This window comes from Caloenas nicobarica, chromosome 5, assembly GCF_036013445.1.
Source record: "Caloenas nicobarica isolate bCalNic1 chromosome 5, bCalNic1.hap1, whole genome shotgun sequence".
NCBI lineage: Eukaryota > Metazoa > Chordata > Aves > Columbiformes > Columbidae > Caloenas > Caloenas nicobarica.
The window spans coordinates 18,557,551-18,698,081 of NC_088249.1; the positions used below are offsets into that span (position 1 = coordinate 18,557,551).

Below are 140,531 nucleotides of genomic sequence, written 5' to 3' on the forward strand. Positions count from 1 at the left end.
AACATCTGATACCTGTAACAATGTTGTATGTTTATTTAAAAAAAAAAAATATATATATATATAAAAATTATATGTCAGATTTTTGCATTAACTAAGTTTTTTTAAATTTGAATATGAACTTTGAGTACTTTATTTCAAAAAAAAATTTAAAATACTTTCCTGGAGTGTTAAGTTTCAGAATTTAAGACTATATTTGTCAAATTTAAGTTTAAAATATGTAGCTAACTTTGTTTTCTGATATCAAATGTAAATATTTGTAAAAAGAAATTCTTTTGTATATTTTTGTGAAAATGTAGTTCCCCAAAAGATACAAAAGATTTAATAAAAAAGTGCATTTATGTTACTGCTCAACACTTCTCATCATTGTAATACTTAACAGAGTTGTGGGCAGGTCCTGGGATGATTTTTTGCAATGTAAGTCACAGGAACTTTCTCAAGTGAGATAATTACGAAGTGTGCCCAGTCATCAGGTGCACTGGAAGAAAAGAGGATTCTTCAGAAGGAAACACAGGGAGGTACTTTCTGTCTCCCTGGTATCAATGGAAACAGCTGAAACCATTTCTTTTCAAGTGAAGTGGTATTTAATTTTGTAGGCTTTTAAAAAGGAGCACAGTATCATTAATTAATTGTTCTTGCTTATGAAGTTGTTTTGTTCCCTTTGTTTTTTCCCTGTTTGAAAAAGTATCAGGGGTATGATGACGATTACATGGAAAAAAATGCCCAAAAGACAAACCATTTTCTCCCTTTTTCCCTGTGAGTAGATGAAGAGTTCCAAGTCGCACTTTGCCAGCACATCCGTTCAGTTGTCTGCATTGTACCCAACAGTCCCTGAACAAAAAATACTTCTAGTATGATCCAAATACAGGAATAAGACCTTTTGACAACACACCTAACCTTCAGCAAGAAACATTACCCAAGCAGAACAAAAGATGTGCTTTGAAAGTTTTTAATGGAATTTAAAGTAAAACTTTCCTTACACAGACATTTTCTTCTTACAGTGTAAAAAAAATGTAAAATTGCTCAAACTTACAAACTTGGAAAATTAGAGAGATTTCAAGTATGCAATCAACCTCATTTTACGAAAACAATGTATATTAAAAGTTCAAAATGCATGAATCTTTCCAACATCCTGTGCCCCCGGTGGTTAACTGTCCTTTCTGCTGCTGTCCAAAGGAGACAAAGTTCAGTCCCAAGTTGTAACATAATCATTCGCTGAGGAGAAAGAAAAAAACAATTCATGTATTATAACAATCATACCAGTCTGGCACAGGTGATATGAGAACTGATTTGTGTCCTGCACCTCAATGATTAAGACCTTTGCAGATGAGATAGTTGGGGTGAAAAGCTCACGTGATTTGACTACTTTTAAGAGAGGCTGATGGCCGCAGCTTTCCGAACTTTGCTGCTAGTTTATGAAATCATGGGTAGATGACAGGAGGGAGCTGTTCTGCCAGAAACACTCTGAAAAAACACCTGAACAGTTTGTGGAAAAAACAGCTCAGACACAAAACAATAATGGTAAAGAAGAGCTCACGTTGGATTTTCAGCTTTATTCAAGTAAAACTCAGTAAACACAACATGTCTGGGTCAGGATTCCAGCAACTCCACCCAATCCCAGCTGCAGGACAACCTTGTTTTCAGTGTTGCATCACAGTAGTTACTGTTTATACTACTAAAAACAAACAGCACAGAGTTCTCTTTAAAAGAAAGATGCCCATCACAGGTATGTTTCTTCATACAATCTTTGTTGTTCATCACACACACATTACTCCTGTGAGTAAAATTACACTGGGGATGTAAGTCACAATGTACCCCCAAACCTAACCAAGAAAAACAAGTGTCTCACCTGGTTTGCGTGCGAGTCCATTTCAAGGCGTGGCGTGGGGGTACAGCAATAGTCGGGTGGTAAAACGCGCAGTCTGGCCTCGTACACTGGGTATTAAATCTGCAATGCTGAAAATGAAAGCATGTCAGACGAGGCTACTGGAAGGCGGCTGAACTCCTGAACAAGCTCACCTAGAACGCACTATGTGCAGATTCGCAGTGCTGTATGACAGATCTGACAGGCAACTCAACCAACAGCCACTAGTGCAATTAGTTCATCCCAGTGGCAGAAGGAAATCCTTTTTCAAAAGGATTAATTATGAGTTCGATGCTCCAAAAGTTCTGCTGCACTGACGGCTGGAAGTTCCTCCTCCTCCTCTGCCCCAGCATCGCAGCTGGGCAGATTTTTGACAAAAGCTGTGGCTCTTTGACTGTTTGAAACTCCTCAGAAGCATCTGGTAGAAAGACTATTTAAAAATACAATCTGCCAAATTCTCTAAGTCACTGCTTTTGTATATTCTTTTTCTGAGCCAAAGTTAAAATGTGAAAAGTAAAAAGTATTAAATGCTCGTGCCATTTCCTGACCAAAGTACCCTATTTTAAGTATCTAGAAAGGAAGGGAAGAGATAGGAGATAGTTCTTACTTTTGGGTGATAAAATGGACATTCCATTTTCTTACAAGCAGGAAAAAACTTGCACAGCGGACTACTGGAGGGTACAGACAGTGTGGGAGGTGGTGCTAATAGTGGAAAAGAAAAGAACAGCAAGTGAGCCTGGGTCAGAATACATGGCTTTTTTAATACAATTCCACACAAATATATCAATCCTTCTGCAAGAAATTACATTTTATGATACACCAAAGTTCTGCAAGAAATGTGGGAATCATATCACAATGCACCAAGTGGATCTCATCCTGGGTGGAACGAGACTATCAGGTAATCATTAGTCTTGGTTCTTTGCCATTTCAGGACAGAAGATACCATGGTCATGGCAACGCTTCCAACAAATCAAGCAGAGATTGTGGTAGGTGGAGAAATTCAAATGTTAAATTTAGACAGCACCAAGCCTGCTAAAGGTTAAGCTAACCAGGCGGAAAAGCGCAGGCAGTGCGCTTTCCAGGAACACAGAGGAGCTGCTGGAAATGGCACATGAGATAAGCACCCTGTACTCTGCCTTCCGGAAAAGTAACAAAACTGCTTCGTACTCTAAGGGCTAAACCACTTCCAGAAGACCATGGCTTCAGTGGAGCCCAGGCCTCCGCCCTCTTCAAAGGCTCAGGAATGCCAGCCCATAATGCAAACACAGCTATTGCCCTCACTGGGTAACCTCAGCCCTGAAATTCATCTCATTCTTACCTAAAGATAACCCCTGCAGGGTCAGTAAAGAAAAAAATGTTCATACAGAAACCTCTGTTTTCTATTTATGTCACAAGCTCTTGGTACAACATGTGTCCAATTTAAGAAACGAATCTGAGTCAAACTGCAGTGCTGGCTAATCCCTTCAGAAGAAGGGACGACTTGTCCAAGTCACCACTTTGGCCTTACGTAGGTTTCACATGGACTCTCACATAACAGCCTTCGAGGACCTTTCTGGTAACAGTTGTTGCGGTAACACTGGATTATTATTCTTCAGCTAGCGTTAAAGAGTTGAAAAAAAATTAAGTGAAATCAAGCAAAAAATTATTTTTCTACCACTATCACTTTCTGCTTTCAAAAATACAGTTTTCCCTCCAGTGCTTTCATTCGAAGCTCAGAAAAACAAGAGGTGCTCACCTGGTTTAGGAGATGGATGGGGGCTTCGTCGACTGGCGTGAGTGTACGGACAGTCTGGCTTAGTGCACTTTGCATCGTATTTACAGTTTGGATGGATGAACAAGCATTTATCAGCAAACTTGCAGTTAGGAAAAACTCTGAGGGGAAAGAAACTGAGTCATAAGCCCATACTTGGAGCAAAATCCCCAAGGAGCTGTTGCTCACGAAAGCCATAATTACAAGAGGGCCTGCCCAGGCATGTTAGTTCCTTGCGAAGCACAGCGTGCGGGTGCAGGACACTGGCTGTACTCGAGCCGCACTCATTGGCCCTGTGGACACTCTTTACGTGCAGTAAGTAACTGAACTATTAATACCTTACACTCAGTGGAGTTCAGTAGCAAGCTCCTCGTTGCAAGCTAAGGCACATTATTCTTAGCGTGCAGTACAGAGCAGCAAAGGCACTGTGAATTCACACCTTTGCACAGAGGGGCATGGTTCTCTCGCTGATGAAAAAAGTGCTATTTTGAATTTAGCTACACCAGATTTTAAAAGAAAATTCCAATGTTTGAGTAAATGAAGCTACACACTCTGGTAACATCTATCTCAAAGCAGAAACTGTCTTTCTGAACTGCTGCTGCTTGTGGATGAGAAATGAGAGGCACAGTGCACATTCACGAGTCAGCCTTCGCTTTCAAATAAAAACAAAACCACTTCATTACTATTTAATGGTACCCTAACATGTTCAAAAGCATTTTGACAGCTAGCAGAAGAGTGCCTGCTGTTTTAAGATGACATCAATTCCCCCATCTCTAAGCAACACAAACTCACCAGCCTGTACACTCAACTAAGCTGCTTTCTGCATGAGCACAGTTGTGACTCTGCTTACTGAAAACATCCCTGTATTCTGACACGTGGTTGATGGGAGGGAAACAGAAGGGAAATTACAGTGTGATAATCTAGCTCTGATCCTACCCTAACAGACTTACACCGCCTTGGAATATTTACTAACACAGAAGGGAAATTTGTAGCACTGAAATAAAAATAACATGTCAAATGGATGAGCTTTGCACTACTCACTTGCAAGGCAGCGTGGGGTGATGGTATATACATTCATCTCCATTTTTACAGGCAGGCCAGTACTTGCAGCGCTCGAGCACTTTCTCCTGTTTTTGCAGCACACTTAAATCTTCCATTTCCACTAGAAAGAAAACAAAAAAACCAGGCTGGGGTCTCTATGATTCTATATGCAATATGGCATACACAATACAGCGTAATTGAAATTCATGATATTTCCTGCTCTCTCTCTCCTCTAACGCAATTCTTGATAAGGCCCTATTAATCAAAAAAAGTTAAGACAGTAAAAATTTATGTACAATCACATTATCTGAAGAAAACTTCCAAAACTACAAAGTGAAGGTTGTCAGAATATTGGACTGACAGCTGCCTTTTGGTGAAAAAAGACCAAACTTGAACTGTTTACAAGGAAAATAGATCAATTTTCTTCACAAATCCAAATTGAGGTGTGAAAGTCAGACCAGATCTTGATCAGACAAGACAAAGATTCTTCAACTGAACCTTAGTTATGACTGTTCTGCTAAGACATGTGCTAATGATAGCTGTGCTTCCTTCCTCCGAGATACTTTTGGCTCTAGAAAATTATTTCAAGAGATAACGTAAAAAAACCATTTTTACATTAATCAGATACAATTTATTATCCTGGAGGCATGCACCAGAAAAGAACAACTTTGCTGTAATTTGCTTGCACAGATATCACAGTCACTTCAGTGACCTGAACCCAGACTCCAATCGAAAGAGTATTTTAAGGAATTCCAAGATGAAACATTCAAGACCTGGGACTTTGACTTCCTCCTCTTCAACATTATTTCTAAAACCTCATTCTGCAAATTCAGGCAACTCAGCTTGTACCTTCACTGCTGTTCAGTTTTGCCAAGTCTACCTAAACCTTCGGCTTGACAAAGCTTTCCAGGACTTCCAGACTTACCTCTCCAATCTAACTAGCGACACACTTGCTCCAGTTTCATTCCATTTTCAGCTTCATTTGTGTCTTCTCCTCGCAACACACGGAAGCCAAGTAACGCTATCCCGGGGTAAAACCCCACGGCTTCTACAAACCACCTCCTCACTGATCTGACTCTGTGAACTTCAGTCACACCCCCGCTGCTTCTGGCTGAAGTAGCTGATCAGATAAGGATCCCTAACAAAGATCCAACTATCAGCAACACTCTCAAATAGCTTTAGTCGTGGGTATGAAAGAGACCATACCAGTAAAAGCAGAGATCTGCAAAGGTAGTACTCGAATACATATTCCACTGTACTAGTAAAAATGTGTCAATGGATATATAACATTCCTGTCTTAAGACTGCCTGATATGCGCAGTACTTCTGCAGCCAGTGGCCAGTGGGACTGAAAGGACATGGGCTTAAAAGATCTTTTTGCTTTTCCTCCATGTTTCTCTCATTACATTACACATTTGCAGCTGGATCCATGAAATTTAAGACTTGCCTGTACAGCACCACATACTACTCTTTATTTAGTTCAGAAAATTTGGACACACTGCTACTATGGAAAATAAAGGTCTTTATTTTCATAAGAAAACTAAAAAAAAAAAAAAGAATCCAAGCATTACTTTAAGGGAAGTATTCAACAGGCCTAGGACAAAACAAAATCCTCTGTTTCTCATCACCGTGTGAGTGTTCTAAAGAACTCAAACATATGCTTTCCCACGTTATTCAAAAACTATTCTGAATATACAAACCTTCAAGCAAAATCATACACTGTTTAAGTTCTACTTTCAGAGACTTCAGCAAATTGACTCTACCAACACCTTACACTTAACAGGATGCTTTTGATATCGCAAATCTAGAAAGAAACATTAATACCATCTGATGTATTTTTTAAAGTTCAAGGCATGGCAAAACATTTGTCGTAAAATCTCCTGTCCATCAGCAGCGGGACAAATGATAATAGGTCAACCAGAAGTGCAGATTTCTCACAATCAAGACAAACTACATTTTCAAAAGAAAAAAACCCAAATTTTACCAATCCTGAGACGTATGGAGAATTACCTACGTGCCGTATTGCTCTAGTTTCCCAAGATAAACACTTCTAAAGATATGGTCCCACTGAAGCACCACGTTTCATCTACCTAAAAAATGTTCTAATTTGAACAATAAACACCATCATTTTGATTTCTCAAGAATGATAGATCCCAGAGTTCTATCCACAACCAAACCACCGCACTGATGTTAGATCTTGTTGGTACGCATAATTACCATCACAGCTCTCGAGGTGCCTGGCTACAACCTGCATCTGCTGTGCTCGAAGGCCTTTTAATCCTCTGCTGGCACACATATTTTGGGTAACTGGCTTGAATCCTTCAGTTATACACATATCTTCCTCTTCTTGATCAGAAAGGTATCCTGGGGGACTGGGCACACCATCCAGTGTCACGATGAACTTGGGACTAGCAGGTTTCTCTGGCTGTGCAAGCTGGTCTCTACCAAAAAAAGAAATGTAGTAAAATTAGATTTTCCGACTCAAAAGGTTTGAGTAAAAGTGAGCTGGACTACTAACTAGAAGTAGTGCAAGCTAGTCTACGGAGAGTCATGCAGTAACAAACCTGCTGTTAACTACTAATTATGTACTTCAGTTCTTAAGAAATGTGATCTCAGGGTGAAACGGGTATAAAACTAAAGGCAATTTAAGCAAAGTTACTATTGAACTAAGATATCAGAACAGCTGTGACAAAAAAGAGAACTACTTTTCAGTTCCTCCTTCTTTTTCTTGCAAATCAAAGACATGTTCAAGCTACAGTCGAGACTGGGAATTATTTTGCATTCAGAACAATTTCTGGGAGTTTTCTTGCCCCTGCGTTTTTTCCTGTGCTATTCAATGTCAGTCCATTTTCCATGATTTCACAGCCCCGGACTGGACTGACAAAGCACAAGCATGACCAAACAATTCCATCTAAACCACAAACAAGCATTCTGAGTAACGACAGTCCTAAAAGAAGAAACTTTTTACCGTGTCTGTATTAGACGTCCTGAGAGTGCTCGTATTGCCTCTGTGGCCCTCTTTCCCAGTTGCTGATTCTGCGGCACTATTTCCTCAGACAACCTGGGCTTCTTCAGAATAAATGACCTAGTATCTGAGTGGACCATAGATTCTGCATCATAGTAATCTGAATTGGGAAAAAAATGACACAGAAAAAGAAGGTTGTAGTTGTACTCGTAACTTTCAGCATATTTTTAGATATCAATTTACACGGCTGATAAGCTAATTTTTTTTTTTTTTTTTTCTAATTTCTTACTAGTAGCTTTGAGAAAACATTTTTACTTCCTTGCTAATTCCACAGAAGTGGATCAACAAGAGCCACAGGCCACATTAGGCCAGACCACTAAACTTTGTAACTGCAACAGCTGTGCTGAAACAGGGTTGAAGAGCGTGCATACACACCCAAAATCTCTCAGGCTTTAAACACCCACTGATGTAACACTTTTATTGCTTAGTGATGTAGAAACTAGAAAATACTAGCAATCAGTACAATTAATTGAAAAGGAAGTTATATTTTAACATTCACTGAGCAGTACTATTTGAAAATAAAAGATCACAAGACTTAACCTTGAGTTACTTGCAAGGTATCATCAATCATAGGATCAATCTGAAGCCGAGAAGAGAGCTCCCTTTGGTCAGCTCCTAAAAAAACAGTAATTAGAAAAATATTACTGCATGTCAAAATGAAACGATAGATTTAAGAACTGAAACACACTTTCTAATTACTTTCATTAAAAAACAACACCACCACCACCAGAAACCCTTCACACTTCCAATGAGAACACCATTCTCATTGTTATGAACCCATTTCTCTTTGTTTCAGAAACAGCAGCAAGTTTTCTCCAGGCAGATGGCACAGCAAAATCTAAATACTGAAAGACTCCAGTCTTTCCCATCATCACTGCTTGGTACAAACGTGGTCTGCGGGTACGATAATTTGTAAAGGCCAAGTTCTTCCTCCTCATTTGTAGCGGTGCTGCCCGTTCAGAGAACACACACAGAGGAAAGCAACTACCTACAAGGGATCACTTTATGGTCTTCTTAAAAGATGTGAAACAAATCAGAGTAGCACTGTTTTACATTTGACTTCTGGTTTGAAAAAATTTACTTTGCTTTCTATAGATTTCTTAAGCAAGCTGGCATTTCAATTTCAATGGCAAAAGAGAAAAAATATTCAGCAGAAATATATTCTGCACATTAATTCAAAGAAGTTTCTTCTTATGCACCTTACAGACATAATTTCAACTATTTTATGTTGGCAGAAAGATTCCAAATACATCTATATCAGAAAAAAGAGATGGAAAATACACGACTTTTTAATAACTAATGTTTAGCGTTCCTTAGCAATGATGGTGAGCTGATGTTACGAAGATCTTACACCAAATTTTAGTCAACAATCTAAATATCTAAATGCTTAGGAAGAGTAACCTAACTTCTTACTGAAGTGTTTTTCCACCCCCTTACTCCTATTACTCTTTGTAACTAACACAGACATACACGCATATTTCTTTCTCTGTAACAAAACCATACTGAAAAGATACTTTGACTGCCTTTAAATGTTATGCCATTTTCCTTCAAGAGTTTCACGACAAGAGTACAAACAAAGGTTACTGTTCACACAGTAATCCTGGTATCAGTTGTCCTGTAACACCAAACATAGCACCCCAATATTTACACAAAAAACCTAAAGTCAGAACTATTTGTGTGGTTACAATATGTCAGAAAGAATCTTTTAATACTTCATATGCTGCAAAATTATTCCAAATGTAGAGTATCTTAGCTCTCTCACATAAGCTGTGTTACAGAATTACTCCTAGAAGATGCAATAAATGGGGAAAAGATAAGTTATTACAATACCAACAGGTGCATTTGCTTATGCAAAATTATTCCTTAGTGATATCCAGAACGTTATACCACGCTTTGGTTACTGATAAATTCCTCTGAGGTAACCTCTCTGTGTGTATATTAATAATATATGTATCTATCTTACAGCCATGCTTTAGAAAGCTTCTTGGTTTTCAGAGCATCTCCCCATGCAACTTTTTTGATGCTGACTTAAAAATTAAAAGCATTTATTTTCTCTGCTCAGCCTGTTGTAAAATGACATTCCCTGGAATAAATTCTTAAAGAATATTATCAGATCACCTTGAGTTCCTTCAACTGTCTGCTCCCTTGGCTCTTCTACTTGAAGCTGAGAACTCAGAACAGGCAGTCTGTTTTGCACATGGATTACTTCTAACTGAGATCCTTCTGGGCTAACTCGAGTTCTTGGTGCAACCGGAACGGTCTGTTTCTGTGGAACTTTAAACAAACAACGGTAAGGTCAATCATTTACGTACAACCCAATCACACAACAGTACTATTTCCACATATGATGCTAAAATAACTTTCATAAATTCCTACACATACACAGAAAAACCCCCAAGCATCTGTATCCTCAAAAAGCATCTTTAACTACCTGTAAAATTCTTAGTGTGAAAGCACATTTGTGCGTGTGCACAGAGCACTCTATGAGCGGCATCTCAGAACATCTACAGCATGAGAAGAATTAGTGATATTAGCAAAGTATTCATTCATCCACTTCTACACATAATTAATTAGGTCCTTTCTTACGGTACTGAAATCACTTTTCATGTCACCTTTCATATAAACAATCACGGATTATCAATGTACACATTTCATACAGCACCAGCTACCTTATGCTAAGGTGCCTGCAAATAGAATGTAAAACTCGATAGTAGAATCATAGAATCATTTTGGTTGGAAAAGATCCTTAAGAGCATTGAGTCCAACCATTAATTTAACACTGCCAAGTCCACCACTAAACCATGTCCCCTAAGTGTCATATTTACACATCTTTTAAACACCTCCAGGGATGGCGACTCCATCATTTCCCTGAGCAGCCTGTTCCAGTGCTCAAAAACACTTTCGGTGAAGAAATTTTTCCTAATATCCAACCTAAATCTCCCCTGGCTCAACTTGAGGCTGCTTCCTCTTGTCCTATCACTTTTTACTTCAGAAAAGAGACCGACATCCACTTCTCTACAACCTCCTTCCAAGTAGTTGTATCATGGAATTTGGGGGTAGCAACATGACAGGGTGACTTCTTTACTTGGCTTCTGCTAAGAGCATCAGAACTGGTTGTGAAAAGCTAAGGTTATTCTTCACCTGGCTGAATATTACATCAGCACTCAACTTCTGACACATACAACTAAAAGGCAGCACTGAGTACTGGATTTGTCATTTAAGATCTTACCGTTATGTTTTACCTATGTATTTCAAATGAGCTTATTTCCTACTCCCCTCAAAATACTTTAAAAAATACATTAAATACTACCTCTGAAGCAGAACTTGCATGATACTTCAGATAAAATTCACAAATCACTTTTGTATTAAACCACAAAGTGGTGCTTTTTGGCCTCTCCACTGAAATATTCTCATGTTGATAAGTCAAACTACGAGATCATTACTATTAAAAATCAATAGTTTTAATTAATTTTAAAATTTTCTGGCTATGTTTTATTTCCTGCCATATTGCTGTGTATACAGGAAAGAGCTTCCTGTGTCACCTCAAAATACTGTTCCCTGTGTTGCTGCTTTTTCCACCAAAAACACTGCTTGGTGGATAACTGGCAACAGAACTGAGGAGTTTCAGTGCTCCTACCTCTTTTCTTTACAAACTGCTCACTCTGCTTACAACCTGGAATGAAGACAAGCTCTTAACGCTTGGGAGGCACTTAGGTTATTTGCTATTAATGAAAAAGTATTATTTTCTTTTAGAAGTTCATTTACTGTACAAAATAAACTTTGTAAGTAGTCAAACAATTCGATCGTTTACTAGAACTATTATTAGTTAATTTTTCTTCAATTCTAAGTTTGGCAACAATCTTTATTAGTCATCTATACAATTTATTCTGGTTTAAAACCAGCTCACTCTACATCCCACTTCTAACACACACAGACATCTCATCCAATTCAAAAGCCTTTGAACACAGAACACTCCATACACGTCTTTAATCTACTTATCAGCACCTGTGCAACCCTGAAAATACAAGTAACACCAGAAAAACAGGGACGAAGCTCACAATGACCATTTTGTACATGAGTTGATGTAGAAGGAAGGTATGTGTTCCTTAACAGTTAGTTTGCAGGTTTTGAGCAAGAACAGGCGAGAGATTTTGAATAGCTTTCAGTTTTGCTCCAGATGGCATAAAAGTCATGGTTTGGGTAGTCTAGTGAATGCCCCTTACCTGGGACTTACTATCTTTATTAATATATTTTAAATAACTCTTTCCTCATTTATGCTTTCATAATTCATCACTCAAGATTAACGTAATGTTCACAGGACATAGAAAATCTCTTACATGTACCACTGACAGGAGCTATTTAACATTCTGTTTTATCTCTAAGAACTATCTTTAGCTTGGACTTATACAACAGGGCTTGGAAATATTATAGCTTAGCAGAAACAAAAATAATGCTACTTACCAGTAGAATAATTGGTTGTTTTTGTAACCGATTCCTGTGCTTCCGAGATTGCTTTCAGTATTAAATTCTTATTGGCCTGTTTTGAAGGTGGCAATGAAGGTCTAAGGGAGATTAAAAAAAAAAATAATTGTACATTAATTGCAACAGCACATGTATCAACGTTAAACACAGGTATTTCAACAGGTAAACACAATTATTCATAATACTGATAGAAATCATAATCTAAAATCATTTTATCCACACTTGTTTTCAGTTTGTTAATCTATTCTCCGAGTGGCTGGGGATCCAAAAATGCTCTCAAAAATTCAAGCCCAGAGGCATGATTTCACCTCTCAGCTTCAGTTGCTGTAAAACCATGCAGCATCCAAAAGGTATTATACAAACCCTGCCATTTGCCTCCTCCCACCTCTGCCCCTCACTCGCCTGTTGCTGCATTTGTGTTGGCACTAGGAATTATGCAGCTGCCCCAGGGAGAAAGATCCAGCTGAAAACTCACTCCATCAAAAACATAATAGTTGAAAAAAAACTTTCCGTTTGTCTTTGAACATCAAAAATAAGGAAGTTTAAATCAGATAAATGTGCTGTGGCACTGAAGACAAACTCAATGAAGTGTATTAGCTTAACACTAATTTATACAAGCACCGTAGGTCAGTAGAACCATCTCTTCCATGGTTTAAATGTTCTTCCTCTCATTGCTGAATATCAGATACAAACCACTGATGTACTCTGACATATGACATTTAAACAGCATTAGAGAGCAGAAAAAAAGGAAATCCTCAAGTCTTTTGAAAAGTTAAAATCAGCATAAAGAACAATTGATAATTGGTTTGAACACTACTCCTGAAATAACAATAAAGTAATTAAAACTCCTGAGAAGTTATCGTACTACATTAAATATCCGGTCTGAAACATGTCAACATTAACATTCTTTTGCAGTAATCTTTTCCCAAATGGTGTAAAATTTCACATTCTGTTGCAGCGTATGCACCATAATAAAAACAGATTACAAAATCAGAGGAAAAAAGATAGTATAAACAGACATCTCGACCACAGAGTTGTGAGATAGTACAAAAAAAAAAAAATTAAAATGGCTTACTGAATTTTGTCTGTCAATTTTCAAAACTGTAAACAGGTTTCCCCAACTTCAATTGCAAAGCTCTTGCTCGTTAAATTCATTCTGGAAACTACATAGAATCACTGAGATCTCAAGTACCTTCTTTCTGGCTTTGCAGGTACAGACACACTGCTGGAGATGCCTCCTGTTCGCAATCCATAGTCTTCCTCGTCCTCCTCATCTTCACCATCATTACAGAACTTTTTCACTTTGACTACTGAGCTCACAACAGGCAACCGTCTCTTCCTGGAGCTTTCTTCCTACAACAAACAGAGCAGCCAAACCAATTCATTTAGCATAAAACATGTATTAATAAGCCAGCAAAGAAAATATTGCAATTCAACCTATAGCCAGAAGATGGAGAACTTCCATTCAAGCTGCATGAGTCTAGGACTACTGTACCATCTGCAGAAACAAGTGGCAGCAGTAGGGAATATGAAAATCAGACATATTTACACTGAAACACCTAATTTAAAATGTAACTGTAAACAACATCGAGAAACAGAGAAGAAAAGTCTAAAGTACAGACAATTTATCCGACATCTACAGAGAAAGCAGAGTTTGCCAAAGAAATTAATACTACCCTTCAAGATGTACCTGTTGAACATCTCATGAAGAGAAGTCAAATCAGTATGAATGACTTTCTCCTCTGTATCAACTCTAATTCCAGATTAGCGCAAGGGTAAATTTCTAGCAAGCTGACGTATTCCAAAGGACGCTACTAGCTATACAGAGCCAGGACGGTCCAGTCCAGGCAGCGCAAGGTCCCTGTTCTGACACAGCCACGCACCACCACCACAGTGCATGTGGTAGTGACCAATTTAAATACCAGGCTATGTGAAAGCACAGAAGAAAGCACGTGTCGATAATTCCTGTAGGAACCGTCACTCAGCACTGAACTACAGATGAGCACGATGAGGCACCTGGATGCCAGGCTTGTACACAGGACCCTTCAAATGATCCTGTATCCTCCAAGGAGAAAAAGATATCTTACGGGATTGACCTGGACTACACCGATACAGAAGGTTCATGCAGTAAAAAAAACCAATACCTAAAGAAATCACAGAATTACTTAGGTTGGAAAAGAACTTTAAGATCATCGAGTCCAACTGTCTACCAAACACTGCCAAGTTCACCACTAAACCATGTCCCTAAGTGCCACATCTACATGTCTTTTAAACACCTCCAGGGATGGTGACTCAACCACTTCCCTGGGCAGCCTGTTCCAATGCCTAACAACCCTTTCTGAATAAAATTCATTGTCCTTTATCAAAGACAGAGAACCATATGAGTGGTAACAAACAAAGATGCACTTGGAATACAAGGTATGTAAAATTCCCTCTTCATTACAAAATTAGCAGCCATACGAATCTTCATTCCTCTCACAAAGGGCTCTTAAACTGATTCCTTTGGATAGTCTTAAAACTATCAGCTAGGACTATCACCCTCCCTGGCTTAGTCTGGCCTCCAAAGTATGTAGGGCTGCAATCATGTTTTAGTTTGTCCTTGTACAACACCAATCCCAAAGGGTTCTTAAATGCTATGGTTCTAAAGTGCATAATAATCCTAAGAAGCAACATATCTGGGCTTTAGGGACTAATGTATATCTACCATAGGTATGAATAAAGAGCATCCCAAAACCAGATTTACAGAACTGTGTAAAGCTGGAGATTTACATAGCACATATAGAAGATCATGCTGTTGCAATGATCTAGAGATCAAATTTAATATTTCTGATTCCTCACATGCATCATGACAATGTGCTAACCCATTAGTCCGACTCCATATAGCATGAAGAAGTACAAGCAAATTAACTCTGAGATGCAGCAACCAGTCAAGTGATGATGTTACACTATGCGATCTCTTTTTATCAGTGGATCTGAAGAATGAAATCCCAAATCTACTGGTATCAGTAACAGAAGTCTTTTGATTTTTCTGAGGTCAGGATTTTACTGGAAGTGTACATAGCAACTTCCATTCCTAGCAAGTCTAAAATACTGCAATAGTTTAGGTCGTACTAACCTCACTACCTACTTTATCGGCACTAAGTTTGGAGGTGGGTCTGTAACTCTCTGCTAAGCTGCCAAATGCTTCTGGATTGCCCAGCTGGCCCGTTTCCAGAGACCTGCAGCTCTGTGCGTCTGACTGCCGGCTCCCCTGTAAGCTGCCCTGCTGTGACAGTCTGTGCACATGTGTGTTGCCATCCGCACTCCTGCTCGCTGGCGGTCGGTAGATTTCAGCGGAAGGACGAGAAGCACCATAAGTTACAGTTACAATAGGTTTCTTCCGTGACAAAGGATTCTCCTGCACAAAGTTCAGGTCTTCATCGATTAGATCATCTGGTTCAGGTTTAATGTCAATTACGGCTTCGGAAGGTGACAATTCCCTCAAAGGCTTGACTGTAGATGTTAAGCGGGAGGCAGAACCATCTTCACAAGACTGCCTGATAAAATAAGAAATTGCCAACTGTTAAGTCATCCGCAAATAAAGTTCTGGAAAATGAGAACTGTCTTTTAAACAAAGCCAGCAGGAAGGAATCATTAAGGTACTATTGCTCATACAAATCTAACACACCGATTGCTACTTTTAGTTTGCTTAATTCATCTAAGCCCATCTGCTCCTTAAAGAAATGGAACTGAACTCCTGATTTAATGTTTTTATGCAACAAATTGTAGCAATACTTTATTCTTCAAAACTACTTTGACCTTCCCAAGTATCTGTGCTCTTCAGAATGGCTACTACAGTCATACAACTACTAATGCCTGAATGTGTGTAAGTAACCAGAAGCTTTACCGTGAAGCAGCATTCCTTTGCTCCTGTGAGCTGGTTGAAACTCTTGAGTCGTTTCTTTCAGTCCGAGTGCTGGAAACCGCAAGAGGTGGCAAGATATCTTCACGCCTCTTCTCATCACCTCCACATGAACTGCTTTTGCTGGAAGGAAGGTTGCTCTCAAAGATATTAGATTCTGAAGATTTTACACTAGATGGTTCTGTGGAGACAGGTACCTTTCATTTTTACATCGAAGTACAGCAATACAGATTTTACTGTAAACGTAGCTATGAAACTGCAAAAATGACATCATGCAGACCTGAAAACACAACAAGCTGAAAGCTATTTCAGCTGAAAACATCAGCAAGAAACACCCAGAAATAAATAAAGCCATTTTTCTAAAGAGTCAGGACCCAAAAGACCATATAAATTGAAAATAAAACAGTCAGCTAAGATATTTTTTGAAACTCATTAGACACGCAACACTGCACAGAAAAGATAACCTTCTTTCATTCAAAACTAATTTTCCTACTTACCAGTAGTCACAGACCGTAGCTTATCCAAAACACCATGGAGCCTGAAACAGATGTGGGACAGGGAAGGCAGCAAAAGAGAAAAAGGAAAAAATAAAATAAATTTAACTTACATTCAGAATAATAACCTTTCAGAAACAAACTGCCTTTCCCCCCTATAACAAGCATTTCATTTATCCAAGACATCACTTTCCATCAACTGACATGTATAACCTCTAAAGTGAGGCTTTAAGTATCTTGCCTCCAGCGAGTCTTCACACACGCAGGTAGAGCATCCATCACATGATGAACTTGAAAAAAATACACAACTATGAAAGCAAGAAGACTCCCTGGAACGAAATATCTGTTTGGATACTCTGAAACGTGGACTTAATTGAAGGTTTATACTGTAAGTCAAACTCAGTATTAGAAAATGCATGAGAAATATTATAATGGTTAAGGCTGTCATGCAGTCTAGCATAAATTAATTCGCACTGTCAGGAGTTTAGAAAAGAGTTCATCTGTTGCTAGTTTGTCCTGCTCACAATAATTCTGGGGTTCTACCTTTGTTCTGTAGAGCTGGGTGGTGGTAATAAATAAAAGCCTGAGAGGTGGGAATACATAAGCCTTTGGTGCTAAGCCTTGACAAAGACAGCATACGGAATTAGATCCAGTGCTCATCTGTCCTGATATAGTAATTCCCATGCACGACTGCAATCTGAAGCACTATTAGCATAAAAGCAAACAAGTTTGTCTTTGAATAACTATTTTTACATCTAACTACAGTGAATAACACTCTCGTGCTCACAGTGGGTTTTGCAGGAATAATTTTAAGTCAACACACAGCCCTCACTTACCTGAGCATTTCACACTTCATTCAAAAATCTGACTGGACTTCTGAGCAAACAAAGAATATAAGCCCTCCAGTCCTTTGCTACTTAATTCTCACAGCAATAGCCTAATTGTTGACAGACTAAAAATAATTTACTTACTAGGGCTTCAAAGTAGAAGTCTTAATTAATGTAAATTACACAATGGGAAGCTAAGTAACTTCTTAAATTCTCAGGTTTCACTTACAGAAAGCAGTCCTGACTACTGGCAAGAAGCGTGACACGTAGCTTACAAACATACCAGACAGTGAACCTGACAGTGTTGTTTCCAAGGAAAAGAGAAAGGTCTTCTGTCATCTGCTCCTGACTCTTCTTATTGGCCACCATAACCATAATATAATCAGGGAGCTCTTCATCTAATAGAAAGAGAAATACGTTGTTTTAAAGTGCAATAATCATAAAATGTATAGCAAACATCGTTAAACATGTCACCAGATTTTTTTTCCAGTTTTACTATAAAGACTCTGTCGGCAGAGGATTAGGTAAGTAAATTAATGAGATTTCCATTTCCTCTGAGGTTCAATACAAGTTTCAGCTATGAGTGAGGAATAAAAGACTGTCAGCTTCACAAGAGCATAAGCTGAAGATAAGATGAAAGTATTTTAAAAGTGAGTAAATAAAACATTAAAAGGACAAGACAAAAGACGGCAACTTGGCTGCCTATATCCTTTTACTTGAACACTAACAACGACCTACAATTTTCATCACTTCAAATATGGCCAAATATAGCACATTATCCTTGTTGAATTTCCTCTAGTTACAAAGATCAAACAGATAAATATTATGCATTTGTGCCTTAAACAAAAACTGTATTAACTTCCAGATTTTCCATATACAAAAACAATTAATACCAGGCCTTTAAAAAAAAAAAAAAAGGCAAACCACACAAACAGCAACCCCAAGAGTATGATTCTCTAACTCCCTAACGTACGCAATTTCATACACAGGGAGAAATCCATTCCCTCACTCACACAGGGTACACCTGCTCATCACAATGGACAGGAAGGTGCTCAGAATCTGACATTACCACATTAAGGGTTTGGGGAGTTTGGTATTTGACTTTTTACTTTGGCCTAACTCTGACCTACTCTGAAGGACTGAATGGTGCATTTGTTGCTCAAGGGCATTAGGTATGCCTCCTGAGCACACACTTCAATTTAGTTTAATCAAACTCCTCATGCTCTCCAGTACCACTCCATGACATGAACATAACAATAGTAAGTGAAGGTAGTTGGGAAATCCACTTCAAATTGTGAATATGAAGCAAGGCATTAATATAGCTTTATTAATTTCAATTAAGTTAAGCTTGTAGACAACATTAAAAAGAACTAAAAAAATGAAAACTCTTAAATAGGAATCAAAATACAAATCAAATGAATTGCCTTTCTTCTGTGTCTCTCTATGCACCTTGTAAATAATTCATTGGTACCCTAGACTACAGAAATAACATCACTACATTGCACCTGCACTCCACTATCACTATTCAGGTGTTCCAACAAAACACATTTCTAGCCTAAACACTAACTTTTTGTATGGTTTTTTTGTTTATGGTTTTTGTTTATTTGTTTTTTAAAATTTATTCATTTGGTTTTTAATGTAAACTGCAAGTTGCACAAGACAGATGGATACCCAGATCCAGAAACTTAGAATGAACTTCATTTTTTAGCCATGCTACTTTCAAACCTGATCACCTCCTCAGGTGGTTCACCATATAATAAAGAAGGTGGTACTTTAAATATAGATCAAAACATAAGTTAGAACCTGTAACAGCACAATAAAAGAAGGAAAACAATTGCTTCTCTCAGTGACTGTGTTGGCTTATCCCAACTTAAATTGTACGCAAAAACTACAGCCTTTTGAAAATATTGACAGTTGATGAATATTTAACTATCTTTGTTTTGCTTCATAGATATGAATTTTTCCTTTCTAAGTTCTAGACACCAAATAAATTTCAACATGTCTTGTAGCAAAATACTTTTGATAGAAAAGAACTAGTAATTACAGAAGGAAACAAAAGCACGGTTCTTGCTCACAGAGGCTAGAATGAGGGAGAAATGACTTTTAACAGTTACCTAAAAGAAAAAATAAGAGTTTTTGAAAAACATTACTTAAAAAGTTGTCCAAAATACTGGAAATGACATAATTTTTGAAATAATGGTTTAAAAACAAAAACGAGGCCAAGGGAAGTCAGACTTGGTGATAAAGAATACAAAGGTATTTAAAGAAATTCAAAAGCTGACTGAGAAGAAAGTGCAGACCTTGTATACTGTTCTTGGGAACTGCCTTGTGAATACAGGAAACAGAAAGAAAAGAAAAACAGAAAGAAGAAACAGCTATAGTTGGAATCAAAGATTTCTAGTATTCTACCAGCATCTTGGCATTACAGATAAGAAAGATTGTTTTTTTCAGAAACACAGGAAAAAGCAGACAAAGAATCAAGGACTGAGAAACTGAAACCTGGAATGATAGTAAAAAAAAAAAAAAAAAAAGTTACTGTAAAGGCAACTTTTGAGATGGTGAAAAAAGACGGCCTTACAATGAAAAAAACTCTAAACATGGTTCCTTGGCCCTTGCTGAGTTCAGAACATCAGCTCATAGGTTCATAGCTTCATAGAACATCAGCTCCCTTCTATGGAATCAATACATTTTGATTCAATAAATACAATGGCCTCCTTTAAACAGGAAATGAGTTCAAGGTTCTTGCTTTACATAATGTTTCGCCTTGTGGTTCAAAGAAACTTCCTAAAATATTCACAGAGACATCACTGTTTGTTTTTCTTTCAAATCCCTGGCCACATCTCCTTGAAAGGGGAGACTGTGAGCCTTCTTCGTTATTTCCTTTTAGTTCTTCTTACATCAATGTCCACATACTGCCTCCTCTTATGCTTTGACTATACATATTTCGGAGAAGTCTTTTTCCTTCACGCTAGTCCAGCACTTCAGATAATTTATCTCATGCTTAAGGCTTCTATATGCAGTAACACAAGTAGTAATAAGTAAATATGCTATTCCGTTGACTATAACTTGTTTCCTATCTAACAACGAACCTAAAGAAGATTGCTAAACATATGATAAAACTTACCAACATAAGCCCCCAGCTCCTGCAACTTTCCTTTTATAGCACCCTAAAAAATAATGAAATCGCATTTAAGAGATGGAGCAACAAAGTATTTCCAACTGCAAAATGGTGGGAAGCCTAGCAAAGTTTTTTCTCGTTAACTGTTCAAACACATTGGTTTAACACGCTACTTTTCCTGTTCTCCACTGCTCATGATATAAACGTTGTACTAGTGAGGGGCTGGGAGCAGAACAGCGAGCGCCAGGAATCTCACACTCTACCATATTTCATATATACCACACTGTACGTCCTGACGCTACCAGACAACCTCCAAGCCCCTGCTGAGACCACCTGGGCTCATAAGGTGCAAAGAAAACAAATCCTGGGTGCTTTGATAGAAGGTCATTCCTGGCTCAGCAAGAAAAAAAAACAACCTGCCAGGATTTTCAGACTCTGACTGCTGAGTAGCAGCAGCCCTGGCGGTACCGGGGGCTCGGATCACAACCTCCGGCCGGGGCTGCTCCCTCCCCCGGGCAGCCCCCAGTCCCGGGCCTGCGCCGCTGCGGGGCGGGGGCGGAGAGCCGGCCGGGCCGCTGGGGCACGGCGGGACCCTGGCTCCGCGTCCCACAGCAACGACTCTCCTGCTCGTGTCCCTCCCGGGGAGCTCCGAGGCCGAAGGCCGCCCGCTGCCGGGAGCTCCTGCCAACCCCGGCCCGGTTGGGGGTTCGCCCGGCTCCCTCCCGCCGGGGGAAGCAGGCCGGGCGGTGCGGGGCCCGCCGCAACCCAGCACCCCGCGCCTGAGGGGAGGCCGGAGGGAGCCCGGCGCCTGGGCCATCGGCCAGGCCTGCCTCCCGCGAGCGGGCGGAGAGGGCGCGACCCGGCTGCTTCTCTCTCACCCGGATCTTGCGGCTGATCTCGGTGCCGATCTCCATGGTGGCGCCGAGCCGTGCCCGCTCCGCTCTCGCCGTAGGCCGCGCCGGCTCTGGAGCGCCGCGCCGCACAGTGCGCGGCCTCCGCCTGCGGCGCCCCCTGCCGGGCCGCGGCGCTGCCTCCGCGCCAGCCCCGCCGCGGGGGTCCCAGAGCGGGGCGGCGGGAGGGCGCCCTGGGCACTAGTGGAAAGGCACAAGGTGCCCGCTGTCACTCTGGCGCCCCTCGGCAGCCGCCATCTTCTCCCCGCTTCCCTCCTTGCCCCTCTCCCGGCAGCTGCCCCCGCCAGCTCCTCGGGGCGCGCCCCGCACTGCGCCTCCTTAACGAAATGCTCCGTGTGCCCTGTCGGCACCGGGCCCGAGGGCGGCGTGGTGGGTCGGGGCGCTCCTAGAGCGATGGCCTGGCGCAGAGGGGCCGCGCAACCCCGGCCGGGAGGCCGGCGGGCAGGGAGGCCTGGCCGCCCGCGGGCTCGGTCACCGCCAACCCCCGGGCCCGCGGCCGCGGCCCGGCCTGCGCTGCGAGCACCGGCAGCCGCGGCACCTGAACAATAAGTGTGCCTTATAGCCCGGCTCTGACAGTCCCGTGACGGTGGGTCTGCTCCTAATTACCCGAGTGTCACGTTCAGCTCTTTTTTTTTTTTTTTTCTGAAGTTGCCTCTTTCTTCTTGTTTCTATAAAACTGGTTTATGAAGTCCTGCCACGTGGTTTAGAAGTATGAATACCATAAGATTAACAAGGTTATTTTAACATACATGCTCTTCTTAAAAAGTACAAAAATTGAAGATTTAAATATCTGTTAAAAACCAAATATATTATGATACAGCAATGCACAAGGTATCCAAGTAACTTTAACTGCTGTGCTATAGCTAAACTATGAAAGTATTTTAGTATTGAATTTTAGTTCTGTGACCCCACGTTAAGACTGATAAGCCTTAAAACAAGATGCTCTTATTTTTTTCCAAGAGGTTGCAGCATCTACTAGTTGTATTGCTACAAGGGATCGTTTGCAGAGGGAGAAAGAACTATGTGGAGAAAGAACTATGTGGAGAAAACTCTGCGGGGCAGGTAATAGTAAGCACAAAAGACGTCATGTATGGGGCATACCATTTATCTTTTGCATCAATGTCCCAGCTTCACTTCAGCTGATTTAGTGAGCAGTAACATTACAGAAAGCTCAGCCTACAGCTAAAGGGTCTTTTACAAGTAATGCTAGTGGGTAAAATAAACTCCAGGCATTGTAGTTAACAGCTGTATTAATCTGTTTCTGCATCACTGCTCCTAATATAAACCAAACATCATACAGAGATAACCTAGACTCATTATTGCTAATGATCTGAGCTGTATGCCTGACTATACTTGTAATATACTGGTGTTACAGTGAGATACAACTAGTAACAGATTAGTTTAATTACAGCATTCCGTTTTAACCTTCAAGAGATGTATTTTGCTCTCTTGAGATTTCAAGTAAGTTGCATTACTTTACTATTGGAACAAGAAAAATACTTATTGAGGGACAAATGTAGGATTTGAGTTTATTTCATAACTAACTAATGGATTTACTTTAGAAAGACATATGGTGTTTAAGAAGAAAATGTATCCTTTGTGAATAACAACAGGAGCTCATTGCTTGAAGTTCAGCACTGCATTACGTGTAGGAAAACGGCATGTTTTCTTCTAATAGGAAAATTCTATAAACTTACTTAGTTATTTAGTAGAATATTGTTGAACATTTTACAGTGTCTTATAAGTAAAAATGAATCTTGAAACCATGAAGGTTCAAGCATGTAGCAGACATACTGTATGCTCATTTTTCTAGCACCTTCCATTCTCTCCACTACCATCAAGAAGCATGTAACGATGCATAAAGACCCAGCTCTCTCTTGCTTTTTCACAAATAAAAATGGAATGGTGAAAAAACAGGGAGGCTTCAGACACAGAGGCAAAACACAGGAGTGATGGATAAAGTGAATTTGGCCAGAGAACAGCTTTAATAGTCACATGTAGAATCAGAGGTATTCTGACTTTTCAGTTCATGAAGTCACTATATTGCATGGCTAGTGAGTAAATCAAGATATTTTTCCACATGAATTCTTCATTGTTTCAGCATCCTGGGAATGCCCCTTTAACTAGTAGTTTCTGGATTGTCCTGCCTGTGTTTTTATTACAAATGGATAACTCTCCAGTAGGCTGAGTAGTGCATCCATGCGTACCACTTGTCTGCCCGGAGGGTGACTGATTCTGCTTCCTATTTGGCTCACTTCCAACTTTCTGTCTTACCATTAGTCAGTGCAAAGACCTGATGCTGGACAGAGTTCCCAGAATCAGAACAAGGTGCATACTTGCGTCAATCTTCACCCTGTTGGCTGACATAGTCAACTGCAATCACGTGTTTGGACCAGGATGGAAAAAAAACCCACCACCACCCTGTTCCAGAAGGGGAGATGTCGATAAGAACAAAGTAGATTTATCCCTGTTCCACTATGGGCAGGCAGAATTCAACCTAATAGGCAAAACCTTTTTTTTTTGTACTTACAGAACAATGGTTGCAACATTCAGCTGCAGGATATTAGTGTTTTCCTCCCATAATCTTCAACAAGAGAGTAAAGAGTACAGTAAAAGATGCGGGTGTTTCTATCCATGCATGTCATGAGTGTTGACCAGGGATTAAAGAGGAAAAGCACAAGCACAGAACTGGGGTAATCATTCTATGTCTTATTGATGTGATTTTATCAGAGTTCATCACATGTTCATGGATGCCGTTTTCTCTTTGTACTTTAATAAATTTATTAGAGTTGATAGTTGGAGCAAAGCAGGTAAGGGAGAGATGATGAGGCAAAAAATGAGATAGGGCAAAATGGAGAAAGTGCAAAAAACCACAAAGTTAGGATACAAACTGGGGTTATAGAAGCAGAAAAATTAAAAAAAAAAAAAAATCAGGAATAAAAGTCTGATGAGCTTCAAAAGGAGAAAATGTAGGCTGCAGAGGAGCATACTGACAATGTCCGGGCTGTCTCTTTTAAGATGAGGTGGTGTGTTTAAATGCAAAGAAAGAAAATGCAGCAAGGACTAACTATGGAAAATAAGAAAACTCTAATAAATGCAACTTCTAGGCAGGGAATAAGGCAGGAAATGGGTGTGATAAGATTTACAATAGGAAATGTGACAGATAAGAGAATTTAGACTTTGTTTCCAGTATGAATTGTTTAGAAGTAGGAGAGGTTGCCGCTGTTACCCTGAATTTCCAAGGCTTGAATTTGTCATGTGTTGTATCAGTCCGTTTTCTCTGGCGAGTAACCATAGTTCTGTCCTGCAGCAGATACCATTAGAAAAGAGTATTCATTTAGATTAGTTCAAAGTTATTTTATTTTACTCTATATAAAATTCCCTTGGATTAGTTCTTTTTTTTTGCTTATGGGCTGCTCATCATAACTATGCTTGATATACAGAAGGGAAAAAAAAGGGATATTCCCCTGATCTGAGGAAAGACCATTGTGTCTAAGAAATAACTTGGAAGAATTCAGCATAGTACGAAATTACCTACATATTTCAGCTTAGTGATCTCCTGAGTAACATGCTATTCGCGTAGTAGATCTGCAGGTTAGACCTGCTCAGACAGTAGCGTGTTTGTGTGCTTTACATTACTTAAACACTTTCTAAGTTTTACCCTTCTGAGTCAGTGTTCACACACTCACTTTACCTTGTTCCTCGTCGCTGACCCGTTTCAAGTTTGTATGTGCTTTTGCCTGGCTCACACAATGTGGAGAGCCATAAAATTCCAAATTGCATACGACTGCTGATTTCACACCCATGCAAACACACACACACACACACACACACACAGGTCTCCATATATTTGTAGGACTGGAGTGCAGCCCCTTTTAGGATGTTTGCATTGGTTAAACACTAAGTATTACTTAACTGATATGCATTTAATGCTTGCTAAGACAATTGTTATTAAGGGCAAAATTTCTACTGACACCTTTAGGAGATTTAAGTCCAGACAAGGGCTGAAAGATGAATCTTTAGTCTGTGTTTTCTTGTTTTGTGTATTACCAACAGCTGAAACTTTGCAAGGACTTTTGGTTTTAGCTGCAGATATAAATGTATGTGCACAGGTCATTTAATATGACACAGATTAAACCTTGAAAATATTTCCAAGCTGCATGAAAACAAGACCAACAGAATTTTTGGTAAGAGATTTGCCTTAATTGGAAGTGCTTAAAATATATGATCATATGATTCAAAAAAGTGAGGATTGCCTGCTATTTGTTGTAACCCCTATTTCTGTAACGCCCCTGTAGCCAGAGAAGCAGCTGTTCATTGCTGACATTCTCCCTGCCAGGCATTCCAACTCTCTGAGGTAATGGGCTACAAGCATACGGGCCTTCGCTTTAATTCTTTCAGCGTATCCTTCCGCATGGATAGAGTGAGGGGAACGCCTCCAGGAAAAGAAATTAAATGCACACACACAGAGGCACACAGAGACGGGCGATTTGAAAATATTCCCGAGAACGCAATTTGCGCTCATGCAGCACAGCGTCACGTGAAAGAGAAAGCTGCCTGAAGAGCTGGCTGGCACAGGTTTATTTGGTTGTAATATTTTCTTCCACCCCCAGCTCTTCACCCAGTGGAATGATATCCAGAGCAAGTTTTTTGAGACAGGAAGTGAGGAATGTTTTCACTATGAGTGATCTGAGAAGAAGGTGGGTTAGCCGAGATAGCAGCTGTTTCGGACAAGAGGAACACAGTAAGTCAGCTCCCGAGGAATACAGATGAGATGGCTCCGGGAGAAAAAGGCTTGGAGTGCTCTGGGGTGTTTTTGGCTACACATATGTGAAAGCAGACTCGGTGTCTTTGGATTGCTGCACAAGGTAAGGGGAAAACAGGAGGCACAGTGGAAAAAATAGCGGGTGATCTTCTCTGCTGTGTACTGTAAGACTGGGGAGTCTCAAGCATTTAGTTTTTGAAAAGTAAAGGCTGTAGAACTGTTCTTCTGGAGGTAGGAGAGGTTTGAGATGTGTACTTCTTGCTGCTCTTTCAGTCCAAGAGTCACGTCAAATATTAACTGGTAAAACAAGGGGAGAGTGGGGCATTCTGTTCGGTTTGGTTTGGTTGTTTGGTGTTTATTTTTTGTTTTGGTTTGGTTTTTTGTCTCCCCAAATATTTCTGAAATAAATATATATGTTTTAAGCATTTTAAATTACAGGAACCGTTTTTCAGCATCAGATATTGCAGTTTTATTTTGTATGCTGTCATTCATACAGGCTGTTTAAAAAAATCTTTCTGAAGTAAAATACTAATTGTTGATGGGGGAGTAGGAGGTGTAAGTAAAGGAAAAAGATACTACAGGGCTCAATAATAATGTCTCAGTTATGACCAAGTTGCTGAAATTCTAATATAACCTTTTTGAAACTACGTGTTTGCGTTGAAATATAAATGTATAAAGTTTGACCACTAAAGACATTTTTAGCTGTTGTGTGAAAATTTCAGGCTTCCTAAATAAAGGCTTGTTATTGCAGAGGTCATCAATTGGATTTGTAACTCCTGGCTGTATGTAGTTCCTTTTTGCTACAGTAGCTTTATAACAATACAGATGCATCCGAATTTGAAGTAATGCAGAAGACAAACGTGAGAGCACCTAACATTGCAGAATGCACAGCTGCTGGATAAAAACAGCACAGCTGTGTTTGCAGGGAGTACACATGGCTAGCAGGAGAAGTTACTGAATGATAGTTCAGTGTGATTCATCAAACTTGCCTTTATTCTACAATATTTGTTATATGTCAGGAGTATTTTTTGAAGTTGGTCTTTTGTGACATGGACTGGAAGTTAGTCACTTAAGTTTTCCTTGTTATAAATGTGTTTCAGAAGTAATGAATATTAGCTCAGACGTGTACCGAGTTAAATCATTTAGGGTAAATGCTCAGTAAAACAATAAATGCAAGCAACAAATTTTAACCTGAAGAGCACTCCTAGCACATTCTGAAAATTCCGCTCTAAACTTTCTCCTGTGCTTGCATTGCAACCTGTCTGCACAGCAAAATAACTGAAAGTCTGAGATTGCCTAATGTCAGCATTAGATGGTTTGGAAATTTCATGTCAGGTCGGCCTCTGGTTAGTGATTTTTTCAAATTTTTTTTTCCATGCCCGTAGAATAGTTTTCTAAGGGCCTGATGGTGGCATAAAAGTTTGAAGGTCTTTCATATTCAGTGGTACTACATGAAAATGGAGATTAAAACAGCACAGAACTTCTGACTGCAGCTTTCAAAAAGATGAGGAAGTTGGTTTTTCTCATTGCCGCAGAACCAAAGCAAGCGCGTAACTGTGCACAGAATGTGTTGGAAAACAGGCCCCAGGGACATGAGCTGAGGTCAGTCAGTCAGAAGTTTCTCTGCCAGGAATAAACCCAGTGCGAGATTCTGCTGGCAGCAGGCAGGGAACTAAAAGCTTCTGTCTGTAGAGCATTCCTTGCATGCTGCTCTGGGGAGGCAGGATTTGGAGGATCAAAGTGCGGAGTGAGTAATAAAGTGAGGACTCCCCACATATCCCTAAATTTTTCAGGGAAACCTGTTGCTATCAGTTGTTATTTATTCTGCAGCTGCATGCAGAAATACATTATTTACCATTTGGGACGGGGTTTTTTTTAAATTCAATTAAGATTTTTAGGTAGTATCTGTTGAGGATGAGGATTGTGTAGGATGGTAGAACTGCCTCGGGATTGCTAGAAAAGTGGTCACGCAATATGCGTATGGTCATTCTTTGGAGAGGAGTTGCAAAGATGTCACTGAGGAAAAATGCCGAGCTGCCTCCTCTTTCTGGCTGTTTCAGGCCCGTACGTCGTTCTGCCCGCCTTTCGGTGCCGTGCCGCTTACGAGGGAGTAGGCAGCCTGATACAAGATTTTCAACCGGAAGAGTTTGTGGTTGTGTTGAATAACATTAAATCTCTAGATATGTATATAAATGTATGCGACTATTTGTTTATAGCTTTGCCTTTGGGTGTAAAAACAGGTGTGCTAGGAAGACGACTTCTTCTGATTCCCCCACCCCGAATAAATGAATGTTATTCCTGTCTGATAATTTTAAGAGTCTCCAGAAAAAAATTTATGCCTTTTAAAATGTGCTACTAATACGTACCAGCCTGGAAAAAAAAAAAAAAAAGGAAAAAAAAAAAAAAGGTAGGTGGGTGTTTTCTTTTTCCTCTCCGGCGGTGCGGCGCTGCCACTAGAGGCCCCCAGGCCGAGCTCCCCACGCCGGCAGCCGCTGACAATGACGGGAGGAAGCCGAGCTGTCCCCGGGCGGCCCGGCCCGCTGCGGCTGCCGAGGCCCGGAGGCCGCTGCCGAGGCCCGGAGGCCGCTGCCGAGGCCCGGAGGCCGCTGCCGAGGCCCGGGGGCCGCTGCTGAGGCCCGGGGGCCGCCGGCCCGGCCCCGCGCTGCGGGGCGGGCCCGGAGGCGCTTGGCGGGGCCGGGGGACCCATCGCCTCAGCCCCGCGGCGAGGGCGGCGGTTTTATCCACCGCTTTCAGTTCCGTGGCAGCCGCAGCGCCCGGGCTCCGTGTAGCGACTGCTCTCAACGCGCGTACTTCTGCAGGAAAAAAGAAAAAAACCCAAAACACCGTATTTACACAATGCTTCTATTTTGCATCTCCCAAGAGTGACACTCGAAAGAGGAGAACGGCAAAGCTTGTGTGTTATGGAGTTGACAGGAGAGGAGGCGTGATGGTGTTTGCAGAAGGTGGGGAAATGGGTGGCTACCTTTAGGCTGGGATTTATGTATGTTTTTCACGGAAAAATTAGAAAATAAATGGTTCTGAGAGTTCACATACTCTCTGGGTGAGGCAAAGAGTAACCAGAAACCTCACACGGCAGTTTAGCATAAAAAATAATGGTACAGCTAGCTGTAATTCAGGGAAAATAAAAGGAATTGGATTTTAATTGTCTGGTAGGAAATTGCTAAGGTGTGAGCTTTAGTGCCTCCCTTCCTGCCTTTCTTTTTTTTTTTCCCTTAATCATTTATGGGGCTTGGTTTTGTGTTCAATCCAACAGATAGCAGCTGAGGCTGCATGCTGTTCTGAAAAACAAGGCAGATTGCTGGTTTTGCTCTAAGAAAATGGCTTTGTTCAGTATTAGAAATACCTTGGGCAACTCGGGCTTGTAGAGGTATTTAATTTAAATACTGATTCAGTTCAGAAATACTCATTTTAAGACATTGCAGCCATATTTGATTAAGACTCTTTACTCACTTGCGAGTATATTTAAAACAAAAAAAAATCAACTTGCCAGAGATTGGTGTTGTCTGTGGAAAAACCAGAAACCCTGGTGCTTATTTCATTATTCGAATGCATAACAGTGCTGCATTTTGGAGAAGTAGACTGATTATTTAGATTTAGAAGAAATATACATGTTATTTTTCCCATGTTACCATTCCCCTTTCAGTCAAGAGCGTTTCTGATTCTTGTATTTATTCTTTTTGCTCCTTACTAGGATACCAGTGGATGCCCCTTCTACCTGTCTCTTGGTGGAAAACCTGCTTGTCTTTAATGGATACTGCTGCTGGTGGTTGATCTCTGGAGACTTTACAGCTCCTTCCCTTTTGAGAGGAGACAGCTTCTTGCCCCCTCTCAAGGTCCCGGTGGCGGTAGCTTTTTATCAGTAACCATCTGTGGGGGAAAAAGAAGATGCCTCTACCTTTTGGGTTAAAATTGAAACGAACTCGACGTTACACGGTGTCCAGCAAGAGCTGCTTGGTGGCTCGTATCCAGCTGCTCAACAATGAATTTGTGGAGTTCACGCTGTCGGTGGAAAGCACGGGCCAGGAGAGTCTGGAAGCCGTGGCTCAGAGGCTGGAATTGCGGGAGGTGAGTGAACTGCCGAGCGAAGGCATGATTTTTGTTTCGTGCTAGATGACCTGTGTGGTGAATCCTTACCATTTATTCAGTTTATTTGTTGGAGGAGATATCCTGTGTTCTTCTTGTTTCTTCACCTTCTGGTCTTGATGGGGCCGTGGCTTGCTCCAAATTGCCAAACTGGTGTTACAGAGCTAGGGAATGCCCAAGGGGGAGGACATGAGAGAAGTGGCAGTGAATAGAAGCTTACAGCTATAAACAAAGCGACTGTTTTTTTTAAACCTGACAATGCTGAAAACGCTGCTCAAAAAACCACATAAAACAACAACAAAAAAATTTCTGCCTAGGCAACATGGTTAAGAATTACTGCAAGACTTGAGACAACTTTTAGCTAAGGATACAAAAGAGGGTGTAGTTTGTGTGCATGTTTTTTTTTTTTTTTGATGGATTAGTGCTGTGAAAGAACCTGAAGCACAAAACGTGATAAGTGTACCAGTGACCAACTATTTGTATTGCTTGTTCAAATACCACAAACATGTTTGCAGACACTGTCTTGGAGCAAGCATATAGTAATTCAGATCGAGTGCTGGCCTCATGAGGAAACATGGTTTGCACTAGTTGAATCTGTATATATCTGTGTAACTTGTGGGTTTTTTCCCCCAAAAATTCCTACTTGCTATTCTGAAGGGTCCTTTTGCAACTGAAATTTACTCTTCTCCCACACATTTAGTAATGATTCATACATCTCCTGTATTGAGTGAATTACCTCAGAAATGCTGAGCTGTGAAATGTTATTCATAGAAATCTACATAGATTACCAATGTATGAACCAATGTCATTGTTTTATAATTTTGTTGAACACAGGTGGATTTGATTGCAATACTTGAATTATCTTGATCCTGTGTAAACTGACATTTTCCACTAGAGTCTCAAAAGGTTTAGTTCATTTTGCAGTCATTAAACTGTGACATCATTTTGGGGGGCAGGAGAGAGAAAACTTGTAATAAAAGTTCAGTGTTGCTAACATTTTTCTGAAAAAGATGCTTTTGTTTTGTTATGTAGTCTGCCATATAATGGTGTTTTGAATATGGGATTCAAATGCAGGATTAGGTAACCAAAATAAGAGTAATTGTGACAATAATTATCTAATAACTATGACTTTTAAAAAATGTTATGTTTTCATTGTCAAGCAGTGGCAACTGCTTATAACTTTGCTCAAATACTGAGCAAATAAATTTAGGACTCAGTCCTGCAAACTTTTATTACTGTACACAGTGTGCATTACTGCAGGATTTCTCAGTAGGAAATACTATATACAGTCAGGGTTTTTTCAGAAATATTTTTTGCTTGGAGAATAATAAATAAATGAAATAGATGTGAATCCATTAACCTCTAAGTGGTTGTTTACTGTGGTTGTTTTCAATCCCAATATGCATTCTTTCAGATTGCCCAGATTTTTGTGTGTGTGTGTGTGTTCAGTTATTTTGGAAAAAATGCAGTTCTGTGCAACAGTATGACTTCTTTTTTTTATCTTGCTCTTTCTAGCAAAAGGAGAATCTAACAACTTTTGTAGCCTTAGTATTTACTTAGAACACATCAGGTATCATATATTTAGAATTCATTTATTATTGTATGAATGGAGTTTGTCAGTTTTATCTATCCACTTTCAGATGTCACTGCTAAGTCAACAGAAGGTAAAGAATTTAACTATATTTGGTTTGCAAAACGCAAAGGCTTTGTCTTCCTGGATGATGACTGCTAGCTTTTATTGAACTAGTCACAGCACATTGGAGATTCAGGTTTTATTCAGCTATTCTTTATTATCTCTTTCTTTGTAGCTACTCCTAAAAATCTGGGTATTAAAAAAAAAAAAATGAGAGGGAAAGATGGCAATTCCCTCAATTAAGAGTCGTATATCAGACTAAGGGAGTTGACAGTACACTATTGAACTCTGAGCAGATTCCTTCAGTCATGCATTCTTGCATGGATTATTTTGGCAGGAAAATGTGTTGCAATAAAAAGGAGTGGAAAGCAGGGATATAAATTACTTTCCAGAGCTTGCATTCAAAAAATGTTGTTCTGCCTTTAAATAGTCAGGTTTGCCAAGTGGATACGGGGTCATTCCTGAGTGCTGGCTTAGTAGATAGTTTTCAGAAAGAAAAATTGTCTCAGCACTTTGTTTAAATCTGCAAAACCAATATTAGTCCTTGATACTGTAAAATACTAAGTCCTTTCTATAAGATGTTGCATACTGTAAATGCACTAAGCATCCTTAAAGCGTGAGTGTGAATTCAAAGTGTCAAATGTGAAAAGGTAACTGTTTAATACAGAGGCTTTAAGCAATTATGAAAACAGAGACATCCGTTTCGGATTGGTGTATATGGGCTACGCAGTTATGACATGCGGTTCTCATGCACATTCGAAACAGTTTATTGCAGGAGGTATGAGGGGAATCTCTGTCTCTTCACACATTGAATAGTAAAATTCGTAAATGTCTCTTTCTCTCTGGCGTAGTCTGCAGTTACTGAACTCGGGCAGCGAATTGAATGGCTTACTTTTAATGCTGTGCCATCTTTTAAGATATTTGTTTTAACACATCCTTATGTGAACAAGTAGTCTTCAAATTATGCTTTGTGTGGCTAAACACTGGGTTTCTTTCGATTTTTTCCAATTAGTACTTCTCAGTTTCCAAGTTGTGTACTAGTACGGACACATAATTAGGGTTTAGGAAGTCTTAAGTATGTTGACAATTTTAGTTTTTTACTGTATGGTAGACTTCACATAAAAGTGAAATTAATGCATTAAACTAAGATTAATATCTTCTGGTATTCCCAGAAAGTGACTCCTCCACCATGGTTATGTAATCCAGCTCTCTCAAACTGAGAAATTGGGGAAAGAAGCCAAAGGGAACAAGGAACATAAGTCACCCTTTGTAGTGCAGCCTGTCTTTTATCCTGTGAGAGAACTATAACCAAACTTGATTTATGCAAAAAGCTGTATTTGTTGCAGAAAACCATTCTGGAATTACAAGTTTTGAAGAACAGCTGAGAGCTCTGATGGTTAACTAGCTCAAAAAGTATGTGCAACACTGCTCATCTTGCGTCTAGGGCATAAGTATACGAATTAAATACTTGAAAATATAGAAATGTTTTTTGTAACAGTTAATACAGCTAGATATCTGTAGGATGTTTGGCAGGACATGCTACAACTCATTTACCTCTCTTGCTGGATCTTTTATTTCTGTTTTCTGATACTGCTTCTAAACCAGAATGAAGGGGCAAATTCTGCTGCTGTGTACAAGCAGAGCCTGACTTAGCTGCAGATAAAATATGTGGTAGAGAATTGGGCCCAAGTACAAGAACTAATGGGAGGGAACCTCTGTGGAGAGTATGTGTTGTGCATGTGCAAGTTCCTGTGTTTGTTTTGGACGTGACTAGGGAAAAAGGAATCAAGGTTATCCAGATCCTGAATAACTTCGAAGTTCTGAAGCGGTGCTTCAGAAATGCTTGAACTATGCTGTGAAACTTTGCTCTGAATTCTGAAGTATCAGCTCGTGTTTGGAGAAAACACATAAAAATACCTTTATTTCAGTGTGGTGGTTTCTTAAATGTGTGGTTTGCATACATAAATAAAATAAGAGCAATTGCAACCATGTTCTTACATGTATATGTATCAGCAAACATATTGACTGGGAATTAAAAGGTGGGCATTGTCACTAACATAATTGTGTTTATGCCTTGTATCAAAGTTTGACAGCAATTTTAGCTAATGCTCGGAGAAATAAGAGGAGAAGCAGTGCTCATAGGTGAACCGCTATGGTTGCTTCTGTGAACCAAATTTTCCTTAAAATTAGGAAAAATTGTAATGGAGGAATGTATATAAGAATGATCAATTTAAAAGGTGCTACTTCACTGAAAAACAAACTTGACTCCATCTGAAACATATATAAACTGTAAGTGTGCTGTAATTGTAAATTAGGAGCCAAGATAGATTGAAGGACACAGCAGGCAGCCAAAAATCAGTAATTTCCTCAGTGCATTTATTGTAGTTCTTCCTTTTTCCGAAGGAAAAAAGCTATACATTCAGGTATAGGATTAGCACCTAGTCTTATTACACTGAGCACCACAAAATTAATGTTTTTCCATTAAAGCAATAGTGGCAATTAGGAAGCCTTGCCCCTGATTTCTTAGGCTTTTTTAATAACATTAGGTCAGAATTTGAATGTACCACCTGATTGTATTTTTTCACTGTCACAATGTCTTTGAATTGCTCTATAATTTTATACAAATTTTGACAGGTTTTCTTTACTTTTGAGGCAAATGCATTAGTTTATTGTTTAGCATTTTTAGACTACTTTGAAATTTTGCTTTTACCTGTTGTAAAGCAATCTGAATTTAGGTCTCATCACATTTCTTTTAATGTCAATTCTGTGTAAGATGTGAGTCAAAAGCGGGTGAGTCCATCCTTCTCGGAGCCTTGGACGGTGGTGCAAAAAAGTAACATAATCTAAAAAACAAACAAAAAGTATGATTATACATTTCTTGGGCACTTTAATTGATAACTGACGTGTTTCTGCATGAGGTTAAAACATGTTTTGATGGGGTATGTCTTCTGTACACTATAAAGGTATTGCTCTTTGGCTTGTAAATTAGCCAGTTTATCTAATGTACCAATGAGTATAATCTGCCTTGCCTATTAGAGACTGTTTATTCAAAATATTTGAAGGGTGTTAAACACAGTGTATTGTGATTTGTGCAGTGTTTTAAGTTGAATAAATTAGAGTATGTCAGATTACCTTGCAAAGTTTTGATTTTGTTTGTTTATTTCCTATCCCTGCTGTTTTGCTATAATCTATACTTGGCAATTGCTTTTTTAAATAGCATTTGTGAAGCCCATATTGAAGCAGTTAGGAGAAAATAATTGTGTGGGGGGGATATTGGGGAAAATGGTTTACATTATGAAAGAACTAAGACTTCAGAGTGACTTCTCTATATTCATATCACTGCTCTGCTAAATCCTCCTGCAGCTGCTGTTGAAGGTCTTGTCAGCACTAGAACAACAAAACTAGTCTAAGCAGAAGTATCCTGAAGTGAGTAGCTTCAAGGTGGGGAAAGGGAGGGATTTTGGTGAGGCAAGCCAGTGCTCCTCCTTTTTCTGCAAGAGGCAGCGCGTAGAGGGGGCAGCTTCCCACCGGTACATGGCAAGACTCACAGGTTTTTGTCTCTGCCACTTCCAGAAAGCCCTGGATCTTGTACGCCGGCCAGTCCAGGCTGCTCCGAATACTTTCTCCCCTAGAGAGTGGGAAGATTTGTGGAGGAGGTTGTCCGCTGTGATAAGAGTGGAGTTTCTGGAGAATTCTCAGGGCCTCTTGTCTCCTTCCGTAGTTCTTAACATTGGACGTAGGGTAAAGCTATCACTTGGTATCTGACAGTCGTGCATAGTACAAGATTATTGACCCCGTTCTCCTGCATGCAGCATGTTTAAGCTGTGATATCCTGATGGCAGAAGCTGGTTTGTATCCAAGCATACAATAAACCTAGACGCAGTGGAGCCCTTGGGCTAACTGGGATTTTATAAGTCCATCTGCAGAGTTTATCCTTGAATAATGAGAAGGTGTTTGCAGCACTCTGTTCAGGAAAGCCTTATGGCTGGTTTTATTTGTATGTACCAGTGTAAAAAAGGAAAAGCCTGAAAATATTTTTTGATTGCATTATTCTCTAAACCCTGTTCTTTTTTTCTTTTTTTAAATTTCTTGCCTCACATCTTCGGATGGTGGTCCCTCAGGTCACTGTGCTCTGGAGGCAGGTAGCAAACTGCTTTAATTAGAAGACATGGTATTAACAACTAGAAAACAGTTCTCTTTTCCAGTCTATTTGTAACCTGTTAGATACTGTGTAAGATTTATAATATAGGATATGGAAATTAGCTGGGAAATATATAATTAAATACATAAGTTCAAAGTAAACTTCGAACACCGCTATCCTTCAGGGGAATGTGTGCTATTTGTCCTCCCTGCTTCCATCTACAAGAAGTGGTTGGTTGTGGGTTTCTTTTTTTCCCTTTAGTCTGAGGTTTTCTGTAGAACGTTAGGGGATTTGTGTGGTGTGGTGGCAGTGCTAGTGTTTTCTCAAAATCGTGGGAAACATAACTTTTTCTTTATATTGGCAAAAAATGAAGGCACAGTCGAGTTTGGGGATCATAGGTGCTGTTAAGCTCAAGTGAGAAGATAACACACATCTGATATCTGGCATATGCATTTACCATTTTTATTTCTTTTCTAGATAGTGTAAACTATGACCAAAATAGACCCTGAGATTCTATATTAAAATGTTTTTGTGTACTGCTAATCAGAACAACTGATATATACAAGTTATGTTTAGATTAGAGCCAAAGTCGAATTACATTAGAGATGAGGTTGATCCATATTAAGGAAAATAAAATTAAGTGCAGCAATTAGTTGTAACTAACTAATACCAGGCGGTTGGTACAGGGCAGGAGGACTATCTCTTTGATTCCATTTCAAATTATAAACCAGGTGAGGAACAGCAAATATCCTCAATAGATGTAGAAACTGATGAGAATTTTAAGATTTTAAGATCAGTTTTTAATGGGTTTGTGAAAGATAACACTTAAAAAAAAAAAAAGGTGTTATTTAATTTACATCAAATTATTTCTCAGTAAGCTGTTTCTCTTGTCAGCACCAATTCCATAATAATGTAGAATCAGATAGTAGTTTAAGTCGGAAGAGACCTCTGAGGGTTGCGCGATCCTGCCCTCTACTCCAGAGGGTCGGTTTGGATTGGGTGGCTCAGGGATTCCTGGGTGAGTTTAAATGCCTCCAAGGATACAGATTTTACACCTTTTTTTGGCTACTTGTTCCAGTGTCTGCCTAGTTGTCTTGTGAATTTTTTTCTGATCTAATTGGAATTTCCCATGTTGCAGCTTGTGCCCAGTGCTTCTCATTCTTGCAGTGAGCACTTCCAAGAAGAGTCTGGCTCTGTCTTCTCTAAACCCTGCTGTTAGGCAGCTGAAGCCCACAGTAAGATTTTACTTTAGTCTCATCTTAGGACTGATCAGCACCACTTCTCTGACTCTCATCATACATCATGTCAAAAGACAGAGTATAGTCACCCACGATAATGTAGTTTTGTGGCACTCATAGCTGAGGAAGCTCCTTAGCTTAGCTTATGAAGCCTGGTTGATTTCATGGATGAAGTCACTCCCACCAACTTGTGAGCTGGAATGCTGTATTGGGCTTTTGGTACTTCTGCGTTCTTGATAACTCTTCAACATTTATGCAAAAATGCTTACTATTCCTGTCCACAATGACAGGAAGCAGCTAGGTAGAAAGTAACTGTGCAGAAATCATATGTTCTTTTTATTTCTATTTGGTTTTCTTCAAAAGGGTTGGGCCATGAATAAGTCACTAAAATAAATGAACTTCAAAGTAGCGTTAATCTTAACAGCTTAACATATTTTAAGAATTATGTCACGACATGCTTTTTAGAATTGGGTGTTGTCCTGAGCTACTAATAATAAAATGTTTTAGCAATGAATAAAATTGGATTCTATTTTAATCAGTGTGAATATTCTGGAGTGCATAGGCTCCTCTGAAAATTCACAGGATCAAATTCTGCCCTTGAAGTCAAGTGAAAGGTTTGCATACAAGTTAGAAGACAAGCTTTGGTCCACAGTGTTTTGCTTGGCTTTTCATTTCATTTTCGATAGTCCAGCTTGGAGTAGTTTGAAAGGGGAAATGCCGTGGCAGAAAAACCTTATTTAAAGATATGCTGGACTCCAGAGGGTATTTTAAAACACGGAAACATTTTTTTAGTCTGTAGTGCCAGTAACTACTCAGTTCTGTGCGTAGGCAAGAAAAAGTGGTCAGCGATTTAAAGAAACACACTAGTGCAAGTGATCATCATGTCTTAAAAATAGGCTATACATTTGGTTTAGACTTCAGGCTGTAGAAGCAGATATATATTACATCAGAGAGTTTCAAACAGTTGTGGTGTTAACACAAGTTTGTGCTCTTTCTCTCCTTACATTTCTGTTGCACGTCTGTGCTTCTTTGAGGCTTAAATACACCAAGGCTGCAGATGAAAGTTATTCAGACAGTCGCTTAGAAATTTTTGCACACATTTTTAGTTGGTTTCTAAAAGTGTTTCTGTGGTATCTTTTGTAGAAGGCTTTCGGTCTTTTTGGCGTACTTCCGTAGCTGTTACCCTTCGGTTATTGTCTCTGCCCTGGCCGCTGCTCCCCCCAGCAGGTTGTGGTTCAGCGTTTCAGATCATGCCCAGCCCGGGGCTGGTGGGCTGGCACAGCACAGTGGGTTTGCTTTTCTGAGCTCTTCCTAGTGGATCAAGTAGCTCATGGCATATAGTTCAACTTTAACTGTTATTTTCATTTTTTGGTCCTCTAGTTTACTTACCATCTTGCATTATGTATACATTACGTTTATAACACTCAGAAGTGACGGGATGTCAGCATCACAGTCTGACTTTGGCTTCTGTCACTGTGCACGTGGTGGTAAAAGTCTTGTCATGAAAGAGAAATACACCTTTTTACGGGCATTCCTTTTATTCAGTCTGCACAAAGGATTGAGGAGTAGTCATTTGGTACATTTTTTTCCTTTTCCATGTGTGTTGTTGCAGTGAACATATTATTTCTTTCTTAATGGAGCTTGTGTGGTACTACTGTTGTAATTCTTAACATCTTATGAAATCTTAAGATAATGTCTTCTCAATATCCTTGTGGGCTAGCAGAGGTTACCACACACTCTGTCTCCTGGTTGGGGGGTTGAAGCACAGAAATAAAAGCAAATGTTGCCTAAGGTAACAGCAAACTGTGCCCCTGGACTTAGAAATTTAGAAAACAGTGTTGTTTATAGTATTTGTATTCAAAGCCATATTTTGTTTGGCTTTATGACTTCTTAAATTTGGTTCTTGGTTTTCAGAATTCAGAAGTGAAGAGCACAGTGTCCACCAGTGAAAAACTTGAGTTTTAGGATTCGCTTTATAAGAGAACTGTTATTTCGGATGTGGGAATACAGTCTGTTTCTCTGTGGTGATTTTTAAACTTTCCAAACTATGAAACTATTTTGCATATGTCAGCATTCTACCTTCCCTCCAGATATATTCTGCTGTACTGAAAAACTGCTTTTTTTCTTCTATGAACAGTTTTAATTCAATTTAATTTTTGCATTACAGCCTACCTTTTGATCAAATAGAACCAGTGTTATCTTAGAGTTTGCAGAAGGGATCTCAGTTAAGGTTTAAATGGGCAGACTTTATCTTAACATTTTTTTAATCTTCTGAATACTGATTTTGCGATTGCATGGTAACAATAATTTTAATTTGGAGGGTTTTTTTTTTTTAACAATGGGAAAAAAGACCACCACCAAAATCCACCAACAATCTCTTAAAACCGTGTTGATGCTAATTTAGAGAGGGGCAAAGAAGTACATTTTGCCAGTATGCAACGTCAAAGGAACGTTATACCTTAGAATTGTCTCTAATTTCCCAGTTTCGCAAATTTCCTAGAGAAAATGCTTTTATGGCATGGAAGGTATTATTAATTTAATGTGCCCCAAGTTACTTGCTGTTCTGTGCTGATAGGGAGCATTGACTCGGGTGCTATCAGTGCGGTCTGGGGTGCAGCACACCGATGTGGGCTGTGGTCAGGACGTGGAGGCAGCCTGTCAGAGCCGTAAGGGCAACCAGAATCCCATCAGGGTAGACTCTTCATCCTCTTTAGCCTACAAACTAAGAAGAAGTATGTATATGAATTTTCAGATGTGTATACAGGTGAATTTTCACAGAAAAGTACTGAAGTGGCGTTTCTTTACTACTAGATGCTGCTCCCGAATGAATTTCAAATCTCTGCTCCAAAGCATCAAAGTGCAGGAGCTTCTAAGAAAACAACTGTAGATACTTTGTTTGCTAGGTAGACCATTATGATGAATAGTTTTTTGTTTCGTAAAACTTGATCCTTAGTGGTTTTATTTTGTGTAAGTTTAAAACATCTGAAAATATATAAAGAAAAGTGTTGGATTAAAGCTATTGGTATTTCTACCATTTCTACATACAACAATGTGTATGTAGCAAGGACTTGGGGAATTTCCACATAAATGTGTACGGGGTAATTTGTAACATTCCCTTATCTCCCTCTTCAATTAAAAAACACGTAATTATGATTTCTAGTTTGGGTATGATAGTGACATGAATATTTTTTTCAGTCCACATCTGTTGGTCCAGAACTGAATGAAATAAGTGCTGCTGGAGCAGATTTTAATCAGTTTAAATGTAGTTGAGAAATTTAAGTTTGAACGAATGGCTCTGCAGTGTGGATTTAGAACTATACTGTGGAGTGACAGAAAAATATTCTGGCCCAAACTCCTTCTCAGAGGCGATCTAAGCAAAGTTATATTGTGTTGCTCAAGATGTATCCGGTGGCATTTTGACGTTCCTGGGATGGACGTCCCTCAGCCCCTCGGGGCGGTCTGTTCGGTGCACACTGTGGTTTGTATTTTGGCTTGGTCAGGAGTTGCCTCCTCAGGCCAGGTCGCTTGCGGCTGTACCGGGTCCTGTTCTTGCTGCTGGGTGAGCCATACGTGTGCTTTAATGAGCTTGGCTTTGATTGCCCAGCTTTCCTGTGCTCTTTTGTCCCTCAGCATCCCCTGTGAACCTGCCTGCCCGTTGCCCAGAGAAGCCATACTTGGTGTTCCTGCTGTCCACTGTCATTTTCTGTTTGCCTTCCCCGCTTTCCTTAGTCTTCCTGTTGCACAGAAATGTGTGTGAGTTGCCACAACAGGGGCAGGGACTGTTTGCAAATAAAGAGTAGGTTTAGTAATGTTTTAGATGAGGAATCTTGTGTATGTGGATTGCTTATCTGGAAGTAATGCCTGCTTTTGATATTAAAAGCTCTTTTCAGTTCTCTAAGTTTTCAATAACCCATAGCCTTACTCAGTGTTTTAAAACGTTTATTTCTAAGTAGCAAGTCTTTCATACAATATATTTTATCAAATATCGAAATATTAACTTTTTCTCATCATTGAAATGCCTCTTTTTCAGATTACATATTTCAGTCTGTGGTATTATAATAAGCAGAATCAGCGCAGATGGGTAGATTTGGACAAGCCGCTGAAAAAGCAGCTGGACAAATATGCCTTGGAGCCAACTGTGTACTTTGGAGTAGTGTTCTATGTGCCTACGGTTTCTCAGCTTCAGCAGGAAATTACCAGGTGAACTTCATACATGTGTCTATGACTTTGCTTTCAGCATTCTGAAATGTATGGCTTATTTAGAATTACCTGTTTTCCCCTCCTCCACTGCTACTTTAGGTAGAATTTATGTTCAAACTGTGTATTTCTTTTGCTTTTGAATATTTAAGATATGTGATAAACTAAGCAAACAACTAACTTTTTGGTGATCTTGGGAATCTGTTCAAACCTGTTTTCAATAATAGGCATACTTGCATGGTCAAACTTTTGCTTGTTTTAGTCCCTTCATGGTTGTCTCTTTTTTGCTTTGAAGAACCATACATTGCTTTCAGGGACATCCATCCTTCACAAAGCACATGCAGATTTTGTTGAGCTATGCTTTCCTTTATTTTGCTTTCAGGACTTTCTGTACTTTCAGTACAATACATCAGCAAACTACAGGCCGTGCTTCAGCTTGTGATTTTCTGTGTATCACTGGGCAATGAAGATGCACGTTAGCTTTGATATATATACATTTCTACTGTGAATTAGGGGAACAACACACAAGGGGTGCTGACCACAGGGAAAAAGTAAAATTGAGCACGTATACCAGCCAGTTATTCTTATGGGCCTATACATTGGCTTCTAGTGTCTCAATGTATATAGTTGTTCTGATTTAATTACTATTTTTCACAGGCAAATGAATATAAAACCAGTAGCTGGATTACAAGCATATATTTGTTACTTCAGAAATATGTGCTTGCATTAATTAATGCATTTAAGCTAGTAACTTCAAGTTGGCTTTGCTTTGAGTAGCAAGTTGAGCCACATAATTGCTCAGAGGTCCTTTGAGCTTCATTTATTCTGTGGTTACATGAAACTGTCTTTATATACTTTGGTACTAAAATATGTTGCCAGACACCTTTCACAAAAATTGTGGTTTGAAAGCTTTTCAGGGAAATAGGCCTCTTGGTGCAGTCACTGGTGCTGTAACGTGTTGCTCAATGCTTGGCAGCTTTAGGTTTTGGTTTATGTGTAATTTCTGTAAGATTATTTTCTTCCTGAAAACTCTGAAGTTTGGGGCTTTTTAACAGCAATTTCACTGGCTTAAAAAGTCATTCTAGTCGTCTTTCTTTTTCTTTTTTTTTTTAATAAAACTTTTGTTCAGATTCTGTGCTAGTTGGTGTAATAGGATGCATTAGAGTAAGATGTCATGGTGTTGCACTGAATAGCTGAATTGCCTGAAAAACCTTTAATATTCTTCTCTGGCATTTATTTAAAGAATATGGTGTTTGTGCTGGAGCTTTAACAGCAATTTTGCAGTGTGCTGCCACATAGAAGGCAGGAATTTATGTGACAACCTTTATACTCAAGTTCTAGAGGATGGTACTTGCTTTGATGTATGATAGCGAAAGTCTGGATTAGTTTCAGAAATCTGTGAAATTTTTCATGCCTTTTCAATATAAATGAGATTGAGCATGTTTAAGTAAATCGTATGTTTAATGTATACCAGGAAATGGAAATGTCATAGACAAAAGAGATGGTATTTGCAGTATCACGAGGTAGTATGAAGATTCTTCATCCATATGTTTACTTTTAATAGAAGTTCTATGGAAAGAGCTTACGTTCTACTGCTTGACTAGGGAGATTTATTTCCCCAAAGGACTTAATATGTGGTAGCTTTTTCCTTTCCTTTTTTTTTTTTTTAAGGCCTGGGTTTAGTCCTTGTGGCATACTGCTTTTTTGTAGTAGGATCCAGAAAGAGTCTAAAAAATATTTATAAAATGGCACCATATTTAATTTCGTAGGACATTACATAGTAAGGGAAGAGAGTAGTCTTTTAGACTGATGAAAATTTGTGCGGAGTTCATCAGACCTTTCTAATCACTGAATGAGTTGCAGCACATTTCCATGTTCTCAGTAATAAAGCCTTACTTCACAAGAGTTAACGTGCAATATGAGGAAGTTAAGAAGCTTTTAAAACTAGGCTTATGGAAGACAAATATCCTTCTTTACAAAGTCCGTGTAATTATGATATTTTTGAGTTTTGAGTGGTTTTGGGCTCAAGACAGGATGTTCCATGGATGACTGAAAGAGGCAGAAGAATGCAAGAAAATAGTGGTTCAGACTACAGACAAATGGTACAGCCAGTACTGGTTGCATATACAAGACATGAACCAGGAAAAGGTCAGATTAAAGGAAAAAAAATGGTGCCTTTAAAGTAAGAACAAAATGTACTCGGAAGCCGTAATGCAGAAATGAAGGTCACAATTGTGATTGAAGGGATGTGCAATGTTAGATCTATTGCAAGAGAATGCAGCAATACAGCAGCAGTGCACTGAACATTGTAAAGAGGAGATAATAAGAATATTAAGGAAGAGGTAAAAAAAAAATTAGAAGAGTATGGTAGTAGATAGAAATTGTGAATATTCTTTGTTTTAAGAAGTAGTAGTACTTGATTCTGGAGTGATGTGTGAAAGCTGGGAGAGGAGTTAACAAAGACCATGAAATAATGGGTCTGAATGATGAGGAAGACTACCCTGCTCACACACCAGGGAATGCAGGGAGGAATAGGAAATGCCAGCATATTCATCTTCACTCTCTTTAAATTAAGAAGCCCATGTTAGCTTTTTCTTTTTTTTCCATGTAGGTATCAGTATTATTTGCAATTAAAGAAAGATATCTTGGAGGGCAACATTCCTTGCACACTGGAACAAGCAATACATCTGGCTGGTTTAGCTGTTCAGGGTAAGTAACGCAATTGTGCCAATTAGCTATCGTTGCATTAGAAACTTTGGTGACATTTTTCTATCACATGTTTTGTGTTTATTGTTCAAAGACCCAATTCAGTAAGTTATGAAAGGCTTACTCCTTAGAACTTCATCACATATGCTGAGGAGGGGGAACAGTGGGGTCAATGGCCCTGAACTTGCTGGTATTTTGGTGCAGTCCTCAGAGATGTACCTGGGTATGTAAATGTATTTTCAGGAGTTGAGTTCGAATTAGACATTGGAGTTCCTTTGGGGCAAAGCCTTTAGTCATCTGCTTACATCGACAGACCTTTCATCTGTTTCTGTTAATTAAGACTCTGTATTCTGACACCGTAACAAGAGAGAGATGTTTTAATGAGTAAGCAAATTTGAATGTACAGTAGTAGTTGTTCGTCCACATTTTCTCCCAAATATCCTAACACCTAAAATTATTTCAAGTTATTATGCAAGACTGTTAACAATTCCTATGTTCAAAAATCCCAAAGACCCATTTCTGTGATGCCTACATGAAAATGGCTGCTTCGTTTTTTCTAACTGGGATCAGATGGCATAGAATATACACCAGAGAACCACCAGTCCTGTGTCTGTCTGCACTGATCAGGTCTGGTGTTCCCTGCTAACATGCTTGTTTGATCTTAAATCTCTAAAAGTTTTTAATGGCAACAGCTTTGTTTAGCATGTTTATAAATTGCTTCACAGGGAATGCCACTCCAGTATGTCTAACAGGAATTGTAAATCTGCCAAAAGCAAAAGGGACTTAAAATCATTAGCAGTAGATAAAACCTTTTTTTTTTTTTTTATGAATTATATCTGTTGATAGTATCACGTTAAAGATGATGATTATGGTTTTCAAAAATGTGGTTACCAGTGGAGTAGGGTGAGTTATATTATTGCCATGTTTATGTAAAAATGAATCTGTTTAATCCAAGCCAGGATTTAATGGTCTTCAACTGAAAAAATCATGCTTTGTTATTTTCATGTCTTTGGACAGTGTAAATGTCTTTCTGCTCAGTGAGTTGTTTATAGAAATCTTTCAATATAATTCTCTTTCCAGATGGAAAATATTTATCCTTTTAGCTTTCACATTCCTTTTTCAGTCTCGTATAAACTGTATGTGTTGATAACACAGTGAAAAAACAACTCAGTAAAAAATACAGGTTCTAAATTAATGTGCTCTGATGACTGAAGTAGCTTATACCAGGTAGGTTAGTTAATTTTAGCTGGTGAACAAACAGAAGCAGTTGTTTGCTGTTTTGAATGAACTGGTTTCAAGAATGATCTGTATTTGAAATAATTACAATAGGCTAATTCCAAAAACGGCTTTATCTCAAGTGCTGTGGTGGTGTAGTGTGTCACAAGTTCTCCCCTTTCATCATAAATAACTTGCGTATTAATGGTCAATGCTTAATACAAATTTGGTTTCTAAATGTCTCTAAAATTATACTATTATGGACAAGAATCTGTGGCAACGTAAATAGGATCTGTACACTTGGGTATTGTGTTTATATATTTGGGAGCAGCTGTTCCATACAGACTGCTGTTCCACAGTTTCTCCTCTGAGACTGGTGCATAACTTGGCCAGTTCAGACCATTTCATTTCTCTTTGAAACATTGGCTATTTTTTTCCCGGAAACAGAAAAAGAGGCAGATTCTTTGGGATGCTCTTTGTCATGACGCAAAATCAAAACTGTTATTAAAATAAAAACTTTTATTAAGTCCCTTTTGAGCATGCCCTTGAGTCCAGGACGGCTTCTGGGTCCGCCTTGCTGCGTGTCTGGGTGCAGGGAGCAGAAGGAGCTGGTGTCCAGGCTGCTCCAGGTGCCCCGAGCAGCGTTTGAGTCCAGCTGCAGGTTCGAGCTGGGCTGCATGTCATTCAGTGTCTGACAGGAGGGAGTAAAGAAGATGGAGCCAGACTTTTCACAAATTGCAACACAGGAAATTTCATCTGAACATCATAGAAGTTTTCTGTTGTACGAGTGGTGAGACACTGGTACAGGTTGCCCAGAGAAACCGTAAAGTTTCCATCCTCTGTATTCCACATGTGACCGGAGGAGGCTCTGAGACAATCGGCTGTAGCTGATCCTGCTTGGGGCTGGGAGGAGACACAGATACCCATTCCAACCTATACCATTCTGTGATTAAAAAACCCAAACAAATAAAAACCCAAGGAACTAAGGAGCTTGGAGCCACACTGATTGTTTTATCATTTCTTCTCCTTCCCTGTCCACAAGGAGTGTTGCGATTTTTTTCTGAACAAGGTAAAAAGATGGGATGTGTTTTTACTTTTCCTCTTCATAAACATGGCCGGTTAGTTTGTTCCATTGTTTTACTTTCATATAATAGTTCAATAGGATGGAGATTTGCGACTTGGAAATCCTGCTGCAGTTAATTGGGTATTGAATCATTTTGTTACAAATGTGTTTGAATCCAAGTTTTTTTAATTTTTTAGCTGATTTTGGAGACTATGATCAGTATGAATCTCAGGAGTTTCTACAAAGATTTGCTTTGTTTCCAGTGGTAAGTACTTTCTTTAGACTGAGAAATTTAAATTCTTAAATGGATAGATTTATATTTAAATCTTTCTTTAGATTGGTAAATGCAAATAATTATTAAAGACTCCATGATCCATCTAGTTTACTGCTCCCTAGATTGTCAAATTCAGTAAAGGTTTTATTTGAGACTGGAGTGAGATGTGATACTTCATATTACACAGAAGCAAAGTTGTTGCAAGATTTTTTCAATTTTATTGTATATTACACAGAAAAGTTTGTGACTGGCATGGGAAAATGAGTAAAACCACTTCAAAACAGTGTGCTTTTTGTTTTTGGTTGTGTGCATATTACAGCATCTGAGCTCCAAGATTAGAGTGGAGGGTTGATTTGTGTGTATAAAAAAAACTGTAACCATTTAATTTTGTAGAGTTTTTTGTATTTCATTCTATAAATGCTATCTTACATTAAGGGTTGGCTACAAGAAGAAAAAATATTGGAAGAAGCAACACAAAAAGTTGCCTTGCTACATCAGAAGTACAGGTAACATTTCTAAAACTCTTTATTGCTTAATTTTCTTGTGGTTGCTTCAGTAGCTCAGGAATTTGGGAATCTCAGGAAACAGTTGAACTAATTTCACCTCCCATTTAAATGAGTTTTGCACGGATATATCTGCATTAAAATTATAAGTTTTTGCTGAATGAAAGTGAGAAGAGAACAGAATGACAGTTAGAATAGATGACACGATTCTGCTTGAAAATTAAGAATACAGGACATAATTAAATAGTGTGATTTCACCTGTGTGATGTTTCTGAAACTTGTTTATATGAAGTTGTGGCCCCAGTAAGGATGTTTCTTGATAAACGACATTGGCAGATACTGAGGGCAGTAGAAATGTGGAGACAGTCACTGTGCCAGAATGCTTATTGTCTTCAGTAAAAGGCGCCAAGGTGCAGTAGTCCAAGACAAAGGCAAGTTAAGTTCTCTCGCAGTTAATCAGTGAAAAATGTTTGAGAGTATGTGAGTAATACTCATTATTTTTATTGTTTGAAAACAACAGTTTGAAAGTTTCAGATCCATTTATCTTTGAAATACTTTCATAACAAGATTGCATGGTTAAGGTTCAGCAAAGAAAGCTTAATCTTCATGACATTAGGAAAAAGTAAAGAAACAGAGATTGCTGATTGAAAAAAGTATTGAGAGACACAAGAATGAGCATGACAGGATTTTGCATACAGAGATAATGTCTTTTACGAGAGAACTCACGTAGGTAGGGAAACACAAGCTTTTAATCCCTGTGACACTGCTGCAAGTCTGAGAAAACGGTCTTTGCCAGTTGGTCTAATGAAAAAAAAACCCCTTTACCTACAGATCTTGTCCCTCTCATGTTTTCAAGCTGTTACAGTTAAAACTTTGTCAGCCTTTAGAAAATGAGCCTCACTTTCCTGAAATATGAAGCGTCAAAGTTCATATTGGTCCGAAACATGCATACTGCAATAGGAGAAATTCAGGTCTTGAACACGTGTGCTAGAGTAATCATTCTGATAAAGTGAGAAAATAGGGTGGCAAAGGTGGATATGAAGAAGGATGTGATGACTGTCTGCCATTAGCAGAGGTGATCATTTTAACTGGTCTTTGTTGCCTTTTATTCTGAGAGATGCCTGAGAGAAAGAAGTTACTAGAATCCAAGTATGAAGGCTGAGACAAATTTATCAGCCATTGGTACTGATGAAAACAGCATGATCTGATTGTTGCCTGGATGTCTTTGGATTGCTCTTCAAGCTTTGACAGTGTCAGAGTAAAACAAAGATGATTTTTTTCTTATTGACAGTACTATGTGATCATTGTTTTCATTTGTAGAGGCCTTATTCCTCCTGATGCAGAAATGTTATATATGCAAGAAGTAGAGAGAATGGAGGGCTATGGTGAAGAGACGTATCCTGCAAAGGTAAGAGGGCTTTGATCTTTGTCTCAGTTCCTTTATTTCCCCTATGTAAAAAGGGTTACTTCCTGCCAAAAATAAATAAAACCCCCAAACCACATCACCCCTTTTCTCCCCCAGAATTGTAGAAGTAATTGCTGCTTAGGTAACTTTGCTTTCCAAGACTTTTTTCTGTATTTGCATAATTTTTTGCAACTTTTTACAGGACAGCCAAGGAAGTGACATATTCATTGGAGCATGTCTTGATGGTATCTTTGTCAAACACAAAAATGGTCGTCCTCCCGTTGTATTTAGGTTAGTATTGTTCTGTCTTAAAATATCTTTGTGCACTTCACATTTTTTGTGTATTCCTTACTAGCAGGAATGACTGTTAGGTATCGTGTATTTATTCTTTTGATAAACCTGAACATACTTGTAGTGGTCATGCTACAGTGAATACCATGGAAATTTTTCAATGTATTGACTGCAAGATGACTCCTTTTTAAGACAGATTAATTCTAAGTGGTGAGCATTTAATATACTATTACAAAACATTTATTGAGTCAAAAATGAAGCATTTCTCTGCACATAGAACATCTTAAGTCCTGAGATGGGCACATCAATTTACTTAGAAATATTCAATTGTAAAATTATCCATGAGTTCCTTTTGTATATTACATATAAAAGAAATAGAGGAGAGTCACATGATAACATTTGTTTCATTATTTTTGATTTATACATTGTTTTAGTTATTTATTTAATGTTCTAATTTTTAAATTGTAGGCATAGGTGTGTCTGCAACTCACCTAACTGTTAAAATTCAGTCTTCATGTGAAATGTCCCGGTTCCTACTGACTTCAAGAGGGGTTTCTCCGGCATCTTCGGACAGAATTTGGAATAAATTTCAAAAAATACATATAAAGATTTTTTGAATGAATCTTAGTAATCTGTATTTATTGCTAGAGCAAGAAAGGCTTTATTCTTAGTGAACTTTAATCTTCTAGAGTTGAATTTTGGGCTGAATATTAATAGAATCTCGAAATCGTATGGTCCAACAGTTACTGAAACTTGTGGTGAATTTCTGGGTTTAGAGAAAGTAGCAACTGTGATTCTTTCTGTTAGTGGTTTTGTTTAATAGGATTTATAAATTCAGTACCGTTAACTGTCCTTCACAAAAATCTTTATCTCTGCTGCTGACAGGAGAGCTGATGGCAAATTCTTTTTAACTGTGTCGAGTGGTACCAGTGCCCCACTCTGCTTTCTTGCAGAATGAAGCAACAGCAGCTCTGCTGTCTGACTTTCCAAGCACGTAAGGGAGAGGCATAAAGCTTTGTCTGTGCATTTCACATAAGGCGAAATGTCTTTTTATCTGTTAGAGTGTTACTCCTTAAGATAGCTTGAGTGGCTTTATGCATGTTATTTTTTTGCTATATCATGGTTCCAGCTGTTCGAAAACCAAAGTTCCTTTTTAAAATCAAAAGCGTTTGGAAATATTTGATATTGAGGCCCAAAGAATTGTGGATGCAGTCTTGTAAACATAAGGAAAAAGTTGCACATTGGAAGTCATCAGAAAGTATTCGTATTCCAATTCCGGTATCCAGTTTTCTGCTCTATTGCTTATTTGTTGTATGACTATGGGCAGTTCTACCAGGGATAGATACATCATGATCTTTGGGTGGCAAAAAAGGATAGAGATGACCCACGAGTACAAATTACAAAGGCTGTGTTATGTTCAGACTGGTTCAAGTAATTTTGTAACTGCATCCATAAATGCCAGTGAACCAAGACCTTGAATTTCAGGGGTCTTTCTTCTACATCACAATGGGGACATTATTTTTTTTCTCTGCCTCATGCATATGATGGTGAAGTAGCTATAGGAAATGCTATCAGCCACATCTATATAATGAAAATGGAAGTGGTATAAATACTTTTAGAGAGAATCTTGTATCTAGGTCATGCTTTTTCCCTGTGTTTATGCACTGCAGAATATTCTTTTAATAAATCAATGATATAGACTTTATTTATACTAAGATAATACTATTGGATCAAGCTACATTTATATTTAACAAGAAACTGAATAAATATAAGGTATTATATTTCTTGCAATCTAACTTTTACTTTTTCTCATCTGTCAATATGCAGGAGAGTTCTAGAAAATATGTATAATCATGTCTTAATGGCTTTGTTTAGTGTAGATTCCCCCACTCCGAATGTATGGTTTCCTTTCAAGCAGTCAGGACACTATAATTTACTGATAATTAAATATGACTTTTTTTTTTAAAAAAAAAAACTCACACTTGACAGAATTTCAAGTGGAAGACAAGTAGTAAACTTATTACTGTACATATTGTGCATCCTGAAAAGAGTTAGTAATGTACATATTTTCCTTTCAGCAGTTATTTAATGGATGTGGAAGCGATGCTCTGCAACTTGTTCAGATAGACTGATGAACTTTTTATTTATCCATATTCTTGGTGGTGGTTCTGTTCTTCAGTTGCATTTTCTGTGGTTTGAAGATCAGAGCTTGCCAGTCATGTTCTGTCCCTTCTGTCTGTAGGTGGCACGATATTGCCAACATGTCCCACAACAAATCCTTTTTCACATTAGAGCTGGCAAACAAAGAAGAGACGATCCAATTCCAAACTGTGAGTAGATTTTTACTTTTTTTCACTAAATAGATAAAAACACAAATTAAGACTACTAATTTAACTCAAAGTATAAAAGCTACTTTTTATATATTTAGCAACTTTGAACTGTATGAGTGAGTCAAAAGTCACAATACTGTCTCTGGCTGGCTTTCTACAGGAAGGAATTAAAAATCTGGCCGGTTATGTTTAGTACATTGACAGGTTTGTTTGAGGTGGTCATAAACACTTTCATCCATTCCAGTAAAATTTCTAGCATGTTTTTTTGAGTTTTAAATCAGTGGTGTTTAAAGATAAACATTGTCTTAGAACTTTGCTGGAATGGGCAACGGCATTCCTTGAAGAATTAATTTCATGTAGCATCTACCAGTTGCCTTTGTCAAGAAGGCAGCTCTTGACAGTCTTGCAGTATTATATATATATGTGTGTATATATATACACACGTTGCAAATTGTGTTAGTATTATAGCTGATAAGAGTGTCTTCAGGAAAAAGCTTCTACTTTCAACTTTCATCAATCTAATGAAATTGTTAGGCTAGAGTGCATGTTCAGGCCCACAAAGTATAGTTTTAAGGCAAACCTGGTGACAGTAATGAAGTTAAATTAAGACAAAATCGGTCAATGCTAATTTAATATTAAAAATTTCAGTGGCTTGTCTGAAAACAAGTGATGGGTATATGTATTTGCCCTAATATGCAAATTTTGGGTTTATTTTTTGGCAGGAAGATATGGAAACAGCAAAATATGTGTGGAGGATGTGTGTGGCTAGACACAAATTTTACAGACTAAATAAATGCAGCCTGTAAGTAGAATACATCAGCGCAACTCTTGGCACCCTTGAAGCTTCCATTGGGAAGTGAAATCTTTTATAACCTCTGTAATGTCTTCACTGTCATTTTTAGAATGTAGTAATTAATGACTTGGGCCTTCTTTCTTAATCTTTTTTGAGAAAATACTTATGACTAGTTTCTCAAACATGTTCTGCCTTCTAACAGAGGAAAATATTAAGCATTGAAATCTTACCAAAAATAATAGTGTTTAGTCCCTGCTGCTGGATCTCAGTGCTGTGACAGACTTCAGTGGCTTTGGGGGGTACTATTGCCAGGATGTTTGTGAGCTGCTGGAATCACTGGGATTTTGGACTGGGTTTGGGTGAACTGCTCTGAAAGGACACGCTAGAGGCCTTTAAAAGAGCGGGAAGTGTATGTGAAGCACTCCTGAAATGTGCTGGATTGGCAGCTGAGAGGTATGTGGTCCTTTGGATATCCGTGGAATCCGTACAGCTCAAGTAGCACCAGTGCAAAGTAAATTTAATACAATTCATCAAATTAAATTTAAATGGGCTGTTCTCCAACTTGTAAATCAAAGGCTGGAATTTGAGATACTCTACTGGTACAGCTTTCCTTTGATTAAGTTACTTGAGTCAAAGAGCAGAGAATTTGACCCACTGAATAGTCTGTCATAAAAAAGCATGATTTCCAAATGTTCCATTGCTTTTCTCTGTACACAAGAAGATAGCTATGGAGGAGTTGGTCCAAAATTTGCCGAGGCCAGTGGAAAGACTATGGAATATTTTGTAGCACAGATGACTTCTTAGTGTGTTTAATGCTAATATATTTTAGAAGAGTAAGATTAATTTGAAATAGAGCAGACCTCATACCTCTAAGCTTGTAAACCTGGCTGCCTTTTGAGCGGGATAAGAAATATTGGTAGTAGCACTGCATTGGTGGGACTTGTGCGTTGCTGTCTGAATAATATCGGATCTGTAGTTCCATGTTGAATGTCAGTCTCTAGGATTACTTATTTTAACCCTTTCACCACAACATGGTTTTATTGATAGGAAAAGTCCTCAAAATCTTCTCTGATTCTCTCTAAAATTCTCTGTCATCTGGTCTTGCTGCTGAAAACTGTCTTATGCACGTCTGTATTAAGTTAGGATTATTTTTTTTTTATCTGTACATACCTTGTCTTTAGAGACTCCCTGGACTCTCCACCTGAGGAGGGCTCTCAGAAATCTTCCCTCATTCTTTCCCTTCCACGCTTTCCAATCCTTTCTCGTCCTTCACTTCCCAAAGGGTGAGCTGAAAAATCATATTCTTTCTGAAATCTGGCAGTTCCTGCATTTGTGTTATTCAGCTGTCTTTTGACCTCAGTGGTGCTGCAAGATGCAGAGTACAGGTGCAGCGTGGGGTGGGGAAAAAGGAGCTTAAGGTTTCTGAACCTTACATCCTGGAGGCAATCCAATGAATTATGAAAAATTATTGCTGTTAGCTCGAGTGTTAGAGCATACAAATGGTCATGCAGTAGAGTTGCGCTTTCCAGTTCCTGTAACATTAGTAAGATTACATTCTGTAAAAAATCTGATGCCTGGTCTTGTAGAACAGGTAACTTAGAGTATGAGATTTTAAATGGGGCTCAAATTTGGAACAAGTCCCCAGTTACTCCACTGCTTTTTCTACCCTGCTGCAGTGCTCCAGGGACATCTGCTTTTTATGCTTCATCAAAAGGAGGCAAAGAAATAACTGAGGTATTTTGATGCTGGTTTTGTTATTCTTCTCATACTGTCTGCGATGGTGGTTTATGCGCAGAGCTCTTTCCTTTTGAGACTGTTGGGGAAGACTATTTAATGCAAGGCCTGGCTCCAAGAAATGTAGAGTGTTTTTTTAACTGAGCTTGGGAGCACTTTCCAAAGTTTGAAATGGGTCTTGGTGTTGTTAAGAATCATTTGTCTCCATAAAATTTCTTCTGTAGACAAACCCAGCCCATTACAGTGAATCCTGTTAGAAGGCGGTCTTCCTCCAGGATGTCTATGGTAAGGAGAGCAGAGAGTTTTATATTTGCATTTTTATGGATTTCAATTGACTTTGGATCAGACATCGGTTTCCTTCAGTGAAATAAAATGAGCAGTGAAAAAGATGAGTATAGTATTGAGGAACTGTTTCTGACTAGTAGAAAAAGCTGGTATGTAATACCTGAATAATGGAATTAAAATATTAATAATTGCAATGAAGAATATTTTAGTTTGATTGCTCTGTCTCTAAGAGACTCACCTAGGAGATTCTCTTAGATGTCAGATGGCAAGATAGAGTCTTGAGTTGGGGGTGGGTGGTTCTGAGTTTTTCTTTTTTTTGTTTTTTTTTTTTTAATTATGTTTTGTATGACCTCACAGGAGGAGCTTACCTTGCAGATTTAGAGAAATGGTTTAAGACTGAGACTTCATGTGTGTGTATTATACATTATATATTATATATGTGATATTATACATTATATAAAAAAAAATCTTCAAGACTTATTTTGAAAATAAAACATGAGTTTTTAACTAACAATAAGATGCTTTATTTCTTAGCCCAAGCCTCAGCCTTATATGATGCCTCCACCACCTCAGCTGCATTACAATGGTCATTATACTGAACCATATGCATCCTCCCAAGGTAAGTTCATTAAATCCAAGGCCCCGCTACACAACTTCGGAAGTTAAAAGCTATAATTTGCATTTATAGCTACTTCAGCTAGAGTTTAATGAATTCGTAGAGTGAACATGGAATAGGTTTGTAATATGACACTCATTGAAGTGCCTGCTGCTACTCTAGGCATAGAGGCTAATGTGAAATATGGCATATGAGCAAGTTAGTGAGGACAGCATATACAGGAGCTGGAGACTGTGGTCCCTTGTGTGAGTTTAAGCTGACTGTTCTGGTTTTTGGTTCATGTACCAGTATGGCATCCTGAGATCCTTGCAAAGAGATCCTTCCTTCTGAGATCCTTGCTGCAAAGAGTAACTGGGCCCTCAGACAATTCAGGCAATTCAAAAATGAATTTAAAAAAATACTAAAGCCAGGATGCAGGAAGAGAGCAGTTTCTCTCAGAGTTCGTTAGGCTACAAGGTGATGAGGAATTCAAAGGCTAAGGAAGTCTGCAAGTTATGGAACTGGTATACATTTTTTTGAAAAAAAGGAAAGAAAACCACCAAAACAAACCCTAATTAGAATTCTTAAGGGATGCACACTCCTAATCTAAGTGCTTTGCAGTGGTGTCATGGCTGCTTTCTCTCTTTTTTTTGATTCTTACACACCATGTCTTTAACTAACAAAGCTGCTGCCCTCAAGAGCTTAATCTAAACTTTTGAAAAGTTGCCTCGGTTTTGACAGGGACCTTCATGTCTACAAGTCAGCTGCTTAAAAAAAATACTCTTAACAAGTCACTGGTAAGGGAATAAGCCCATTTTCTATCTAAATAGAGTTACACAAGTATTCATGAAGGTACAGGTATTTAAATTCAGAATGTAGCTGAATTGTTTCCAATACAATGTTGGAATTATTGCTGGATATTTGCTACTGCACATATTCTATTTTTGAACAATTTTTCACAAGCAAAATAATTTTTGACTGTCAGCAAATTCATTAACATATGTGTGGCAATTATTTTGGTGAACCCGTAGAGTTCAATCTTGGAAGGTACATAGAGCAATGACTGAATTGTTCTCTTCTGGACCTTGGCAGATTGTACATCCAATGAAGTAATAGTTAAATAATGGAGTGTATATTTACTCAGGACAGTGAATATATATTAATGTGCAAGCAATACATGATGGTGGTTTAAAAGGTCTCCAAGTCTCCAAAATTTCTGGAGAATTTTTTTTTTTTTTTTTTTTTTAAGGTCTTGTAGTACTATATCTACTTATGTCCTAAGGGTAGAAGAAGAAGAGTGAGGGGGGTTTTGTTTGGTTGTTGTGGGGTGTTTTTAGGTTTTTGGTGGTTTTTTTGTTCTTGTTTGTTTGTTTGTTTTTCTTGCTTGCTGTTTTAAACTGATCTCATTAGATTAGTGCAAACCCTGGTGCAGACATTCTGTCTTGCAATTAGTGTGGTTTAAGATTGGTATGGATTTTGTTTAACTTGGACTGAAACTTAGCAAACCTCTCCTAAACAGAAGAAAGCCATTCTTAAACTGAGACAATGTTTTCCAATAGGAATTTGCATCATTTAAATGAACATAATAGGTTATTCTGGTATACATACCTCAGGTTATCAACAAAACAAAAATATCTGGTGGTGGTTTTTTTTATTTTTTTTTTCTTTCACACTTAATACATAGCTAAGAATAACTGAGATTTTGAAAATCTCTAACATAGGTTAGCTACGTCTTAATAGAGGATATCTTTGTTTGATGTCTTAGACATAAAGATTGTTCTTAAACTTTACTTTCAGATAACCTCTTTGTGAGCAATCATAATGGATACTACTGTCACTCTCAGACTAGCTTGGATAGAGCCCCTCACGACTACAGTGGTCGGATCCGCAATGGTAGTGTCTATAGCGCACACAGCACAAACTCCTTGAACAACCCACAGCATTACTTGCAGCCATCCCCCATGTCCTCTAACCCAAGCATTACTGGAAGTGATGTCCTCAGGACCGATTACATCCCATCACATAGACACAGTGCACTAATACCACCTTCTTATCGTCCCACGCCAGACTATGAAACCGTGATGAGACAGCTCAACAGGGGGATGGTGCACACCAATAGGCAGAGTCACTCAATGAGAAATCTTAACATCAGCAATTCTTATGCTTACAGCAGGCCTGATGCCTTAGTGTACAGTCAGCCTGAAATACGAGAGCATGCTCACTTTGCTTCTCCACAATCGAACCATTATCCATTTAACCTGAACTACAGTTTTCACAGCCAGTCCCCCTATCCCTACCCTGCTGAAAAGCGCCCAGTTGTCGGGGCGGTCAGTGTGCCTGAGCTGACAAACGTGCAGCTCCAGGCTCAGGACTACCCAGCACCAAATATAATGAAGACTCAAGTCTACCGACCGCCTCCCCCATACCCCTACCCGAGACCTGCAAATAGTACTCCAGACCTTTCACGACATATCTACATCAGCAGCAGCAATCCAGACCTTATCACGAGGCGAGTGCACCATTCTGTCCAGACATTTCAGGAAGACAGCCTGCCCGTGGCACATTCTCTTCAGGAAGTCAGTGAACCTCTAACATCAGCACACCATGCTCAGCTGCAGAAAAGGAACAGTATTGAAATAGCAGGCTTGACTCCCAGCTTCGAAGGAATAAGAATTAAAGACAGGACCATGTCAGCTTCTGCAGCAGATGTGGCTCTTCCAAGAGTTCTCTCAGAAGGGTCACAGCCCAACATTCTGATGGAAAGAACAAAGCAAAAAGAAAATGAGCAAGAAGAAGGTGTGAACTGTGATCATAAGAAAACCCTTTCAGATGCTACTATGCTGATTCACAGTAGTGAGGAAGAAGAAGAATTTGAAGAAGAAAACAAGGCTGCTACAGGTCTTTCTTCACTCCCTGAAGATCAAACCCAACTGTCATCTGTTATGGGTGGTTATTCTCATGATTCAGTACTGAACTACCCTTATAGCTCTGTTGCTTCATCTGCTGGCCCTTTGCATATTCTTGAGCCTAAATTACATATTACTGAGACAGAAAAGAGAATGAAAGATATGAGCCCCGTTCATTTACTAGTAGAAAGCCAGGTACAGAGAAGAGGGGAAGGACTGCTTACTCCATCTATGTCAGAATCTGACCTTACAACATCAGGGAGATACAGAATAAGGAAAGATTCAGTAAAGAAGAGACCTGTGTCCGATCTTTTGTCTGGGAAGAAGAATATTGTGGAAGGCCTTCCCCCGCTAGGTGTAAGTGGATATTACTCCTCTTGTTTTGGGTTGTTTTGATTTGTTCTATAGCAGGAGTTGTCTGGGGTTTTTTGTTTGAGGTTTGTTTTGTTTTAATCAACCTGAGATGCTTTTAAAACACATGAATTAAAAGCTACCTTAAGCTTGACCTTTATTTTTCTGGTTTGCCCTGATTATCTTTGCTTAGCTATCTTTTGTCCCCTTCTCTGCCACGTCTGTGTTCTGTTTGTATAGTCCTCCTACACAAATCCAGCTGTGCAGTCTCCATCCATCTGATACACCTAACCTGGACAGCAACTGTAGCATGAGCTCCTTTAAAGTCAGTTCTAGATCCCGAATTCTGCCCTACCTATTCTTACCTAGAACAGAAGCAACTGCTTCCATTTCAGTACAAGTTTTCTAATCTTGCTTTCACTGAAAAATTGGATGTAGCTGAATATTTACTTTTTAAAATTCATTTTTTATCTTCTTCTGACCTACGAGGGGGGACCTGATGCATTAGGCAATAAATTATTTCCTTGCATTCTCTTCTTTCCTCCATCCCTTCGCCTATTCATACCCTTTCCATTTTACCTTCCTTAAAGCTGTTTGTATCTCACTATTTCTTGCTTGCCATGTGTCTTTCTCCTACTCCAATCTTAGGAAGCCATAAATAGTGAACAGCGGCAAGTTTCACCTTATCTGTAATTCCCACCTCAGAAAAACATTAGGGTCTGTATGGGACTGTACAATTTCAGTGGCAGTCCTTACCACTCTCTTTGTTTTAAACTTTTGTTCAGTTATATGTAGCCCATGGCATATTTCAGGTGCTGATGGAGGGAGACCGTTCTTATTATTATTTTGGCTTTTAAAATTGATTATTGTTAACTTTGCCAGACTGAGTTAGTGTTAGTTTTCTGCACAAGTTGGACTGCAGCGGAACTACCATATAACTCCTACTGCTGTAATAACTGTTACAGCTGATGCTACAAAAGCTGATCTAGAGTAAGCCATGTATTTAAATAGTTACTGCTCTCACAGTTTTTTTGTCTGTCAGACTTCCTGTACATGGAGCTGAACACAATGAAGTGAACCTTCATCAGCGTCAATTAATTTTATAATTGTGTGTGTTTTTCTAAATCTCCTTCTTCCTGTTTAGTATGTGGATGTAGGGGAAAGAAGGTGATGCCTTTCTCCTTGTATTCACATTTAGGGAGTCACTTAGTATTTTGTTTTTCAAAAGATACATTTTCAGACCCAGATGTGTCTAACAAAATCATACCCTGCCTTTTCCTCCTGATAGCTATTTAAATATTCAAGTCAACCTTTGAAATGAAATTGATATTAAAACTTTTTCACTAGAAGTGTTCAGTAAAATACTTTCTAGTTCAGTAATATTTAAGAGTGCTATTGCATAATAGAAAATATTACCTTTCTGTATTCAATATTGAGATAAATATCCTAGTAACACAGCTGGTGCCTACCCATATTCGCACATTTTGCTTTCCAATGAACTCTTACTGTTGTGTTTGTGTTCGTTTTGCTTTTAAATGTGGTCTCATCCTCTTAGCTTTGTTGTCGTACTCCTTACTACCATTTAGCTTTTGAAAGGATTATCATTCAAGCAGCATATATGCTCATATTTTCAGTGTATTTTTGTTAACAACCAAACTTAGCAACTGCAGGGATTATTAAGTTTTCTCTTACACTTTTTAAAGGAATCACCTGACTTTATTCTTTCATAAAAATTCCCCTTTGGTATTTTTCTCAAATAATGAATGATGACTTCAATAATTTAGATTCGTGGCCTGGTTCAGGGCTCAGATCTGTCTGCAGTTCTGTGTTCACGTTTTGTATGTGCAGTTTGTTGCAAACCTATTCAAACATTTAACTATATCCAAATATCTTAAGGTATATGCTCATTGTTATGCCCACTTACAGGGAAGAATAATGCCTGCACACTGGACAGTCCAGTAAGGAATCACTTGTGTGTATTTCTGGGGTGGAAAGTGATTGCAGTTCTGTCCAAGACTGTTAATTGTCCAGAGTTGTCACGTCACACCCTCAGTTGTGAGCTTTGTAGGGATCCATATTTGTAATTCTCGTGCAGTTTCATTAACCTGTCTGGAATGAAGACAGACTTGTGTTGTGTACTTGGAGGAATGTAGTCCCACCACCGTAATCTCTCACTGCACTGCTTATCAAAGAAAAAAGGTCAGAGCTGTTTGCAGAAGGGGTCAAAAAGTATCCTTTGCTTAACTGAACTCATTTGGTTTCTACTTTATAACTTCATCAGGTATTTAAGTATATTTACAAGTTTTAGCTCTTCTTTTGCAGGGTATGAAAAAGAATAAAAATGATGCAAAAAAAATAGGGCCTCTAAAGCTAGCTGCCCTGAATGGACTAGCTTTGACTAGAATGCCTCTGCCAGATGAGAGGAAGGAAGAACCAACAAGAGCAACAAATGATGAACGGGTATGTTGAAGTTTTTTAATGCTTGATTTCTCTTTCCCACTGGTGATTTTTCAAAATGAAATGTATGTGAATGGTGCTTTGTGTTGACTTTAAAATGCTTCAGATTCAAAGCAATTCAAATACTGAGAATAGAAACAAAATGAAGAATGAGACTTCTGATTGATAATTCATTTCTAGAAGTATTGGGTGTAACTCAGATTCTTCTTTAAGATTTAAGATGACAGTGATTCAGATTATAGTTTACCCTTTGAACCTATGGGAGGCAAATTAACTAGTATCTACTGATACATTTTTTTGTGCCAAGTCTTTCTGTTTTCTCTCTTAATTTGTGGATCTTCCAGACTGAAGACATATGAAAATAAAAATTATGAGTGTGAGATTGAACTTAGTTGTAATTATTAGTAGTTCATACAATTTTTACAATAAATTTTGTAGTTAAATTGCATCCCCGGTGCACAGCTTGTGCGGATTGTGTTCATCTGTTTTCCTCAGGTGGATCCTGACAATATAGATGGAATTTGTGTGATCTGCAGAAATTTTAAATTCAGTAAGAGATCTCAGATCACTGAGAGGACATCAGGTTCTAGAATTTGAGGGTCATTCTTTGAGAAATATATGATTCCATCCGCATGTATCAGGTTTACCAGCATCAGTAAGTTGACTTCAGTCTGCCTTATGTATCTTTACATTGGTACAGGGTAGTGAAATACAGTCAATATCCAGCCTGTGAAGGGCTGTGTAGAACAGTGCTGTCATCACACATCTGACCGGGGAGCAGCTCGATACATCAAGGTCTACGGTGATTATTGTACATTCTGCACCCAGTGGTCTCTTTGAAATCCTGTTCTGAGTGTGGTTGGGCATCTTCAGTTGCAGAGCCCTTCTGGCTCAGTTTATTGACAGTCACTGGGCAGGGATTAGAACCTGGAGGAACAGTCCTGCTCTCACCAGCTGTGGTTATAAGGAACAGGCTAAGAAAATTAATTGCAAATTACACAGTAGAAATTCAGTCTTGGAGTTTGAAGGCTTGGAGTGAGATCCATAGGAGGGAGATTGGACTGTTCCATTTCAATACAGGTGATGTTCTTTTTGATCTTTATATATCCTCCTTAAAGATGCTAAGGGACAGACATGAACATTTTGTTATTAAATAGAATTCTACATTTTGTATCTGTGTTGTATCTGTATCTGTTGTTTGTATCATTTCCTCTTGCTTATAGCCATCATCTCTTCCTGGATTGACTTTTATTGAATTCAGCTGTAGTATTATTGTTGTTGTTATTATTGTTGTTGTTGTTAGTATTATTATTATTATTATTCAGCTATCCTGTTTCCCCGAAAATAAGCCCTAGCATGACTTTTCTGGATTTTTGATGATGCTCAAAATATAAGCCCTATTCAAAAAGTAAGCCCTAGTTACAGTTAAAAAAAAAAAAAAGTAAATTTTAATAGTGTCCAAGCAGCTATACATGTAAAAAAGCAATGAGTTTTGGAGCAAAAGTTAATATAAGACCCTGTATTATTTTTGGGGAAACAGGGTAGCTCTGCCCGAAGTGTTGAGGTAAAAGAAGAATCCAAAAAGTCAAGTTATGAAAAAGGCATGTCACTACACTTTCTCTTCAGGCAGTCATGTAGAGGCAGAATATGTATCATGAAATGGGAATAATTCCTAAAGCAGTTGAGAAGAGGCAATGCAAAGCAGACATGCGACATGAAAGTCCAGGCTGCAGATATTTTAGATGATGACTTTAAAATGGATTCAATGCCTGTTTCATTGCTCAACTTCATGTTATTATCAGTTTAAATGAAGGAATTTAGCCTAAAGATAACATAGGAGTTTGTACAGTTGGTGTATTGATGTGCAAATTGTGTATGATTGAGGTTCCCCTGCAACATTTGGCATTACGGTCATTTGATACAAGATACTTTTCTGATCTGATACCACAGAGCAGTTGCTGTGGGAGGCTGGAGACATGTGACATAGATGAAATATTCTGGCTGAAATCTTACATATTATTCCTCTAATTATTGTTGGCAAAGAGATGATGGAATTCCAGAAGTGTCTTATGATTTAGAAAGAACTTGGTTTCGAAAGAAGATTGGGGGGAAGGGACAGAGCAGCTTATTGAATAAAACAGATTGAATTATATTAGTAGAAAAAAACCTGGGTTTATACTTCAGTTGCACCAAAAATTTCTAAGACTTTGCTGCTGTATTTCAGTTTAGTATTTTCAGCCTAAGAAAATGTGGAATATTGATAGTGAATGGTTAGCTCGTTGACTGAGGCAGGTGTTTTGCTTTATGTTTTTAGAGGCTTCCTCTGTACGAATGACAAAGTTGACTTTTTTCTTTTTTTCAGTTACAAAGCTAAAGGAGACCTTTCTAAATGATGTAATCTAATGTGCTATATTGAGCAGGAGGATTAATTGTGTATTTCTTGTTCAAAGGTATTTCAGGTGGTTTGTAGTATAGCATAGCTACCTGGTTTGGCCAAATATTTCTTTGCGCAGCTGGGTTGTCTTTATAGACACTCTGAGGTAATTTGACTTTCACTAGTGGTATTTGCAGCTTTGTGACCTAATGAAGTATAACAGGCTTCTTAGTTTTCACCTCAAAAAAATTCCTGCTGGTTAGAGTTGCTTCTAATTTATTCTGGTATGTTTGTAAAAATATGAATACCCGGAAAAGCATTGAAAAAGTATGTAGGAGAGGAAAATACATACATTTTATCCTTCATGAATTCTCTGTTAAAATAGTCTCATCTTAGAATGTGACTTGTTATGGTTACCTGTGTTCTGTCTTTCAGTGTAAAGTTCTGGAACAACGATTAGAGCAGGGCATGGTGTTTACTGAATATGAGCGCATTCAGAAAAAAAGACTTATAGATGGTGAGTGCTCAATAGCTCGGCTTCCTGAAAATGCTGAAAGAAACCGATTCCAGGACGTCCTTCCTTATGATGACACCAGAGTAGAGCTAGTCCCAACCAAAGAAAATAACACGGGGTACATCAATGCGTCTCATATCAAGGTGAGAAAAATACTGTTGGAGAAATATTTGCCAGTTCTCGTGGTAAGTAAATATGGATTTGGCTATCAATATTGATTTGATCAGATGAGTGAGAATCCCTCCATTTCTCTTTCCCTCCTTCGGCAGAGGTTTCTTTGGGGACAGCAGTAACCTGTTTATTCTCATTACCTAGAATAATGGAGGATAAATTGTTGGAGAGGTCTTCTGCATTCTGTTTCTGTGTTGATCTGCTGTCTCCTTTCTCTGTGGGTTGGTGCTAACAGGAGGCATGTCCATTTTTCCCAGAGTTAAGAAGGCAAACAGCCTTATAACAAACTGGGATCTTTTGCAATGATTATGATATTTTTGAACTGCAGTAACAATCCTTGTTATATCTTCCTTTTCTGTGCTCTCAGACTAGACCTATAACAGCTAGTTCCCAGCTTAAGCTTTTTTGGATGGCTAGAGGAAGAGATGGACCCATGCTCTTTCATAGTCTTCAGTTTCACCTTTCCACAAGCTGTAGCTCTTTAAACTGTCTTTAAAAAGTGGAGAAGCTCCAGGGTGACCTCAAGAACCTTCCAGGCAGTTTGTTAATTTTCAGTGCATTTTACCTACCTAAAGTGCAAATACAATTGGCTTCATGCTTTCTCTGAAAAGAGTTGAGATCTTCTTAGTAGCAGTTGTAGTTCTGTTGCTGTCTGTCTTTTTTTTAATGTTTGTTCATCGACATGGTACCATAGCTTTTATACTTCAACTCATTCACTAATGTTGAGTAGCTCTTCTGGCTGTTCTCAAACAAGATAATATTTTTTGAGGGAACATCATCTAATTCTGACTCTTTAGTGCATATAATAGCATTTATAGCACCAGGGTATGAAAGCTTCTCTAAACCTGAGTAAGGTAGCATACCTTAAATTCACAAAAGAGGAATACAGTTTTATTTACTTACTTTTACATTACGCTTATGACGTAAAATACATTTGTTTAGTTATGTGGTAACATTGTGTCTTTCCTGCATCTAACCTGCCAAGGTGCAGCTGAAAAATGGAAGGCAGACATAACTTTCAGTGGGCTCCTACTTCTGCAGTGTTGCTGTCTTTTTTTAAGTTTGTGCACCTTCAAATGGTGGACTGAAGAACTAGGGAAAGGGAAATGTCAATAATTACTAATCTAATGTCTTCCTTTTTACAGATCTCTGTTGGCAGCATAGAATGGGATTACATTGCTACACAGGGCCCTTTGCAGAATACGTGTCAGGATTTCTGGCAGATGATCTGGGAACAAGGGATTGCCATCATAGCTATGGTGACAGCCGAGGAAGTGAGTATAAACTAAGTCAGGTTTCTCCCAGAAATTCTGCAATGATTTTGTTATGATATGTAAGAGGAAGGGGATCTTGGCTCCAACAAGGAGACAAGTTAAAGATAAATTTCTAGTAGCCCCTTTGCCCTTCTGTCTTGCCTTCCTTGGCAGAAAGATGTAAATTTGCAAACTCTTTCTGTTGGAAGGTTGGTTTACTCAGTGAGAAACTGTAGTAGTACTTAATAGAGGAGAGATGCAGTTGTTACAGGATCATTAGTTGTATGAGTGTTCGCGTGTTTCTTGTTAAGCAAATGTTTTACTTTTAAGGAAAGTGGGCGAGAAAAAAGCTTCAGATACTGGCCGCGTCTTGGTTCAAGACACAACACTGTGACGTATGGAAGATTTAAGATTACCACACGATTCCGAACTGACTCAGGCTGCTATGCAACTACGGGCTTGAAGATTAAACATCTTCTCACAGGACAGGAGAGAACAGTTTGGCATCTACAGTATACTGACTGGCCAGAGCATGGCTGTCCAGAGGATTTAAAGGGATTTCTTTGTAAGTCGTATTTAATATTTTTTTTAATACCTCCTAAAATGGCTGCTGTAACTGAATGAGCTTGTCATCAGTATGCCAAGGATTCTGCTGTAAAAGGTTTGTTCACGCCAGGAAGAGATACTGAATTTTATTTTTGGCAGGAATATACCTGCCAGTTCGTTAAAGTGATTGTTTATGTCTAAAGTCAAATGTATAATTTACTAGAAGGTCATACAGATTAAAACATAATTGCATCACATACTACACATTTGAGTGTGTTCCAGCAGTTGCAAGATAGCCGTGAGCCACATTTGGTGGGGAATAAGGCAAGGAAAGCCTTACAGAAGTTGAGTGATTGCATTGCTTTCATTGGGATATGACTTGTGACTTGTACAATGTGTCATTTTTTCTGTGGGATGTCGTTCGTTAAATTACTACTTTTCTGTAGCATATAGCGTAATATAGCATAATAGCATGGCTTACGGAGCTTCATCTCCTGAATTTATTATTCTTATTTTGTTGAACTTCATAGCATACTTAGAAGAGATACAGTCAGTGCGGCGCCATACGAACAGCACTGCGGATCCTAAAAACCCAAATCCTCCTGTACTGGTACATTGCAGCGCAGGTGTAGGACGGACAGGAGTGGTCATACTGTCAGAGATCATGATCGCTTGCTTGGAACATAATGAGGTGATCTCTTCTTTCTCGTGCTTTAAATAATGTTGGGTAGTGGAACAGTAAATAACCTGCGTAATAAATATTTTATGGCTGTTCATCTGAGTTTTCCCAAGATATGGCTTTTGGAAAAGCCCATACAACTATGGTTCAAAGAGCTCTTGGCAATTCAACAGAAGTTAATAATCTTGTAGAGCTGCCCACTTACACACTGGGTACTGGGTTGCTCATTTGGATTCTTGACTCTGTAAGGCGTTGAATAACTGAGTGGAACAAGGCATATCTGAGACTACTGAGCTTATTTCAGGATTTCGCCCTGACTTGACCACTTCTAGTTCATGGCTTAGTTTTAATGGATAATATTCAAGAACATGCTTTGTAGCCAGTCTTTGTGCTTGTTATTAAATATTTTGTTCCTAGCTGCAGTAGTATTTGCAATATCAGTCTCAGCAGAGGACAAAGCAGTAGTTTAATAGAATAAAACCTGGTCTTATGAGGTTTTAGCCAGAAGTGAACAGCTGTAAAGTGTTTATTAATAACATGCCAGCTGAGACTCCACAAACTGATTGTTTTGTTCTGCATCCCTGTCCTAATGCTGTGACAGACTTCTGCAGCCGTTAGATTTGTGAAGACCAGTACACCATGAGACGGGCAAGTTTAACATTCTGCATGTTTCACGGGTGAGGAAGTTGAGGTGGGCACGATCAGTGCAGTCCATGCTGCAGGCGTGGGCAATGAGTTGTGAAAGCTGAACTCAGAGCAGCTGATTCTGCCCTTAGATCACTGGTACTGCTTTGAAGCTCCTGCTGAGAAAGTGCAAACCAGTCTGCTTGCTCCCCAGCCACTAGTAATGGTTTGTTTTCTTCCTCCAGATGCTGGACATCCCACGAGTGCTGGACATGTTGAGGCAGCAGAGAATGATGATGGTGCAGACTCTTTCGCAGTACACGTTCGTCTATGGAGTTCTCATTCAGTTTCTCAAAAGTTCTAGACTTATATAATCACTGCCACTTCCTACAGGAAACTGCAAGGGTTTACAGAAAGAAAATTACAGTTGTCCAGGCAGACCTGCTCTCACTGACGTTTTCTTTGTATGATGAATCACACAGTTACCTTTTTAGGGCTGGAATCTGACTGTTAAATGAGTGTCAGTCTAACAGTCCCTGCAAAGCAGGATCTCCGCTGGACTAAATTCTTCCTGTGTTCAGCTGCAGTCATATTAGGGAATGATTTTACTCGAACCGGTCTGTAGTGCTTGCATACTTCTTTAGGGTGGTGTTATTCTGGGCAAAATAAGTATCTTATGGAATGGAAGTACATGGCACAATTTTGCTTGCATTATGTTTTAAAACATAATTGTTAACTGTGTGCAAGCTGAAATCTGTAAGATGCACACAGGGTGAGAAACCTGCTCCTTGCGAACGTCAAGGTCTTATGCAGTTTCATTCTGCTTTCAATTTTATATTTAAAACAATACATCTATATTTTTAAAAATGAACTTTTGGTTTCCTCTAGCTTACTGAGCAAATTAGCAGCTCTTAGATATTTTAAGCTGTTGCTTTAAGGACAGTTATTTTTATATTCAGCATTTTTTAATTAACCTCCTCCCCCCTCCCCCCCAACAACACCACAACCTAAAACTTTTTTAACAGCATAATATTTTCAGAGGAGAAGGCTGACAATGTTTGAACTCACTTTTCAAAAAATTTTGCAGAAAGTACTAGGGGAAGCTATTGGTAGTTAGTTGTAGTGTCGTGTAATAGTACTGACAGGTGAAAGATGATGTTATTTGTTGATAACTTTCATTTGAGCAGAGGCATGTTTACCTACTGGGTTGTTGGCAACAGGCCGGGGAAAAATATTCTAATTATCTACAAGGTTATTGGAAACAAATGGATGAGAGAAAGTACGTATTCAGTATTATTCATATATTTAGAGGACAGTTTGATTTTACTGGCTGAAATCAAAGTGGATGCAAATGTTTTAAGCACTTTTTTCTCTGTTATTTATGTAGTTAAAACATAGAAACTATAATCATGCATTGTTTCATATGGTAATTTACCATTACTAACCTGATATTTTAGGAAGAGCCTTTTAAGTTGATGAAGTGAGAGAGCCAAAATTGGAGTAAGAAGGTGCATAGTGGTGAAGTGGAAATGATTGTATGAAACATAATGTAGGAGGTGTGGCGGCTATGACTGCTGGTTTACACAGTGCAAAGATGACCATTAAAAATGTTGATGTTCCCAGTCAAGAAAGCCTTTAAAGTTTCTGTAGAATCCTCCAGATTATTTTGTCGGTGCTAGAACAGGTTTTGCTAATGCTGTGCGGCGTTGCAATGAAGAATATCCACAGAAGCCATTTGGGAACACCTGCAGAATGTAAGAGCTGTCAGAGGTGACACTGGAGTATTTTAGTAGCTGCAAAGGTAGCTGAGTCAATGGCTGTGGTGTGGACCTGAAGATGAGTTGTACCTTTGGTAGTTTCCATTTTGTCCCGTGGGTCTGGTTTAATGAGGGTATCCCTAAATAATCCTCTGTCTGTGGTTTTCACATGGGGACAGTGTGGTTTTACCTGCCTTTTCGAGTGTTTCCAGCTGCTGAGTTGAAACTCCCTATTCAAAAGTGAGCTGTTAGTTTGTAGATATCTGGTTTAATTTCAAAAAACCCCATATGGCAGAGCGGTCTGCAGGAACGTTTGTGTGTCCATTTCCCTTGACATCTGCTTAGCAAAATGAAATGAGACTGAAAGCCATTTTTATCACTGGTGAACTTATGTTATTTTTCTGAGCTGTAACAAGGGTTTGGAAACTATTATGAATAATTAAAACCCCTTCGAAATAATAAGTGTCTCCCAAAACATTAATTTAGAATTATAAGTAGGTTGCCTCAATTTCCTCTATAATAAGCTACTTCTACAAAGAAAAACACAGGGTCCAAATGGCATTGTGCTGATATGTCATTCTATACAAAATATATTACCTGAAAGTACAATATAGTAATGTAGTGCATTCGGTCTCCTTTTAGGCAGTCTGAATTGTTCTACTCTCAGTAAGATTAGACTGAATATTTCAGAAGAGGGAAAGGAATGCTCTTTTTCTAACTATAAAATGCCTAGAAAGTATTAACTGCCAAATGTAAAACTGGAAGTCCAGAGGAAACCAGTGACTGAAGACTGATTCTTTATATAAATCTTTCAAACAAACGAATTTGACATATCTGCGTTAACAGAAGTATTGAAAGAAACAAACATACTTAGCTATTTGTATCATGCTGTGTTTTTTAAAAAATTGCTACTTTTTGCCACAGTTCACTTCTATCTTCAGAAATATTTTTGAATGAAAAGGTATGCTCTAAAATGTAGCTTGCGCCATTTCCATTTCTGAAGTTTGGACTGTGATTTTCCTACTCTGATACATGCAGCTTTTAATGACATTATATGCAACCACAACTTCAGGGAAAAATTTTTAGCTGTTCAGTGGTTACTGGGACAGAACATCAGCTGTGAGGCATTAAAAGGAGCAGTTAAAACAAACAATTGAATCAAAAATTTATGGGATTATCTGAGATGGGTGAGGAAATGTCTCTCTTTTGGCTTTCTTTTCTGTTTTGCTGAAAGAACTTCTGTTCACTTCTAGGGATTGCTCTCTAACCTGATAGTCACAGTCTTGATTTATTTTTTTAAGTGCAACACTGCTACCTCCTCCACTTCAGCTTTCACTTCTGTCCATCAGCAGTCTAGTTTTGCATTAATAGACTCGACCTTAACCAACTTGACTTTATGTGAGTTTTCCAACTGAAGATAGCAGGATTGCTTTCGCGTGTAAGTGAAAAATGAGGAATTTCTGTTTATAAAGATACCAAATGAAAATAAACTTCACAACCTCCTGTAACAAAATTAATTTAAAAAAATCATTAAGAGTTTCAGCTGACTTTAAAAAGAAAATCCAGTTTTTAGCACTTCGTACTGAGCCTTGAAAAGGGATGCTTTTACATGCAGTTGTGCTGGGTGCTTCATGAAGTGTTGGACATTGTAAAAACATCCGCTGTCCAAATCCAGTCACAATGTGAATTGCAGGTGGATTTATTTGTCAGAAGCTTAAAATTCCACTATAAGCCTGTCCATTTTGCCAAATGTGCTTCTGTTTTTATGGGGATGAAACCAGATTATTATGCAAGATTTGAGCTGACTTTGTTTAGTAAGAAAAGTTGTATGAAGATGTTCTTGCAGTAAATGGCAAAGATGATGCTGATCTCTAGGGATGTCAGAGCTCTCAGGGATAAATAAAGGTGCTATATACTGTCCAGAGGCAGATTTGACTGTCCTTTGTGGGTTAGGTGGAAAATGCTTTTTAGGATCAAATTCTACGAGGAGTTGGGAGAAGAACTCACAAACTGCAGTAAGGGCTTCTGCGCATTTGATTTCTTCCGTTGTTGCTCTCATGAGAGATTTTTTTGGCCAGTGAATCTTTGTAGTCTTGGGCTGGCGGCTCTTTAAGAACATAAGTCAGAGCCCTCGTCATTGCAAAGGTGTCACTGGCTCAGCAAATCGCTCCTCGCCCCGTTCCACGAGGGAGAAGCTCTGTGGTGCACCAGGGAGTTTTGTGTGACTTTTCCACAGCCTGCCCAGCAGGGCTCGCCTTTCTTTGCTGTCCCCCGTGAAGAGCAGAAGTTTGATGCCTTAGTGTTGCTCTCATTGTGATACCATTTGAATGGTAAAAAATGCAAGTGCAGGGTGATGCGGGTTATATCTAGAAATATACTTAATTCAAAGCAGGTGAGCAAGGCAGAGTTCCTGTTATTTCTGTGGATGAAAAGCTGCTTGAAGTTATCAGCAAAATTTAAGAAAAAAGTAAAATAAATGTGTATGAAAATGGAAAAAAAACTCTCGGCATTTTGAGAAACGTCTTTTTGGCTTCTCTTGTAATCCCGTGTATCTTTTTTGAAGTGGATGACATTTGGAGCAATTTTCTCCAAAAGCAGCTTCTTAAATTTAATAAGTAAGACCACCTGATGCTGCTGCTACAGCTTTCTTGTTGGAGCAGCTGTTGAAGTTGAGTGGCTCGTAGATTTCAATGCCTCTGGACCAAAATGGGTAACTGCAGGGTAGTTTATCATACAAGCTAGCTGTATAATGAGACCTCCGTTTTAATATCAGTAGCATTGCTAAGGCCCTGGACTTAAAATAGTGAACTCATGACTATGTTTCAATTGTTAATCCAAATTATTAATTTAAAAGAAGCAACACTGCAATTGCCAAGAACGCTGTGCTTTAGAGTTTAGGCTTTGGGTTGTTCTTTTTTTGAATACTCAAAGTCATGCAAAGCCAGAGTCCAGTCCTGCAAGATGCAAAATTCCTGCAGTTCTTCCTGATACTGTAGGAATTAAAATGGGCTTATTGCCAGTGAAAGCTTGAGCCCTTAAAGCATGAATACTCACGTCTGCTCTAAATTTAAATACAGATTACAAGAATTAACCAAAAGAATGCAGCAGGAATGTGCATACATGGAAGTACAGAATTCAAAGGAAAAGTGGCTAAGATAGTATGGAAGAAATTCTCTTGTGAAAGTACAAAATGGAGGAAATAGCGAGGACTCGAGAAATGGCTGAAGGCATTTGGAGGAGGATTTGGAACATTTTGTGTCCACAGTAGAGCTGCTAGAAGGACTTGATTCATATGGTATGTTTTTCATGGCATGGCAGGGTAAGTGCAGATGTAGTCGTAGGTGTTATTTTTACTGGCTTTTTAAAATGTGATTTTTGAAACTCCAAATATATTTTTCAGAGCCTCTGTTATTTTTACACATCTTCCTTTCCAAGTGTATTTAATGCAATCTGTCAACTCAGTTTCTGTTTACTTATTAAAGGTCACATTTTTCAAACCATGGCCTCTGGTTTTACGCTTGCAAACTGCAGAGGGAATAGGCATCCATGCAGTTTTGCAGCGGTAATTGCTAATGGATGCAGGTTAGATCATTTGAAAGTCTAAATACTTTATGAACATCAATGCAGCCAGGTGTTTACAGTAGGTACAAACTGCACCAGGATCAGGCTGGGCTGAAAATCAGGCCCTTGAAATGTGGAATTTAACATGTGCTTAGAAATTGTTGCAATGCAGCATTTGCAATACAGTGATATCACGACTCAGAGAATCTGTAGTACTGGGCTAAGAGAGAAGAATCTTAAGCTTTTAACAGCTGTTGCAAAGATGTCTTTTAAAAAAAAAAAAAAATCTTAGTAAGACCCTGTTGGGGACCAGCTAACTTGGTGCATTCTTTTGGCATCACACATGTTACTTTAAGGTCTACAGGGGCTGGAAAAAGGAGGATTTGTTAACATCAATGAGCATTTAAAAAATCGGTTGCTAAATGGACTTCAGCTCTCTTCTTTGCTGTTTTCCAGCTGGTCCTGAATTCAGGGGTGGAGGATAACCTTCGGTGTATTTGTTCCTTAGAAGTCCATTCTTCAGCTCTAATTAGGGAACAAAGATGGGAATCAAATGCAAAGAAGCTAATGAATAGAGCTTAGGACAGATCCAGGTTGTGGTGAGTTAGAGAGCGAGTCTGCGGATACTGTAACGTTATTTTGATTCAGAAATGTGGCAATCAAAACTACCAAATTACTATTTTTATGAGCACAGTTTCAGAAGGTGCCTAACCTTTATAAAGGGAATTTAAATGCTGTTTTTCCATTTGGAAATATTTAGGTAAAATTAGGGGACTTGTAAAATACTTTAAAGACTTTGCAAATGCTATTAATTTTTAGAATGGTAAGAAGCTTGACGGGGAAAAAACATGTAAAATCCTCCAGTCTGTCACCTTGCTAATCCTGGATTCTGACGGACAAGGTATATATGCTCTTTACAAAGATAATTTCTTAAATTGCTTTGAAATAACCAACATATCTGCCCTCTTTATGGTTAATCTGGGGGGACCTGGATGGAAATTTGAAAAGCTTGACCTGGCAAATCACTAAGTGTGGATGTTCCTGCACATTGCTGAAATCTCTTCATTCAGTTAAAGCAAATGGGGGTGTGAAGTCCTTTCAGCAGTTTTGTAGGATTGAGTCCTTAATGTCAGAGGAATGCAAAGTCTGGCTCCATTTTCTTCTGTTTTTATTTAAGCCAGTATGCAAGGATTTAAAGGGGACTTTGTTTAAACAGTAGCAAAAATAAAGTATTATTTTCTAGTACTAAGCTATTGGTAAACATGTCTATTTTTGCTGTCTTGCCACCAATACTGTAAAAATGTATAATCAAACCAGCTTTAATTCTTGTAAAACTGAAATTGGTTTGTAAAACAATGTACAAATTGTGTTTCATAGACAGGAAAGCTTGTTTTACTGAATGTAATATATGTTAAATGAATATATTATAGTCTATTTTTGCCATGGAAATAAATATTTGAAGCAACTGTGAGTTTTTATTGTTCCATTATTAAAAGAAAAATCAGTGAACTTAATGTGTAGTTCTAGCTTGGGACTTGGTCTTCTGTACACAAAGGCATGATCCCTCTTCTCAAGTGCTTCAAGTACTGTCCTGCATCTCAGTACAAGTTCTGTCAAATACTAATAGCTGTCATCTTCGTGGCAGGAAAGTCTTGCGCCTGCTAGCACTACCCTAGAATTATTGTTTATGATGTTTTGCATTTTCTAGAGCTATTTTTAGTATTGACCATTCGATTTCCCTGTAACCTTTATGTGGAGGAGGGATAAAAAAATTTTCAAAGTTGAAAAGCCCTGTCCAAAAGCATGTGAGAAAGGATACAGTTGATTGTATATTTAGTGTCATTGCAGCTGCTTCCGATAACTAACAGTGAAGTTTTTCTTCATTTTGTAATTGACATTTAGTCAAGAAGAGAGGTGGTGCAAAATCCCTGCTGTATTAACACCTGGTGTAGCACAAGACTGCATAATGTCATGATAAATTAATTGCATGCTGGACATTGCGATTTCACACTGGACAATTGCATTTCCCCTGTCTTTGATAAATGCCTAATGCGCTGGCCACTTAACTATATCAGAAACAACCAGACTTTTAATTAAAATTTGTCTTCCAGGTATGCTCAATTTCATGGCATTAATTAGGGTAAGGCAGTAACATGCCAGCTAGCTATGCAGTTGTGTGATCAGTTCTCAGATCCTGGGGAATGTTCTGTGGAATGGGCAGTGTAGGCAAAACTCTCGTATTTGCCATGGATTCAAAATCAGAGGAGGAAAGTGTGACTTGTCGGGGTGCTACGCATGTGATAAAAACACCCAGCAGTTCTGCTCAGATTTGCTATTTATCCTGGGTTTAGACCGGAGGCCAAGGTCTCTGCACCAACCGAAATTTCCCCTAAAGCCCAATTGGTCTAAACTGTAGCTGTTATTTTCCAGCCACTGTAAAAGGCCGGAACGCGTCTCAGCTCCTGGGTGTCCCACAGCAGCTTTCCTGGGCAGGAGCTCCAGGACCTGGCGCAAGAGAACCTGCGGAGAGCTGAGGAGAGGGGTTCCTCACCCAGTGCCTTGACCAGGGGAGCTGAAGTAGCTCTCACTCAGCTGTTGGGCTGGTTTAAATCTGGAATGGCTGGGATAGGTGAAGGTAACGTGAAACTCAGCAATGCTGGGTACCCAGCTGGAAGCTTTACATGTGACAGTTGCTCTGTTTGATGGAGTTTTTTGACACCCATTCGTTTTCCCTGAGGGGTCATTGACAGCGTATCAACATGTGTTCTTTCTCTCCACTATTTTTATGAGCATCTCCTGGAAGGCTGGACTCTGCATGAAGACAAAAGCTGCCAAGTACCACAGAAACGTTGCCAGTTTATCTCCTGCAGCCCAGGAACTACTTGTGGGTGATCATGATTTGTGGGTATGATGGGAATGTCACTTACACAGGTACTGACAGGAGAATGGGGGGGTGGGAGAGCTGGAGTTGAGTGAGGACTGAAAAGGGAATGCTCCTCAGCTCTGGACTAAGCAGATTATTTTGTATCGTCGTATTGGCTGAGCATTGGTGCAGTCTGGCTCTCGGGCAAGTTGAACCTTCTGTTGTCAGCAGTTGTGTTTGAGCGATGGCATTTCTGTGGCTCCACAGAACATCATGCTCAGAGAAATGGTGGTTCTGGTACTCAAAGGCTGGTTCTGTTGTTATTACAATTGTTTTAAACTAGCCTCCTTATTTGAAAAAGACCCTGAGCGTAAGTAGGAAAAGGGTGAGCCTGTAACTATTTTACCACAAAGCTTCTTTATCTTTCAGAGGTGCACAGGGTTGAAGACGTGTTGTAATGTTTGAGTTCGTGGCATTTTTGGGAACTTTTCTGAGGAAAGGACTTCAGGGCACATGCGCGCTCTTGGGGTCTCTGCTTGCAAAAGAGGACGGCATAGACGTGGTAACTAGAAGGGGTAGAGCTTAGAAAAATTCTGTCCCCTTTCTGATCAATCACTGTATCTCCCAAAGTGATCTCCAGGACAATCTTTCAGACAGACTTCTATGTTTAAATGAAACATCTGCCATCCTTGACATACCAAACCAGTATTATTTGCTGTTGTGCTTATTCTATGGATTTGGGGTATCTGCTATAATAAACAAAACAAACAGAAAAGACTTGGAGGGCTTGCAGATGAGGTTTCTTAACCTAAGGTACTTATTTCAGATTATTAGTATCATTAGCCATTTCTAAAATGGCAATCGTGTGCCTTACATAAATTTAGAAGGACATCAAATCCTTCCACGAACAGACCCCGAATTATCATAGCCAGAGACGAATGAGGAATTTTCACTGGCGTTAAGTACCAATGGAGAAAGCCCCTGTCAAGCCTGGCTAATACTGATAATCAGTGATTTGAAAGAACTGCATACTTGGTGTGTGCATGTGTGTATCTGATTTCTTCTGTCTGCATGCTCTGCTGTTCATGACGGGCTGAAGCTGAAAATATCTTTGCATTGATGAAGTCTTTAGCAAAAGACCTCAGGACATTAGAAGATAGTTTGGTTTTAATTTAATAATATGGAATATATTATTTTAGCAGATTTATGAGAATTTATTGAGTTTCCTGCACCATAACAGTATAGAAATAAATTAATTTGTTCTGAAGTGACTGTCGCTGAGCCTCTGGAAATAGCAAATGCTCACTCTGTATTTAAGAAATTTGGACTGTCTCCTGAAGACCAGGAGCTGTAGGTCTCTGTCACTTTAAATGCTACAGGCACCAAAAGTTCCAAAAGTTTTCTTCTCTCTGTGAATTTGAGGAAGCAATTTAACTTGATACTATTAATTTTATGGAATTGTACTGCCTCAGTTTTCCTGTTTAAGCCATCCTTTCACTGGCACACTAAAAATATGACACTATTTTTATTTCCTGATTCTTCTACTCCCGAAAGCTCTCTTGCAGGGGTACACCAGCTATGATAATGAGTAACTCTGATAAGGTTTTCCTTGGTGGTGGCTTCTGGTTTGAAAAAGTGAAGTATATAGACAAGAATCAAGTCTGTCAAAACAGAGGGTTATGATGCAGCTCCTGACAAGCTGCTGACGGCAGCTCCAGCAGCAGTGAGCTCGCATGCAACAGGCCGGCTGGTCCCACTGGCTGTGCTCAAATATCCCCCTGGGACGCTGGGCCCAGGGACTTGCTCCTTCCAGGGTGCTGGCAGGTGATTCTTTCTTCCTCTGTCCCGCTGGGTGGCTCTTGCAGCATTGCCCGAAAATGATCCTACCGCCTTCCGCGGGTGTGCTGTGCCCCTTGCCAGGGCGCCTGGGCTCCTGCAGCAGCGCCCTGTCCAAATGAGGGCATCTGTTTTATCCTTCCTAAGGAGAGGGGAAACACTGCACTGTGTTAGCCGTCAGGATCAGTAATTAGGAAAGAGCAGGAAAGTGCAGTTGTTCAGAGAGGAAAAACAAAACAAAACAACAACAAAAAACCCCATGTAGATGATTGAGGAAGGATTTGTCTTCTTTCCGTGTTCTTCTTAGGCTTTAAAGGGCAGAAGAAGCTGTTCCTCAGCCTCCTCAATCAGAAGAGCAATAGAACCCGAATGACAGGTATTAGATGCAGTAGCTTTGGTGCACTGTGGAAAAAAACCAATCTACCTAAGATAAGGAGCATTGCTGAGTGTTTGCTTTCTGCAGTCAGAGCAAAATTTATCCTCCGTGCCATGTGTTAGTTAGGAAGGCTGTCAAGGTGATTTTAGCACTTTCAGTGCATTTGTGCCATCAAGCTGGAAATAAAATGTTCCATTTGAGTCTGTTTTGAGGACAGAAGGTCAGCCTTATCCCTCTGCACAATGCTGGTGGTTAAATGACGACGAATAAGCAGAACCGAAGCTAATTTACATTCTCCATTGAAAGAAACTGGAAATACTGCACTAATACTACAGGCTGAATCGTCTTGTTACCTGTGAAGCCGACTTGGGCCATGAGCTGGCCTGTCCCATCACTCTCCTGCCCCATTGCGTTATTGCTGCAGCGTGCCTGAGGCTGCAGCATGGGTGCTTTGTGGCAGGGGTGGGCTCTCCCCCCTCAGTTGCTTCTTCAGGTGAAGGGAGGGACAAAAGGGAGCTGGTCATGGAGATGTGCCCAAGAACCCTTTGGGGAGATCCGATTGCACCGTGAACTAAACAAAGGCTCTAAGAAGTTCCAACACTGAGGAACGGCCACAGGGAAAGCAGACGCTATTGAAAGCTATGCGAGGGCCTTTGACAGAACTACGTTTGAGCAGAAAAACCTCGCATAAGGCTTAAGACTTTCAAGGTGGGAGGGGAAAACCCATCATGCGAGCTTGTTCCTGGGAAAAGGAAAACCAAGATGGGAGCTCGAGGAGCTCGCCTATCTTCCTCTCACAATCCACTGTTATCCGAGATGGTTGTGCCCAGTGTTTGGGAAGCCACCTCCCAAACCTAAGCTATCTGTATCATCTCTGGTCTTGCCTGTGTCAAACGCTAGGAAAAATCAGGGTGTCGAATGCCTCTGAACTGAATTTCTGGTTGGAGACGCTACTCCTTGTAGGTCCTATGAGGAATTCTTAGGCTGACAGGAGAGCTGATGGCCTTTGACACATTTCTTCGCTTCTTATTTGGCCTGTGAGAGTGCTTCTGGGTGAGAGAAACAGCTGGGAAGAGCTGGGGTCACCACCTAGTTCTGTTACTCATCTCCTGGATTGGGGCTCTGGCTGCTGGTAGACGTGAGGCATGCCGCAGCCCTTGCACAGATACTGTAAGGGGAGTCCTACGGGCGTGCTGGATTCTTGGGATAACTGCAGGGAGCTCTGCACCTCGTGCTACGGATCACGCTGCCCGTTCTCTGTGAGAATGGGACAGCAGAGCTCTGTGGCCTGCCAGGCTGAGGCTGTGTTGGAGTTTCTCAAGTTTCAGATGTCTCCCTGCTCCATTTGTGTTGCCTTCACTTGCCCTTCTCAAGGTCTAATTTCATTCCCCCAGTGTGGTAGGGCTGGAAGGACTGTGCGGGCGGCTGTGCGCTGAAGCCTGCGATCTACGGGAGCAACCAGGACAGAGCAGCAGCCCGTGCCCGGTGGGGATGGGTGTTCAGCACCTCGGGCGTTCCTCCAGCCCGAAACACGGGGCTGGGTTGAGAGCCCATACCTTTTGCAGGCCAGCGTCACAGCTCAAAGTTGCAGGGCAATTGTAACTTCGGTGTGCTGTCAGCTGGGTGTCGGGCACACCTCGGACCTTGGCTCTCTGCTGGAGTCACCTCAGTGGGGCAGCTAAAGGAATCTGTCCCTTTGGGAGGCCTGAAGACAGAGCCCAGCTGCTCTGGAGGCTTTCTACAGAGAACAGAAAGTCCCATGCACAGTAGACACAACTTTGTTAATTCTGGTTTCCTTCACATGGTTTAACTCTTCTTGTTGCTACTCATGGATTGCCTGACATCCTCCTAGGTTTTCACTCAGATGGTTGAGGAGAAGATGAGCTACGGGTGCTCTACAGCTCAACAGATGAATTGTCATGCCAGTGATAACTGCTGGTTCTTTCCCTTCCCAACGATGCTTTATCCCTGTAACATGCTCATCTTCCGCTGGCCCACGACCCACTTACAGGCTTTGAAACGAGATCCCTTGACTGGTGTGACCCATGCGGGTGCAGTGGCTGGTGTGGCGGATTAATTTACCACTCACCTGTTTGCGTATCACTTTTTTTGCTACTTGGAATAGAAGCTGAAGATGGTGGTTTCTGAATGAAGCAGATTTCACTAATGATAAAAGAGGAAGATTAGACTGCTGGTGAGTATCTGGTTTGGTTGTTTTGGAAGGTGAGAAATTGTTTTTATTTAAGGCACTGGTTGCTGCTCTGTTCGCTGTAGTCTGGGTACGTACCAGATGTTGGCTCCTGAGCCACAGGAACAGGAGTGAACTGCCCGAGAAGTGCCTGAGGGAAAGGTTTGGTAGCTCTGGAGACGTCCTGTGTCTGCAGGGCCCTGCGCTTGCCTATCAGCCTGTGCTCCTGCCTTGGGTGGGCAAAAACTGAAGTGGGATGCTGGAGCTTCCCATAGCTCCCTGAAGCACACCCTCACTTACGATTTTGTGGGTTTTCCCTTTTCCATTAATTTTTACGTCCCAAATACTCACATACAAATGCTATGATACAAAGGTGGAAAAATTGAAGGAGCTCTAAAATATGTTTGAAGATCAACGTTAACAAGTGACATCTGAAGTTCTACCCTGCACCTGTGTGCTACCTGATAATAGATCTCACCATTTTTTAAAATATGGAATAAATAACGCTTTCCCTTTCCCCTTTCCTTTCTTCCTACGTTCCCTTTAAAATTTATTTTCTATTGTTATTTCTCCTCCCCCCAGGCTGTGTCCCAGTACCGCTACTTTTCACTGGTGCTCAGGCACAGAGGAAGAGCAGCAGTGCAGTGGTGATACTGGCATGTCCTGCTGGTTGGAAGCTGTGCCTTCACTGTAGCGAAAAAGCCTCCATTAGCTGCTACAAATGAAATGTCTGGACCTAATTTTTATTTATGTTAAAGCTCCAGCGCTCTCGTTCATATACCTCGCGCAGATCATTGCTAAGGAAGAAGCATCCTTTTCTTCCGCGCTGTCCGATGAAGCCATTTCTACTTGCATTACGAAACGTTATCAGGTGAGTTGGATCATTCTACAACTACTGTTGCATAGCTATAAATGATGTAAAAAGGTACAGAAATGCAGAGAAACAGGACCCTGGAGTCATTCTGGAGATAAACCTAAATGAAAAATGTGTAGGTGTCTTAGACATGGGAGCTGATCAGGAATAAAATGATCGCTTGGGTTTTACTCGCAGGCTTTTGTTTTCTGGTCAACCTTAAGACATCTAAGCACCTTTTTCTTTCATCACGTTGAAGCTTTACTTCAAATGACCAAAAGCTCCACTTCTCTTTGTAAATAAGCAGAATCCTACCTGTGAAAATAAGAGCAGTGATGACAGAAATGTAGAGTTTAAAGAGATCAGTTTGCTACAGAGTGAAGAAAAATATAGTGGGCTTTTCTCCATTAGAAGTAAAAATTGATGTTATTATGCATCTTTTCATCGCCCACATAAATCTAGGCAGAAATAAGTCTTTACGTGGCAGATCGCAGCTGCTGACTGCTCCAGCTGCTAGGACGCTGGAGTGTGCAATTATCTGGTTCTTTACCAGAAATTCCACTCTGGATCCAAGAAACGTTCACAGTTATGGTTTAGGCAGACAGATGCTTTCTTTGTGAAAGGTCTGTTTTAAGGAATGTATTTACTCTTTCAAGTTCTATCTACCCAGAAAAAAAAATGTCATGGATGGTCAGACAGCTCATCAACAGGAAATATGGTCAAGGAACTGGTTTTGTTTATTTTCATGTTACTCATACTACAGGAAATGACTGTCATTATTTGCACCTTTCTGTGAGGTGATGTCATGACCACTTTCACTGCTGTGGTGTTCTATTTTTTTTTAATTTGTGGAATTTAAATGTGAAATTCTTATTAATGTTTAATCAGACTCATGTTGACCACAAGACAAAGTGTGCTGAGTGATTTTTTTTTTTTTTAATGATGTGCAAGTTACAGAGCGTAGTGATGGGGCAGGGGGGAGGAAAAACCTCCTAAATTCCATTATTGCCTGAGGCTGGAGAATGCAGAATGGAGGGCCCCCAGAGCAGGTGAAGTCCTGGCTGAGGAGTGGAGCACCTTTGTACTTGGACATGTCTAACCACACTCTTTAGTTTTCTAACCAGTCCCTCCACGTTAAAATTGTTCATACAATACAAGCAATAGTTCTTTCGGTGCATCCTGTGGCGTGAGGAGCAAAGAGGAGTTTCCTTGGGGATGGGAGAAGGGCTTTGCTCACTTGTGATCTGGGACAATCCATCCCTGCACTGTGCTGCATCAGTCCTGTGTCTGTGTGTCTTTTCGACAAGACAAGCTCTGATGGAGTGAGCGAAAATCTTCATGTTCTCTGCCCTATTTTCCAGCCAGCCAGAGCACTCAAGCTGCAGGCCAGATTTACAAGATCAACAGCTGTCTGTGGCAGATGACGGGCTCATGCCCATCTGCAAAGCTGCATGTACACACTTAAAATGGTAGGTTTTGTTTGACTGGCTTTCTCTAGAGTTTTTGGGAGATTCTCCCCCCCACCCTAAAAAAAAAAAAAGGTTTATGGGCAAGTGAAGCAGTAGTCTATGTCTACCGGAGCTACTTAACAGCTCTGCTCAGTCATCCAGCTTCCAGAATCAATAGTCTTTGGTAGAGACGAGCCACAGGGGAGCAGGTGGGAGCAGGTGGCAGCAGCTCAGTGTATGAGCTGTCACCACTTGGGTTTGTCCTTGGGGGACCGACCCCAAGAGGTGTTTGGGGACAGGCTTTAGCCACTTCCTAAGGCTTCATATAGTTCCTCACCTACAGCAAGACAATATATCTTCCCGGCATTCCGTAGTAACGTGAATGCCAGGTAACAACTGTTCTCCAATTAGACAGAGGACTTTGGGGTGATTTTGTGCAATGTGGGTGCTAACTTCAATTTAAACTTCAATCATAAAATAGACTACCTTTTCTCCATTTGCTGTACAAGATGCCTGATGTGTCTCTTCTGCCAGATAGTCCTAGTCATCAATCAGTAATCAACCCAATCTTTTCCAAAGCCAAAACTCAATGCTATGCCAATGTTGTCATCAATGCAAGAAACTGAACCATGTATTCTAGTGTTGTGCAGTTTGAAAATCGTTATAGTCTTCATGTTCCAGAAGTATCAGCTGAATCATGGAGAACTAGGATTAAAACAGCTCAAGAACTCTGTATAAAAACAAACAGAGAAAAGAGCTGCATATTCAACAGCTCAAGAGCCACCATATATAGTAGCTGGAGATAAATGTCCTTTTCAGGCCAGGCTTTGTAAAAGGAAAAATGTGGATTATAAGAACTTCATGCCTCCATGACATTTAACATCAAACAATGGACTGAACACTAAGAGAGCAAAAAAAATACTGCCCTCTTCCAGGATGGACAAACAGTTCCATCTCTGCAGGTATGTAGTTATACCATTTTCTGATGTGGATAAGCCAAATTCTTGCAGACTACAAAAATCCTGGATCTTTCTAGCAGTACCACAGCTGCACTAGCCATGTGTCACCAATGAATTTATTTATTATAAATAAAAAACAATAAATATTTTATAACTTACTATTACAGCTTTCTGAAAATATACATCTATTTTAATATTCTCAAAAGTGAGTTCTGAGTTACACAATTATAGCCAAAAATATACAAAATTTTTTGATAACTGAAACTTTACCCTTTACAGTTGATGTTACTGCAGGGATTAATTAATGCTCAATTAATAATACCCTACTAGAGAGACTTTAGCAGTGTTTAAACAGAAATAAACTGAAACTAAAACAAATAATTTACTACTATTTAACAAATGGCAGTTCTCCAGAGAACTAGCTCCAGCCCTATTTATCAACTAAATTTTGGCTATTATTATGAGTAGTCATGTGAGATCTGAAGGGCCTCTGCAAAGTTTTCCTCCAGATCATCAAGTTCCCTGTTGGCTTCCAAATCACCATCACAAGTAATCAAGTTTGAAGTTGCCTCACATGAGGGTGAAGTGTCTGGGTCTTCTTCACATTTCACACCAGAGTGCAATTCTGTCCCAGCATCCATCGTTTCAGCGGCATCTTCTGAAAAGTCATCCTTGCTTTGTGTCTCCTTTGAACTTTCCCCGCACGCTGGTGATTCACATTCATTTGGTTCCTTTAACAGTAAGTCCACGGTCTCAAAGAATTCTTCACTTCTTGTAGCTTTTCTTTGCCTCTGACTGTCACTGGTAAACTCGAGCTCTTCCATTGTATCAAACTCCTGCAGATCCAGCGAGTCGCAGGCTTCCCAGTCCGTGTGGTTTTGCTCTGGGCCACTGCAGCCAAGATCCGCTTTCAGTACATCCAGCAAGTGCCGCATTTTGCTCTGGGGGGTGAAGGGAGAAAGAGGTGACGCTTCTCCAGCCCCACAACCCCGCCTGCCCAGAACTCACTTGCTATTGTAATTTTTTTTGGTGACTGTGCCCATCACTCATGGATTGCAGTAGATCAGGAGTCTGCAAGTCTCATTTATGGTGAGAAATGCTCCCCACTGAGCACTCCGGTTGGCTGCACTCGCAAATATACCAGCGTGTTTCCACTGTACTTTGGAAACATCACTGAGGTCATATGCAGAGAGGGAAAATATTATAGGGGCAGCACCTACCTCATCCAAACGGTGCTTATTTTCTTGTATATGACACTCAAACAGCTGTTCCAGAACTCTACAAAGGAACAATTAAAGGATTTATCAGGAAAAAAAAAAAATCTTTTAACCGATCTACATAAATGAACAACTTTAGTTTTTTATTTCTTAGCTGAATGTTTTAGTTACGCTGTGTCACAAAGAGGCCGGCCCGAGGCTGGTGTCCCGCCGGCCATGTGCTCAGCGGGCAGAGCTGGCATCGGGCAGCAGATGGTGACCATGGGATGATTTGTAGAGAAACCAACAACCTCTCAGGTGCACCATAGTGGCTGATATAAACAAGTGTAAATAAAGGGAAAGAATAAAATCCAGCTCCAGAAAAAAATTCAGAGACAAGTCCTCAGTCCCAAGAGCTCTCTTCCATTCCTTAAGCTGGATAAGGAAAAAACTTTCTGCACAGAGGAAGTGTTCTGTGACAACTACAGTACACAGTCACTAGCCCAGACTTCCAGAAGGTCAAGTGAATTTAATCTAGCTTATATGAGAAACTATAAAAAAAAAAAGTACAAGAAGGGTTTTAATAGAAGACACCATTATTGTAAAAAAGAACCAGAGGGAAACTGCTCCTGAAATTTCTCATTTCTAGCCTTGACATGAAGAGGAAAAAAAAAAAAAAAAGGGTGCACAGAATAGAAAAAGAGCTGGGAACATTATCAACACAGAGGAAGATCAGTGTATTATGCTGGAATTAGACTGTCTTGAAAATCGAGTTACAGAAATGGGTTAAAATTCTGTATCAGAAATACTGCAGTTTTTGTTTTGTTTTGCTATAAACAAAGATTTCTTTATCAGAACGAACTTGTACGGAAAACCATTTGGGACTATTACTCAAATACTTCAATTGAATCATAAGTTATTGTTTAATTATTGAAAAAAAATCTGATTTAGCAACTGGTGAACCTTTATCTGAAACAGTGTGTAATCCTGACAACCCATGTTGAAGATTGAGTTAATGTTGGAACAGGAACAAGGGCAGAAGGGAGATGGAGGATCTGTTGTATGAAAGGTCAGTAACTTGGTTTATTTAGCAAAACAGATATTGCAGTGTAAAATGATTACTTAGCATCACTCCACCCAGGCTTCCAGGTCAATTTCTAAGAGAGGCTTTATCTCATGGCACATAGGAACAGATCAAAGCAGATGACCAACAGGTCTTTCCTAGTTCTTCTTTCTTACATAAAGCAAAAAAAGAAAAGGAAGCAAAACAAAAGCAAGGGCTAACTGTGTATCTATATATTCTTAAAGCCAAAGAAATTACTACCAAACACTATTTCCCTTTCTTACAGAGTCCATGTGCTTCTGACACAGCATTACCAATTTGAAACCAACTGTAACCTACCTGTTTGAAAATAGCCCAAGGCTCAGGATTTCATTTGTTACATCTTCAATGAAAGCTAAATATAAAAGCTCTTCTTCTCTGCTGGGAGAAAAGAAAACCCAATGTTACATATTTTAAAACAGAGACACATATTACACAATGCAGTAGGTCCAACTACCCTTATGGGAAACGTCATTAAAAAGATTGTATAGTTCTTGGCTGCAGCTGCTATTTTCCCAAAAGGTAATTCTATCAGGACCAACTAAGCCTTTCCTTCAATTTGAATAATAGTAAAAAACGCTGTGTAACATGTCAGACTGTTAGAAAGGTCACTATGGTGCTTTGTGTTTATGTGAACTTTTTGTTGTGGTATAAATTAGCACAGAGATCCTGAGTGTGGAAATCAGCACATCTTGGAAAGCGTTCAGAACCTGCCTTGCACTCAAGAAGACGGAGTGCTGACTGGGAAGAAAGTGTAAAATTGCAGTTTGATGCTCTGAGTAAAGGCTTCCAAAGGAGCTTCTATAGAATCTGACGGCAGCTCAAAACTGCTAGTCCTCAATGGAAGTTCAGAAAAATATAAGTGGTTATTTGACAGCCTCTATTCCTTTCGAACATAACTCTTCGATGTACAAAATCCCTTGTTAGTGTGAGATGTGGCTTTCACCTCTTTGATCAAATTTCTCTCTATTTTAATACCTCTTAAAGCCTTGTTGATGCCAATTGCTCTAAATGGGAGACTCTCCAAAAGTTTGGAGTTCTGCTTGGAAAAAAGCAAGCAACCCCCCCACAAATAAAAGATTCCAGTGCTGTTTCTCTTTCATAGCATCTTTTTAAGTATCCCAAAGTATCCAATCATGCTCTATCACATCATCCTCCAGACCTAATAAACAGAAAATAAAAGATGGGATACATCTTGCATGGCTTTCATTATGGAAAATTTGTCATCCAGCCTGAAGATTGTCATTGTTCCATCTACAGTCAAGAAAGATATCTACAGCTGATACCTATATTACGTCCTTAAAGTTAGGCAAGAACAAGCCTGTCCTGAAGTCCAAAGAATTAAATGACTTTCCCAAGGTCACATAATAAAGCATTGGCAGTGTTTCTGAATATAACCCAAACCTCTTCTAATTCTCCTCAAATTTCAGAGCAGAAGTGTGGTAAGAATGCTCTTCAACTTGATATATTATCTTGCGAACAGCTGCTTCGGAGATTACAGACCAAAAAAAGAACTGGAAATGTTTAAAGTATAGCCACTGGACAAGAAGAAAAGTCTATCTTTCTTCCACAGTTATACTGAATTTTCTTCATTTTTAAAGTCACATAGAAATCTTTAAGTATCATCAAACAATTTATAGCCATGTCAATTCTACTGGAAATTGTGAACAACAGTTTATTCTCAGTCCATATTTACTGTTTCAAGTTCAGTTTTGAGGAACAGTTTCTAGTTTAATGTTGCAAACTAGCAGAAAAGTGGTGTAAGCATACTTACTCATGTTCTATAGTCCTCCTTGCTGAAGGTGGCTGAGAACACAACGATGTCTCTCTGATGAGAAGAAAATCAGAGGGTAGGAAAGAGAGCAACATTGTAAAAACCCTTTCTATTACCTTGCATCTCGTTTGGAAAAAACCCACCAGAACACTCCTAAACTCTGCTGCAGTAGCAAAAGACACTGCTTACACTGAAGCCTGAAAGACTGTGGTTCAAGAGTATTACACCACCTGAGTAGATGCAGCGCTCTCACACCTCAGAAGACCTCAGTGTTCCTTCAGACGCCATATGGACCTCTCCACTAGCCCTAAGAGTGCTTTTTTTTTTTTTTTAACTCAGAGTACAATTTTTTCCTCAGTTAAAAATGCCTTTGTATGAAAAGGCCAGAGAGCAAATCAGCAAGTCACACATGATACTTAGGTCAACAATGAGGAGAATCAGCTGGGAGCCCTTGGGTTCTGGCCTGATTTCCAACCCTGTTCTTGTGTTGTAGACAATATTCTGAATCTCAGTGTTACATTTTCAGAAAAAGATGTGGGAAATGCCTCTGGTCTGCAATTCTTGCAGATCATAGATTCAAAAGGCTGGATGTCTAGAGACCTCTTCTCCTGAAAGGAAATACCAATTGGAATACCAATCCAGTATTTAGTTGTAGTACTGTATGAGAAATATATAGTCTTGAAAGCTCAGATGTATGCTTGGATGTACAGAACTAACAGATTTATTAACGTGTCATCGCTCTCACTCCTGACAAAAATATTCATATATTTCAGAGCTCTCTTTCTTAACTGGCTTCCCAGTGGAACTTTATCATAAGTAATTAATGAATTTTGAAGTTGGGAAAGGACATTGATCTAAAAAGCCCAACCAAACAAGAGTCTTGTGAGAAGAGACTTATAAGTAGTGAAGGCTTATGGCCTAAGAAGCAGCTGTATAGAAAGCAATGTTACAATTATTCATTCCTGCTGTAAATCAGGCACCTTAGGAAGGAGTATGGAAAAGCAGCTGTGCCTCTCGCAGGCTTATCCACAGTGTATCTTCTATCTTCAGCCTACAATGCAGAGATAAGATATTTATTATCAGTTCAAACACACAGCATATTTTGCCCTTAAAATGAACCTAATAACTACCTGTGATGTAGTAGACCTAAAAATTTTATGTCTTCGAGACACATAGCAGGAAAGGGTCATCAGCTTTGACATCCGAAATTTTAGTCAGGGGCAACAGGAGATGTGGAACATTCCTCCTCTGACAAGAGTGTCAAAGATGGAATCTCTAAAAGCCAGAGGGAATTTTTTACAAGAGTAAAATTTGATATGCAAAACCAGGAACCAGCACTCTAAGTCACAACTCTTGAGCTGCCTACACAAAACTGATGGAAGGTAAAGTTGCTGACTACCTGCATTTTAAATCACAATGCTCTGAAAGGGTCCCTGTAAAGCTACCTGACTTACTGCTGTCACTTTCACAACAGCCAAACAAAAAGTCAGATATGAAAGTTTTGAAATGAAATCAGTTTTTCTTCAATGGAACTGGAATGAAGCCTTCTGAATAATCATTTAACCTTTTCTTAATGAGGTCAGCTGCAGATCTATATTAATTCAGGAGACCTCTCTTCTATTTTCAGTAAAGCTAGAAATACCCGTTGTCTCTCACCACTGTCCAATGAATAAAGCATAATTATTTGCCTTATTAAGCAAGAGATATGAAAAGTCTGACCCTGTAGCCTTTATTCAGGAAGAAAGTCCACAGGTATTCAATACTTCACTTATGTTTTACAGGGTGGTTTGTTTAAGGACTTGTCTGTATAGCGGCTACGAGATAAAGCACAAAGTAAGATCCTAACTTCTGTTCAAACTCTTCCATGCAAATATTAGTACAAAGATTTCAGCTCTTATGCCTGCTTCCCTCTACCTCCCAAAGATGCTGGTACTCTACTTCATCTTTAAAATTGAATAATCTTAAACCACCACACCCTAAGGCAATTTCTGAAAGACCAACCAACCAAAAAAATAAGTTCAACTGTCAGAAATACTTTGCAATTCAAATCAAAATGATGGATGTAAACATTTCTGAGATTATGACAAAAAACCACTAAGAGCTAGTAGAATTTGAAGTGGTGTGATTTTTCATTAAACCATTCCTGATACATTCAGCAAGACAGAGAACAAACAGTATCAAGGACAACTTCACCACTTGCTGGTTTGGGTGCTTCCTCAGAGGAAGAGACGCCTCTGTTTCAATTTTTCTGTTGAGGGCTTTTTGGAATATGTTATCCAATATAAAAATTAAGAAAAAAAATCCTTGAAAAAGAGATAGCTGCTTCTGCTGAAAAATAATGTACCAATTATCTATGTCTTTAACAGATATTTAAGTGACAGTGCACTTACAAAAAACGTTGGAAAAAAAAAATTGTAATATCCTAAGATCTTTTCACATGCCAAAGTATTTTTTCTTATTGTTTCCACTCATTCTTCAGAAACTCTCTCTCCTCTACAAAACTAATTCATCTTATGACAATAAAGAAAATGAAACTTAAATCAGCTGTATACTGCTGTGGCAGAGATGAAGTATATACTCCAAAATGATGGTGAAGGGTGTGGTAAGAGTAGCAGATGACTGATAGATGACGATTGTATTACCTTCAAGGTGATCTTCTGTTGTTCAGTCACAACTTTTATCTCAGGTGCTTTGTCTGCAGATGGAAAGCTAAAAAATTTAGACAGGTATTAGATTTCCAAGAAGGCTACTTTCAAAATACGCAGGATGAAAATACCAGTGCCACTGTGGAAATTTCCAATCAATCTGAACAGGACTTAGTACTAAAATGTCTTGGACAGTTTAGAAAATTTCTGCCAGACTTCCATTCACATAATAAAACTAAATTATAATTCATTTTGAAGGCTGAAAATAGTCATACAGAGGTGATCCAAATCCATTATTTGGCTTCATATTCAGAGGGGAATATGGATCTATTCAAAATAGAGAATGGAGATGATACTCTACATTGAAAGTGCACCAGGAAAATACGTGATCCACAGCCAGAAAATCCATAGCTGCAATATGGAGCCAAAGCTATCCTATCATAATTCCTGTCTTATGAAATATCCACTTTGTTCTAGGACAAAACCAGAGTTAGACATGCAGGCACTGAGGGCACAAAAGAGAAAAGATATCTCTTGACGAGCTGTCAGTAAAAACAAAACTGAGTCAAAACTGTTTAATTTGCTTAGAAGGAGTTCAACACAAAAGAAGGACAGCAATTCTGTATAAAATATTTCATGTAGGGTACGTTTGAAGACATTAAATTAAAATGATAAAAAGACAATGAAGAGCTGCATTTGAGAACTGAAAAAGGAAAACAAACCTTTGCATGATGTATTAATGAATTGGAAAGTATGAGATTACCGAGGGAACAGTAGGGAACTACCTGCATGCTTGTAGGGGTTAATTCTTTAGAAGACAGAAAGCACAACTATACACTAGAGAGAGCAAAGAAATGAGAGAGGGAGTGACTATCCCCAGCACATGTGAGATCTCACAGTTTGGATTTAGTGGCACTTTGTATTCAATCTGTAGAGATGAAAGCAGTTGCTCAAGTGAGAAGATGACAAAATGCGCCACTGAAAAATCACATTCTATTCTAGCTTTTGCCTAGGCCTATCTAGAATAATTTCAGAATAATTACTCTGGTTTTATACAAATGTAAATGAGAGTGAAACATGTTGCTTTTATGAAGACGCTGTTATGATGACATCTAAATTCCACAGTTTGAAAATAAAGTTTTATGAAAATAAAGTTTTAATCTCTGTACCTGATCACATCAGTCTGTGTTTGAGCCTCCACACGCTGCTTGTAGCGATTTTTCTTTTTCTTTCGAGCAGGAGTGTAATACCTGTACTCTGACAGGGAAGATTTAGCATCTGATATTAAGGTGCGTGGAGTAAAAGGTTTTCGGCTATGAGTGAAAAATTCGGCGTGCCTGTCTAGAAGATCCCCACTGTGTACTTTGGAGTTGCTTCCTTGACATCTCTGGGATTGACTAACGCTCACAAAACTATCAGTGGAACCACTGGATGAAAGTCCAGAACGTTTTCTTGGTGTACGTGATGTACTGACACTTGAGTTGGATGCGTTAGATGTATTCCGAGAACCTTTCCTGGTGTATTTTATTGGACTGGAGTGAACCAAGCCGTGCTCCCCATAAGGAGACAGTGCTCTTGATAGGTAGTAGTGTGCCTGCTGAGCGCAGCGGAAGAGATCATCTTTGTCTTCTGCTTCCATGAAACTCTGGAGAAAAATAAAACAAGATTTGATTGCTTTGCAAGTCACCAGCTTTGCTCAAGGTGGCACTTCCAGCTGTTACTGTTACCAACCTGGAGGTATTTTCTATGTAAAAACTTCCCATTTTGTAAAATCAAACTAATTTCAGAGCAGCCCTAGTGCTAACACATTTTAAAATCTAGTCATTGGAAATAAAAGAGTAATGAGAAAATGGTTTACTTCAGTGGCAAAACATGGTGCTTTGTCACAAAATATTGATGGCTGTATCAAACCAGGAGTTTCAATCATTTTAGTCCAGAGGCTCAATACATTTTTAAAAGTCAAAGAATCATTGCATTCAAGCCAATTACTTCAGCTGGGTATGCTCTGTTCATACCACCCGGGCAAGGTAAAGGAGATATTATCTGTAATTATCCTACTGACTAGTTCATAGTATGTTCTCTTCAAGCGTGGAGTTGTTTCCTCTCTCTCCAAACCCTATTAGATTCGAAGTGTATCACACACCGGCTATCTTTATATTCTCTAAGGGGCATCGCTCACTGATTCAACTTAGACCAACATGGAAAATACTGTAATGTGATTTGAGACACAGAACAAGAAAACTGTAACTAACAGTTTATTCCCTGTATGACCTTTTTCTTCCTGAAGGTGGGAGATGCACATCTCTGGTAGGGCTGTACAAACACAGGATGATACCTTGTGTAATGGCATCTTGCCCTATGAGAAATGTCCTAATTGCTTGGATAATACAAACAATCCTAATGTCCTCCAGCAGACGCGGTTGGGTTTCTATCCTCTTCTCCTTTGCGTTTCTCAACCCAGCAGGTACATAGGCAGCTGTGGAACTTTCCCTCTAACACCACAGAAAGCCAATAGTGCAAGTAGTTAGCTTACTGCAGTTAAACCGGACAGATAACAACGTGCTGAGTTTATGAACAGATATACTAGATTTCAGGTGATGGTAGAGAAATGGTATTACTACTCCTGCTTCTTAACTGTTCAACACATTAGAGTTTAAAAATGTACTTCCGTTCTCAGAAGCAAACTCGTATTCAATGTTACTTTAAGAGGAAGCAGTTAAAAGGCTACTAGTTAGACAAAAAACTAAGAGACAAATCAGTAGTACGTGGTTGTGTGGCTAAGGTAAGATGTAGGCAGTGTGTGGTTCAGACTAGAATTATGGTCAGCTAACTCACTCCTCACCAAGTCTATTTTATATGTAGGTTGAAGTCCAAGTGTGTCAACTTTACTTTAGTAAGAACACCTAACTGCAGCTTTCAGTAACCATCTATTTGGTATAGGATCTAAGCAATAAACGTCACTGATGTGGAGGACAACCAAAACAAATGGGAAACCTTAGAGCAAAAGCTCATCTATGCATCTCTTCCTTTTCATTAGAGATCTGTAACATTATTTTTAAGTCTTGAGTCAGTTAAAGTTAGGTAAATGAAGCAATGCAACAAACATTAAGAGTGGTTAATACAGAGGAAGCCAACTACACAGAGACTAGTGATGACCATGAACATAAATATGTCTTATGGAAGGTGATGGGGAATTTCCCAACACATTCAATTTTAGAAGGATTAAGTCTTATCAGAAATGTCATGTTAATGCAAAAGATAAGAAAACAGTTGATAATCTAAAAATCAAAATTTGATAACTATGTCTATCATTGAGAAAGGTTAAAGAATGAATTCTTTGGAAAGACCATGCTATTTTTTCTGCTTTCCGGAAAAAAAAAAAACCACCAACAACCAAGCACTTAAAAATTCAACATTACTCCTGAATCATATTATGACACTGTGACAAAGACAAGATAGAAACACAACTAAATCTAAGTGACATTTTAAGGGTTTTTTTGAGAAAAAACAATTCAATAGAAAGAAATTCTATTTCTGTCCTGGAGAGAATTTTGAAAAATTTGCAAGTTCAAAGCATAAATACATGGACAGGGGATGTGCACTAGTAAACATGCTTTACGATGTGTCTGAAAAGTTAGGAAGCATCTTAGCAAGACAGCTGTTGTATATTCTTTTCCTATCTGGGATACAGACAACCACTGAATATTCTGTCAGTCAGCGAAAGGTATGTACAACATTCTACGATCCCTAAGGACAGCAATATTGCAGATTTAGAAGATTAAATGAGAAGCCTAAAAGCAATCATAATTTTGTATAAATGAATTTATTTCATCCACACGTATAGCTATTTATACAATTCAATTGCGTTACACAGAACTGTATGATGGAGAAGAGGTGACTCACTGTGTGTGCACCTCCCAGAGACGCTGCCTGCACTGAGGTCCTGCAGCAGCGAGGGACACAAGCTGAGGACAGTGTCATTCTGGAAAATTTCACTGCCACACTGTGCAATCAGTATAATATAAGGCAAAAGAACAAAATAAAACAGCACCTGAGAAAACCCAATTAAAAATCAAGGGCTAACAAACCCAAATTAATTCAGTTCATTTTTAACTAACTACTCAGACTTCTTAAAATAATGATTTTACTGTAGGAAACACCTAAGAAGAAAATTCAGTTTCTGAGGCCAAGTAGGGACCAGACTTTTAACAAACATCAAGTTTAGGTTCAGATAGGCTAACACGGAGATTAACTTGTTAATGTACCTCCACCATCTGAACAAATAACAGGAAGACAAAGAGAGACTTGTGCAGGTCATAAAGCTCTGCAGTGAAAAAAGGGAGAAAGGGATTTACATATATATTCCTTTCATCTCTTTATTATGCTTTTATCAAACAAGAAAAACAACTATTAAGTAGACACATTACTGAAGTCACTGAAGGAACAGCTGCCTTATGGAAAGCCTGAGAAAGAGTGGATCCGGTATGACATGACTCAAACAAGTGCTGCGATAGGCATTTGTTTATGACATACTGCCCAAGCTGCCAGCTGAAAACATCCAGATTCACCCAGCCGCCCATCCTGATCTTTTAATTTATCCACGTGGAAATTATTTTGAGAAGCTGAAGCATGGATTCTGTGGATTTCCAGTGGTGCTTCATTGCCTAAGCACAACATAAATCTGGAGAAAATCCTCAGGAACACTTTAGCTTTTTGAAAATAATCGATGATTAAGATGTGGATTGAAGGCTGGATGTCTGATTTTCCCTAGCACTGCAGTGGACTGAATGCCAACAAAAGCAGCAAAATCAACTGTGAAAGAAAGTACCTGTGGGGATTCAGCAAGATAATTAATACTTGTGAGACTTTAGAATTCTCCAACTGGGGAAGGTGGGGTAGGAAATTTAAAACAACCACCACCACCAAAAAAACCCCAAACCAACCAACCAACCAAAAAAAAACCCCCGAAACAAACAAAACCAAAACAACAGACTTGGAAATCCTTGTACATTTGCAGATAGTTTACCATCAGTATTAAGTCACAGAACACACTGCTATTATACCATTTATTTCCTTCACAACAATTTCGCACAAAATTTTTCTCCCAAATCAGTAAGACCTACCTATACTATGCCAGTATCTCACAACATTTATAGTTGCTGATTCCTAAAGCAAAGAGGGTTTTTTTCAGCTAGCTAAGCCAAAATAAGCCCTTCTTGATGGTGTCTCATGTGAGTCCACTTTATTTTACTACTACAGCATAATTAAATGCTGAACTGATAACATGCAGTAACAATGCCAAAAAAAAAAGCCTGTGTTAGCAAGCCGTGTAACAAGGCTTACCAGTGCGATTGTTTGCATATAAAGTAGTTGCAGTGGTAGCGCAGCACTAGAGAAAACAGATAAGACTGGAAAGTTTCAGAATCCACCTATATAGTTGTTTTGAAAAGCTAATTCCATACCCTTCAGTATGTATTATAAACAGCTTAATTTTTCTTGTATATTTTTTACTCTCATGGTTTACAACAATTCATGGAGCTCCAATATAAATCAGATTGTAGAAGCATTTGTGAACATATTATGACTGCTTCTCTGCAATATACTAAATAATAAGTAAAAAAATACTGACTGATATTAGCCAATTACACAAGTACACTTCATGAAAACCACATGTTCTGTTCATTGGAATCAGTTGAATTGATCCTAGAACAAGACAAACATACAGTGTAAACACCGCAATATCCTAAATTTAAGAATTTCTTATTTATGAGGAAGCTTAGGGCAGTTCTTTTTTTCTCCTAAACTGAATATCATAAGTAGAACTGACCACATTGCTAACATAGTGTCTAGATAGTAGAACTGCATCAAAGCCGTATTTGCATCAGTCTTCAGATGTACCCATTCAAGTACTGAGGAATAAGAATGTCTTTGGAAGCCCTTATCCTGAGATAAACTTTTACTGCCCAAACAGGTGGGCAGTTCAGCCTTCGGATACACAAAGAAACAATATTAGGAACACGGAACTATGTTGGTGACTTCAAAAAAAATGTGAAGGAGTGTCAGAGAATGCTGTCTGTCTTCCATTTGTCATTAAGCTTTCAGAAAATTATTTGTACACCTGTGTTGGTATAGGCAATTAACTGCAAGCAGGTATGTTCATTTTCTTCTCTAACCTGTATGTTTAAAACCATCAGATGTTCAGCTGGGGAAAAAAAAAAAGACAAAACCACGCCTATAAATATGCAGTAACACACTGATTGGAAGACTTTTAGCTCTATCCTTCATACAGTTAAAAAAAAAATTATTCCACAGAGGTACCATGGCTTTGGACATTAGCACCATCAGGAGGTGTCAAGAATCTTGACACCTACCTTTTTTACTAATATATCTTCCTAGTCTATTGATTCAACCAACAGTAATTTGTTTTGAAACATATACATTTACTCAGTGATATATTTCAGCAATAATAACCCTCTTGAAAAGGTTTCATAAATTACATATTTATGCTTCAATTTTGTTAGTCAAAAATTGTGGTAAATGGAATATTATAATACTTGCAGTAAGCTTGTATGGAGAGGACTCCTGAATGTTCATGGACTCTGTGTAAGAGAAAATTCAGTAAAAACAGATCAAAGCATAAGGCTGTCATCTGATGGGCAAGAGACCTAACATAAAGAATCCAGAATTCTAAGTTACTCTTACTTTCTAAAAGAAGTTTAGCTTCTGAACTCAAAACCCACTGAGGTGCCAGCTGCCTTATAAAAAACAAGCTTCGAAAAGAAAACTTGTTAAATCTATTTTTACATAAAAGGTCCAAGGACACTTCTCACTGGGGTCACTGAAGTTACACCAAGATGAACTTAAGTCTTGAAATTAACTTCTTCTTGTATGAAAAGGTCTTCCAATAGAATAGTCCATCTGCCGTCATAAAATGAGATCACAGAGACATTTTATGAACTGCACTGGCAAGACATAGAAGCTTCAATTTCATAATAAAGGAGTGTCTGATTCTTTTAACTTGAGACAGCCACTTTAACCTTGCTGTAAGCGGGCTGAGCACCTGCTCTGTGCTGCCTGCACAAAGGTCTCCTGTAGTAAGTGACAAGCTGCCCTCATAACCCCCTTGTATCTCGTCTGTTCATTTCATTACACATTTTGATAATTAGTTAAAAATTGAGAAAAGTAAGAGAGAAAATTCACATAAATATGTAAACAAATAAGACCTGTATGAACATAATCAGTGTGCAACTGGCATCAATTAGAGCCATTTTTCTCATTCAGAACTCTATTCCTGTTACATTCTTTGCTTCTGTGTGTGTGGTAGTCAATTGTATAATGTGGTATGTTTCTACTTTCATCAAATACTGTGATGTTATTCATAAAGGGTATTCCTGAATGTGCATTTGGAAATGTACTAATTCAAACAACCAGCATGAGAGGTGATTGTCACTATGAACCCTGAAAGGAAATCTGTACTGAACACTCCTGATGAAAACATCTTTCTTTGATGCTCAACAGTTCTGCTTTCCTCAGTCACATCTCTCATTCTGATAGAACTAATTCAAGCACCATACATCTTCAGACTGTTAATATAACAGTATAATAAATCTTCAAATATAAAGCACTTGAGTAGGCAACTCCCATAGCTACGCATGTGTGCTGCACACAAAATTAACTAGAGAGACAGAAACAGTTAATGGTGTTTCCTAATCTCTGTTTCACATGCACAAGCAGATCGTCATAACCGTCATTCCTAAGAAATCAAAAAAGTCTCAAGAATCAGGCTGAAATGGATCTTGAAATGTCAAGACAATGACAACCATACTTAAAATGGTTAAAAGAGAAAATTTACCCTTCTGGGGAGCAGCTTTCCTCCAACTGACTTGTGGCATAGATTAATTTATCAAAAAAATTTCTTTAGCAGCCAGAAATGCCTATTAACAGGATTATCTGAACATGGGATAAGACATACCACGTCTTGCTCAAATCAGAGATTTTACTCAATGCCAGCTCAATTCAGTCTTTTTAGCTTCAGTGATAAATCATATTGATCCTCATGCAGTTTGACCCACTGAATGACTCAGATGAAGGTTTAAAAACCCAAATCAGCTTTGTAAAAAAAAAAAAAAATTAAAAATCTAGGGATTTCACGAGGATATAGCTTTCCATCACTGGCAGCAGTTGGAAAGACTACATGGCAGTGGCATTCTATGCACAGACATCATGGTATTTTCCATGCAAACAGCCTTTTCTACTGCGAGAAAACTTAAAATAATTCAATAAAGAAAGAGTATATATAAGTAATTTCCTGACAGATAAACCAGTGGATACCCACAAATGTGCTGCTCAACCATCCTCAAGCTTTTCAATCTAAGTCAGTCTCTAAATACTTGCTCAAAATTGACATATTCACAGAGACACACAAGTTAGCAGCCCTTTCAGCGTCCATGTCTATAGTTTATCATCCTATTTTGATTAACTTTCGCACATGGTGTCAACCATCATTATTACGCTACATGGAAAGAGAGGAGCAGAAGTACAGCTGCCCCAGGACATCTTATGCCTTCCCTGCCCCTTTACTTGACTGTGAGAGATAAACTACCATCCTTGAAGTAATTTATTTGCTAGAGATCCCATCCAAAGACTGCTCCGTTGTGCCATTTGAAAATGAGCCTGCTCCTTAGCTTCTCACTAGGTCCTCTGCTAAAAGCAGAGAAATGTGTGACGCACCATAAACATCTATCACATCTTAGCCCACAGATTGAATCCTTTTAGCTCTGTGATCGAAATACTCTCTTTGATCAAAATCGTTGATTATTTTAAAAAACCAGTAATGACATCTAGGTAGCCACAACAGAAATAACTTTCTCAGTTCATTATATATCATAGAAAATTCTTACATTACAGTAACTTTACATTTATAACTAGATATAACAGGGAAAGAATTCACTGTTCTTGTGCATTTAAACTGTTGTACAAAGCAGGCAAAGAGCAGCCCTATAATGTTCAAGACACATTACAGGTATTCAGTTTTATAGTTGGTTCAGTGTATACTAAAATACACTGACTAAATCACAGAAGCTTTAAGAATGTATAACATGTATTATATAATTTAGAGGAATTATTTATACTTTTTTTTTCACAGCCTCAATTGAAAACAGTTTCTGCGCTCTACTGCAGCATTAAATAATAATAAATGCAGGTATGTGAAAAATTAAAATGATGAAATAAAGGCAGTAGACTTACCAGAATGCATAAAAAGTAAATGCTAACGAATGAAGCCTTTTGAAAAGAGAAAGTCAGGTGCATACATCAAAGCTGGTTAGCATGTATTTAGCCTATAATCTAGTCAGACATTGACCTTGTCAGAGTTACAAATGTTATTATATTTTTATATTCATATATATGTATGTATGTTACTCTTAAACTGATACACATTTTGCCAGAGCCACATTTTATTAGGCAAGAAATTATGCATTTTCAAAGTAATTCCTTTAACTTTTGTATTCTTACATTTAAACGTAACAGTGTCAAAGCCAGCAGAATTGTACTTGTTTTTTATTCTTACATTCCTCCTGTAATGTTGTAAGATGCTTATTAAGCACAGGACCACATTCTACTCTTGCCATTACCTCCTTGGAGACCTGGAGTGTTCCAGGGTTGACTGCTTCAAATTTGTGCTGAATCTTATCCCAACCCAGGAATAACCTAATTCAGCAAAACAGTTTTTGGAGCAGTTCCACAAATAGATGATGTATAATCAGCTTTTTCCTAATGGCAACAGTGAAAGAAATAATATGTGCGGCAAAAATCTTCTACATTATCATATGCTTTAATAGGCATCCTTAGAATTTGTTTTCCAGCTGTCACATGTTGATATATCCTGATGGCTAGAGAAACACAATTAGAATGGCGAACTCATCCTCACAATGCATTAGACAACATCTAATCACTGAAGTAGAAGAATACTCCCTTAGTATATAAACAAGCATAGGAAATCAATGTATATTTTGGCAAATGAAGTAAAATTTAAATAGGGTTTCATTTTTAGCATGAAAATATGACAGCCCAATTACTTTCACTGCCTATCCTTCCACCAGAAGGCTCACTTACAGGTGTTCACTTCATTCTAACTCACTGGTGCTCTTGTTTCTCTACAGTGAAATATATTTTAGAGTGAAACATATTTTCTAACTCTAGCAGTCAATGATTTGATTACAAAGTGTCAAATAGTATTTTAGTGAAGATTACTCTTTGCATTTGTAAAGTTAAAAAACCAAAACCAAACAAAAACCCAACCAATCAACCCCCCAAAAACAAACTAGAGGCAAAGAAGTGTTATATCCAAAGATTACTTTTTATGAGTGATTAAACATTAATTTGGCAAGTCTCCCAACACTGCTTTCTAAAATATACTTTTCAGCTGATAACTAGAAATTCAGATTCAGACAGTTTGTTGAATTTTACCCTGAGGCTAGCACACATAAGGAAAGCTGCAGTTTCTGTTAGCATGATACAGACCACGCTTTCAAGACAAATGTTGGTGGGAAAGCACCTGTAAGTAATTAGAGGAACTGGGACAGGTATTTTAGAAAGATGTTGTTTTGCAAAAGATTAAAACAAAGGAAAAAATTGTCAGTGTCTTATAATGCTACATTAAAGACCACAAGTGTATCCCTTCTTTTTAAAACCGAGAATTTATGCAGTAATTAGAGAGAGATTTTAGAGCACACTTTACTTGGTTTCATGAAAAAATAATTTAAGGAATTTCTCCTGTCCCCAGTTTGCAGAAAATATCATGGAGGATCAAACATGGTATTAATAAAAAATAAAATTTGGATTTTAAATATGACATTTCCTTCATTTTCCTATGCATGCCTGCACTTTCATCCATAACTAAGAGCCATGTACGGAATTTTAAAGCATTAGTTCTCTGCACTGCAATAAGGTCACACTCAGACTGCCTGCTGCAAAAACCAGTCACATAAACTAGTGGCGAGTTTTCTGTACCCCTTGGAAATGTTCTCCAGCTCTAGAGATATTTAAACAACATATAAAACATTTGCTGTTAAAATCAGAGTTAAAACATCATTCTGTTTTAAGTTGCAATTGCTCCTTTACAGTGATGAACAAAAGAATATAATTTATCAGGCTATTTATTTATTTACTACTTGGAAAGATACACCACATATCTGGATGAAATGCCAGCCAAAATAAGTGAACCTGTGTATACAGACAGAAAAGCACTTATTTTGATAGTGTAAGTACTATTTCCACTTTGAATAACTGCAAGTTGAGCATGCAGTATACTGTTGGATATGAAATGTATTTCCAAAGTAGGACTTCCATGATACAGAAAAAAAATATAAGATTCTTGATTCTTCTGCTAGGAAAGTTAGTGGTAACTAGAGTTCTGCCTTAGGAAATGGTAGAAAGCTCTAGAATGACAGAGAGGACATGGGAATTTCAGCTGAGATGAAAGCGAGAGAATTCATGGGTAACTAGAGCTTGGATTTACCATAATCACTCTCCATCCAGATTGCAGCAGCTTTGTCAGAGGGTTGAAATGTGCCTTTGGGGTTGGGCATGTGCCAGGAAGACCCTTGGCTATTTTTTGCTGCTTGAAACACATCTGCTCTCCCTCTAGAGCTGCTGCACTGCAGTGATCAGCTGTTATTATGGGAGGCGAGTAGACTATGATATCTACTAAACCAAATTTAAATATCTACCTTTCCCAAAGGGGATGGCAGCAGCCTTCCACTCTCTCTTGAGCTGGATCGCGGGGCAGTTTTACCCAGACTCATTTCCTCTTCACACCTGGCTATCTTCTTTCTCAGCTTTTCTCTTCTTTGCTGGTCGGCAACTTAGGAAAGAGACAAAGTTTGTCAGATCCAAACTGTAATATTATACTTGTTTTGTCTTAAGTGATTTGAAAATGTCATAGGGGTTTGCAGTTGCTCAGCAGACCACTGAGATATGTTCCATGTCTAACACACAGCAACTATAAAAATTTACCTCTCTTCTTACAAGAAAAATATTAAAGAGTATGCTGGCTGCTGAAGCTGTATCATAGCTGAAGTTGTACCTCAGCTTCCCTGAAGTATTTTCACCTCACAAATATACCACTGTGCAGGAATTCCAAGATCAGTATTACTAGCAGAGCACTCTGCTCCAAAAGCTCACGTTTGCTTTCGCTTTTTTACTTTCTTTGACTATACTGTCACCCAGTATTTCAGGAAAAAATAAATGTTTACTGTTAGTAAATTTGACAGGTAAAAAATCCATGCTAACACCATGGAAAACAGTGAGCAGTCTCCCAAGTACAGAAATCCATAGCCAAATAAGCATGTTCATGTCAAGAATATTAAAAAGGCAAACACCGTGAAAGGGCCACTGTCAGATAAGGGGGGTAAATTGCTGTCAGTCTACATTGGTCTGCAGTCCCAGACCTTGTTCACAGTGTCCATGCAGCACAGAAGATGAGTTAGGTATCTGTGCCATCAGATAAAGACAGAAGTCCAAAAGAAGGGTACATTTTCTGTGTTCGAGTTTTCTATCAGTCGCCTACATCTGCTATCTTGCATAATACAGCCCGAAGTTTTTGTACATTGTGAGCACCGAGGTGCCACAGATGAAGTTCACAAGTTGAAAAATCCAAATGAGACTGATGAAAAACACTAGTAACTTCCTTTCCAAATGGGAGAGAAGAGGATTTATAAGCAAGCACACTTTTGAAGTCTGTATATACACAACAAAACTTGTTTTAACTCTTGACTAAATTTCTCATTAACTTAACACAGACCCAAGTGTACGAATGGTTTGATAAAGACACACAGACAGAAAGGCCTTTGTGGATTTCTTCTTTGGTTTCATAATGTATTTATATCATACTCTGGTAGACCCCAATCTTCACACATATTACTATACTTAACTCATGAAAATGTAAATAACTTAGTGGATTAGTGTAGTACATTCTTCTAGACAGCTGGGAACTGCAGCAATCTGAGGACATCTAATCAAACTTTAAAATATATTCGTCTGTGTACATTAACCTTACAGACACACTTATCTCTAGGAATTATTTAAGTACGTGTATTCATTTTATTAAGTGCTTTAGTCCCCCCTTTTAAACTAGAAATGATTCTTTCCGATGCAAAATCCTTGCTCTCATTCCTCAGGGAAATCCCTCTTTTTCTTTGAATTTTTGCAATTGATATGTAAAATACAAAGTAATTTATTTTATGGCTGCTGATTTATTCAGCATATTCCATTAGAGAACTTACAATATGAAGTTGCTTTTATTGCTGGAAAAACATTAGCCGAAGTTAATATATGCTAAATTCCTACAACTCTGAGTTAAAAATATGCCTTGTAACAGAAGGAAAAAATATACTGTCCCATTAAATAATTAAAACTCAATATTATTCTTCCTACACTGAATTATCATTATGTGGCTATTCTAAATCACTATTATTTCTAATTGTGTTTGTCTTAAAAGCTAAAGATGAGCATGCAAAAGTTAGCTACAGATAAGAAGTTTTATATGTTTGAGATAAATAATTACACTGGGCCTACAGTGTGTGTCTGTGTGTGCACATGCATGGAAACTGAGAAAACTCAAGTCTTGCCTACTGCTCAGGTAAAACAGTGATGGCTGAAATTAGTGTTGAATAAATATCTAGGGAAACAATTAATGAATGAGAGCACTACAAGCAAAAATGCAAATCATACAGAAGTATGGTTTTCTTATTTTGTAACTGCAAGTAGATGCCTGAATAAGAAATTTCCTAACGCTCAAGTATTTAGGTGGAAACTGGGTTTGTCTAAGACAAGACAGGCTTAAACACTTCTCTGCATGTTCTACCTGCATACCATGGCTTAACACGAGTTTCCAGCCAAAGTGCAAAGCAATGTGAATATTAACACAAAATTGAGTTCTCGCATTGTCCTTATACTGCTTTTTACAGTATGAAGTCTGAGATTTAACATACATGGAGAGACTCTGCCTTTACTACTGGAATTCAAAGCTATAAAAGCCAACTACTACAAATTTCCTCCAGGACCATGCACTACGACTCTTCTCAGCCAAAGCAAGGCTTGTGCCCATGAGTAAAGCCAGAGCAGTAAGCGAGCCAGGACGCCGAGACTGTCTTCGGTTGTCAGAACGACCCATTGGGGCTGCTGTCACTTGCGTGGGCAATGTGAAGTCTTTGCCTCACACCAGTTATATAGTGAGCTTTGCTCACCTGATCCAGCATGTGTGTTCCAGAAACTATGAAGTCACTCATGTACTAAAAGGCAGAGCAGACCATATGCAAAACAGAGTGGCAGAAAATTACAGCAGTGACACATCGTGTTGCCAAATTAGGAATTTTCAGGCTAGATCTGCTGTAAGAGCCAGGAACTGTGAAACCAGCAAATCCAGAGATAAAGAAATCCTTCTGGAACAGAGTTAATGTAGATGTAAACAGGGGTAAGTTAGCATAGCCTTGAGGAGCCACTAAGCAACACAGACAGGGGCACAGCCACAAGAACACGCATGCCACCGACCTACCTCCCCTCGCTTCACATGTCCTTTCCCCAAGCAGGGACTGGAGAATCCAGTCTTTCTGTTTGGCTTTAGCCAGACAGAAAATGGTATCTTACAAATGGCCCGAACAAGTAATATTACAATTGATGGGTGTTAAGGATACTTAAGGCTGCCGTACACGACCACTTGTCCTGCAGCTGTAAATCTCTCAAATGCAGGAAGAATGAGATGAGCATTCAGGAAGAAACGTGCAGTTTTAAAATTGAGATTTATCTGTTAACTGGAAAGGTTGCTTACTGTTTGAGATATCTTCTGCTTCAAATCAATCACAGATACAGCTTCTTTCATTTTCAGTGAGGTTAATAAACTAAACGTAACAGGAGTGCCCTTGGCATACTGTCATAAACTAGCGGGAAGTTAATATTAACTGCATTTGTTAACAGAGACTTAATGATTTCACTGCAAGTAGCTTTTACTGTACACTGGCTCCAGAAACATATCACATTTGTAGATTCAAATATGGGAGAAGTTCAAGACAGTAAGTACATTGTGACAAATAAAAAAAGAAAACTACTAGGTTTTTGATCTCTTTAAAAAGGGAAAACTAAATGTTTAGGAATAAAAAAAATAGAGTCTATAAATCCAAATGACGAGTTCCTTTTAAAGCCTTAGTGGAGACTTCAAGATTAATTATACCTCATTAACTGCTGTGCTCAAAACCACAAAGATTTATAGTAAAGAGAAAATGTATTAGAATATAAACAAAAGTAGTAATTTTTGTGTATCAGACAAATTCAGAGTCTGTGAAACCGAATCTGTTTTCTTAACTCTGCCAGCAATGAGAGGAAGCAAAAGACCCATCAAGAGCTACCCATAAAATGCTGATCAGTCTGTCACAGAAGTAACCTTTATGCGTAGACAGATACCATTTTTGCAAAGAGTACACCACACTTCCAAAGTAGAGATCACATCAATGTATTTCCCTGTTAGAATACTCCCTCTATGGGCTTGATTCTTTTTCCCTTAAGCCTAAGCTGCAGTAGTATTAATATTTCTAGACACACGCTTGGAGTTATAAGACCAATGTCATAAATCTGGAAGAAACAAAATAATCATACATACCGCACTCCTAAGCGGCTTGAAAGCTCTGCGCTCACAAGGACAGTACAATTTGGAATGGCAGTGGTTGTCCTTTGCTCTGAATTTCCAATCTCTAAATTTATCATGTCACATCACAGTACAATTGGCAGTTAACTTTCAAGTTACTTCATTTTTGTTGTAAATAATCCATGGCAGACAATGAAATACTAAGTTAGATTTAAATTGAGTTCAGCTTACAGAATAACGTATCTCAAAAGAATTATCCAACACTGAGCATTTCTCCATTGTGTTTTTATATCAGCTATTTTTGCAGTAACACACTTCTGATTATTTCCCTTACGAATTCTCTTAGAGGAACAATGCAAACATCAACCTCATTTCTGCTGAGCTTGAAGTGCCTGCAGTGACCATAATTAAAATGTTCAGCATATCAACTGGTGACGTTAATTCTGTAAGCAAGCTCTTCTTTCTGTAAGAATTTTTACTATCAGCTTTCTGGCTCTGCACAAATCCCCCGTACACCATGATTTAAGCACCTGGGGTGAGAACTCATCAAATGCAAACTGAATTTTGCCATTGGATGTGAAGTTGGGGTTTCTCATAAATCTAAATCAGTATTTCTTAACACAGAAGTTCTAATTTTCATAACTCCAAGAGACAATTCTGCAGTCCTTCACATCTATTATCAGTAGCACTGTTTAATCAAATAAGGGAGGAATCACCATGAAAAAGGTGACAAAGGATTTATTAGGGGCTTGATACTACAGCCTTGCTTGTATCAAACAAAGTAATGTTTGTATCAGGTATGTACTTCAGAAATGTGAAACTGCTTGGCAAATCTACTAATGGCAGAATGCGGGTAGTAATTTCCATTGCTAAAGCTTGGAAAGAAACTCTAACAGTGAGACATGAATCCTTCAGAGGAATTCCAGGAGAGGCTAGAAGCACAGGATTATCCCAAATCCACCCACCTCTGATCCTCATCCCACAGACATCTCGCAGATACTTCTGTCAGCCGTATGAAGAATACAGCAGCCTGTGCACCACCTACTATACAGAAATGGTGAAACGCTGCACCGAGGCTGAAGAAAACTTCTGAAGCTGCTCAGGTAAACCCCCATTCGTGTACCCTAGAGAGAGGTCCAGCTGCCTTCCAGGTGGGCTTGGACAGTGGATTTTGTCTCAGGGTACCACTGGGGCAGCCCCCAAGGGCAATTTAGACATATTGGACTGAGCTAATGCTGAGAATAAGTGGAATGCGTAATTTTATTCCTGTTCTCTGGTATCCTATAGCTATTTCGTGATCCTCAGTAATAGTGGAAAATGGTATAAAAACAATAATCCCCGTAATGGACAGATGGTAAAACTTGGTAAATTCAGTTAAAAATCATAGACATTTTCAATAATAATGATGATTAACTAGTGAAACAACTATAAAAGGAAATTACATTTTCTCTATTTGACCTGTAAAGGTCAAGACTGCAGGCCTTGCTTACTTATGTGCTCTATTTACCATATTCAGTACTGTTGAGTTCCATATTAGCACAACTGGATTAAATTTTTGGTCTGCTTAACCCATGATGTCAGACTAGATCATGTAATGCCTTTTGCTACCACAAATTGTGAAAAATTTATTTATGATGTACTGAATACATATCTAAAATTAATTACCTGTTGTAAAAAAAGAAATAAAACCTTTCTGTAGAAAAAACTTCAAAGTAAATAACTTCTGTAAAAAGAAAGTAAAATTACTACAAAGTACAAGCTTCTAAAGATTTTTTTAGAGAGTGGGTTTTCCTGCTCTCCAAAAATTCAGGCTTGATAAATATACTAGAGTATCTTTCCAAAGACGTACGTGAACTCTGAAAATATACATTATTTTAGTTGCTTATAACTTTCATTTTCAGAAATGCATATGTAGGGACAAGACTCAACAGAAAAGAGTCAAAGGTGAGGAGATCTTGTGAAAGCTTCCTGTAAAACAGCAGCAACAAGATAGGTCAGAGAGCTTTTCATAAATCTCTGCTTTTCATGGCATAAAGGGTAGACAGATATGATGTAAAATATGTATGTGATCACATACAAAAATTAAATTTTAACACAGAATTACATAAGAATATACATTTATTGATATTTTTACTTTAACATAACCCCCAAGACCCCTAGAAGTCTGAAGTATTATCTGCCCCAATCCCTCACTCCCCCCAAGTATTTAAGTTCCATCAGTGCTAGAACAGATTTCTGGTGGGTAACATCTCAGAATACTTTTCCCCCCCGCTGCTTCTTCCCCGGCACTAAAGAGATCTGCATTCCCAAGCACACTAATCACTGAGTTCAGGCTGTACTATCAATATGCCCTGTGGAAAAACCTCTAAACACATGGGTTGAAAAGTTAGTACTGTTAGAAACCAGGCATGTGTAGCAGCAGCTGTCTTACTTGGCATAGCTTTTATCAAGTTTTCTGGCACAAATTCCACAACCACAGACTTCTAATGGCCACTGGTATCAATCAACATGCTTGGACTAATTCTGAACATAGAAGTTTCACATTTCAAGAAGTTTCACATTTTAACAACTATTTTAAGTCAATAAGGTTGACCTAATACCCAAGAGCATGCTCACTGCGAGCCCAGTGCCGTGGCAGCTCGCCCGCTGTGCTGCCAGCTGAGATACCAGGAAAAGAACAGTGGAAACTAAATCCACTTTAAGGACAGAACACATTCAGTTGGGCAGGGAGAATGCCAACTACAGTATCATGTTTAATTCTTAAACACTAATGACTGATTCATGGCAACAACCCCAGAGGGAAATACTCACCTGCTATTTTAGCAGTACATGAAGCACATTTTCAGGGGATGTTTTTAACACTGCCTGCAGGAACTCTGTTTGGTAACTCTATGCTATTAATAAAGCTTAGCATTTCAAACTGAAAATTCTCTTTTTGAAGATAAACTCTTTGGAAATAGAGAGAGAACAGAAACCTTATTTGGTATGCAATAAGACAAGGAAAACAAAAATAAAAAAGTATAAATATGCTTCAGTTGGGGCAATGACATGCACAGAACTACCGGGAGAATAAAACTGTAAACCCCTCAATCTCAGTGACAGTATAGAGGTTCCAAAGATATTCAGTCATATTGATGTTGCAACTGTGCCTGGATAATTTATGTGTTACTATCTCCAGAAAAAAGGTTTGAAAATGTTCTAAAAATCCTTTTCCCTTACTTGCTTCTTCAGTATTTTTTCAATACTTTCAAAGCCTGAGCTACTGGCTGTCATCTCCACATGCTTCATAAAGACAGAGGAAGAAAAACTATTATCTGGTGGACTGCCAGAGACACCGCAAATGATACCTTGCACTGAACTTAACACTTGAACATGTAACACTTGGTTGTGCTATTATTACAGAACAGAAATCAGTAGTTCTTGATGAATAATATATGGAACACTAGGAAAAAACCCCAACCACTCTAATTTTAGGTATGAAATAAAGTAAAATAATTTTCAATTTAATTCTAAACATCTAGAGTTTATAAAAATAGTGCAGATACTGGACAAGGGATGCCTGAGTAGTCTTAACCTTAAATTCCTTGAAGGCAGTGAGACAAATAATGAAGAATTTGAAAGTAGATGTGCCCCATGGAATTATCCCTTTGCTAACTCTACTCAAATTTCAGCGTGTGTGGCAGAGTTTCTCACCTGTTTATAAAGTGATCTCAGTCATACATATGAAGAAAGCAGGTCAGAAAAAGAAGATCAATTACATGCACACATTAAGTATCAATACACAAAGATTTTTCTTAGAATAATCTTAAGTATCTGGTACAAATGCATACATGAAAATCCTGGATCTACTGAAGTTCAGATACTTTTGAGGGTGATCATCATGAAACAACTTCAGCTATGGCATCTAAACCCCTTATTATTCCACCATTCGAAACTTGCCTTTTAAAACTGGAATTACCAGGATAAATGCTTTCAAGTAAATTCAGTTCTAATCCTGACAATGTTTGAATTGGACATCTGGACAAAATCTTTTAGCTATGCAGATATTGCAACATTGGAACAGGATACTCAGGTTGCAGAATCTCCATCCCCGGAGGTTTCCAAGACTTGCCTGCCTGATCTGGTGTTGGCACAAGTCCTATCTTGAGTAGCAAGCTCAAGGAGGACTAAATGACCTTTGAAGGTCCCTTACAACCAACATTTTTGTGATTACATGAAAGCAAGTACGTGACAGAAGTTGAGTTTCTGAAACATTAGGAGAAACGATAATGCATACAGACTGAGCTGTTGAAGATAAATCACTAGACAGGAAATCTATGAACCTGTCTCTCTCATCTCTATTGAGTAGAAAGACCCTCTTCTGAAATGCTAACCAGAACCAGCAACCAAGCTCTGTAACTTCCAGCCTTATGCCTGGGGCAAGTGCTGAACTTCAGTAAAATCAAATGTTGAGATGTTTCTCTCAGTCTTGCACAAAAAAAAAAAAAAAGGGAATCTCCTACTGCAAAAAAAGGTTTTGTAGCATTTTATACAGACAATTTAAGATCAAAATGTATTTGGGAACATTTTTCACCATCGCAAATTAAGAACACTAGGTTGAGAAATACTCTAACGAAAAAATTGTGTTTACATGTTTGCTTTATTAATTTGCTTTCTATCTTTCACTCGGCACTCTCATTTTTATTAGAGAACACGAAGCACCTCACAAAATAAAACCTGAAAATGGGCAGAGACATAACACTGTCTTGAGAAGTCACTTTCAGGGAAAAAAACCCTACAACAACAAAACAACAAACAAAACATTTACTGCTTCATTCAACAGATTTTTAAAAATGGGAAATTCATTGTCACTTTATAATTGCTCAGTTCCTCTCAGTGCAGAACACCAAGCAAACAAACTGTATGTTAGAGCTGAGCTAAATCTAAGGATAAAGCGCTCTGACCACAGTGGATACTCAGCTCTGGGAGACAGAGAAGTCGGTCCAAGATTTCTTCTAAAGGAATCCTGTGCTACTGAACAGGATCCCAATCCTTGAGCTATGATGCTCAGCTTCACTTTATGAGCTAGCTCTCTTTTAGGAATATAATAAATTTCAACTAACAATTTGCATTCCCAAGTCTTAGGCTAGAATAACAGTAGGTAAATTGAAGATTTTTTTTTTTTAATCAAAAGTTTTATTTTTTTTTCCCTAGCTTTAAGGTTTTTTCCTTTGTGAAAAGGAAACATCATCTGGCTGTGCTATTGTATGCATGTTCTAATGAGATAACACACACCAGCAGCTTTTTCCAGCCCAGTCTGAAAATAGGTGAAAGAGCAATTTAGCAAGGATTTAGTGTACTAATTTTATCAAACAGATGGGTAAAAACAGAAGCAACAATAAAGGTGAAATGTTTCCGTCACACCCTGTACAGGAGATTAGTGTTCTGTTTGTGACCAGGACAGAGTTACATAGTCAGACACCGGTCTAAGTTAAGATGAACTCAAAGAGAAACATATTGCACAAAGCCTTGCTATCTGAAATGGAAATTACCTCACTACCAAGCACACCTGTTAGTGTCATAATAATTATCTGTTCAGGTTAAGGCACTGCTGCTGTCTCCCAAAATGAACACATTATTCAGGGAAAGTCATTCTGGTGTGAAACACACAAGCTATCAGCTCAGAAGCATTTTATCTGTAAAAACAGCAGACTCTCAAATAAATGGCCATTTGTTGGTGTTGAGAAAGACCCAATACCTGAAAAGGTATGGTTAATTAGGGAGCTTCAGAAAGATTCTAGCAGGTGCAGAAAGGAAACCTACATGAGAGTTTTATTACACAAACACATAGGCGAAACTTTTCTTCTTACACCAACCCTGTATTTTCATGCTTGTTTCAAGGCAAATCTTGGTAGAGCTGGAGCATGAGAAGGAAGAATTTTTTTCAGATGAATATGCAGAATAGATGACCTGAAATTCCTACTGCAATCTGCAGGCTCCAGATATTCCAGCAATAATGTTGTTATTTGCGCTGCACCTTTTGAAAGCAGAAGGCAAGCCCATATAAAGCATCTTTGACCCAGGTGCAGCTTGTTGCTTAATTCAGTCTCAACCCATTATGCAGAAGTACTGAAAAAAACCCTAATGAAATTGTGTCTTTCTGCCAAAAGGATGACTGATTTCCTGCATAACCTCTAGTTACTCTGATCATTTTACAAGGCAGTATCACTCTGGCTTGACTGGATTTGAGAATAACCAAAGTATTCCGTCCCCAGAAGATTTCTATTTCCATCTGAAAAGAATACTTCATTTTTTTGCAGTACCTCAGTGGTTATAACTAAATATTGAATTGGAGAAAAAACCCAAACTTTCTCTAATTGCATTAGAGAAAAAGACAGATAACAGAAGTATACCTTTGTTATTTCAACAAACAGCTGCTATTTATCCCCTTTGACGAATACACTTCACTTAGTATTCCGTAAATTCCTCCATCCCTGGGAAAGTGATGGAACACCTTATCCTTGGTGCCATCTTAAGACATATCAAGGATAAGAGGGTCATCAGGGACAGTCAACATGGCTTCACCAAGGGGAAGTCGTGTTTGACCAACCTCATAGCCTTTTATGAAGACGTAACAAGGTGGATTGACGATGGCAGAGCAGTGGATGTGGTCTACCTTGACTTCAGCAAAGCATTTGACACTGTCTCCCACAGCATCCTCACGGCAAAACTGAGGAAGTGTGGACTGGATGATCGGGTAGTGAGGTGGACTGCAAACTGGCTGAAGGAGAGAAGCCAGAGAGTCATGGTCAATGGGGCGGAGTCTGGTTGGAGGCCTGTATCTAGTGGAGTGCCTCAAGGGTCAGTTCTGGGACCAATACTATTCAATATATTCATCAATGACTTGGATGAGGGAATTGAGTGTACTATCAGCAAGTTTGCTGATGACACCAAGCTGGGAGGAGTGGCTGACACGCCAGAGGGCTGTGCTGCCATCCAGCGAGATCTGGACAGGCTAGAGAGTTGGGCGGGGAAAAATTTAATGAAATATAACGAGGGAAAGTGCAGAGTTTTCCATCTGGGCAGGAACAACCCCAGGTTCCAGTACAGGTTGGGGAATGACCTATTAGAGAGCAGTGTAGGGGAAAGGGACCTGGGGGTCCTGGTGGACAGCAGGATGACCATGAGCTAGCACTGTGCCCTTGTGGCCAAGAAGGCCAATGGCATCCTGGGGTGTATTAGAAGGGGGGTGGTTAGTAGGTCGAGAGAGGTTCTCCTTCCCCTCTACTCTGCCCTGGTGAGACCTCATCTGGAATATCGTGTCCAGTTCTGGGCCCCTCAGTTCAAGAAGGACAGGGAACTGCTGGAGAGAGTCCAGCGCAGGGCCACAAAGATGATGAAGGGAGTGGAGCATCTCCCTTATGAGGAAAGGCTGAGGGAGCTGGATCTCTTTAGCTTGGAGAAGAGGAGACTGAGGGGTGACCTCATCAATGTCTATAAATATATAAAGGGTGGGTGTCACGAGGATGGAGCCAGGCTCTTCTCGGTGACAACCAACAGTAAGACAAGGGGTAATGGGTTCAAGCTGGAACACAAGAGGTTCCACTTAAATTTGAGAAGAAACCTCTTCTCAGTGAGGGTGACGGAACACTGGAACAGGCTGCCCAGGGAGGTTGTGGAGTCTCCTTCTCTGGAGACATTCAAAACCCGCCTGGACGCCTTCCTGTGTAACCTCATCTAGGTGTTCCTGCCCTGGCAGGCGGATTGGACTAGATGATCTTTCGAGGTCCCTTCCAATCCCTAACATTCTGTGATTCTGTGATTCTGTGAAATCAGTGATTTGAAAGCATTGCGCTTCAGCTAACAGTATGAAGAAAGGCTGCAGTACTGGTATCTTTAAATAATGTTAAAAAACGAGACAACTCCCAGAAAAAGTAACTGCAGTTTAATCCAGGCTATGAGACTGTGTGCTTGTAACTGGCTCTTTTTTCTGCGAAATGGAACAAGAAATTTCAGTCCTGGTGCCCACACTCCCAAAATTCCTCTCGACCTTGCACTGGTAAGCTCTCTTGAAAGTTCAAGCTCACATCATACCACAAGACAGGAAAGAGAAAATGCTGAAATTCTCCTTGCGTGCTCCATTAACTGTGTGGATAAAAAGGATCCTAAGCAAAACTAGTTGTGATCCTAAGCACAGCTAATCACTGACAGACTAGATCCATCTCCCTAGCAGTACATTTACTGCAGATTCTTACAAATAGCTGGAGCAGTGTACAAAAAGCTGAAGAAACAAGCAGATGCATGTATGCTTTATTAAGGGTTATATTCTATTGTTAGTCTTCTATTCCTCTAGTTCTTTTGTTACGTTACTTTTACAGAAGCTTTTGCAAAGTTAATATATCACAAATACTTACGTTTGATGCTGGTCAGTCTACTTTTGGGCACTGAACAGTCTACGGCTGCTGAAAATAAGAAAAAAAAGTAAGTGATTCAGTATTTACTTAGTATTTGTGGTGGATAGAAAAAAAGTAGCAATAAAACAACACAGAAAAAAAGACTAATTTAATTAGAACACAGCAATTTTTCCTCTATTTTAAAATATGCTAGTTACTGTGTATGTAAAGTATTCGATTGATATTAATACAGTCAGAGAATTTTTGAGATGGAGAAGTAAAATATATACTTGAAGGAAGAATCATTTAAATGAAGATTCCTTACAAAAGGTTTCTATACATTTTGTGCTGATGGCATTTAACTGCAGACTTGAAGATAGTAAGTATGTTACACAGTAGACAGATGACAGTGTATTTGTGAGGACGGACTGGCAGAATTTGAAGCCCCCATGTACCTCCCTTTAAAGCAGATATTAAGAAAAGGAGAGATGATGAAGAGAATCAGCAGAACCATCTCCAAAACCCTATTTCTGAAAACACCTAGAAAAAGAGTGCACAGTGTTTCGGGAGGCATTCAAAAAACATTTGTAACTCATATCCTGCAAACTTTTATGCATTTAATTTAAATACTCAGGACCTCCAGCCAAACCCCAGCATGAATATCTCTAGGACTGAGATCCCCAAGATAAGTTTATGCCAAGAAGAATGAAAATAGGCTGTGAACTGTAAACAACATTAACAACTATCTACAGATTTTTCTTAACTCTGTGTATTGTATTAACATTTTAAACACAGTACTTCATACTCCTTATATGACCTTTAAAAAATAACTGGCTGTGATACAGTTTGTTTTCAATCATAGCACTGACAATGAGGTATTGGCAGTTCACAGCAGAGTAAACGTACATTTCTAAATCTGAAATATTTTTGACCAGGATCTCACCATAACTAAGAAACAAACAAACACGTGCAAGTTCAATATGCTTTTAAATTCCATATTTCATACTATTTGTCTTTTCATAAATATAAGTACCTCCTTACATTAAAATGTGTGCAAAACATCATATACATTTTAGTGCTCAATAACAGATTAGTAACATGATTTTCTCATTTGCAAACACATGGGTTAATTTTCAAAGTCCATAAAACTACCTAGTGCCATTGATCAAAATATGAACAAACAATAATGAACTTTTTTAAATAAAAAAACCACAAGACACAGTGGTCTAAGTTTAACTGAAAATGTTCTGCATTCATTCCTAAAATAAATTCTGTACGTTTGATATTGTAAATATCTCCACAATTTTCACTTCAACATATTAGTTCATAATTCATTACTTCATTAAAAGCTGAATGAAGAGAACACAGCATAAAGTACCCAAAAATTAAAGTAGGATCTTTGGTTGCATTTACGGAAAATGTTTTCATACAGAATTTCCCATTCCAATAACATAAAAATCTTATACAGTAGCAGCCATATCTCCTTGGTGACAACAGTCTGAGTATGAAACAGGATGTAAACTACACTTCCTACAATCCAATTAATTTCCCCTTGATATGAGCCTATTCTGAAAGAATGAGCTAAATTTGGGAATAGAAAGTTCATTCATATATGCACATGTTTACCTTTGGCTGAAAGGATTTTGTTATAATGAAACACCATGTGATCTCTGATCAGGTACTGGCTGGTTAGACTTCGGGAGGAGTCAATGCAGAAAGCTGTTAAGATTAAAACATATTTAAACATTATAAAGGCAGGCACAAGAATACTAAAATTTTAAACAGTTATTAACTGCAATTCAAAGCCACAAACTAAATTACTGTGTGCTTAACTACTTTGCTCAATGGCAGTCATTTTTCTTTAGCAGCTACTATCCCATGAAATCATCTTGTCTCCTTTATTTTTTTCCCCACTGAGCCATTGACTCAATCAACAGCTACAGAAGTGGCTGCAGTTGGACTATGAAAACGCCACCATGCAAACTTCCTGTTTCTCTATTCCGTGCTCTTTTGAAAAAAGTGCCTGAGCTGGCAGTACGGCACAGAAACATACGAGCCCACGTAAACTACTGAGTGTAAAGGAATACATTTAACCTCAAGGGTTCTTTAAAGCAGTAACCATATCTATATTCCAGCTAACAAAGAGGTGGCATCTATACATATTTGGATATCTTCCTAACTGTTTCTAGCTAGTGGTACAGTCAAGGCAAAACTCACTCATCAAAAGTATTTTCACATATTAAATGTAAGTACTATTAAAGTTCACCAATTGAGCTCAATGCAAAGGTTTTAATTATAAAAACATGTTAATCATAAAAATCAATGAATTAACATAAAACAAACCATGTCTGCCTTATGATAAAAGCACGTGTTACTTACCATTACTCTTAGTACTCAAGTGTCCTTTAAATGGACTTGCTGGACCACATCTGGGAATGCCAACAGCTGGGTATTCACTCACTGTAACAAAGTGTCAAAACAAAACATTAGAAAAAAGAAAATACATATTTTGTCAGACAAGATAAAGCAGATAATCTTTCGCCAAAGAACTCACGAATTACTGCAACAGAACTTTTTCCACAGAGGAAAGTAAGTGTATTTAAACATGATACTATTACCAAAGTACAACACTGTAGTTAAGTAACTCAATCTAAACACCAAGATACGATGGTAGTGGCTCATGGCGTTAAAAAGCAGAAGAAACCACTAGATTACTTCAGTCTGAATTTTACATTGGTCATTAAACTACACAGAAATATGGCCACAGTTTTGCACTATGCTAACCTCCCATTTGTTTTAAAGTTTTATTGATTGAATTCCATCATTGCATCAAATGACTAATGTGAAAAATATTCTGCACATAGGCAGTGATTGTGGTCATTATTATACTAAAATGCAAGCTTAATAGATTGAAGGAATTATGCTTGTGTGAAAATCATCGTATCAATGAGAACACACTATTTGAAAAATCTGTTGTTAATGCAAGAGGCATTTGGTTTGGAATTCAGTCTTCTGGGAGTTTGACAGACTGGGAGCAGATGCTGACAAAACTTCACCGGAAAATGAAGGAATGTGAATTAAAGGCTCCTCTTTGAAAATAAATGCTGTACTGTCAGGCTCACAACCACTGTCTGTTACACAACCTACAATTTAAAAATCTGCATCTGAAATAATTAAGAATCTGCACCATTTTTAGTGTAAATTTTAACAGGAGATATCCTATTACTACAAATACTAGTGTAGATAAAGCATTCCTCTAAGGTTTCCAAAACACTGCTTAAAATGTAAAGCAAAACAAACAAGATTTCTTTAATGGAGTAAATATACCACGCTTACTTAACATCAATTATAAAACCATGCAGCCAATTTCTACAAATTTATTCTCATTATTAAGGTCCATATGGTCTTCCCATTCCCATCCCACTTCTCACCTCTCAGTTCAAGAGTCTGCAATTGCCATGCAAGCATCTCCTAGCAATTGAAGGCACCACAGCTCTGGGGCAGTAACTCCTCTGCTCTACACTCACTGGCCACCTCCAGCTTCCCACCCTACATCAGATGGAGAAGCAAGCTGGGCCCCCAAAACATGACAGGGAATCTCTTCTCAGCGTCCTTCAGCTGGGTCGACAAAGGCTGGCATAATTACAAACTGACTGGGGGGTGCAGGAAGCTACGCCACACATGTTAAAAGCCACTTAATTCTACCTCTCACTGCTTCTTACATCCTGCATGCCCAGCATCTGGCTTTCCAGGTTTTCATGTTTCCCACCGCTGTGTGATGACTGTTGCAGTACTACTTCAATTACGCATGTAACTACTACATTCTGTAGCTCTACTTTAAGTGCAACAGCGTGTTGCACAAGATGGTTAACATAGTGTCTGACTATTACTTCACAGAGATTGCAGCAAAACAAATAGTTTCTTTAATAATGTTTTAATATCATTCCACCAAAGGTCTTATAAAAAGACCTTATAAATTTCAAGTGACTAGGATTAGTTTGGGAAGCAACAAAATGTGTCTTGAGAAAATAAATGAAAATCGTGAGCATATGTGGAAATTTTCAGAGTACTTTCTTGGGACTCTGTTGTGAAATTACACTAAATCTGGATCAATAAACTCAGTCCCCACTCTTACGAAGCCCAACAATATCCAGGCAATTTTGAATTAGTATGAGGATTTCACGTGTAGAAAAGCCGGCCTTTATACAGCACAGGCTTCTGCAGCTTTACAGTATTAGAGGCAATGCCTGCAATAATAGTGCTCCCACTATTCTTTGCTGTGAAGCTGCCACATCAGCAGTAGGAACGTGACAAGGGGAAAAAGAAAAAAAAAAAAAAAAAAAGAGAACACTACTGCAGATTTTTTCAACCCTGTCCTGCTGTTGTTTTATCTTTATGCTGTTCTCTTTAAAGCTGAAGGTTCCTGCTCATCTGTATCAATTTCAAATGGCTCATTTTAAATTTTCCTTGGGGTACAATTCTTCCTAATCTTAATTTGTGACTTAAACATACATATGAACAAACAATGCTAAATTACTTTTAAAATATTAAAATTCCAAACGTACAGTAAGAATTTATTAGATTTAGAATGACTGTCTCCAAAATAACTGCAAACCTGTGTGAATAATAGCTTTCTTTCTTGTTTAAGTATTATATTCCTCTACCATACACTATTAGATACGAGTGGCATTCTCAGTCTAGCTGGATAACCACCCTGAAACCCATGACTTCTTGAAGTACAATGTTTACAGCTTTAGAGAATGCAAGTCTTTAGGAGGACTTGCACATTAGATTATAATATTTCAGTAGATAAAAGTTTGTCCTAATGATTAAAAAAACCCCACATGTATGCCAGGAATCTAGACTATAGCAGACTCCCTGCGCATCAGAAAGTTTTCATTCACAGTTGCTCAAAATAACCTAAATATCCCAGTATTTTTGTATTTCAGAGCTAGGCTATAATTCCAGAAGGACACACATAATACTGTTAGACTAACACAACACAACCTTTAACTCATTTTTATGTGGCAGAATCATAGAAAAATAAGTCTGGGCATTGTAAAAAAGCAGAGACATTGTTACAACTGCAGTTGATTCTTCTCAGGTAAACTAAATGACTTTGCCCTGAGTTAAAGATGACCAGAGACACTCAGAAACCTGTTGCTTCTACTGTCTTCAGCTGGAGATGCGAGTGTTGAGCACTACAGGAAAACCAGACAATTTTGAGACGTTGACTTGCTTTGCATCACCAGCAGATGGCACACGGATAAACGCCATCGGAAAAACGACTGTTGACTGTTTTTGTCCTTTACAATTCATTTGTACCAGGCTTGGGGGGCGGGGGACGGTTGGGTGGAAGAGAAAAAAAAAAAAGTCAGCTTTCTTCCCCGTCCATCCAGCATCACTATTTCATAGTCCAGAAAAACTGACAGAAAGGGTCAGGAGGGAGAAATTAAAATATTTCTCTCCTCTATTTTGATTATGGACACATGGACAGCACAAAAATCACTCCCAATCTATGCAGAAATCCCCAATTAGCAGAAGTCCCAAAGGCACTGGAAACACAGCACCATTTGTCTTTGTGCAGGTGCTCATGACCCCAGCACTATGTCACCAAACCTCAGCTCCTCCTACATGCTGGAACTTCTGTACCACCAAGGAAGTTTCCAGTCCCCCATCCCACCAGCTGGATTTGCAACCCAACTCCTGCTAATTGCAGGCTGACACCTCCCTGCTGTGCTGCCACAGGTATCTCTGAACTCCTTTAGGAAATTCCTAGGCCATTACAATATTGACCAGTTTTCCGGGAGGTGTAGGACCTTGAATAAAAGCGTTCCTGACCGCTCAGATTTTAGGATGCCCTTGAAATGCCAGGGTTGCGGCACTCCTAGTACCTGGACCTGTTGAAAACTTTCATGCCTTTAACGAATGACATTTTCTTGCTGTTTAGAATATTTCCTTGTCCAGCAAAATTTTATGCTGAACAGCTTAATTTCTTTTTAATATCTAGTTGGACTCTTGGGGCTCTATCCTGGCAAACTGTCATTTTCTTATGGCTTCAACTAAAGAACAGAAGAGTCTTTAATTTAAAAATATTTCCACTAAGAGCAGAACTTGTGCTGAAGGCTTTCTATGGTCCTCCCGTAGTGTCCCATGGTTCTTGCTCCTACACTCTGCGAGGAGATGGAGCCAAATAAAGGGACTGAGATATTTTTGTACTCTGTTTGAGGCTCTCTCTCTGCGAACCATCTGTTTTCACAAAACATGTTGAAAATTTATCACAGAAAAATGGTCAAAGACATATTTTTGGCAGAAATAATGCTTAGCACTATTGAAAATAGAAGAGGCAAAGAATAATAAGGAAACTTTTCTTTTCTTAGGATCCCAGGCTGTTTCACATGGACATTCCATCAAATGTATAATTTCTACACTAAATTCAACTTATAATACCCTCCCTATATATTCAGTCTGAAACTCAAACCTGCTTTTTATAGTGTCAAATATTTACAATTAAGACGTACATTGCTAATGTCAGATGAGAAACTGGAGGATTTGCTACGTGGAGGATATCTGATACATTTTAGTATTTCTACAAACAATTGAAGTGATGTAGAAAGCATTAATGTTCAAATGTTTCACAAGTATAATTTCAGGTTGTCTCTGACTTGAACAGGTATTTGTTTAGATTCAGTCTGTTTTCAAAGTTATTTGCACAATAGCAGAAACTAAAAAATTGAAGGCTTAGATATGTGAAGGGGATTTCAAAGAAGGCGAGATTTTCATCAAATTACATAGTAACCAAATATAAACCTCACAAATCGATGATAACTACAATGCATGGTAATTAGAGCACCTGGATAGCTACAGGAGTGGTGGAAGCTTTATTCATAGAATCATAGAAATAGTTTGGGTAGGAAGGGACCTTCAAAGGTCACCTAGTCCAAACTCCCCTGCAATGAGCAGGGACATTTTCAGCTACACCATGTTGCTCAGAGCCCCGTCCAGCCCAGCCTTGAATGTCTGCAGGAATGGGGCATCTACCACTTCTCTGGGCAACCTGTGTCAGCATTGGTGTAGGACTGGGAGCGGCATGAAAGTAGTACGCATTTTGGCTACTTTGCCTATTTTCTCAAAACCATGCATAAGAGCAAGAATTTTTTTCAGAGAAAAATTTTCTAATTATTTTGATAGTTCTTGAATAATACATTGTTTGGGAATAGGAGTATTTGTCTGAACCAAACTTAGCAGAACTGATCCCAGTACTTGCAGTACTATAGCAGTTTTAGCAATCAGGTTTCCTGACTAAAATGAGCACTTTCCACTTCTTACAATAAAAAAAACTTCCAGCCACAATTTAAACGTCTACGTAAATATATTTCCAGAAATGGACTGGAAACTTTTCAACATAATTTCATTTACGAAATTATTTCCTGAGATTTAAAACTTGGAAACTGAGACATATAATGGACTCCTATCTTTGATATACTAGACATGTACCTATGTGACCTAAACATACGTTTCCTCATAGATGTAAGTGGACTATACATACTGAATATAAAATCAGGATTCTCATGCTGTGTGTTGTCCTAAAGAACAGGGACCAAACAAATCAAATATTTCTAAAAATTAATTACATCTTTCAGTTCCTTATTACCGTTTCTATTTGCTTGTTGTTAGCTTCCCCTGCATGTGACACTACACAATAAATAAGAAAAAAAATTTTAAAACCCTTTCTCTGGAATTCTTTCCAGCTGGTATCTAGAGTAAGTAATAATTATATTATTAAGTTATTTTGTCTAAATTATCTTTTTGTTTTCATTTAAAATGTATCCTATCTTTATTTCTAATTTTACAGTCTTAAAAATGATGGAAATTGGTGGTTTCTATTTGTTACTTTGTTTCCCAGTTGTTAATGGCTACACAGAATTTATGGAAATTATTTTTCTACAAAGCCATTCAGATTTGGAACGTGAATAAATACTGGAGAGAAGCCCAGTCTTTCATTACACCATTCTCATACGAAGGATTTTAAACACAAATATTAGACTTACTATATTTATAACAAAACTGTACTTCAGACATAGCAAATAAAAAATACTGAAAAAATCCAATCAGGCTACCCTTGCCCACCAAGACCTGTTACTTAAAAGATAATCCATAAAAAAAAATACAGAGACCTGAGGTGGGATATTGGATACAGGCATCTAAATCCAGCACTAGAAGCCACAAAACCTCCACTTAACTGTGTAGAGATGTATAAACACCATGTTTTCCGAAGAGCAGCTCCTACCTAGACTTTAGCTTGGGTTCAAACAGCCCTCAGCCCCAGGTGGATTTAGACCTCTGGTCTCCCCAGCTGTCCCTGAGGAATATGCTCATCACTCTGCCAAGGCCCCAACCCTTTTGTGCACTGATTTTTGGCGGCTCCAGGACTCTTCCATTCCTGGCTGCGCAGTGGCCTCCTCTCAGCAGGAAATGTAGGAAGCATCTCTGTCTCTAATGGACTAGAACTGCAGCATTTGCATGAGATTTGGGGATTTGATCTCCCTGAGGCTGATAAGGTCACTCAACCCAAGCTGACAAATGCTTTGCCACTCCAGCCACTACACTGATTTATAAAGTTTTGGTATTGTTCCTTCTTCCTTCTTCCACTTCCCACTGCCACCTCCTTTTCTTCTCTTCTTCTGCAATATCTCAATGCTCTAAACCAAAAATAGTGAGATACCTTTGTCGAAGTGGATAATTCTAGCAACTACATGCAGAAGGAGGTATGTGCTGTGACTTTAATGTAAGTCATGGATGCTCTATCACTATCACCCTTATTCTACCAACTAGTTCAGTGATCTTTTCAGTGGGCCTCCTGTTATGAAGTCAACTCTTCCAACTCCATACACACTAACAGTACACTACAGCACTAATGCTGTACACATCCTGAGGAAGGAACAGAAGTAGTTTAAATAATCTCTGTGAAATTCTAAATGACTTAGGAGTGGTGATGGAAACTCCTTCAAGCATCTAATCTAACACAACTGAAAAGGTCATATTTAAAGGAATGAAATTAGGACCTGAAATGTAGGTTTCTATATTTTTGGTACTATGGGAATTTTTAAATCAAAGCATCCATTAACTCTTTATGCTACAGATATTGTTGTGCATATGAATACGACATAGAAGTGTATAGAGTAAACACTGCTATCTCAAAGTACATTAAGAGATTAACCTGGTTACGAAAATCCACACTGGATTCAAACTTCATTTCAATAAGAAACTATTTTTTATTTTTAACTATTTTTCTTTTAGATGAGCATGATGATATACTTAAAAAAAATTTTAAAAAAGAATCAGATGCTCTATTAGTAGTACTGCTAATGAGGTCTGCTTTCCTACCAATGCGGCTTACATCTTCCTACCATACCCCCTGAACTCCTTTCAGTTTCCCCAATTTGTTGCCTTTTCCATGGTCATTCTTTCCCTCACTCTGACCTCCCTTGCTTGCTCAGCTGTGGCTGCTGAGGTGGTATAGGTGTTATAATTGGTCATCTAGTTTAAGCTTCTCTGATTGCTTATTCTTGGCTGAGTATTCCTTATCCTCTAAATGTGTATCTGAAAATGCACAAAGAACAGAATGACTTTCACTTAAAAAACGTATGTTAATTGGCTGGATTTTTTCCTGCCCAGCCGCTGACATTTGTACCACTAAGACTCCTACTTCTTACTCACAGCTGGGTGAAATCAGCTAAAAGATGCAGAACTGGAAAGAAGAAAAAGCTGGCAGAGATCAGTGACCCACCCACAGACTCCTTCTTTAGCAGACCAAGTTAAAATGTGGCAAGTCTCCACTGCTTTTCTGCAGCACCTGTGCAATCACAAGAGACCTTCAGTCATGACTTTAGGATTAGCTGGTTACTGAATGCACTGTGTTCCATTCTATTTGGAAGTTACAGTGGGGCAAAACTGAGCACTTCATCGTCACAGCTGTATTTTTTCCTGTTCAGGCAAGCAAAACAGAAGCGTCTTGGACCCATTTCTGGTTTCAATGGGAACAAAGCTCACATCAATTCTGAGTACATAGTCTTAGATGTGAAACTGGCTTTAACACAATCACATTTAAGGTTTATTAAGAAGTGGCAGAATCTGCCAGAGGAAAAAATATAATTGTTTTATAAATTTTCTAAGCAAAACTTCATGAATAAAGTCCCAAGAAGCTAGAATACCCCAATTTGAAAATAAAATCACAAACATTCCATATGAACTTTGCATGGGATCATTTGTGTCAGAAGAAAAACATGATGAGGGTGATACAATGTATCACTCCTTGATGTATGCACCATAGATAATCTTCTAAGCCACTAATTAGATGGGTGCTATTTATACCCTTACTACACTGGATTACACAAAAGCTCTCCTTTCCATCTACTCCCAGTGCCTAAGAGCTAGGTCTCTCAGTCCTTTACAACTAATAATTTAATAGTATTCTGCATAAATTAAAACCATTCAACCAAAATTATGCTTCAGTTTCAAGAGTCCAACCTGCCTCTGATAAATTTAAGAAATCTAATAAAATAGTAGCGTACAGTAGCCTTAAAATATGCTAATTGAGTTATATTTGACAAAGTAATTCTTGACAAATGTTTGTTACAATTGTCCTAGCTGCAAGCTTTGCATGAACAAGAAGTGAAGATTTAGATGCAGGTTATTGCTCTATACATACTCCAGAAGCAGAAACAAATGGCTGTGTCTGTCAGCAGCACCTTTTGTGATGCAAATAGCAGGCAGAAGCAAATGAACCTAAGTTAGTCCCATTGCCATTTGCTTGGGCAGCACCTCTACAGTTAACAGTGGCACCAGCAGTTGCTCATTTTCTGAAAGGAGGTATAGGGGCTGCTGTTCCAGAAGCCACCATACTACTGGTAAGTGGTACATGTATAACTACCAATACTCATATCACAGTTCAGAAATTGTTATTAGAATTTGTGCCTACAAGGAAGTCCCTCCCCATTAGAATTGTGACTTCCACCCTCCCATACTTCTAAAAGAAAAATACATTAGCAAAACTCTAATGCACAACCAACCTCACCCAGAATGGAGAGCAGTGAAACCTTGAACCTCTGCACTCCACAGAAGTTGCAGAATGTAATCTAGAGCAAAATAGCTAGTAGGGTTAATGATGTGAATCCTGATTACTTTAGCACATATTTCACTTGAAGCACGCAAGAAATCTTTGATGACATGGGACAAACCAGATACTTAAGTCCTATTACAAATGTAAATTATTTGCTGAACGGAGATGGAATTAATCACATAAGGTGACTAAAACTCACTTAACAGACTCTTTGATTAATGGTCAAATCAAGGATAGGTTTAAGTGATTTGCTGAGCCAAGGTTTTAATTTAGTAAAAATTTAAAGATGGAGATTAATATTTTGCAATTTCAGTTAAAATGTACTATTATGTTTCAAATATAACTTCTAAAAGTCCTTCCTTCTTTGAAGATACAAATACATTATTTTCCAACTTCCCTGCTGGTCAAAGGCAACTTCTGAAAATTCAAATTAGTTTTACCAAACTAATGCTTGAGTTTAAAAAACTGTTTGTTCAAGTGGCAAATGAAGGAATACAAAAAAAAAAAAAGCAGCTTGGAAGTCACTGCTGTGTGTTAGCACCCTTCCAGCTCCTGTCAGATTAGTGCAAGGATTTCCTGCAATGCAAGGAAAATCTAAATAAGATGGTGTTGCCTGTAATTATGCGAAATATTTAATTTTGGTTTAGAATCTTTGAAGTCTGTGTAAACTGCCTAAACTTAAGAGCAGCCTCCATACAGCAATGATGATGACTTCCTCATCATTGTAACATAAAAGTGACACAAATGCATGTCATTGATTAACAATAAGCATATGATTTCATTGCTGTTCAGTTATGTGCCAATCACTGGCTGCAGGAATTAAACAGCCCAATGCAGAAGACTGGATTTAAACAACAAAGCTGGTTTAGAGTTACAGTATTCAGATTATTTGAGGTCACACTATAAATCTGAGACTATATTAACTGACTCCTAAAATTACTACAGTAAATAACTTGGAGGTTTATACCTGGAATTAGGAAAAAACACAAAGGATTAACTCTTCAATATTTTTATCAGGGAAAAACCTCAGCCTTATTTGAACTTTGAAAAGTCCTAAATGCAAATCCTATATAGTCCAACATTAAAAAAAGACCTTTTGCTCAGTATTATCACTAGATAAAAACAGAAACCCTGATAGAAGACAAGTATAAAATTTTGGTGCTTTCTTTACAATGACAAGGTCAGGTCTGAACAAGAAACCTTGCACAGAGGACACCACAACATGAAATCGGATATCTGACTTCTGTATTAACGTTCTTGATAGACAGTTTTATACAGAAACCACAAACACTATGAGTTCTGCCTCTTTCATAAACTGTCTGCAAGCAATACAATGGCTGTTCTGCCAAGTTTGCTTAGGCACACACTTCTAGGTTAGCTCACCTTAAGGTGAGGTATCTCTACTGTGCAAATCCCTGTTGTCTGTATGGATTCTTCCTGTGTGTCCATGAACCTAGACATGGGGCTGTCCATTCACACACTGCTGACTCTGTGATAACCTCATATGCAGCCAACCAATAGCCTCCCATGTAAACAGACGTAACACTCGTTCTTTCCTACTTTTAACTATTTTTTTTTGTTGTTTAAACAGGAGTCATTCACATAAAGCTTGCTGCAACCTGAATGAAATTCAGACCTTACATCCTATTTATTCAAATTTTACGGTCAACAGACAATCAAGCACATTTTCTGGTTGACCATAAAAATATTTGGACAATCAAAAATATGAGTAGCCAGAAAAAGGATAAATTTGTCGTAAAATGGCCTTCACGCTACATAAGAGGGAATAAAAAATTAGATGCACAAGATACTAGCTTTTGTTCTGAATTTCATATTCCAATGCAGTATTAGAATTCATGTTAAAACTCTACTTTGATATCAGACATCTTCCAGAGTGACAGCCATCACCATCTCCAAAGACTGGAACTGACACTGAGATGTAACATGAAAGCATAACATTACCTCACAGGATCTGACCTTATGCAGTGATGTGCGATTTGACATTATAGCACAGCACTGAATAATTCCTACCATTGTTTTATGTTATGCATGTCATCCAGTTCACATCTAAAAATATTTTAGGTATTTTCCAAGAGCCAGAGTTAGCTTGTGCAAACATTTTTACATGTTTATGCCTATTTTTATCATGAATGATAAATGGTCTTGAGATTATCCATAGGAATAGAGCCCAAGAGCAGCCCACAGCTGGGGAAGGCATCACTTTATAAGAGCTTCAAAGCTTTCAAGCTTTCTAGTTTTTCAACTACACTTGCATTAAAATCACACCAAACCAACAAACTTGGATCTACATCCAAATGCCATGTAAGTGATGTCCTTTCTACACACAGGGTAAAATCCACAATAATTCATGGATACCAGTTTTGGAGATGAAGAAAGTTGACTCCAAACAGCACAGAAATTTAGGCCTCAAAAACGAAGTGGCTGATAGCAACAGTCTGAAACGTTCACCACAGCAGCCCTAGACCCGCTAAAACACACACACATTTGCGATGACGGCTGTAAACTGGACAATGTAAGGCCACATTTCTAGGCGGATTATAACCTTCCAGGGGTTTTACGTGTAACGCTCCACGGCCCCAGCAGCCAAGCCCCGCTCGCTGAGGCTGCACTTGGTTGTCTTCACGGCCGCAGGGGTGCCCCACAGCCCGGGCCCGGCGCCCCACGCGTGGCAAACGGGGCGGCACAGCGAAGGGCAGCCGGCTGCGAGAGGGGCCGGGCCCGAACCCCCGGCGCCGGCCGCAAGGCCCAGGCAGGCTCCGCCATGGCGGCGGGGAAGGGGAGACACCGCCCGCCCCCAGCCCCAGCCGGAAGACGGGGAGAGGGGCCGCGCTCTGCACCCCACGCCCGGCAGAGACGGGAGAGCCCGGCCGACAGCGCAACGCGCCGGCAGGCAGCCCCCGCCCCGCCGCCTCCCGCTCTCCCCCCACCCCGCTCAGCCGCGGAGCCGCCACTGAGCCCCCCGCACCTCGGCTCCGCCTGCCGCCGCTCTCCATCCTCAGCCCCATGCTACCGGCCGGGCCCGCAGGGGCGGCGCGAACCGGCGCTCCGCTCCGCGGCGGCTGCTCGTCCCCCGCGGCGGGCGGGGCGGGGCGCTGGGCCTGGCCCGCCGCGGCCTCGCTCGGCCGCCTCACGCGTTGCCATGGCCACGGGAACGCGGCGCCGGGCGGCGTTGGGCGGGCAGGCCGCAGCCGCGTTCCCCGGGCCTCGCCGTGTGGGGCGGGCGCTCTCGCAGCCGCAGCCCCGGGCTGGCGTGTGGACGAGGCGCGGGGCGCTGCGGGTGCTTGCTCGCCCCTCGGGCTCGGCCCCCAGATGTCTCTTCAAGCAGTGCATTGCAGCCGAGCGAAACTTTTGCCCCGGTAGTGAAAGGTGTCCTAAATATTTAAGCCTTTTTCCTGAAACTTCACAGGAAGTCGAAGACTAATGGATGCCAGGGCCTGACTTACGGCGGAGTGCTCATATTTCAAAGGAGCAAATGACAAATCGAGAGCCTAGAGCATTTCCAGTGTGTTACGCTGAGGAAATCCATTCTCAGTATCTTTCAAAATAAAGAGCAGCTTAGAAATGAACCACAAAAATAAACTTTTGAAAAGCAGCATTTGATACCATCACTGATAAATGCATTCATGCTAATGTGCTGGATTTAAACTTTTTGAAGAAGCTGTAGGCTTGTACTTTTGTCAGGCAGGTTGCTATTTTCCTCATCATGAAATCTCTGAGGATTTTTGAAAGAAAACCTTTTGTGTGAAGCTTTTTCTCACTGATCAGCCAGAGTACTGCAGTCACTTCCATAGCCAGACACCTCAAACAACGCTGTGTTGTGACATTCCCTTTCGCCGTCTAGAAATGATTATTAATTATAGGCTAAATACAGTTTCTTAAGTGATTTGCTACCCTTCTTCACATGCCAGGAAAAATAGTTTGCATGTAGTTCAACATCATAGCAAAATCAAGGGCACGGTATTTTAAAACATTTTTTTCTTCCCTATTTCTGCCTCATTCAAAGCTCACAGTAAGTCACACAAACATTTCGTGTTGCATGAAACCTGTAGTTTATCTACCCCAATACTTTGTGTAGGCTTTACCAAATGCTTCCCAAAACTTTAAGTAGTCAACTCTTACACATTAGCTGAAATGTCTTGCTAACCCCTGGCTGTTGGTGGTCAGCCTGTGATTTCCCTTATAATTTCAGATGCTCCCATAAGTTGTATGAAGTATTCTTTGGATATGGCCTTAGTCCTTCTACTCCATGTTGCAGAAATCATTTTTGGCAGTTTCGTAAAATCATTTTTACAGGTACTTGGTGTTAAATATGTCTGGGAGAGGTCAGGAGAGGGAATACATGCCTTGGAAAGCTGTCCATCCTCCATCCTGTGGTGATTGTCTGTCTTTCTGACTGCTTTTTTCATAAATAACCTATTTCTATGGCATTTCAACTACCGTCAACCATGATGCCATGAATACCTTACCTTTTTGTCAAAACAAAATAATTTGATGGCATTTTGTCATTTTCTCTTATGTCTCTTGGATGTGAGGGCAATGTCATAGAGAGTATCTGTTCCGAAAATACTAGAGAGAATGTAAGTGCATGAGAGTCTTACCTCTATGTGGTATCGTAACCATTAGCTGTAATACGCTTTATTGATTGCAGAGATTATGCTACTGAAAACACTTCTCTCTTCTCTCATTTTTCTTTCTTTTTTATTTTAAGTGAGCTGCTCATAGTAATATTTTTATACTTTTAAAATACTTTTTTTGTTTCATTGTCCAAATTCTGAATTTCAAGTTCCCGAATTCTCAATGTGTGGTACCCAACATGCACTCAGTAAGTAGGCTGTTCCATCCAACCCAAATGATGGATTTCTCATAGTCTCCTCTCTATTGTTCCTATCAGTTTTTCCACCATGCAGATAATTAAAACACCCAAACGTAAGTGCTTTTAGAAACATATCACAACTATTGCCCTTGTTTCTAAGCAACACTGAGAAAATGTAGTGATTTCTACTAGCTCCCTCTCAATCAGCAACCACAGCATGCTGGAGGTGTCCTGGCTCTCAAATTTTTGACCTCCAATGGCAACACATACAAAAGCTTTATGTATTTCTAATTGGTCTGACTTGTGGTCCTTTGGCTTTTAGCTCCCTTTGGTCTGCAAGAGTGTATATATTTTAAGTGTAATTAAAAAGTAACCCAGATGTATGCAATGTGCTAACACGTTAAGTCCTGTAACATGTACTAAATAAAAATAAGCCTTAGCAAAAATTGAATCAGTCCTGGCCTTTGATCCACCGAAACAAATACAGAAATAAATAACGCAGATTGCTGCAGAGAACCTACCATTGTTGGAGAAGCAATAACATGACAAACTCTGTAAAATTTGCCCTTTCCCAATTTGAAAAGAGGAAACACAGCACTGACTGTTGTTGTTTATCTTTTTCAGCAGGGCATTTTCCCCTTTTCCTTAGAATGCATTACAGCAGAACAGGATTTTAAAATGCACCTACACTGGCTGGGAGTGAAAGCAGCAGGAATATATTCTGAGAGTGACATCGGCAAGTGTAGGTGGGCATCTGTCCCTACCCTGACACAGACCTACAGATCTATCGCTCTCTTGTCTACTGCCTCTGCCATGGGTACCATCCAACGTAGGCACCTAACTGCTGTGGGAACGTTATTGTCTGTATGGCAATAGTAGTCAGAGATTTTTGTAAAGCTGGGGCTCCAGTGGGAAAGAGTGTGCAGAAACAATTCAGAGGAGATGGTCCATGTCTTAAAAACTGCAGGTTTTAATACTCTGTAATTTAGAATGCAATAAGGGAGCTAATTTAAAGGAAGAGGGAATGTGATAAGGAAGATGAGGGGAACTATAGGAATATCTAATGACATAAGGTTTCTATGAGCACAGTGTTAAGCCGCCATGCTATTTATCATCTTAGAAGAAAAAGTCTCCCCTGCAATACGAATAACCTCTACCAAAAACCCTTCAGGAAGCTGCTGTGCAGGCATGCTCTGTACAACTATTTTTTCTCTTCAGTTCTATATGAAGTCTTATAATGTACCTATCCCAGTGATACAAGAGTATTTTAAATATGGCAAGGAAGAAAACTCTATAAATTGTATAAAATGTTATTCCCAGCTGTAATGTAAAACCTAGTAGCTGGGGTGACTCAAAATCTGCTTGTATTTATTCTTATACTGTGTCATTTTCTGTTTATCTACTGTTCCCATGAAAGTTTGTAGACGAGGCTTGTATGTGAAAAACTGTCCTTTATTAGCTGACTGCTGAGAGCTGCTCTTTTCTCATTACTTTACTTGAACTATTAGGTGTTAAAGAATACAGACTGCAGGAACTAATGGATTGAGTGGAATTTTAAAGGAGAAAAACTACGTAAATGTCATAATTCAGTTGTCTAGACCAGAAGAAACGCTTTATTTTCTAATAGATTTACCTAGTGTGCCACATGGAAATGCTTAACCATAGTAATTAATGAGAAAAAGGGTGAAAACAAATTTTTAATATTTCAGTTAATACCAGGAAATTAGGACTCACATTAGACAAATATAAATGTCACAATCCCATTAAATCCAGTGATGCTATTCCTTCTTAGGCCAAGATGGATCATCTGTGATATGTCTACCCAGCCCATGGCAGGCAGACAAGGGAAGGTCAGTGTGGCATTTTGTGTGGCACATCCACCTTCTGCACGGCTACCACAGCATGCTCAGGCTTGCCTAGCAGTGTATTAATCCACGCACGTGCTCGAACAAATGGGATCCTGTGTGCTGAAGAGCCTTCCTTTAGCTTTGCCAAGGTCAAGAGGAGGAATTCTCATGGGCAGCTTTAGAATTGCCTACAAAACGCAATATAGATATATTGTGATTTTCCACAGCACTTTGATGTATCTGCATGAAAGTGAAATACAGTTTTACTGGAAATAGGCTGAAATTCCCAACTAGAAGAGTTTGAGGGGTTTATTTCACTTTATAAAGGTACTGTAATGACATTGCTTGTGTGCTTTTGCATACTGGAAGATGAAGAATGCAGACTGAGAAAATCTCTTGCATGCTGTGTTTCATAAGTAATAGCAATTTTGTTCATGTTGACCACTCATAACTATGTGTGAAAGAAAGAGATGGGCAAGAAAACTACAGGAATAAAAATGGAAGGTGTGAAGTTAAACTGTTGCAATGAAGTCCTCTAAGAATAATTTTTCTGTTGAATCATTAATAGTAAAAAAAAAATCTTAGGAAGAATTACCGTAAGTATTTTCTGTTACATGGCCTAGGACTTCCCTTCAGCTAGAAGTTACATTCTGAGGAAAGTATCTGCTACTTACTAAATGTGTATGTTGTTGCTGACATCATAAAACTTAAGGAATATCCATGTTCAGATTTACAGAGAACCTGAATTTTACTGTTTTAAAATTTGGTCTACAACTTTTTTTTTTTTTTTCCTTTGCTGTAGACATGCATCAGAAAAGAAAGGGACTTTGGTTTGATGGATATTTCACAGGCCCAAGTGTCATGATGCTCAGGGTCTGTTTATAGCTTTGTCAGTGACTTTTGTGACCTTATGTACACCAATTCAGGTGCCTGAGTAGGCTGCAGTCTAAATCACCTTAATGTGATTCATGATTGGTAGTAAAAACGGAGACAGAGTTAGTGCATTTGCCTGCATTTTTGGGATGAGTCTTTTTGCACTGTGCTTATCGTCAAAAGCAGTGGAAACAACATCTCTCCTTTGAATTATAAATATCAAAATGGCAGATTATGTGATACGGATGAGACTTAAGCAGAGATACATAAAACTTCTTCCCCTCCTAGTCCTATTTTCCTTTAGTTCTGCATTGTATAACTGATCTACTTACTCAGCATAAATTCAACCCTTCTCAGTATTGGCAATACCTTCCAATTTCCACCATTCCCACATCCCATATATTATAAATATGCACAATTACCTATTTTACAAAACGTACTGTGAAAGTATCAAAAGTCTTCCAAGATTGATCTTCCGTGATCATCACCAGTATCTCTCTCCAATCCTTGTATTTTATGTATCAGGAAAACCTGTTTTGTCTCCCCTTTAGTTAAGTGCATTTCAAGAACCTCTCAGGTTCTGTTTGGTTAATAAAACTTATTAGGTTTTGTTGTGTTTACGAATTACCTCCACATGCCCGTGGCTTCTGCTTTCTTAAAAAGACATCCTTGAAGACTGTTGAGGTCAAACTAGCAGGCCTATCACTATGTGGATCATTTTTCTCCTTTCTAGATTACAGATAGTATGTTCACAATTTTCTAGTTGTTCGGTGTCACCTTGAACTTGGTAACTTGGTTATGGCTAGTCATGCTCACCTCCATACAATTATCAAGTACCCAGTAAAGCACACATTAATACCATGAGTTAGAAAATATTGTCAGACTCTTTCCACCTCAGCGGAAGTTATGGGGAAGGAATTTCTGTTCACTTTACTGGAAGTGTAGTGAATGATTCCTAATGGTGTTTGTTAATCATATCTCTAAGTCTAGGGATTGAGGAGATAGCAATTTGAGACATGTTACTTGATTGATTAAACCCTAATGCAAGTTTTAAATAGCCTCATTTGTTCCTGGTCTTAAAAGTATTAGCAGTTTTTTAGGTGGAATAAACTATTTGAGAAGGATTCTATGATTCTAAGGAAGATGATGTGTAAAACAAAGCACTCATGACTAAAACAAAAAGGAGGCAAAGGCAAGGCTCCCTGTGAGTCCATTGTCTTTAGATTTGCGGATACGGAGATATATTTTCCTTGTTTTGGAAATGACTGAAGAGAAATTGTTTCTTTTAGTAGAAGCTGAGATAGTAGCAAAAATCTTCAATCTACAAAGTACCAATGGGGATGGGGTAGTTCAGACACACCAATTCTGCTGCTTTTTCTTTGTAAGAGAAAATGATTGTAATTTCGTTTGCTGAAAAGAGAGCTAGACTGCCTTTTTTGGCTACTGATAATTTTCTTTTCATTTGAAGATTTCAGTGGCCATTTCTTTTGGATCTCTCTAGGTTTTGAGGATTACATTACTGGTAACAAGCTTATGTTTGCTGTATTGTGGCTGCTGCACTGTCACTGATCTGAAAACCTGTTTCTCAAAAATAATGAAATGTATAGCTATATTGGTTTACTTTTGTTGGTTCCCATGGCAGCCCCTCCAGCTCTAAAGATGCTATGGGCTGTCAGACTGTTGTGTATCCAATGTTTGCAACAGCTGGATTTCCTCCTACCGCTATGTGTGAATCAGAAACAACTGCTAACAAAAGGAAGTTGACTGCCTTTTATTACTAACCCCTGATTAATGAATAATGAATGTCATGGTAGAGGATAAAGTAAGCCAAAACCAGATGTTTGTTTTAGTGACATCATTCCTAAAGCCAAAACTGAAATATTATTCATTTTGGAAAATTTCATGACAAACAGCCACAATCTTAGAGATTTTTCATGCACAAAGCACCTGTTCACTGTATCTCAGAACCTGTTGTTTTGTAAACCCCACTTGTCTAAATATCCATCCCAAATCACAGTGAAGCAGAACGAAACCAGGTCCTATCTTCCATGAAGATGCCACACCTCTGAAGCAGAAAAAACCCATGAGATTCCTACAAGAAACAAAGAAACAATAGGATCCCAGCTTTTCTGTAGCTTACCTTGAGTATATGTCTTTACCTAGTTATGAGAGAAATAAAATGTTTTATAATATTGAAAAACATGGAAAATAATGAAAAAAAAGTTTCCTTTGTAAATAAAGTTGCAATGTATCTTTAATGAATACGTCTTTATTTCATTCAGGTTTTGGCTACTGCTTTTCAAGACAGCAGAATAAAGATCGAAAAGACAAAGAGAATTATGGGAGTGAGAAAACAGAAGTTGACATACAAGGTTTATGCAAAGATTTTTAGAGAATAAACTACTGGAATAAGAGGTATATTTTTACCAAGCAATATGAGACTAACAGATATGTATATGTCTTGGTTCTTATATTAGTTCTTTAACAGCAATATTTTTCAGAATAGCAGTCTGGCTTCTTACATCATAAAATTACCATTTTTTTTCCTGATTAAGTGGCTGGACTTTGGAAAATCTAATTTTCATTTTTCACTGTATTCAGGACTCTCATGAAATTACATGAGATGCTAGACCATTCTATACACCAATTACCTCATCTGTAAATGGCCATAATAATATTTATTCTAAAAGGTTTCCGTGATTCACTTTTGCTAGTAGAGTGTTTTCAGATACTCAGCTGGAAGATTCTAAAGAAAATAGAATTAGCTGTGTTATATTTCTCTTTGAAATATCAAGTACAGGCATTGGCAAAGGCAAGTTATTGATCTATCCAGCAAGGGCATGTAATGGCAAACTTCCACACCTGTTTATATATTTAGCAGCATCTAATGGCAGTAGAGTCAAATTTCTGTCAACATTTTTATAACCATAGCTGCTCTGAGTTCCAACTTGACATTCAGAAAACTTGCACCATAAATGTACACTTTTGCACTACTTTGGAGCTCTGCGATGGAGTCCATTTTCATCGCTGTCTGTGCAGACAGCTAATTATGATGGTGACCATTCATTCAATTGCCTTTCTTTACTCAAAATGCTCACCAACATAGTTCTGTGCTAAATTATTTTCTTCCTTAATTCCATTAGCGTGGTTATAGTACTGATGGGTTGAGTGGTGTGTACTTAAAATGAGGTCCACAAGGTACAAAGGTGCCTAGTGTTGCTTACTTAAATACCTTCATGAACCTGTGCTACAGTCATTTATAAGTATGGATCAGGACTAATTGTTTTGGATCCCTGAGTTCTTGAATGGTCAACTGGAGATGATTTAAAGCAGCAACTTTTTCTCAGAATGAATACTCAGCACTGTTTGAAAACTGTTTCTTTCAAGGTATCTTCAGCTGGGGATTGAAAATCACTTGTCACTTTTGAAAGCTTTAGTTGATAGCCGCTGTAGCAAAATAGTCACCAATTCCCAATAATCTTTAGTATTTCAAAGAAGTGCTCTAAATGAGGTGGAGGTCTTTCCCTTAATAGACAGCCTTGTGAAACTATATCTTTGTGACAATAGGGGAAAAAAAAAATGAAACCAAAACCAAACAAAACCCAAAACCACAGAGTGCTTATCTGAGTTGTACATGCATTTTGTAGTACAAATTATTTTGATCTGGTTGTTCATCAACCATGATAAGTTACTGGGAACTAGAGATTACCCGTGTAGCATTATTTTATATAGAACTACTAAATGGGATCTGTATGGACAAATACAATATAAAGATGTAAAATATATATAATGATTTATATTGCTCCTTTTAAAAAGAAGATCCCAAGACTTTCCTATGTATTGCATACAGAAGTAACTGCAGCTGGTTTAGAGCTGTAAGGATGCATTCCTTAATTACTCCATAAACGGCTTAAAGAATGTGTGCGTTCGAAAGGTAAATGAATAAAGGAGCCTGGTTGTAGACACTCTGGAACAGTTAGCTTAGGAAGTTCATGTATATTACATTTTTCCATTATTCAACATAAAAATATGTTATCTCAGTACACTTCCCTGCTCCCATAACCTCTTTACTGACTTTATATTTCCAGACTACATATAGTCCAGAAGCTTACTATAATTATATATGGTGACACATTTCTTTTCATGGGTAGCAGAATGAAATGCATGTCACCTGTTGGTTTGTAGGCTGTAGCAGATCTGCTAACTGTGAGAAGCCACTGCCTATGGGTTGATTCACAGTGAGCTTCTCACTTTGCTGAGAGTATGTCATGTGTGAATAACACTGCAGTCTCTTGCCACGTTGCATCTAAACTGTTGTAATTCCACTATATCTGCTCACACACAATACTACGAAACAGTTAATGAAACGTAGAATATGATCATCAGGGTAGTTGTTGTAGAAGGTGATGCCATGTACTAGGATGGATCTGGTCTTTTAATTGCTTTCTTTTTTACCAAGTGCACTAGATTCCACTCACGGCTTTGTATTTGTGTTTCTTGTTCATGACTAGATATGTGTTTGCATGTACAGTTGGTGTAGAAACTCAAATTGGGATGCACCTAGTGTTAGGCTACACATCTTGAGAAATGCAAGAATAGCTTTTTCCTTGCTAGTACATTAAGACATGCAGTTGTGAACTGTTTTCCTGATTGTTATTATAGTGCCTGGCACACTGTTCCTATAATTAATGCTAATGTTTTCTAATTTACACTGAGAACATAGCCCCCACTCTTCCTACAACAGAATAATAATTTATTGATTCGATTTTGCTTGAAATAGCATCCTATTTCAAAGTCATTTTCCCCTGAGAGATCCAGCACTGGAGGTGCCACTGGTGTGCAGATACAGAGACTCGGGCAGTTCAGCATGTTAGCCTTTCAAACAGTGGCTAAACTGCTGGTTGCAAAAGTTACACATCTGTGTGGCTGAAAAGACACATGTCCTGAGCTACAAAGTTGAGGGAAGGTGCTCGTAGTCAAACTGAACAGGAAGCCTCATCTCATTGCTTATTCCACAGCTGCATACTAATATTTCATATTTTGGGAACAGCTTCTTACTACACGAGCCATGTGAGAAATATGCTACCTAATTTAGAAAGTAGTAAAGCTCTTCTAAGTACTGTAACAGCGATGATTAATGCAAGAGTTGTAATCAGCCCTTTAAATGCTCAGTATAGCTCCTTTCTTCCCCTGCAGTTCAGTGTAGAAAAGAAATGGGCATGACTAAAAGCTATAGGAGGACTGGTCACAGTGGATGGTGTCTGTGCAGATTGTTCCTCCCTACTTTAACTTTTCTATAGCTGCATTAATCCTCACATTTAATAGGCTGCTGAGACAATACACTGCATTAAAAAACACTGAAAGGAACAGCTGCAGTTAGGGCCAAACTGGATTCTAAGAAATGATGAAAGTTCTCAGTAAAATAGGTTCTAAGACAATGCTGCTGAGACCAGCATTAAAGTCTTTGGTGTGTATGGCCCCTGACCCTGCCCCACTGGCTGATGAGGCTGCTGTTGTGTCTGTGGGAAGTAAAGTCAGAGTACAGGATAAGCATTCTTCCATGTAGCTGGATTAGTTTCACTAGTCCTGCAGCTTAAGAAGGGAATAGTCAGGCTATGCAGCAATACATAAAATAATCCAAAGTCTTGCCCAAGTTTCCAGTGTGTTCTAAGTACAAAGCTTTGTAAGTGTATTTCTTACACTTAGAGGCATTAGACAAAAAAGCATTAGAGCTACCAGCACATGCATAAAACCATTCTGTTTGGCCCCATCTTCTTTGATACTGAAGTAGTCCAATTTTATACCACTCCTTGAATGACTCCTATATGTGCAGGTGTGATTTAATATATTTCCATCATGCATTAAACATTTCCATTTATTTATGCCCCATTCAGCCTTCAAGCTGAAGAGTGTGTGTCCCACCCTTTTACCCTTACCCTTTTCATGTCAAGGCCATCTATTCTTCACTCCTTCATTTGTATCACTGTCTTTGGGATTTTCCCATTCCCTTTTTACCTTGTCACTAGCATGGCTGCCTGTATTTCTGTCAATATGTTCCTGACATTGACTGCCCTTCATCCACTGCCCCTCATTTTCCCTCTCCAGCTATTTTGTGTGCTGCTCTTCCCGTGAGCCTGCTGCTACGTTCCTTTCCAAAGTCTGCATTGTCACTGCATTGACACTGCATTGCCTTGGCAGGCCAAGCTCTCACATGGGCCAGGAAACTCACACATCAAGGAGGCTCACACCCGGGTTCTCTTGCATCCCCTGTTTCTCCCCCAGGACCAGCCCCGGGGGCCGCCCGGGCCCGGCTGCGGGGCGGCGGGGGAGCGGAACTGGCCAGGGTCCTGAACGGCGTCAGCAGCCTGGGCTGGCTTCGCCTCCACCGTGTCTTTCCTTAGCGGAGAGAATGTCAAAGAAAAATGGGTATCTCCGAAAGCTAGCCTCCAAATTTCCTGTTTAATATAGAAGAAAGTTATCAACCTGCTAAGGTAAAACATCGTGTATCTATCTAGTAAGAAATCTTAAAAAAAATGACACATGGGAAGAGAATAATCCTGCTAGAAAATGAAATTGGCGGCTTGTTTTTATTAATCAGGTTTGCTATTTTTGTCAGATATCAGCCTTTGATCTTATGAGGATTCTTCAGGGACATAATGGAAAAACTAAGAACCAGATTGTAATTCTCCCATGACTATGATTCAGGAGTGATTGTACAGAAGTGATTGTACTTTCACATTAAACTAATTAAACTAATGTGAAAGAGATCTAAGTGGGTTCAGACAGAGACTCGATACTATGCAACTTGAGTTAATACTTTTTTACATGTCATATCTTTTACTGAAAACAATGCTACATTATCGTATTACACTAATACTGTGCATATACGGTACTTTTTCAGGTAGAATAACAAAGTGACGTAACTACTATACTGTAGTCCTTGCTGGCCGTACAAAAGGATTGATATAACAGGTGTCTGAAATATGGAGTCTGGCTAATGAGGAATGGCTACCAGAAAAGAACTGAGGATGAAGAAGATGATTACAAACTGTGAACCAGGTACGCCCTCTCCTCTCCTGGTGTTTAGAGGGTAGATGCTTAAAGTGGGTCTGAGGATATGAATGAGGTGTAAGAATATGAGAGGCAGGATCCATATTGTATTCTGTTCAGTGTCACTGACCAAAGGGACCTGCAGAGAGGCTGTGGTAACTCAAACAGGTCAGATCTGAGAAGATACCATCGTGGCAAAGTTTGTTACTGAGGTGTAGTTGCCTCAGGTAGACTCAATGATTTCATTGAAACCATTTCTGCCAACAAACAAATTTTCTGTTCTGTGGATTCATCCCTGAATGAATAAAGACACAGCACTGCATGCTATGACTTAAAAGGTGCTAAGAAACTGCATGCAGTGGAAGACAATAAAAATAGTAAGTTGCTTTTCCTTACATGGCACATAGTAGTCGTGATTCTTAGTTAACTTGATTCCTAACTACACTAAAGCTTCTGAAAACCATCTGAAAAAAGACCTTCAGGTTATCGTAGAGAGAAGGCTTTAATTGTTCTCCTAGACAAAAGGCTTCCTAGAGAGTAAAGAAGTTATAAAAGGATTCTGCACTGGATCCTGTCCAAAATCTTAGTACTAAAGGATGGGTCAATAGTATATAAAGAACAGGATGCACTTCGCTTGGGTTATTCTCTCTCTGTCTCAGTCTGAGTGTAAATAAGAGAAGTCCTGTGGTGATGAACTGAATGAAGAATGAACTTCACAATCAGAAATACCAGGTTTCAAACAACCATATAGTTAACCATAAACTGAGTAGTTATATACACAAAGGAGCATCTTGCAAAGTGATGACACAAAGACTTTCTAGACTTCATCTAACCATGTCTCATCTCTTCAGTGCATTCAAAAAATGGAACATACAAGTTACAGATTATTTCTGTCTACTCTTGATGCATTTTTCCATTTCTACTCACTGGATTTAAGTAGGTATAAGAACTATTTATTTATCTATTCTGCTGTGGCTTTCTTTGAGTTACATCAGAACAGCTTCTAAATCACTCATGCCATACTACTAACAAACAGTAAAAGGGCAGTTAGTATTTTATTTTTCTTTCAGTGAGATTGCGTGTATTAGAAAGCCTCTTGTCTATTGTGTTGTGACTGTCACAGGCCCAGTCCTGTAAGGTGCTTATTCTCATCTAACACCAACTCTGAGGACATTAAGTCTGAACAACGAACCCTAAATGAAAAGGCAGACCAATTTGATAAACTACTGATACGAAGTCGAATCCTGAAAATTCTTAGGCAGGTACTAAAGTAGATTGGTCATGCTATATTTAGTTTTTTCTCTTGGTGGTCTTTCAGTTAAATATTAAACATTACTGAATCCACTTAATTTATAAAAGTTGACAGAGTAACAGCTTGAAACACTATAGCTTCAAGGCACTAGTTCTCTCTATTATGAGAATTCAACATCACTGAGGGGTGAAAGGCCTTTTATTTGCATAAGATAACAGTTACGTTTCTATGCAACAGCTGTGCTGTCAGAGAAAGATGCGCTCATTGTGCCAAATCCATCTCTGGAGTAACCCTATTGATTTTAAATGAGTTACTTTGGGAATAAATTTGCCCACTAGATAAAACTGCAGGTCTGAGGCATTGAAATAATAGAGCAAGATTTCCATGAACACAACATGGTTAAAAAATTGTGAAACAATTACATGATGTC

General features: G+C 38.9%; 3 protein-coding genes across 8 annotated transcripts; 1 reads left to right on the forward strand and 2 right to left on the reverse strand.

The window, feature by feature from the left end:
- Positions 1 to 981: 981 nt before the first annotated feature.
- On the reverse strand, positions 982 to 21,640 carry ZC3H14 (zinc finger CCCH-type containing 14). Of its 2 annotated transcripts, none has more exons than XM_065635289.1 (17): positions 21,377 to 21,640; positions 20,505 to 20,547; positions 17,664 to 17,778; positions 16,557 to 16,597; positions 16,045 to 16,240; positions 15,286 to 15,694; positions 13,351 to 13,511; positions 12,138 to 12,238; positions 9,795 to 9,950; positions 8,217 to 8,291; positions 7,620 to 7,776; positions 6,869 to 7,092; positions 4,653 to 4,773; positions 3,597 to 3,733; positions 2,469 to 2,563; positions 1,847 to 1,953; positions 982 to 1,212 (listed from the first exon to the last, which is right to left on the reverse strand). In XM_065635289.1, exons 1-17 carry the CDS (start codon positions 21,410 to 21,412, stop codon positions 1,206 to 1,208), a joined length of 2,181 nt encoding a protein of 726 aa, XP_065491361.1. In that variant the 5' UTR covers positions 21,413 to 21,640; the 3' UTR covers positions 982 to 1,205. The 2 variants fall into 2 exon arrangements, with proteins under 2 accessions (XP_065491361.1, XP_065491360.1); XM_065635288.1 differs by having other exon boundaries at positions 15,274 to 15,694.
- Positions 21,641 to 25,831: 4,191 nt separating this feature from the next.
- On the forward strand, positions 25,832 to 73,334 carry PTPN21 (protein tyrosine phosphatase non-receptor type 21). Of its 2 annotated transcripts, XM_065636985.1 has the most exons (20): positions 25,832 to 26,277; positions 29,887 to 30,260; positions 41,321 to 41,490; positions 44,099 to 44,196; positions 46,669 to 46,736; positions 47,181 to 47,251; positions 48,569 to 48,656; positions 48,856 to 48,944; positions 51,187 to 51,274; positions 51,997 to 52,076; positions 53,249 to 53,350; positions 54,026 to 54,086; positions 54,621 to 54,705; positions 56,479 to 57,944; positions 60,261 to 60,398; positions 63,205 to 63,426; positions 64,600 to 64,728; positions 65,038 to 65,272; positions 65,784 to 65,944; positions 66,802 to 73,334. In XM_065636985.1, exons 2-20 carry the CDS (start codon positions 30,081 to 30,083, stop codon positions 66,928 to 66,930), a joined length of 3,660 nt encoding a protein of 1,219 aa, XP_065493057.1. In that variant the 5' UTR covers positions 25,832 to 26,277; positions 29,887 to 30,080; the 3' UTR covers positions 66,931 to 73,334. The 2 variants fall into 2 exon arrangements, with proteins under 2 accessions (XP_065493057.1, XP_065493058.1); XM_065636986.1 differs by lacking the exon at positions 53,249 to 53,350.
- Positions 73,335 to 82,523: 9,189 nt separating this feature from the next.
- On the reverse strand, positions 82,524 to 127,337 carry SPATA7 (spermatogenesis associated 7). 4 transcript variants are annotated; one of them, XM_065635569.1, is made up of 12 exons: positions 127,232 to 127,337; positions 115,503 to 115,583; positions 114,750 to 114,842; positions 113,145 to 113,189; positions 100,844 to 100,977; positions 90,284 to 90,759; positions 89,112 to 89,178; positions 87,450 to 87,520; positions 86,470 to 86,523; positions 84,996 to 85,076; positions 83,618 to 83,675; positions 82,524 to 83,338 (listed from the first exon to the last, which is right to left on the reverse strand). In XM_065635569.1, exons 1-12 carry the CDS (start codon positions 127,269 to 127,271, stop codon positions 82,856 to 82,858), a joined length of 1,683 nt encoding a protein of 560 aa, XP_065491641.1. In that variant the 5' UTR covers positions 127,272 to 127,337; the 3' UTR covers positions 82,524 to 82,855. The 4 variants fall into 4 exon arrangements, with proteins under 4 accessions (XP_065491641.1, XP_065491637.1, XP_065491638.1 ...); XM_065635565.1 differs by having other exon boundaries at positions 82,526 to 83,338; positions 113,145 to 113,192; XM_065635566.1 differs by having other exon boundaries at positions 82,527 to 83,338; positions 84,996 to 85,073; positions 113,145 to 113,192.
- Between the last annotated feature and the right edge of the window lie 13,194 nt (positions 127,338 to 140,531).

Bases quoted from the DNA above. Each gene is read 5' to 3' on its own strand.
- ZC3H14 (XM_065635288.1), bottom strand. From the start codon at position 21,412: ATGGAGATCGGCACCGAGATCAGCCGCAAGATCCGG. The intron at 16,241-16,556 runs GTAAGTAGGAAA...CTGTCTCCACAG, and splicing joins GCTACGGTCTGTGACTACTG to AACCATCTAGTGTAAAATCT. The intron at 2,564-3,596 runs GTGAGCACCTCT...TTCCACTATTAG, and splicing joins CCATCCATCTCCTAAACCAG to CACCACCTCCCACACTGTCT.
- PTPN21 (XM_065636985.1), top strand. From the start codon at position 30,081: ATGCCTCTACCTTTTGGGTTAAAATTGAAACGAACTCGACGTTACACG. The intron at 41,491-44,098 runs GTGAACTTCATA...TTTTCCATGTAG, and splicing joins CTTCAGCAGGAAATTACCAG to GTATCAGTATTATTTGCAAT. The intron at 65,273-65,783 runs GTAAGTCGTATT...TGAACTTCATAG, and splicing joins GGATTTAAAGGGATTTCTTT to CATACTTAGAAGAGATACAG.
- SPATA7 (XM_065635565.1), bottom strand. From the start codon at position 127,271: ATGGGGCTGAGGATGGAGAGCGGCGGCAGGCGGAGCCGAG. The intron at 90,760-100,843 runs GTAGATATTTAA...ATTTTTCTCCAG, and splicing joins TGCCATCCCCTTTGGGAAAG to AGTTTCATGGAAGCAGAAGA. The intron at 86,524-87,449 runs GTGCCTGATTTA...TCTTCTCATCAG, and splicing joins TTTCCATACTCCTTCCTAAG to AGAGACATCGTTGTGTTCTC.